Source organism: Hyperoodon ampullatus (genome assembly GCF_949752795.1).
Source record: "Hyperoodon ampullatus genome assembly, chromosome: 6".
Lineage (NCBI taxonomy): Eukaryota > Metazoa > Chordata > Mammalia > Artiodactyla > Ziphiidae > Hyperoodon > Hyperoodon ampullatus.
In genome coordinates this window covers 1,472,120-1,573,759 of record NC_136919.1, presented here as the reverse complement: position 1 = coordinate 1,573,759, position 101,640 = coordinate 1,472,120, and the positions used below count along the sequence as shown (strand labels likewise).

Genomic DNA, 101,640 nt, shown 5'->3' with positions numbered 1-101,640 from the left:
ACACGCTCCCCTGCACCACGGCCCTCCTTTGGCCCTGTCCCCCCAGAGCACCCCCAAGTGCTGCGGGGCTGGCGGGAGGCTGCCCCCTACCCACGGAGCTGTTTGCGCCACCTACCAGCACAACCTCCCTGGCACATGGGGGAGGGATCCCAGCCCCAGCCCCCGGCTGGCAAGTGCCTGGCCCCCGAGGTGCCAGGCTGTGCTGGCGGGACTTCCTCCTTCCCCACGGGACAGTGCCTGCTCACATCCACTCCCGTCCCCTCCTCTCCTTCCGGCAGCTGGTGATGCAACAGTCACCTAGCAGCTGCCGGGCCGGCCTGCTCCGGGTCAGGGTCGGTGACAGGGTGCCCTCCAGGAAGGGTGACTGTGGACGGCCCATGGTAGAGGGAGAGCCAGGGCCCGGGCGCACTGGGAGGGGTGGCTGTGTTGCCTGGAATGTGGCTCCATGCCTCCTCCAGCCTCTGGGACACCAGCCGTCCAGGCTCCTCCTGTCTGCCTCCCAGGCGAGGCCTGCTCTCGGCCGCACTCTTGGGGACTGTCAGGCCAGCTCTCCGACAGGGGACGACCCGCCGCTATTCCTTTCTACACTACCAGTGGGGGAACCCCTCTCTCCAGGGCCAGGCTGAGCCGGGAGCAGCCACGTGGTGGCCTCCTCCCAGCGGTGGGGACGGAGACCCTGACCCCGCCGCCGCAGGCCGAGCCTTTGACCTGTGTGGAAAACACCGGTTTCCAGCCCAAAGGGACTGGGCCGCCCTCCTAGAGATGCGGCTGGCAGCAGGCTCGTGCTGCCCTGTCAGCCCGCCCACCCAGCAACAGACAAAGCACTGAATGAAAACACCAGCAACTTGGGGTCTTTGGAGTGTTTGGCCCGGTCCCCACCTTCCTAGCCTGATGTCCACGTGTCCCACACCTGACAATGCCCTGCTGCTAATTCCAGTGAAATGACCAGCAGGTACCGGGTGGCTGTGAAGGGGACAGGGCAGCCGAGCGAGGCCACCTGATGCCCTCCTGGGGTATTTGCTCCAGACCCCGCTCCCGAGCTGGGCCACAGCGGCTTCCCAACCATCGGAAGCAAGGGCACCAGGCCGGCCTACCTTAGGGTCCTCCTGGGGCACCTGCGCAGCCACACACCCGTCAGCCTGGGCCCCCCCGATTCAGTGAGTGGTAGGACTGCCCGGCTGCCGGGACAGAGGGCGGGCGGGGCCGGAGGGAAGCCGTGCACTTCCTGACGCGTCTGCTTAACCCCACAGAGGCCTGGCTATCCTCCCGCAGGGGAGCATCCCCGCGCTGCCTTCTGATTCGCCCAAGCAGGGCGGCCCCGGGAGGCGGGGACAGGGAAGTGGAAGCTGCCCGCTCCCGAGGAAAGCAGCTCCTGCTTGGAGCCCCCCGCGCCCCCCCACCCCGCCTCCCCACCGGCCAGCCCAGCGCCAGGGCCCCGGGGCCTGCCCTGGAGGCCCAGCCCCGACACTGCGGAGTGGGCGCGCGAGCCGTGGCTCTCCCAGGGTTGGACGAGGCCAAGCCACCGTCCAGTCCACTCTGGTCCCATAGGGACTGCAGCGTGGTGTCCAAAGAGGGCATGGGGCTGGGGCGGGGGGGCGGCGCTGCAGCCCCTAAGCCTAACCCCACACGCTGCCAGCCCACGCTGCAGCCGGCTCAGCCTCTCCCTTCCTGGGAGCAGCCCCTCCCCACCAGGACACACGGGACAGCAGCAGGGCCCCAGGGGAATCCCCAGGCCACCGCCCCACCAGAGTGGCCTCACTGGTTGAACTGAGAGAGCTGCCACCCGCCAGGTTGAGCAACAGCTCCAGGAAGGGGCTGCGGCTGGGTGGGCAGGGGCCTGACCAGCGCTGCTGGCTCCCTTCCTGTAGGGTCCTGAGCCCCTCAGCCCCAGGGTGTTTCTCTGCCTCCTGGGCCCATGGTGGTCAGTAGGCTAAACCCCGGGAATCCTGGCACCGCCAGACACTGCTTGAGTGGCCAGGCCTCCCCGCAGGCCTCCAGGAGGCCTGAGGTCACCCTCCAGGCACGACCCTCCAGGCGTGGGCAGGCCCCCAGCCCCCTGGGGGAGCCGTGTTCTGGGGGATCCTGTCCTGGCCTGGAGGGTCTGGGGGGGGGAGTCCTGGTACAGGAGTGGCGGGAGCTGCGGCTCTGCGTGCCCGGCGGGCACAGGGCCGGTGCGGGGCCCTCCGTGACCCAGTGTTTCCTGTCTCATGACATGAGGCTAAGAAAGGAGTCTTCCTCATGGTGTGTTTATGAAATAAATAATAACAACGCTGTGTTCTCTGACCACATCAGAATCAAACTAGAAATCGGTAACAGGAGAACATCTGGAAAATCACTAAGTGTCTGGGAATTAAATAACAATCATAAATAACCCACAGGTCAGAGGAAATCCCAAAGAAAACTGGAATTGGTGAGTCCAGTACCAGGCACAAACTGAAACACACACACACACCCCCAAGTGGCGGGTCAGCCTGTGGCTGTGTGACGTGACGTGTGGTGTCTGGGTGCGGGCAAAGGGGAGACAGGTGACCCCAAGTGACTGCTGTCTGGGGGGGCAGGACACACACTGGGCACACCTGTCTCATTTCTCTGTGTTGGAAAATTTCCCTAATAAGGTGAAAGCAAAGGGGAGCAGCGTGCAAGAACAAAGCTCCAGGAAAAGCCAGTGTCTTGGAGGGTGTAACCAAACCCCCAAACCCGAGCTCCTTTAGACAAGAGGGACAGAGAGGCCGCGGGGATTCGGTCTCCTGCCAAAGAAACGCCTGCGCAGAATAAAATGAGCACTGGCCCGGGGCTGCCGTGGGGACTGTGGGGAGACAGGCAGCCACTGGTTCTGGGGACCCGCCGAGGTCGGCCTTTGTCATCCGGAGGGCAAAGGAAGTGGGCCCGCCCCATCCCTGTCATGGCACCAAGAGGGCCACCAGCACCTGGGTGGGCGCTGGGCTGCCTTCTGCTTGGAGCAGCCCCCCAGCCTGAAGTTCAGAGCCACAAGCGTCTCTCGTGAGATGGGTAACCCTCTGTTTCTCCCCCTCCACAGGCCCCCAGAGGCCAAGTGTGCAGGGGCTCCGTGGACCCCAGGGCCCAGCTGGCGCACTCCCCACACATCATCCAGGGGTGGCCCAACCCCTCTGCACACCGCCCAGTACCTCAGGACGAGACCACCAAAAGCGCGTGGCTTGCTTTTAATTAAGAAACAGGACATTTCTTCATTCCTCCCGATATTGTGGTTTGCGCTCGGGGACCAGCCGAGCCCGTCACGACGCGGCCACTGTTGGCAGAGCCCCTCTGCCGCGGGCTGGGTGCCAGCCTCCCAGGGTGGGCAGGCTCGCCTGGGTCCAGCACGAGCCCCACCTCCTGTCGGCAGCAGCAGTGGCTGTCCAGCCCTGGGAAGTCCTGGAACACAAGATCACCCTGATGGCAGGGGGCCCTGACCGCAGCCGGACCCCACGGATGGGAACGCAGAGGGACAGCACTCTGCCTCGTGGGGCAGGGAGGGGTGGAGTGAAGCCTTGCCGCCCACCTGCGGTCCACGGAGCGGGCCCCCGCCCACCCAGAGCTCTCGCTCCCGCCCTAGCCATCCAGCCAGGACCCAGAACCTCCCACAGTGCAGCCCGCACTGCGCGAGAGGACCCAGCTCCTGCCTCTGCGACACCCTCCCCGACCCGGGTCTCGGCGTGTGAAAACCGACCATGCTGGGCCTAGCTGGTGCCTGCTGTCTGGGCACCGGGGACCCTATGCTTGCCCTACGGGCTCACGTTTCAGGGGAGGCAACAGACAAATACACGGATGGACGTCAGGTGTCAGGGACGGGCAAGTGGCACGAGGACAGACGGGCACTGGGACAGCGATGCCACCGCAGGACGGTGGGGAGGGCGTGTCTGAGGAGCTGACCACCGAACGAGGCTCGGACAGAGAGGTGGACAAGCCTTGCAGACAGACGGGGAGAAGAGTGCCAAGCGAAGAGGACATCAGTGCCAAGGCCCCAGGGCAGTCGTGTGCCAGCAGGAGGGCAGCAGCAGAGGCTGGGGTGTGGCGCCCAGTGGGGGAGGGGAGAGTCTCCCAGACCCTGCCCGCAGTGGCCTGGATATACCACACCCCACCCTGCGTGATACCAACAAGCTGAGATGAGCTCCTGAGGCCCCGTGTGCCTCGTGCAAAGCTGAGGGAGGGCCCAGGTCCCTCACCCTGCTGCTCACTCCAGCCTCCTCCGCTTCCGGGCATGCCGGGCATGCCGTGTCTGGAGCACATCAAGGTCATCAGGACCGTCCGGGCAGGAGGGGGCGGAGGCCTGTCCCGGGTGTGGCGTTCCCTGAAACAAAGTCCAGGCAGAAGAGAACAAGAGTGACCCTCCAGCCAGGATGAGCAGGGGACGGGGTGGCGGCGAGGGACAGGTAGCTCCTTGGACTTGTCCCCGCGGAGATGGGACAGGAGGTGCTGCCTTCCTGGGGTCACACACGGGCTCTGGCTTTCCACTGACCCCTCTCTCACTCGGGGGCTCCAATCCCCTCTGAGCAGCCCCCCAATAGCCAGCCACCTATGCCACGGTTCCCCCAAACTGGGCTAGCCGGGCAGGGATGGAGGACCATGGGAGGCTGCACACACTACGGGGGACAGCGAGCCTTTTGCCCTCAATACCTAGGGCCCAGCAGTGTTTTGCCTTTGCTTCAGTCCAGAAGCCCGCCCCGGACTCCTAAGGCCGTGCTCCCGGGAAGGAGGTGGGCTGGGCCGGGCGGGGCCGTGGGCAGGTGGGACCGGCACAGCTCGAGCAACAACCCTGCCTCCCCGGCCCCGGCAATGCGTAAAGGCAGCCCCAGGCTCTACCAGGCCAGCAGCGAGGCCACCCCGCATGAAGGTGAGGGACTGCTTCTAGGGATTCTCTGGGGGGTCACCACCTGCTCGCCGGACACCACCTGCCAGGGACCTTGGGGCCCCTCCCTGTCCTGAGGCGACCTGGCTCTCTTGCTCAGCCCAGGCAACAGGGACTAGGGGCTCGCTGGGTGCACGGGTCAGGGGACACCTTCACATGTGTGTGCATCGGGTTTCTTGTCAGGAAAGTTACGGTGGTTTTGCTTCCACAGCTTAGAGAACTCTGGACGTGGACGTGCTGGAGCCGCCAACTGGACGGACCCCACAAAGTGCAGGCGCACAGACAGCCCCCCAGGGGTGTGTGTGTGTGTGCACGCGCGGGGGGGCACGGAGACGCCTGTGGACGAGGCCCGGGTGGCGGGACCCCCATGCCGGCAGTGAGGTTCCGGCCGCTGGAGTCCACGCACGTGGGGCGCACGGAACGGCCTCTGGCTCCGCAGAAACCAGCTGCACGACCTCCCCCTGCTCCTACCCCCGGCGCTCCGGGCGGGGGCCGACACCCGCAGTGGGTGAGGCGCCCCGGGGGATGCGGACGGGCGTGGGGAGGGGGTCGAGGGCTCCACACCTGCAACCGCCTACCTGAGCAGGCGTGGCGGCCGCCTGCGGACCGCTGGCCAAGCCCCCCGGCTGCCCGTCCACAAGCTCTGGCTCCCCCAGGTTGCTGTCATCACTGTCGCTCTCGGGGCTGGACCTCACGGCCACCGACAGGGTGGTGGGGACGCCGCGGGGGGAGAGGGTGGCCAGGAGCGCTGGGAGGGCGAAGGCCGCCAGGAAGCGCACCCTCAGCAGCAGGTAGGCCGGGCTGTGCCGGAGCTGCGCGCGCACCCGCCCCAGCGAGGCCTGCAGGGCCCCGGCCGCCCCGCCGGGCCCCAGGGAGGCGGCTCTGCGCTCCAGGGCCTTCTTGTGGAGCAGGAGGCCAGACAGTGCCCGCAGGCTGCACAGCGTGGGGGGCTGGTAGGACAGCCTGCTGCCCAGGGGGGGCACACGCACCCCTCGCTGCCCCCTCAGCCACTCCCGCACAGCTGCCTCACCCTCCTGGGAGAGGAGGCCCAAGTCCAGGGCACTCTTCTCAGGCCTGGGCCAGGGCGGGGGTGGCCCCTCCAGGCCCAAAGGCCTCCTGGGCTCCCCTGGCCCTGAGGTGGTCCCTGGGGGCTCCACTTCAGAGTCGTCAGCCAGGGGCGTAGCCTGGGAGGAGGTCCTGGGTACAGATGTCCCCCCAGCCACTTGGGCCTCTCCAGGGGTGAGTCCCCCAGGGCCATGGGCCACGTCCATCTCCGCAGAGCTCTGGGATGTGGGGTGCGTCGGAAGGGTCAAAAGCTCTGTCCTGGAGGCGGGGTCTGGTTCTGTGTCCGTGTTGGTTGGGGGCTGCCCGGTGTGGCCCTGCCCAGGGAGCCTGGGGCCCTGGTCTGCCTGAGTCGCAGTTGGGGAGGGCAGCAGAGTCACCGATAGCCCTTGGGGGTCAGGAGTCCCTGTTGGCCTCGGAAGGCCCACCATCGCCTGCACGGGCACAGAGAGTAGCCCCTGGGCTGTGAGCACCCAGGTAACAGGCAGATGGGTGCTGGCTGCCGTGTGTGTGCCCAGAGCTGGTGTCAGGCTGAGGGGCTGGACAGGCAGCTGAACAGGGCTGGGGGCTGCAGTGAGAAAGGGTGGTGCCTCGGGCACGCCCTGCTTCCGGGACGTGGCAGGGGCCTGAGACTGTCCGAGACTGCTTGGCCGGCAGCTCACAGGGACCTGGCCGGGGCCCAGACCTGGGGCCCTGGAGGCAGCAGGGGCAGCCGGGGCCTTCAAGGCTCCTGTGGAGGCCGGAGCGAGGGCAAAGGCTTGCAGCGTCAGGGGTCTCTCCTCCATGGCTGAGGCCCAAGAGCCTAACGCACTTGAACCGGCCGCTACAGGGCCCCCAGGCCCAGACAGCATGGCACTGGAGACTGGGGGGCCTTGGGGGGCCAGCGGCTGGAAGAACACAGGCGAGGAGATCAGCACCTGGGGCGGGAGGACCGCAGGGCCCTGGGCAGCCTTCCTGGCTCGGGCCTCCCGCAGCCGCTTCTCCCGAAGCAGCTCAGACACAGTTTTGGGCTTGGGCCGGGGTCCGCACGGAGCCTGCGGGGGTGCCCGTGGCGTGGACTCCGCGTGGCAGGCCTGCGGCCCTCCGCTCCCCGTGTGGCGGGTGCTCTCCTTCGCAGCTCCTTGGGCCGGCACGCTCTGGAGGAGGCAGCCTGCAGGGAGGACACAACACTGGCTGATGAGCTCCCGAGACAGGATGCGTCCCCGGGGAAGGGCCCTCACAGTGGGCAGCCGCTGGGCCTGGCATCTGGGCCGAGAGGGGCACGTCAGCCTGGCCGCACGACCCCAGACCTCCCCTCGCACGGCACCCCGAGCCCCCATGCTCCTGTCCCAACCAGGGCGGGCCCGGGAGGAAGGCCAGCCCACGACGGCCCTGCGCATCAGCCCGACATCTCCAACACCTTCCAGACAAGGACTGCTGGCTACACCGCCCTCCTCCTTGCACGTCACCTCTCACGACCCCAGACCCTCGCCTGATTCTGCCGGTGTGGGCAGACTGGTGGCCACAGGCAGGAGAGGCCCGTACCAGATGCTGCCCCACCAGCCACACCAGCCAGGCCTCCTCCTTGAGGTGGCATTCAAACGGACCCACCGCAGGACGTCCCTGGTGGCGCAGAGGTTAAGAATCTGCCTGCCAGTGCAGGGGACACAGGTTTGAGCCCTGGTACAGGAAGATCCCACATGCCGCAGAGCAGCCAAGCCCGTGCGGCACAACTACAGAGCCTGCGCTCTGGAGCCCACGTGCCACAACCCCTGAAGCCTGCACGCCTAGAGCCCGTGCTCCGCAACAAGAGAAGCTACTGCAATGAGAAGCCTGCGCACTGCAAGGAAGAGTAGCCCCCGCTCGCCGCAAGTAGAGAAAGCCCGCGCGCAGCAACGAAGACCCAACGCGGCCAAAAATAAATAATGAATTAACTGAAAAAACAACAACAACAAAAACAGTAACAAAAAAACAAAAACGGACCCACCGCGAGCCACCGACATCCAAAACCTGCAACAGGTCTGGCCCTTTCCCCACTAAACACAAACCACCCAGATAAAGGGAGAGGCAGATGGGAAGTACCTGGGGTGTTCTGGGCACTTGAGGGTACCTGGAAAAGAAACCAGAGCAGCGTCAGCGCTTCTGGGAAGTCCCCAAGGGCCCAGACTCACTTCTCCACCCCCCACCAAGACCACCACTAGCCTGTCGCCCCACCCCCAACATGATTCCACCCAAAGGCACCCTTGGGAGAGCTCATCTCGGCGGGGTCAGGGCTGTGTGGGCTTTGCAGGGAGAGGCAGGGGGCCTGGCTGTCTAGGCAGGAGGGCACGGGGCTCCGTGGCCTGGATGGGCCACCACAGGACCGTATTTGGTCCTCCGACCAGCAACACTGTTTTGTCATTTCCTCCCGAGGTGACCGGGCTCAGGGACACAGCCCCCAGCTGCAAGACTCAAGGATTTGGCCACCGGCAGCAGGCCGCCACCCCAGCGGGGCCAGTGCCCAGGGCAGCAGGCGCCCAATGGCCCCCATGCTCCACCCGGGGAGGTACAGCAAGGCGGGAGGAACACACGCTGTGGAGCCAGGCGGGCCCCACACCCCCTGGACTCGCCTCAAAGCCCCTCAGGGCCCCGGGCCCTCCCCGGGAGATGGGCAGACGCCTCCCAGGAGTGTCTTGGGCTGGCCCCGGCCTGCGGGGACCTGGAAATGCCTCTCTGCCCGGCCGGACAGGCGCCATCTGCCCCGTGCTGGCTGTGCCGCTGGGACAGGAGGGAAGGGTGGCGGGAACCAGGGAAGCCCGTGCCTGGCACTCACCCTCACTCCTCACCTGCAGGAGTGGCGAGCCCCGGGCACCAGCCTGGAGCAGGGTGGGCGGCTGGGCCTTCCTCTCCCGAACGACCTCCATGCAGCCAGCTGTGTCGATCTGGAACAGCTGAGGGACGTGGACACACGACACCACGTGACAGGAGGCCTTCCTTCCCATCCTGAGGCCCCCCGCCCCCTTGCAGGGCCAAGGCCATGAGGGTGTCCACGGAGGGGCTCAGGCCAGCGCTGATCACAGCTGCTCTCGTGGAGCGGACCCAATGCCCCAGAGGCCCGGGCTGGGCCCGCACAGCCCCTTGAGGCTGTGGCCACGTGGCTCAGGCCCTAGCCAGGACTCAGGTCCTCCAGGCGACCTCAGTGCCGCTGCCTGCCTGCCCTGACCCAGCCCCTCGGGACGGCCCGGCCCCTCTTCCCCTCAGCGCCCAGCCCCTCCCACACAGCGTTCAGCTGACGGCGGCAGGGACACCGCCCCATGGCTGCCCCTTCCACGCTGAGTCGAACGCTGAGAAGTGTAGGCCACGGAAGAGCCACTTTTAAGGATCCACAACTTTAAAAAGCTGGACTTAAGTGAATCTACCACGAACTTCCAAACTCCACGAAAAATGCAACGCACAAGAGAAAACAAGGTGTGCACCGGTGGCTTCTTACCTGAATGAAGAGGGTGAACACCGGGGTGCTGGCCAGGTGGGCGCCCTGCAGCCGCCTCCTGATGCCGTCAGCTGAAGGGCACAAGGGCACGTGTGCAGAGGGGCCCAGAGACTGAGCACGGGGCAGGGGCCCCAGAGAACCCACACCCAGCTGCCGCCGTGTTCAACCAGAAAGAAGGGCGAGGACCTGGCTGGCAGGCTGGCACACATTGCCGAGCCCCGAGAGTCCCGCCCGCCCAGACAGTGGGACCCACACCTAGGCACCGACACACTCAGAGTCCCGAGAAGATGCTCCCGCTTAGGCCTGAGTGTCTGGTCACTTCCTGAACCGGCCACCAGGTGCTAAGCAGAACAGGAGAGGCAAAACCAAACGCCCCCCAGGTCGACACTGGGCGGACGGTCCCCTCCCCCGTTCCCCCTCCCCGGCAGGGCAGCTGTGACCTCCATGTGCCTGCAGGTCCCCTCCAGTCCCCCTTCCCTGACCGACTCTAACCCTGGGCCCCACGGGGGGCCCCCGCAGGGAAGGGGCCCCCAGGCAGTACCTCGACTGTGCGCCACGGCGGGCCTCCGGGGAGGGCGCGGCAGGATGACCTCGCCCACCCACGGGCTCACGGCCGTCAGAAGCTGGTGCTGAAGGAGCCTCCTCTGCAGGGCGTGTCCCTGGCGCCGCTGCCTGGTCCTGTGCCACAGCGGCCGCATGCAGGGCCTGGCCCCACCACTGCCACCGCCACCACCAGGGGTGGGCCCCGGGGCGGTGCTGCGCAGGTGTGGCTGCCTCAGCTCCTTCTGTGGGGAGAGAAAGGCCCCTGGGGCTCCTGGCCAGGCTCAGCTGCAGGGCGGCCACGCGCCCACCCTCACCATCCTCCACTCCTGCTGGGTGCCGGAGCAGGGTGTGGATGGGAGATGAGACGGGTGGTGGGCATCTAGGTGGTCTTGGCGGCCTGGGGCGCCGCGTCTGGCACCAAGTGGCCACGTTGGTCTGAGCGCCTGCAGCGCTGTCTCCAGGGGCCCCAGTGGACGTCCCCAACCTGACAGACCACAGGAGGCTGCTGCTTTTCGGAGCACGCACAGCTCCCTGCCCAGACCCCATAGTGGCCCACACCTGCGACCTGGGCCGCTGGGAAACACTCTTTGGAGTGTGGTGACCTCAGTGGAGGGCAGGGGGTCCCTAAGGCCTGGCTCCAAGAAGCTGCCCAGCTCGGCCACACCCAGGACTAACAGATTCTCCGTTCTTCTGGGCAGCTCCCTGAGCTGATGACACGACGTGCCTGAGACAAACCCTGGGGCTTAAAGCCCTGCAGTCACAGACTCAATGAGAGACGATCCCACGTGGCACGGGGGCCGTGGCGTCCACTGTCCTTGGTGTCAGAGAGTGGACTTCCAACCGCGCCCAGCACAAAACAGCCACCCCAACGTGGATGCCACGCAAACGTGGCCAGAGCCGTGCCTGAGCCCAGGGCCTCGACACATCATTGGACATGCCCACGTGTGACCGGCTGAGTCAGACCAGAGCAGGCGGACAGTGGGACCCTCCACAGGGGCCTCCTTGGACGCAGGTGACCGAAGGAACAGCTCCTCCTCGCTGCGCCCACCTCCCGCCCCACAGCTCGGGGCAGCACCCACCCTGTCCCTGCAGCTCTCCCACAGAGCTTTGAAAGCAAGCAAGCTGGGGGATTCCCGGGCGGTCCAGTGGTTAGGACTCAGCGCTTTCACTGCCGGGGCCCGGGTTCAATCCTTGGTTGGGGAACTAAGATCCCACAGCTGTGCGGTGTGGCCAAAAAAAAAAAAAAAAAAAAAGCAAGCAACAAGGTAGGGGAAATGCAGGGGCCGGCCTCAGGAAGCAAGCTTCTGCCTGGGCAGTTCTCCGGAACGAGTGGACGGGTCCGGAGCGCACACTGCCACGTGCAGGGAGGAGGCGTCTGCCCACACCCAGGGCTCAGCTGCGCGAGCCTCAGCCACCCCCATCCCTGAGCACAGCCTCGCTGACCCCAAGCAGGAGAGCTCCCACCCGCCCATGGCCTACCTGGCGCGCCGGCCCCATGGAGCTCGAGGGGCGAGCATCCGTCGAGCACGGGCATCTGACGCCTCTCAGGCTGGTGCTCTGGGTCCCGGAGGGGGCCTGCGCCTGGCCTGCTGGCTCTGCTGGGGCTGAGGCCGTGGTGCAAGCTTCCCAGCGGCCACCCTGGGCCGTGTCAGAGCCCTCGGGAGGGCGGGGGCAGGCATCACAGGGTCCTGGCCAGCTCCCGGCCCCCCCTCCCCATAGCTCCCTGGCACTCTGCCGGGCGGGAACCCACAGGTCCACGTCAGGCACCACATACTGTGCTGGCAGCAGCGCCCGGCCACCTGTCAGGGCCCCCAGGGCTGCCTCTGGCTCCGAGTCCTCGCTGTCCCCACTGCCGGTGCTGCTGTCCCCGCTGGTGGTGCCGCTGTCCCCGCTGCTGGAGCTCCACTGCACCCTGCGAGGCGGCCGCCGCCCCCGCCTGCGCCGCTGCTGCTTCTGTAGGGGGAGGGCTACTTGGAGGTCCCAGCCCCCCAGGGCTCAGTGGCGGGGGACAGCGGGCAGGCAGGCCAGGCCTATGGGGAGAGGCCTCGAGTAGGTGCGCCTCCAGGGGGCCAAAGGGGCTGGGCGTGCTGGGTGGAAGCGCCCTCCCACCGCTCTGGGTGGGGAGGTCGAGCTCCCTCTGCCCTTGGCCACCTGGAAGAAGAGACGCCACGGCCGGAAACCAGACGCCCCAATTCTCGCCCGCCAGCCGCTCTCCCCTCGTCCTGCCTGCGGGGACGCTAGCCCCCGGGGGCTGGGACCTTCGGCTGACTTTTAGTAAAGCCTCACCCTGACCATGATTTTCCACTTGCTTAGGCACTGGGAACCTGTTCGATGGGGTAGTTCAGAGGCTATTTTTGCCCAGTGACCTACAAGAGCAAAACAACACGGAAGTTACTTCTTACAAACAGGTTTTGACAACACAAGTTTAGCAGCTTGGAGAAGAGGGTTCCTCTCCACTGTACGCTGGTGGCCCCGCTAGCAGACTCGCACTGTGTTCCGCTGGAACCCTCACGCTGCTCCCACACCCGAGCTGCTCCCACACCCGAGCTGCTCTGTGAGACGATGGGCATCTGACTCTCAACGGATAACCAGCCCGAGGGAAGTTCTAGCAAACGCACAACCATGAGAAAAAAGTCACCCACGTTTACGTGAAACGGCCCTTGAATATCTGCTATTCCAGGCTTCTAAACCAGACGTTTCAAATTATTTGGTGTTTTCTGCCAGACAGTGCTGGTGGGGCATTGCTTCTATGGGGCAGTCTGACTGCGTGGGACAGAACCCTCAAACCTGGCAATGCTACGTCTAAGGATTTCCTCTAAGGAAATGTTACAAATATAAGCAAAGATTGAGCCACTGAACCCTCAGCTCATTCCACCCCTGTAACAAAAAATGAGAAGCAACTTAAATGTCCATTAACAGAAAATTGATAGAATAACCTGTGTACTATTATCCAAGGAAATATATCGCTGTATTGAAAATAACACTAGGACGCAGAATGTGTAAAGACATAAAAAAATATTAGTAACAGATAATATAACGACACATCATAAAGTAAAAAATAGCTGCTCAATTAAAAGTGGAATGACTCAACTTCAATAAGCTGGCTCTTCCTAGGAAAGCCACCTGCACAGGGAAGTGCCCGGCAAGGGCATGCCAGCAGACAGCAGCCACCTCTGGAGACAGGAAATGAGTTACGTTCCTTTCCTTCTTTTCATACATCTCTGCTTCTAAATTTCCTATAATGAACATGAATTGGTTTGTAAAATGAAAAAACCACCACCACCTGCTGAGATGATGAAATATGGGGCAGAACGGGAATTCCCTGGTGGTCCAGCGGTTAGGACTCTGTGCTCTCACGCCGAGGTGCGGTCTTTGGTCGGGAAACTAATATCCCACAAGCCACATGGCGTGGCCAAAATATAAAAAAAACAGGGCAGAAGAGCTGATGACCAGGGAGGCAGCCTAGGATGAGAGCAAACCACAGGCCTCCAGTGGTATCTGCAGAACTCCACCATGAACTCAAAGCTGTGAGAAGCCCTTGGACAGCAAATGCATCAAGAACTCACCAGAGATGCCAAGACCACAGAGTAGGGAGACCCTGAGCTGACCTCCCATGGACACACCAGAAGTACAACTACTCACAGAGTTAGCACACATGAGAATGGCCTAAAGGCTAACAAGGTACTTTCCACAATTGAAAGCACAAAGAAAAAACCAAAATGAGACGGGCAGGGGGGGCAGAGACGCAGCGCAATCAGGGTGCACGCCTCCGGGTCAGCAGCCCACAAATGGGAGGAACATCACCGTCATAGAAGTCTTTCTCCAGGAGCGAAGGGTCTGAGCCCCACACTGGGCTCCCAATCCTGGGGGGTCCTGCACCAGGAAGACGAGCCCCTAGAACATTTGGGTTTGAAAGCCAGCAGGGTATACACTTGGGAGAGCCAGAGGGCTGTGGGACACAGAGACTCCGCTCTTAAAGGGTGCACTCAGAATCTTACGTGAGACAGCAGTTTGCAAGGAGCCTGGGTCAGATACACTTTGCCGATGGTGGAGAGCCTCCCAGAGAGGCAGGAGGTAAATGGAGCTCCCCCTGGGGATGGAGACGCCGGTGGCAGCCATTTTGGGGAGCCAGGTCCACTGCAGCAACACCAGTGCTGGTGGGCGCCATTCTGGAATCCTCCCTCTAGCTTATTAGCTCTGGGGACATGGCCCCGCCTGCCAGAAGCCCTGCTCCAAGCACTGCTCCCCCACCCCGGACGTGCAGCCAACCACACAGGAAGCCTACCCTGCCCTGCAGCAGGCCCACAGCCGTTGTACCAGGGCCGGCCCCGCCGACCAGCACCACAGTAGTTGACCCTGACACAACAGAAGGGCCCACAAAGCCCATATAGGGGCACCCCTAGAACACAGAGCTCTGGTGACCAGAGAAGACTACACTGCTGGGCCCATAGGATGTCTCCTACACAAGGCCAGTTCTCCAAGATCGGGAAACCTAACTGACCTAACTCACAGAAATACATAGAGAGAATTAAGCAAAATGAAATGGACAGTAACATAATAGTAGTAGAGGACTTTTTTTTTTTGCGGTACGCGGGCCTCTCACTGTTGTGGCCCCTCCCATTGCGGAGCACAGGCTCCGGACGTGCAGGCTCAGCGGCCATGGCTCACGGGCCCAGCCGCTCCGCGGCATGCGGGATCTTCCCGGACCGGGGCACGAACCCGTGTCGCCTGCATCGGCAGGCGGACTCTCAACCACTGCGCCACCAGGGAAGCCCTAGCAGGGGACTTTTAACATCCCACTCACATCAATGGACAGAAAAAAATATCAGTAAGGAAGCACTGGCCTTAAATGACACGTGAGACCAGATGGAATTAACAGATATATACAGAACATGTCACCCCCAAACAGGATACACATTCTTTTCAAGTGCACATGGAACACTCTCCAGGACAGACCACATGCTAGGCCACAAACAAGTCTCAATAAATTTAAGAGTAAAATCATATCGAGCATGTTTGCTGACCACAACAGTATGAGACTAGAAATCAACTACAAGAGGGACTTCCCTGGTGGTCCAGTGGCTAAGACTCCATGCTCCCAATGCAGGGGGCTGGGGTTCCATCCCTGGTCAGGGAACTAGATCCCACATGCACGTCGCGACTAAGAGTTCGCGTGCTGCAACTAAAGATTCCACATGCCGCAACTAAAAAAGATCCTGCGTGTCACAACTAAAAAGATCCTGAGTTCTGAAACTAAGACCCGGCACAGCCAAAGTAAATAGATAAATACTACAAAAAAAAAAAAAAAAAAAAAAAAAAGAAAGAGGGCTTCCCTGGTGGCGCAGTGGTTGAGAGTCCGCCTGCCAATGCAGGGGACACAGGTTCGTGCCCCAGTCTGGGAAGATGCCACATGCCGCGGAGCGGCTGGGCCCGTGAGCCATGGCCGCTGAGCCTGCGCGTCCAGAGCCTGTGCTCCGCAACGGGAGAGGCCACAACAGTGAGAGGCCCACATACCGCAAAAAAAAAAAAAAAAAAAAAAGAAGGAAATCAACTACAAGAAAAAAACTTCAAAAACACAAACATGTGGAAGCTAAACAATCTGCCACTAAACAACCAATGGGTCACTGAAGAAATCAAAGAGGAAATAAACACCTGGAGACAAATGAAAATAGAAGCACAAAGATCCATATCTATGGGATGCAGCAAAAGCAGTCCTACGAGGGAAGTTTATACCAATACAAGCCTATGTCAGGAAACAAGAAAAACCTCACGTAAAAAATCTGACTTTACACCTAGAGGAACCAGAAAATGAAGAACAAAGCTCAAAGTTATAGAAGAAAGAAAATAATAAAGATCAGAGTGGAAATAAATGAAACAGATTAAAAAAATAACAGAAAACAATCAATGAAAGTTAAGTGCTGGTTCTTTGAAAAGATAAACAAAACTGATAAACCTTTAGCCAGACTCATCAAGAAGAAGAGAGGGCCCAAACCCATAAAGTCAGAAATGGAAAGGAGAAGTTACAACCAACACCCCAGAAATACAAAGGATCATGTAAGATTATTACAAAAAGTTATACGCCGAAAAACTAGACAATCTAGAAAAAATGGATAAACGCCTAGAAAAGCACATTCACCCAAGACTGAATCAGGAAAAAATAGACAATATGAAGACTGATTACCAGTAATAAAATTGAATCAGTTAAAAAAAAAAAACAAAAACAAAAAACAAAAGATGAAACAAAACTCTCAACAAACAAAAGTCCAGGACCAGATGGCTCCACAGGTGAATTCTCCAAAACACGTGCAGAAGAGCTAACGCCCACATGCTCACAGCAGCACTATTTACAACAGCCAATATACAGAAGCAACCTAAGTGTCTAACGATAGATGAATGGACAGAGAACAATAACGAAAACGTAGTGTCTATACATACAATGGAACACTGCTCAGCCACGAAAGGGAAAAACAGAAATCTTGCTATTGGCAACAACACGGACGGACCTAGAGGGTGTTAGGTCGAGTGGAGTGAGTCAGAGGACGTGTGACTGCACTTGTGCACGGGGTCTAACACACAAAACAGACACAGACACCAGGCCCGCAGATGCAGAGAACAAATGGGTGGTTGCCAGGGGGAGGGGGAGGGGGGAGGCCAAGCAGGTGAAGGGGATTAGGAAGTACAAATCTCCAGCTACCAAGTACATAAGCCAGGGGACGCTCCGCACGGTAGAAGAAATACAGTCAACAACGGTACAATAACTTTGTACGGGGACAGATGATTACTAGACTTACTATGGTCACCCCCTAACACATGCAAATGTTCAAATCACCATGTAGTACGTGTGAAACTAGAAAAACCAAAACAAAAAAATAAGAACGTACCGACACCATATTTTTCTATTAATTCCATTAGCTTTTCCTCTTCTTTGGAATTCCATCGTCCCTTTTTCAAGCTAAAATGTAACCTTCTGAGATACCTGAAAGCAACATAAAAACAAAGGGACGTTTTAGAAGCCAAGATGGCCTCCTGCTGCTGCCCTGGCATCTGCAGTGGTTTCTAAGCTATGACACCCAGGGCACGGGCAACAGAAGAAAAATACAGGCAAACTGGACTTCAGCAAGATTAGAAACTTTCGTGCTTCAAAGGTCACCATCAAGAAAGTGAAAAGACAACCCACAGACTGGGACAGGATATTTGCAAATCACGTATCTGCTAAGAGACTTGTATCCGGAATATATAAAGAACCCTTATAGCTCAATTTTAAAAATGGGCAAAGGACAGAAATAGCTGTTTCTTCAGAGAAGACACACAAATGGCCAAACACAGGAAAGCTGCTCAGTATCATCAGTCTTCAGGAAATGCAAACCAAAATCACAGTGAGATACCACTTCACTCCCACTAGGATGGCTCTAATCACAGGTAGTAAGTGTTAGTGAGGATGTAGCAGACTGGGACCCTCCTACACTGCGGGTGGGAATGTAAAAGGGTACAGCCACTTTGGAGAACAGTCATTCCTCGAAAGTTAAGCAGAATCACCATGTGACCTAACAATTCCACTCGTAGGTATAGCTGAGAGAAATGAGTATGTATATCCACACAAACATTCACGTTTCCAAGGTTCACCCATGATGTAACACCTATCAGAATATCACTCATTTCTAAGGCTGAATAACATTCTAGTGTCCATACACTAGAATCACACTTTGTTTATCCACTCATCTGCTGATGGACACTTGGGTTGTTTCCACCTTTTCGTTGCTGTGAACGGTGCTGCTATGAACACGGGCGCACAAATTTCTGTTTGAGTCCCTGATTTCAATTCTTTTGGGTACTGGGTGGAACTGCTAGATAATGTGGTAATTCTCGGTCTACCTTTCTGAGGAATCTCCATACTGTTTCCCAAGGTGGCTGCACCATTTTATACGTTTTATGATCCCACCAACAGTGCACAAGGGTTCTAATTTCTCCACATCCTCTCCAACACTTGTTATTTCCCATTATTTATAAACATTAACCATCCTAAGGTGTGTGAGGTGGTATCCTGCTGTGGTTTTGGCTTGTATTTCTATAATGACTAATTGTGTTGGCATTTTTTCACGTGCTTAATGGCCATTTGCAAGTCTTCTTTTGAGAAACGTCTATTCAAGTCCTTTGCCCACTTTTAAAAAAAAAAATACATTTATTTATTTATTTATTTATTGGCTGCGTTGGGTCTTTGTTGCTGCACGCGGGCTTTCTCTAGGTGCGGCGAGCAGGGGCTACTCTTTGTTGCGGTGTGCGTGCTTCTCATTGCTATGGCTTCTATTTGTTGCAGAGCACGGACTCTAGGCGCGTGGGCTTCAGCAGTTGTGGCATGTGGGCTCTAGAGTGCAGGCTCAGTAGTTGTGGCACACGGGCTTAGTCGCTCCATGGCATGTGGGATCTTCCCGGACCAGGGCTCGAACCTGTGTCCCCTGCATTGGCAGGCAGATTCTTAACCACTGCAACACCAGGGAAGTCCCCTTTGCCCACTCTTGAACTGCTGTTTTTTGGTAGGGAACAGTGTTTCTTTGTGGGGTGATCAAAACGTTCTAGAATTGATTGTGATGATGGTTGCACAGCTCAATAAACACACTGAAACCCATAGAACTGTACACTTTAAATGAATGGATTATATGTGAATTACAGAATAAAGCTGTTAAAAAGAAAAAAAAAAAAAAGCAAGCCAAGAAAAGGACGAAGCTGAAGCTGCCTGCCAGAAGCCCTGCCACCAGAGACCTGGGAGAGGAATTTAGATCACGGGGCTCAGGGGAACTGCCAACCAGGGGATCTCAGAGGATGTCCAGCTGAGCCTGTACACAAGTCTGGTCTCAAAAAGAAGCTGCCCTGCTTCCTGAGCAGGTGAGCCCTGGTACACCTAGCCCCCAAGGCCATAGCCTCCTCCTCCGCCAGCAGATGACCCCGGGCCAGTCTCCCAGCCCGGCCCGCAGCCCACACGGAGGCAACCCCAGCAAGGCCTTCCCTTGCCCAGCGCTGTCCGACTCACCGGTCTCGGCACTGGGCGTCGCTCCTACCTGGCACCTCTTCCCGGATTTTAAACCAACCCTGCTCCCCGTACTTGGCGACTGCCCGAAGCAACTTCTGCAGAGAGAGCAGCGCACAAACAGTCCCTCTGCTGCCACGGTCGCGACCTCCCCGGCCCCAGTTCAGTTTTCAACTCCAGGCTCCGGCTCCCCTGGGTCCTGCAGGCGTACCGCGTCTTCCTCTGGGGCCCAGAGGCCCTTCTTCAGGCTGGGGTCTAGGCTCTTGGTCCAGCGGTAGATGAGCTGCATGGAGTCCCTGCCCTCCATGTAGTACACGACTGGGGACAGAGGGGCTTTGTGGGCGCCACGCTTCCCGGCCGCCCGGGACGACATAACCCCCACTCCGCCCCGCCAGCTCGCACAGCTGTGACTAGGGCACGGCCAGAGCCTCCGCCTTCCCGGGTACGGGACTCACTCTTCCGGTAGGGGATGTGGCTGCCAACGCGCATCTCCTGCACAAGCCGGGTGAGCACGCGGTCCTCCTCCTCCGTCCACTCCCTGCGCTTCAGGGCCGGGCTGTGCTGCTGGTACTTCTGCAGGCACTGGAAGGCGCTGCGGCAGGTCTGCTGGGGCCAAAGCACAGTGCGGGGCAGTGGGGGGAGTGGTGGTTGTGGGCACTCGCCACGCACGGGGGACGCCCGACTGCGAGCCAAGGCTGCGCTCCTGCCAGGCCCCTGGGGGACAGTGGAGAGTGCCCCCGACAGAAGGCTCGGGCCCACTAAAGAGGGTCCCCAACACTGGCTTATGAAAGCAAGTACGTCCACAAGCCGTCAGAGCTCCCCATTTATGTGACACCAAAACCATACTGTGAACTCAAATTCCCAACGGAGGCCTCAGCTCAGCCGAGTCTACGCGCGAAGGTATCCTGCCAGGCACGTGCCGGCACCGTGGCGCGGATCCTGGAGGCCTGAGTCGGTTCTCCGAAGCCCCCATCAGGGGCGGCCGAGCGTCGCCCGTGCAGGGGGCTGGGGGTTGGGGTGCTGGGCAGTCCCTGGTGTGGCGTCTGCGTCTGGGACACCCTCGCAAGGAGAGCTCCAAGGCAACGGCCCCCCGGCTTCCACCCGAGTTCCAGCTGAGCACACAGCCCCCCAGTCCCCACCGTGAACATTTCTGCCCAAATCCGCCCCCTCACTCGTCTCCTATGGGGAAGGGGTTTTCCAAGGGCCGATGAAGGTGGTGTGAACTGTCTTCTTTCCCAGAGCAAGCTCTCTGGCTACAGAGCACAGGGTGGGCAGCCTCCTGCAGTCCGTTTAGTTGAGGTGTGCAGGTGGTGAGGCCTTTGGAGACGCGACACGAAAAGCACGACCCACTGAAGAAAGAACTCGTAAGCTGGACGTCATTAAAGTTAAAAACTTCTGCTCGATGAAAGACGATGTCAAGAGAATTAGAAGACAAGCCACAGACTGGGAGAAAATGTTTGCAGAAGACACATCTGACAAGGACTGTTATCCAAAACACACAAAGCACTCTTAAAACTCAACAATCAGAAAATGAACTACCTGAATGAAAAATGGACCAACAGACACGTCACCAAAGACGACACACGGATGGCAAGTAAGCGCGTGAGGAGAAGCACCACGTCCTAAGTCGCCAGGGAAATGAAAATGAAGGTGAGGCCCCACGACGTCCCTATCAGAATGGGCAAGCTGTGGACCCCTGACAACGCCAGATGCTGGTGGGGGGGTGGAGCCGCCGGAACCCTCACCCGCGGCTGGTGGGGACGCAGGTGGTGCAGCCGCCTGGGAAGACAGCGTGGCGGCTGCTTACAAAGCTAAACGTAACGGTCCAGCAATTGTGGTCCTTGGTATTTACCCAAAGGAGTTGAAAGCTTCTGTCCACCCAAAAACCTGCACGTGGGTGTTTACAGCAGTTTTATTCATAACTGACAAGTCCTGGAAGCACCCAAGATGCCCTTCAGCAGGCGAATGAAAAATAAACTCTCCATCCAGACAATGGAATATCATTCAGCGTGAACAAGAAATGAGCTATCGAGCCATGAAAAGACACAGAGGAACCTTAAATGCACGTCCGTAAGTAAAAGAAGCCAATCTGAAAAGGCCACATGTTGCATGATTACAAACGCATGACATTCTGGAAAAGGCAAAACTATTGAAACAGTAAACTGAACGGTGGTTGCAAGGGGCTGGGGGAGGAAGGACTCACAGGTGGAGCACGGAGGACTCATAGGGCAGTGAAACCACTCCGTACTAGACGATAATGGTGGGTACGTGTCATTGTACTTCCGTCGAAACCCACAGAATGTGCAAACCCCAAGGTAAACCATGGGGGATTGCGACACGACAACGTAGATCCGTCCTTTTTTTACACCTGGTGAGTGACGTTCATGACAGGGGAGGCCGTGCACGTGCGGAGGCAAAGGTGCGCGAGAGACCCCTGTACCGCCCTCTCCATTTTGCTGTGAACCTTAAACAGCTCTAAAAACCGGTCTGGGGATTCCCTGGCGGTCCAGCAGTTAGGGCTCCACGCTTCCACTGCAGGGGGCATGGGTTCAATCCCCGGTCGGGGAACTAAGATCCTGTAAGCCGCACGGTGCGGCCAAAATACACACAAAAAAATCTTAAAAAAGAAAAACACTAAGGAACTAAAGACATAAAGGTAATTCTCTGGCAGTCCAGTGGTTAGGACTCAGCACATAGAATTTTTCTAAAGCCTCATTTACCAAGCAAATATAAGCTACTGTACCAAATTGCACACCAGCTAAATGTATACAGCAAAGCTGTGAGAGACACAAGAACAAAACGACTTTTTAACAGTTATGTCAGGCTTCATCCGAGTTCCATCAATACAATTCTTTCAGAAAGCAAAATTCAATAATATAATAAACTCCACTTAATAGGCTTATACGGAAACCCAGACTCTCAGGGCAGAGAGCACGCTTTTGTTTCTGAATGGCTTTGGTAAGTTTAGTTTGGTCTGCTGCAACCACGTGCTTCGCCACAAAAGTGAGAACTTATAAAAAATGGAGATTTTTACAGACTGCATTCTCAGGTCATAAAATTCAAACTAAAGAATAACAAAAGGGATTCCAACAAACCTCAGTATTTAAAAATGAAAAAACACATTCCTACATAAGCTAAGATCCAAAGAGGGAATGAAAACTGAAATCACAGACACTCCAAAACCGGTACAAAGGAGACACTTCATACCAAGCTGTTCTCGGAAAACCAGGCCTTAAATGCCTTCATCGCTAAAGACAGAGGTGAGAGTGAGAACTCAGTTCTCACCTCAGGAGATGAGAAAGACAACAAAACCCAAAAGAAACTAGGAAAAGGTTCTTCTGAAACCACCAAAATAAATTTCCCTCAAGCCTACTAGGGAGAGACAGGCGGGAACTCGGGGAGGGAAGGGATCTGGACGGAACTCAAAGGCTGGTCTGGGATGTGGGTGGAAGGCACGTGAGCGCTGAGAGGCAGCGGGGTCTGAGCAGCCTCCGAACTCCGCCTGGGGAGGCGTGGAGGGGGCACCCTTCCCCAGGGCCACACCCTCGGAAGCGTCAGGAGGGAAACCTCCGGCAGCTCCAAGGGACAGCCCTGGCCGCGGCGCAACGTGCGGCCTGAAGACCCCCGACCCCGCCGGGCCTCCAGCCTCACCCCCAGCTCCGCGGCGACCTTCTGCCAGTCCAGGTAGCCGTGTGCGGCCGCGATGGTCTTCAGCTGGGCGACCTCCTGCGCGCTCCACTCCTGCTTGTTGATGCTCGGGTGCTCGCAGTTCTGCCAGAACCTGCGGATCTCCTGTGCGCTGCGGTTGCCCTCGAACTGTAGACAGAGAGACCTGTCTGCAGGGCTGCGGCCCTGACAGGGGCTGCTGGGCTGGGGGGCTTGGGGGCTCCGTCTAGGGTGCCGAGACGTGCCAGCAGCGAGAGCCCCGGAAACCACCCCACGCTGTGGACACGCACTTGATCGGAGAGGGTCACGGCAGGTCTGGTGGCCACGCGGGTCTCGGCCTCGCTGCCCGGTGCTGACCCCCACCCCAGCTTCCGGGACGGAGCCGCCCCAACTCACATTGATGTTGGAGATCTTCTCCCAGTCGTGGTTGTCCAGCCTGTCCCCCAGCAGGGCCTCCTCGGGCAGCTGACTGGAGGACGGGGCCAGGGCATGGGGTCACGCTGGCTGCCCTCGGCCCGCCCCGCAGGACGCCCTCCCAGGCAGGACCCCACTCACTTGATGTCCTGCACCTCCTTCTCAGCCTCCCTGACCTGCTTCTCCAGGATTTGCCTCTCCGCCTCGCTTGCGCTGCTGCTATGTTTCTGCTGCAAATACTCGAGCCTGAGAGGCAGGAAGAGGCACCAAGGTTACCAACGGTGCTGCTGTGCCCCGTGGGGGCACGTGGGGGTCTCCGGGGCTGGCTCGGCCTTTCCACAGATCCGGGACACACCCCGCAGAGCCGGTCACCCCGTACCACACCACGCAGCACGGCGACGGGCAGCACAGACTCGGCGCGGGGTCCAAAGGTGAACCCTGCGACCGCAAACAAGCTGCTCACTCTCTGTAAGCTGCCCTGACCCTCGCGCCCACAAGGAAAGCAGCGGCCCTCCCTCTGGGTGTCACGACAGTCACACTGGCGGCCAGTGTGGCGATGCTGATGCGAGTGACAACGCTACCGGTGCCCCACGTCCCAGAGCTTGTGTCCCAGCTCCCAGCCCTGCGCTCCGCACACAGTGAGGCCTTCCAGACATCCTGACCCTCACGCCCAGCACCGAAGCCAGAGCTGCAGTTACCACTACAGGAAATAACCGTTTCCAGAACAGGCCAAGCAGAAAACCCAGCTCTCCTACAGCCCGAGGAGCGACCTGTCACCACAACAGATCCTGACCCACACGTCAAGCCATGAGGCAGTGGGCAGCCCCTGGGACCCCTGGCCTGACCCCAGGTGCTGTGACGTGGTCACAAGACACCATGTTACCAGCACACATAGGATGTATGTCTTGCAAATGGTCCTCACTTCCAGGGGTGGAAACTGAGGCCCAGGTCAGAGAGAGCACCCAGGTCACATGACTTACATGGCCACCAGGCCTGCCCCGCCCTCACGCGTCACCCTAGACGTCCGGCTGTCTTACATTCGAGAAGGTTCAGGAGCAGTGCCACTCCCGCTGCAGCGGAGCGAACCCAGCAGAGCAAGGGGCACGGCTAACGGGGCCTCTGGCCATCATGAGCCGCCAGCCTGGACCGGCCCCGCCCGGGGGCAGGCTGCTTCCCGTCCCCCGCGTTCAGACTTACTTGAGTAACTTGGGCTGGAGCAGACGCTGCAGGCGGTCGCTCACCACTGACTTTCTGAGCTGGACCTTTTCCCAGGTCTTCCCTGAGAAGAAAGGAAGAGGATGTGGTTGCGCCGTCCCCAGGACACGTGTGCCTCGGTCAGACCCCCTCAGTGACCCTTGTGCCCCGTGCAGGCCTGCGGCGAGTAAGCGAAGGTGCTGGCGGGCGCCCAGGACTCTCCCCAGCGTGCACCCCCCAACTCCACCCCTGGGCAGGGACCCCCAGGGCTGCACGCTCAGGAACGGGGCGGGAGCGACCAGAGAGCGAGCCCAGGGTGGGGGGCTGGGCCTGCCCCTCATGACAGTGTCAGCGCAAGGACCCCACCCGGCGCGGGAAGAGCAGGGCTTCCAGTGACCAGGCCCAGCGGTCAAGGCCCCGAGGAGCCTGGCGGCCAACGCCTGTAGGGAGGCCTGGGGACAGGCAGGGCAGGGTGAAGGCCCCTCGAGCCCGAGCCGGGCAGGTGCTGAGGTTTGGGCCTGGGCTCTCACACTTGGTCACCAGGAGCTCTTCAAAAGCCTTGATGCCCTGGGCGGCCCTCTCCCGTGTGTCTTCATTGGCAGGAGGCCCCTGTCGGAGAGCGTCGTGTTATGATGTGGTTGGAACCCAACTGTGCTCCCCGCCGGGACTCGGGACCCCGTCCCCCAGCTTCTCGAGCAGCCCGGCCGCGTGTGAGGCCGGGCCCCGGACGCCTGGTCCTAGAGCGCTGCCTTGAGAATGGCTCTGGACACCACCCGGCGGCACAACGGTGAGCTCAGTGAGTCCACGAGTGCTGACGAGGGGGGCGGGACTGCCATCAACCACGGGGACACCTCTGCTGCTAGGACTCCACACTCCTGCCCAGGCGCCACCTCTCCAGGAAACGCCCCAGGGGCTTCTCTGTGCAGCAAGGTCAGCTGCCACCTTCCAGGGGAGGAGACCTTGACTTTCACCCCTGAACCCGGCAGAGTTTTAATTTAGGGAGGTTGGGGAACGCTCTCCTGAAGAATCCAAGGGAAGTCACAATACCCACAGAACGCTGCGGGGACGAGAGTCCCTTCCCACAGAGCCTGCCCACCCTCTCCGAGGAGAGCAGAGCCTGCACCACTCACCACTCCGGTGACCTTGTCCTTGAAGTAGGGCTTCATGAAGTGCCCCATGTACAGACCCGAGGGCAGGTTCCTGCTGTCCTTCACCTTGGGGCCCTTGCACCCCACCAGTCCACACATGACTTCCTCCTGAGGCAGACACAAGGTGTCACCTGTGGGCCAGGAAGCAATGCCTCCCCTTGGAGAGGAGGGGACCCAGAGCTCTGGTCCCGGGAGGCCTGGCTGCAGGACTTCTTGGGGCCAGACCCTGTCCTACCTGCTGCTCCCGGTTCTGGGCCAGCAGCAGGCTGACCTCCGCCAGCTTCTCCCGGATGACCTCCTGGTAGACCATGTTCAGCTGCAGGCAGGTCTCTGGGTCTTCAGGGAGTGCCTTCTCCCTGGGGTCGTCCTCATCATTGCTGGCCTCCCCCCACCTTTCTCCTTCCTGGTGACAAGCGGAAAACTGCAGGTAAGGGAACACTCCCGCACCCTCCGGGCCCCAGTGGAGCTACATTCTGGCCACTGAGCTGGTGTGAGACCACCCTGACAGAGGACCACACAGCATACAGACACATTTCCCAGTTTTAAGACAGTTCAATTTAAGTGTAATTTCTGGGCTTCCCTGGCAGCGCAGTGGATAAGAACCTGCCTGCCAATGCAGGGGACAACGGTTCAATCCCTGCTCCGGGAAGATCCCACGTGCCACAGAGCAACGAAGCCTGTGCGCCACAACTACTGAGCCTGCGCTCTAGAGCCCGCAAGCCACAACTACTGAGCCCGTGTGCCACAACTACTGAAGCCCGCACGCCTAGAGCCTGTACTCTGCAACAAGAGAAGCCACCGCAACGAGAAGCCCGCGCACCGCAACGAAGAGTAGCCCCTGCTCACCACAACTAGAGAAAGCCCGCGCGCAGCAACGAAGACCCAACTCAGCAATCAATCAATCAATAAATAAAAATAAAAGTACTATCTAAGAATACAATTTCAGGTGGCGAAGTGTAACAAAATAAGCAGTTTTCACTTTCTACAATAAAAACTTCTGTAAAACTTGGACTTTGTAAGAGGCTTGCTGGCAGCCACGGTGAGCGGAAACAGGGACCGCTGCAGCGTTGGAAGACTAAAAACAGAGCCAACCCCAATGTCTATCTCGAGGCGACGAGTCTAAAAACCATGGAACTACAGTAAATCCATATCAGAAGAACCACCCAGCTACTAAAAATAAGAAGCAATTCTGTTTCTATTGACTTGATTAAAAAAACAAAAAGCCAACTGTAAAAATTTTCCAAACTAACATAAAATTACAACATAAGCAAAAAATAGTTAAAAAGCGGCACCACCTTTGTGCTTACTTGCCAGGCGCTGTTCTAGGCCTGGTACATGTGCACTGACTGGTGCTGTGAGTGCCCCCATGGCACAGACTGGGAAACTGAGGCAGAGAGGTGAATACGGGGCAGGACCCAGGCAGCCCACTCAGCCTCCCGTGTGTCATGTCATGTCCCCTGAGGTCAGTGGAGCCAACAGGAGCTCAGAGAAATCAAGAGGTGTGAACACCAAGCTGTTAAGAGCGGTATGTCTAGGGGCAACCTTACTTCTGATGATACTTCGGGGTGTTTCCTCTTTACTAACAAACACGCGTTACCTTAAAAATGCAGAAAAACCAAGATGAGTTCAGAACACCCCCCTCCCCGGACCCCCTGGCAGGGTGGTGCGCCTGCCTCAGCGGCATAGCCACCTTGGGCCAGAAGTTACCAAGAGCAGTGGACCAGCAGCGTCCGAGTCCTCGTCGGGCAGCAAATCTGCAAGAACGCAAGCACATGTGTCAGTAACTACGACGGAGACGGTGGCTGGCGATGGGATGCCACAGGCGCCGAGGAGACTGACAGCCAGTGCAGCACACGGAGCCTCTCCCAGGCAGACGAGAGGGGCGGAGGCCAGGGAGGTCCAGAGGGTGGGACATGTGCTGCGTGGACCTCCCCCTCCCCGCCCGTGCCCAGTGGCCGAGCACTGCCCATCGACTGGGTGGGGCAGGCACTAAGCCGAGGCCAAGGTCAGCCAGAAAGAGAAGACGCCAGCCCCACGCGGAGTGCGGCCAGGCGCGCAGGAACGGTGACCGCGGGGACGACCAGGGCAGGCTTCACGGGAGACAGCTCTGTCCTGGGAGAAGTGAAGCCACTCAGAGGAGGGGACAGGACAGGCACAGAGGCCCCGATGCCAAGTGAGAAAAGGCCCTGGTGTACTTGGGAACTGTGAGAGGCTCGGTCTCAGAGCTGCAGCTGGGCCTGAGCAGGCTAAGCAGGCCAGGGCCCTGGACGGCTCAGCCACTGCAGGCAGGCCTCCAGCCAGAGCTGCGGGGAGGGACACTCAGGGCCCAGGGAAGCACGTGGGTAGTGGACAGAACAAGAGCCCTGGCAGCAGGGTCCTCGGACAGAGGGCAGCTGCCTGAGCCCAGGGAAGAGATCCATGGGTCTCAGCAGTGGTGACTGCTCAAGCACGGGGGCGAGTTCAGCCCTGAAACCTTCTGACTGCTGAGGAGGGCAGCACGGCCCCTCCTCCCAGGACAGCCGGCTGCACCACGGGGCAGGGTGCTCGCACACAGCCAGCGGGGCCAGGGACTGACGAGGGAGGGGTGGTAACACACTGTCCAGCACCACAGCACACTGCGGCTGACTGGAGCCCGAGGGCAGACGCGGCCGCTCTGACCAAGGAGCGTGGACACTGACCTGCATCAGAATCCGAGTCGAGACTTGACTCTGAGATGTCCACGTTGATACTCGAAGAGCTGGGATCCAGAATCCTTTCCAACTCCCTGATCTCCTTCGATATTCTGACTCTTTCAGCATCTATATCCATGACGTCTGCCCGCCTGCAAAATACGTTATGTTATAAGCCAAGGGGGTGCAGGAATCCCACCAGCCCTCAGACGTGCAGCCCTGCAGGGGACTGACCAAAGCAGGCACCGGGCGAGAGGCCGGGCCCGGGGAGCCCTGGGACCGACCTGACACCCACCTGTGCCCCGTGAACTCCCGCTTTTCCTCTGTCAGCCGGCCTGAGGCTGCGACCAGCACAGGGGGGAAGAGTGATGGACACCAAAACAGTCCAACTGCCACCAAGCCATGAGTGAGCTGGCCACCCAGTGCGTTAAAAGGAGGACGTGATGGCATAGTCACTAGAGGACAAGAATGAGGCCCATGGACCCTAGGTGCAGCCGCCTGCCCGCGGCACAGACCTGGACACACAGGGTACTGGGCAAGTGAGCACTGAAATACACGCTGACCAGGTGGCAGGGCTCAAAGCCCTGGGAGGAAGCCCCCTGGGCCTGCTGTAGCCCCAGCATCTAGCACAGCACCTGGCCTTCGGGGCTGTCTGACACTGAACAAACCCTTGCCGAAGAAACAGGGACCTCTTTTCTTAGGAACAAGGATGTGGAAAGTCTAAAAAGGGGTCGAAGATGGGAGAATAAGTGGGCGGCAGAGGAAACGCCAGGGGAACAGAAGCACAGACCCAGGAGCCCAAACCACTCAGGAGAAGCCTCCTCCCGCCCGTGCAAGGCCTCTCCCCGCTGCAGGCGACGGGGGCCTCCACTGCGACAAACAGGGCCGCCGCCAACCAGAGCGTCCCCAGTTCGCGCAGCAGCACAAAGCTGAAATGCGAAGTGTTTATAACCCAACTCGGCTTGAAGCCAGGTCTGCAGAACCGACAGCCGCTCCGGGTGGGCGCGGGGCCACTACCTCCTCGGGCAGCGGGAAGGAGGCCTCCAGGACGGCCCCCGCGCGTCGGGGCGCCCCGCACGCTCTGCCCCCGACGGCGCCCGCGGGGCCCCGGTGATGATAAGGCCCGCGGCGGACCCCGCCGCCCCCCGCCGCTCCTCACCAGCCACCCCCCGGCCCTCGCCCCCCGGCCCTCGCCCGTCGCTCCTCACCTGCGCGCAGAGCCGGCGCCCGGCCTCCGTACCCCACGCTTCTAGCAGCGGCGCTCCGACTGAGCCGCAGACCGGAAGTCCCGCCTCCAAGGCCTTGGCGGAGGCGCGGGGCACGCCGGGAAAGGGGCTCTCGGGCGGGCCCGTGCTGCCTCCGCGCGGCCTCCCGCGGAACTCCCGGCGCCCGCCGGCGCCTCGCTGCGGCCCCAAGGGGCCTGGTCACCGGGTCCGGAGCATCTTCTCCCCCGCGGTGGGACCTCCCGCAGCCACCGAGCCTGTCTGTGCTGTTTCTCAGTTAGCTGTGTCCAGGGTTTTGGTTGAGGAACCGAGGAGAAAACCTGCCGAGCGCTCGCGACTGTCCCGGCCGGGCCGTGCGGGGCCAGTGCGCCGAGCCCGTCGGAGACGACCGGCCTCACCCCGGCGACGCGCCCCCGCGGGAAGGGGCCCTGACCTCCGGAGTGAGGGCGTCTTCCCGGGGGCGGTGGCCGAGTCCTGGAAGGCGAGTGACGATGCCGGGAGAGGTAGGATTAGGCGCCCCTCCCGTGAGCCAGGTGGGGTGGCGGCGGTGGGGAGGGGGAGGCGGGTTGGTGCTCAAAGCGGGACCTGCAGCGAGGGGCCCATAGAGTTGCCGGTCCTTCCCGTGCTCACTCAGCGCCCCCGTAATAGCCCGGGACCGGAGCCCACGGTGTCCAGATGCACAGGCAGAGAAGCGTGTTCAACAAAGTCATCGTGAATTGTTCTCTGAAGTTTTTTTTTTTTTTACTGTGGAACACTTCAAAGGCACAGAGAAGAGTGTACCAGAAGCCTGCGTGTCCACCCCGCTCCTTGCTGCACCCAGACCCCCTGTGCCCACCCCGGCCCTCCAGCCGGGTGATCTGGTCCCTGTAAACTAAATGCTGTGCCCTCTACCCAGGGCTGTGGCCCAGGCACGCTCCCTGGCAGCCCCAGCCCTGTTGCGAGCGCACCCAGAAGAGAGACTCACTCTAACACTCTCCTACTAGTCCACCCTGTCTGAAGTCTGCTCTGAAAACTGATCCCAGAACCCACTTTTCACCAACGGGCAGGAGCACAAGGTAGTGGGTGGGGGTAAGATGAAGGGCGGGGTCAGCGGGGACTCCTGGGAGGCTCTTACCTGTAGCTGAGATCACAGGGCCTAGCAGTTTGAACGTCTTGTAAGTCCAGCCATGGGACCTCAAATGCTCCCATGCTAGACTCCAACCTGTCCCACTCAAGACACACGAAGCTGTGCCGCGCGTGTCCGCAGCGCGCTGTCCCTGCAGCCGAGCCTAGCAGCAGGTGTGGGTCCACCCTAACCCCCTGGGCTTTTCCATTTATCAGCAAAAACCAGCCATTAGGCCACGGTCAGCAGCGTGATTCTCAAGCATAAAGAACAGGCTGAATTAGGAAAAAAAGGACACTGCATATGAATTTTAGAATTTATTAAATAAGAAAACTGTCAATTTGAACAGGATGCAAAAGGACATTTAAAAAAATAACATCCATAGGAAAACAGCCAAAAAGGCATCTAGTGCATGTTACACCTCCCCTCCAACAGGAAGGGATTGGAAAGGCACCCGGGGAGACGTCGCCCTGACCTGGGAAGGCTCTGCCTAGGCTCCAAGTCCCTGAATCCTACATGTCATTGTACAAGATGCTGCTTGGAATGCGTAGTAAAACCCTCCAGCCAAAACTAGTTTTCCAGTGCACTTAGATGGTGCCCCACCGTGGAATGCCTGTGCTGACCTTGGTCCCTGCGGGAAGATAGTGGCAACCACCTCGTGGGGCATCCATGCTCAGGTCACCAACCACAGGAGGCCCCCCCCCCCAGAAGCTGAAGGAGTGGTCTGTGAGCCAGAGGGGGCGCTGAGCACCGGCAATAAGGCACAGGTCCCTGTCTGAGGCGAGCGCTTACGTTATGGCTCATTTAGTGTTTTTCTCTACTTACGAAAGCAAAGACAATCAACTGAACGTATCTTACAGTTCATATTCTAGAATGACAATGAAAAACACTCATCACAGAACTGCTGTTTTCGTTTAGTAACTAAAAAAAGTCACCGGCTTTTATAGAAATGTCTTCCAGTGGGTGATCAGCGTCTATAGCTCACCAAGAAGGGCTACACGAAGCACAGGTGCAGCTCTCGTGTACAGGAGCTGCTCCTCCCTGTGCGCGGCTAATGATACTGGTCCAGGCTGTGAAATTAGTATCTCGTGATAGATGTTTTTACTGTGTGTGAAGACTGCACATTCAGAGACGTGGTGGCATGTTGGAATCCATCGGGTAATGGTTTCAGGATGTAAACAGAGCTGTGAGCTGGAAGCACCTCCGTGGTTCTCAAGACTCCTCCCCCTGACCTTTAATTTCAGAAATTCTGTCTATAGATTTAAGGATTTCAGCAACAAGATTCAACGTTTCAGCTCCAGAAACCAGCTGCCTGAAATAAAAGCACAGATGTTACAGATGGTTTCTACAACTGCTCCAGGGCAATAACAGAAGCTTTGGGACCTTCCTGGCAGTCCAGTGGTTTGGGCTCCCCTCCTCCACTGCAGGGGGCACAGGTTGGTTCCCTGGTTGGGGAACTAAGATCCCACAAGCCACACAACGCAGCCCCCCCACCCCCACCCCCCCAAAAAAAACCCAGAAGCGTTAAAGCACAGAAGTTCCAGAGTGAAAAGTGCAGAGTTTTTAAATCTTAGATTTAGTCTCAAGAGACTCTTTGTACTGGACTTAAACGAGACGGGCTCCTCTACCCACGGCTGTGTCTGGATACCCGATGGGCTTCCCTACCAGCGGCTGTGACTGGACACCGCTGCCGCTGAGCTCAGCCCCGCGGGAGAGAGATCACGACGACGGCAACCGACCCCTCCCAGGAGCCTCACTGTGCCCTGCATGTCTTGGGCCTTCTTCAAGTTTATGTGTTTTTATAAGAGGAAAAGTATTATTCTTTTTCACTCAAAACCTTGGTGTCTTGTAGGTGATTCAGATCTGGCTGACGTTAACCCTCACGCCTCCCAGGTGAAAACGGTCATCCCCCCGTGGACCGTGGAGGGCCTGCTCACCAAGGATGTGTCGTATGACCGCGGGGTGAACAGGATCACTGAGCCCCACCCCCCAAGGCTGCAGCTTGAAACATCAGCTAAGCACCCCCCTCCAGCCCCTGCACTCACTTGATGGAGGCACGCGCGTTGTCCATGACAGCGCGGAGGTTCTGCAGGGCCACGTCGGTGTTCTGCTTCACCACCGTCAGGCTGGCGCCCTGGCCTGACCGCAGGGCTTCGTTCTCGCGCTTGAAGTTAGAGACCTGCGCCTGGGCCCGGGGTGGGGGGTAGGGGGACGGGCGTGGCAGTGTTAGGACTTTTTCCTGGCTAAACAGGAGAGCAGCTAAAAGGCCATCTGACAAGGCACCCTAGGGTAGAGGTGACAAGGGGATGATGCCCTTTCCTAACCGCGGGGTAGCAGGCCTCCTAAACGACATGGGCCTAATGCCGTCCCTGGTACCTCGCCTGTCCTCTGGTGTGCACATGCCACCCCCCGCTGTACAGTGATGCCCTCGACACTCTTGTTGGGCATGACCAGGAGGCCCGGGAGGAAAGCTCACACTGTCCTGATTTGGGTGCCTCGTGTGCCAGGAGGAGCAGGATGGGGAGGGGAGGAAACCCCAGCAGACATTCTTTGGTGCCTTTTTTGGAATTCACGAATACGTGAACCATTTAAGCCCCTCTCTAGTTACCTGGAGCAAGCTGATTTCCTGTTTCAGTTTTAGGACGTGATTTTCTGCCTTTACTGCCCGTTTCTGTTATTCCCCCCACAAAAAAAGAAAAAAAAAAAGGCATCACTGATGGGGTAACATGGACACAGGATGCATCCCCTCCCTCCCCGTCCCTCTCCCTCACCTGGCGGCCCTGGCCAGGCGGGCCCACCCCATGGCTGGGCAGCCCATCGTGAGGGGCCCTGCTTACTGCTGGCCCACCCAGACCCACGTGCCCCCGGGGCAGGACTCGGTGCCCTGTAGGGAGTGACACAGCGGACACCTGACAGTGTCCAGCCAGGCTGGCCTGCCCAGCCCCCACCGCGAGCCAGGCGCCCGTCTGCTCACGGTCATGCGCTCCAGGTTCTCCTCCACCTGCTGCACTGCCGACTCCAGGTCCTGATAGTCCCTCTCCTCCTTGATCATTTTCGCTTCTAACTTCCGCTCAAGCGTCCTCACCCTTGTTGAGGAAAAAGCCCAGGTGATTAGTAACTCCCTTGACTAATTCTAAGAATGTCAGACTGTAAGCAGTTTTAATTGGATTGATCAAATAAAAACCACAAGAGCCCAAGGTTTCAGAATGCACCTTGGGAGGAACAGCTGTGAGGCAACAACCTCGGAGCTGGATGCCAGTTAGCTGGCGGTCAGGGGCACCCTGGGGCCGTCTGACAGCTCTGCTGCTCCATCGTCAAGTGGGGTTGATTTTGCTCTGTTTCAAATACACTTTTACTGAAGCCCGTGCGCCTAGAGACCGTGCTTGGCAACAAGAGAAGCCACCGCGATGAGAAGCCCGTGCACCGCAACGAAGAGTAGCCCCCACTCGCCGCAACTAGAGAAAGCCCGCACGCAGCAACAAAGACCCAACGCAGCCAAAAATAAATAAATTAAATAAACTGATTTTAAAAAACAAAACAAACAATAAAAACCCAGGCACAGTCCAACTCCGATACTTCATTATCGTTTTCGCATTGGTTTCTTTGAGGGTCAGAAGATGATTTGAATTGCAAGCCTAACTCAAAACTTACGTACATTTCTGTTTGAGTTTCAGAGAAGCTCTGAACCTCAGTCAGCTTTCTTCTTAGCTTAGAATTTTCATCTCTCAGCTGTAGAAAAAGAAAATCCTTATTAGAAACTCAGTGTCTCACTACAAAGGGATGTGTACTTCTGCTATTTGGCTCTGGAACTTCTTGATAAACAAAAATATTGCAAGAGTCACCCTACAGTCCACGTACAGAGAAAAACCAAGAACAAAGTTTTCTGCTTTTTAAAGGCCTACTACAGTCACAGACTCCAGTCTTACTCATATCTTGTAACTCTTTCTTAGGTGACTATAATTTTTCAAATGCCCTCAGGACACCGGGCAAGCTGTCCCCGAGCCACCAGCTGGGGTGGACCCTTTTCTGAGGGGCAGCGCGTTGAGGGTCTCCCCCTGCTCCAGTTCACGCCCCCTCACAGCCCTCCGCAGGACTTGGCGGTTACGCTCACGCTGGTCAGACAGACCACAGGCTGTCTTGTCCTTGGAGCCCACCCCCAAGGCCATCAGGGACACCGGGGGCTCCAGGCTTCCTCCAAGAATGCTGCTTAGACACGAGCCGTGACCAGGGTGCCGACACACAGGCCCTCTCACTTACTGCTTCGTAACTTATCTGCAGCGTCCGAAGGTGCCTGTCCCCCAGAGACTCTCCGTGGACTGTGAAGTCGGTGCTGGGGCTCCCGGCTGGGGAGACGCGGGAGTCGGAGTCGCTCAGCGTGCACGGAGGCAGAGACTCGGGCCCCACCAGCTCCGACGGGTTGGAGAAAAAGGAGACATAGGTGCTGCAGGGCGACGTGCTGGCGGCGACCCTGGAGGAGTGGGTCTGCTCCACGGCAGACGGCAGGTAGGCCCCGTCCCACCCTTCGTCCTCGTCCTCGTCCTCGTCCAGGAGGTCACCAGCCCCTGTCGGGTCTTCGAAAAACGGCTGCTGATACTCCAGGCCATACCCCACGGTCTGGGAGGTGGGGGAGTTGCGGTCGAGTCCCAGCGAGTGCCTTGTGGCTTCCTGAAGAAGACAGGGAGGCGACGCTCAGACTCCGGAGTCGTCGCAGGCCCTTCTTCCTAGACGGCTGGCGTTGGAACGAGAAGAAAGGCCCATCTCGAAAGGCCCATCTCGGCTACCGGGAAGGTGAGGGGCAGGAAGGACCCAAATGGCTCTGAGCGCCACACGGCTTCTCCACCGGGAGCAGCAGCTGCTCCGCTTTGCCCCACAGCCCTTGGCCAGTCTCCTGGGAAGGAACACTGCACGTCAGAAGAGAGACGGCCTCCGGAAGGGTTTTCTGTCTAAGGTCGCTGCAAACAACACCTGAGGTTTACCTTTGAATAAATTTTGCTGTCAGTGTTCTCCTTCGACAGGCCGAGGTTCTTGCTTTTCAGAAACTCTTTAAAGGAGAATGGATTTGCCTCTTCAAGATCTCCAAGTGTCTCACCTGAGATGATAACAGACGTCACAAACATGACAAGTCTCCTGAAGGTCCTTAAAGGGAGCGTCCCTACTCGCTGCTCTTTCCTGAACACGACCCCGCCGGAGATGGGGGACGCCGCTCTCGTCCTTCCACCAGACTGCAGCGACACCGGGAAATGAGAAAGCTGGCTGATAAAACAGACCAACTCGGGCATTCTAAATTCTCCTTCTCGTCCCAGCCCCTCGGTCTCCGCACCTTGCTGCCCACGGGGTCCACCTGGGGACATCTAAGGCTGCCACGCGCCCCCACTCCCAAAGGGCTTGGGCCGCAGCCTACGCCGGAGGCTGGCAGAGCGGACGTGCAGCCACATCAGGAACCACTGCTCCGCCTCCAGCCTTTCCCCACTCACTCTCCAGCTTCCCCTTCTCTTTCCCACTCTCTCGGTACCCAACCAGCCACCCTGCGCCCTTTAGGCCCACCAGTGATCCAAGCCCAGGTGCCAACCCTGTATGAAGCTGGCTCCTATAACCCTGACCCCACTGTCTCCTCAGACCCCTCAGGTGTGACTTCCCACCCCCTGCCATCCCTCATGCCCAGGTTCTCCTGCTCCTGTGCCCACTTTCCCTCCACCCGTGGGTCAAGATCGACTGTGGGGCTCCACCTCCACCTGCTCTTTCGAGCTCCAGGTGTACCAGTTATATGCTGTCAGACTGACAGCCCTGCTGCTGGGCACGTGCCTGGCACATGGAGACATGGACGGAGAGAAAAAGAAAGGATACTGAACTAATGCACCTCCAAAGCGTGTGTGCTGGGCTCCTGATGGGCCTTGCGTAGCGCCTTTCCCCTTTCCATAGCCAAAATCTGCAAAGAGACATCATCACCCCACCGTGATCGTGGGAGGCCTTTATGACCACAACTATTTTTGACATGAGGTCTCTACTGCAGTGGTTCTTACGGCCTGGGCAACTTTCAAAGCACAAGTCCCTGGGCTCCTGCCCCTGGAGATGGCCTGACGTCCATAGGCCCTGGCATCTGTGATTCTGAAAAAGCTCCTGATAGGTCTGATGCCCCGTGGGGCAGGCGCACGTCCTCCGTCTTATGGTGCCTCCTGAATGCCCTCGTGGGTTGTCATTGGCTCTCAGACCCTGACAGAACCACCTAAGCGCTCCCTCAACACCCTGGACCCCAGGCAGGCAGGGTAGCCGCTTGGGGAGAATTAGGATGAACTAAAGATGGCCTCTGCCCAGCTGCAGCGACCAGAGGATGGCTACGCCTGGTTTCCCAGCCTGGCCTACTGGATGAAGGTTCCCTCATCCTCCCACCTGAAAGAGCAAGGTGGTTTCCTGTGTTGCCACTGGGCCTACCTCTATGGCGGCATTTGCCACGGTGTACTGGAACTGTCTGGCTGCGGGGCAGGGGGTTCTGCAAGAGGAGACTGTGAGCTCCAGGGGGCGGGACTCCTATCCACTTACGTTTCCTACTCCCAGCGCCCGGCGCACGGTGGGGCTAGTGGTCACCGTTGGGCCGGAGCTGAGTTGCGCTATCGCGCGGGACCTACAGGTAGTGCCGGCACCGGGAGTCCCTGAGGCTCGTCTCTCACCTGTGTCTCCCACGGAAGCTAGCACCGGACTGGGCACATAGCACATAAACGTCGGCCGAATGCCGAAGAAGGGGGACTCCAGGTCCCTGGCTTGGGGGCGCTCACAGTCTAGCTGGGGGAGACAAGACGGGCGCTCATAGAACGCGGGAGCTGTAATAACAACAAGAACGACTTCACCGCGCGCCCGCCTCACCTGGGCCTCAGCGCGGACGCCGGGCCGCGGACCCCCGCCCGCCCCCCGCCCGCTCACCGTCCGGAATAACGAGGCTCCGGGCCCGGGACAGCGGGGTGACGCCGGGGCGGCGCGCGTAGCCCGCCATCGCCGCGGATCCCGCTGCGCCAGCCCTCCCTAGCCCGGCAGCGGCGGCTCCATGACTCCGACTCCGCCCCGGCCGCGGCCCAAGTCGGCCACCCCGTCGCCCGCCGCTCGGCCGCTGCTCCTGCTCCGCGTACCGGAAGCGCAAGCCCGAACGCCTCGGGGGGGCGGGGGGGGCGCCGGAGGCGGGACAGGAAGTGACGACAGAGCGGTGGGCGGTGACTCAAGATGGCGGCTATGGTGCTGGCGGCGACGCGGCTGCTGCGAGGCTCGGGCTCCTGGGGCAGCTCGCGGCTGAGGTGAGCCGAGGGCCGGCCGGGGATCGGCCGGGGGCTGGGGCGGCCCGCGCCCTTCTGGACGCTCCGCCACTGGCTCCCCCACGCCGAGGGGCGGCGCCCGGCAAGCGGGCTGGGAGTGCGGGACCCCCGCCCGGTCCCCGAGGCGACGGGGGCACTTCCCCCCATGGCGCCCCGGGCTCCGGCCCCGAGCCCCATCCACCTCTCCCCCGCCCTCTCCTCCCGGGCGGTCGGGGGTGCCTGTCCGAGGTCACGTGTCATCTCCGCCCCGGCCCCTTCCGGCCGCGTGCCCCCTTGTGAGGCCGAGCCGGCAAGCCTGGGTTCTGTGGTCGCCAGAGCCATGTCCTTGACTGCTGTGCTCTGTCCCCTCTCCTCTGGATGTCTGGTCTTTTCCCGCACTGGCGCTTTCATTCAGGCGACAGATGGGTGTTGATCCCTCGCTGTGAGGTCCTGGGTGCGATGGGGACAGAAACCAGGCACTGGGTCCAGGCAATCTCATGCCCGAAGTGTCGGCTTTAAAGGGAGTGAGCCGCCTTCGGCGGTAAGAAACAGGAGAGACTAAGTTCAGGTGGAATGCGGAGGAGCAGCTTACGAGGAGGAGGTGACATCTGAGCCGAGGAGTGGGGAGTGAGAGACGGGTCGGCCCTGTGAACAGTGCAGGGGAAGGCAGGTCAGGCTGGGAACCGTGAGAACGGCAGCGTGGGGATGATGAGCCCAGTGTGTCCGGGGAACGGACCAGCTGGCCAGTGGGACCTGGACCTGGGGCGGGGGGTGGCTACCAGATGAGTTTGGAGGGGGAGTTAGAGGCCTTCGGGACCAGGTGAAGAGATGTGGCTTCTGCTTAGGCTCCAGGGAGCTGTTGAAGGGCAGGGCTTGGCCAAGTGCTCGGTGTGTAGAAACAGACTTAACCCACTGAATCCTCCTTTCATGGAGGTGGCATTTGAGGCCTAGAGACCTGAACCAACTTGCCGCATGTCCCTGGGAACACCTCAGCGGTGTTCTTGATCACGCCTCTGTGTTGTCTCTGGGGACGTGTAGAAAGCAGTCGTCTAGATAAGGAGATGCTGATTTTTTAAATGCACACAAAACACAAATAACTGCACCTAGGTGGTCACCACAGGTCCCGTCATCTCAGTTGTATTGTACCTGGGCTGATTTCTGTGTTTCAGGTTTGGAGCCCCTGCCTACAGGCAGTTCAGTAGTGGCGGTGCCTACCCCAGCGTCCCCCTCTCTTCCCCCTTGCCCGGGGTACCCAAGCCTGTTTTTGCTACAGTTGATGGACAAGAAAAGTTTGAAACCAAAGTCACCACACTGGAGAATGGGCTTCGTGTGGCGTCCCAAAATAAGTTTGGACAATTTTGTACAGTAGGAAGTAAGTACTGTCGGTAGCATTGTGGGTGGCCCCGTTTGTTGTAATCCGCACACACTTCAGTTGACTGTTAGTTGTACTTAGGGCATCGTTCATGAATTGTATCCTGAGTGAAAAAGCATGGCGTAGAATCTGAGAATTTAGTAACCAGAGTATGAACGGTGGCTCTCCTGGTGGTGGGTTTTTTTTTCCTTCTTTCTACCTTTCTGTTACCCTGAAAGTTTTCTACCACAGATATAAAGTACGTAATTTTATAAATACTGATGTACGTATATAGCTGTGAAAACCTTCGGAATCGAGGTAATGTACGTATTTGTCATTCTCATGTGTTTAAATCTGGTTGTTTGGTCATATTCACAATTTTAAAAGGTTTGTCTTGATTAAATCTTCCCTTTTGAATATCTGACTTAACCTGTCAATTTTCTTTTTATTGCCAGTTCTTATTAACTCTGGATCAAGATACGAAGCAAAATATCTCAGTGGAATTGCTCACTTTTTGGAAAAATTGGCATTTTCGGTCAGTGTCCAACTTGTGATTTTTGAGACTATACTTGGGAAGAATCTGTCAAGGTTTGCTTTTCTAAAATGGATATTTTAATAAATGCTTAAGTTGCCAAGTCGATACTAATTAAGGTTTTTAAGTTAGAAGATGATTTGATTTAATGTGTTCTGAAAGCAAAAGTAAATTCTTTTCTTAAAAACTGTATCTTGGAGGTTGTCCTGCGTGGCTTACGTAGGTTCTCTTATTCATTTTTCCTAGTCTACTGATCGATTTGACAGCAAAGATGAAATTCTGCTTACCTTGGAGAAGCACGGGGGTATTTGTGACTGCCAGACGTCAAGGTACGCCAGCTTTCACGTACAGACTCATCTTTTACCATGTGGACTGTCCTCATCCTTGGTCAGAGTCCCCCTGAGCCCCTCCCATTGGCGAGGCCATGGAGGTGAATGGTGAGAAGTGAGCCCTGGTCCAGGCAGAGAGTCGGGTGGAGGGTTGGGTGGGTGGCAACACTTTCACAGAGGCATGCGCTCCGAGGGCCAAACCTCCCCTGTCATTCGAGCCAGGCTGCTGGCTGGGCACTGGGGACGCAGAGCAGGCCTGTCCGCAGGATGCTCACAGATCGGGCGAAGGGCTGCACCACAGGTGGTAGACGCAGGAGCCAGGGGCCAAGGGTGGTGGGAGCGTGGGGAAGGTCAGGAAGGGAACGGTAGGCAACTCAACGTCGGGGCTGCTGCTTAAAGGCACCTGCCAGGTGGAATAACGGGCGGCCGTGGCTCAGACCCAGGGGACAGCAGGTGCAGAGGCTCAGCCTGGAAGAGGCAGTGGTCAGTTTGGGGTGGGGAAGGTTCAATAGGTAGGTGGGGCACAGATGGGGTAGGGGTGCTGTGGACAAAGGCGGGTGGTGTTTGTCTGCCCAGTGTGGGGCGTGTTTTGGAAAGCTCTGTTCAGGGCAATATGAGATGAGCAGGCAGAGATCACACCTTTTTGTGTGTGTGTGTGGTCCACGCCAGGTGGCATGCGGGATCTTAGTTCCCCGACCAGGGATCGAACCCGGGCCCCTGCAGTGGAAGCACAGAGTCCTAATCACTGGACCTCCAGGGAAGTCCCAGATCACACTTTTTTTTAAGCGGTTGGTTCTTTCGATTTGAATGCTAAAAAAATTAGAGAGAGGGCTTCCCTGGTGGCGCAGTGGTTGAGAGTCCGCCTGCCGATGCAGGGGACACGGGTTCGTGCCCCGGTCTGGGAAGATCCCACGTGCCGCGGAGCGGCTGGGCCCGTGAGCCATGGCCGCTGGGCCTGTGCGTCCGGAGCCTGTGCTCCGCAACGGGAGAGGCCACAACAGTGAGAGGCCCACATAACGCAAAAAAAAAAAAAAAAAAAAAAATTAGAGAGAAAACATAGGTTAAATGCCAAGAATTAGAGTTGGCATGGAGGCAGTACGTTCACACGTTCAAAAAAAGGTCTGTTCAGAAACTTGTGGCTCCCGGCTGCCCGTGAATGAAAGCCAGACTGGTTGGCTGTGTTCTTGCGAAAACTCTCATCCTCCGTCTCCCCAGGGAGCCCCTTCCTGTGGTCAGGCAGGCCTGTGTTCTGCCCCAGTGCAGCCAGCTAATTCCCAGCTCAGGCTCTTGTTCCTGCCGCTCTCCCACGTGGTCCTACAGCACTTCCCCACTGAGAATGGCCCCTTCCCTGCAGAGGTCCTGGTGGCCATGTCTCCCCCCCAGGGCTCGCTCCTCTCCACGTGGCAGCCGGGCCCGCTCTGCGCGGTCTCCGGCCTGACCGTGCCGCCCTCGTGGCTCTGTGGTTGCCACGTTTGCGCCTCCCCTGCCTCAGTGCGCCTGTCTGAACACAGTGCCTCGTGCTGTGAGCTACTGTCACGATCAGTCTCTGTCCCCCAGCCGTCTAAGGCCAGGCATGCGCCCGTGTGGACAGTTCGCCTAGCGGACACTTAGCGCAGGATGACACGAGTAGCCTCAGAGGGGGCTTGTGCTGGTGAAAACCGCTCAGAGCTGCCTCTCCAGTTGGGCTGGACAGTGTCTTCCAGTCCAGCGATTAGCCTGCGCACAGCTGTGGTTCCTGCCTGCTAAGAGTTTATGCTGTAGGGTGGGAAAGGGGAAAAAGCCCCAGCTGTGTGCTGACCCTCGACGCAGGAAGATGTAGCCGCTTCCCCTGCCGCCCCAGCCTACACCTGTCGTGACCTTAGTGCCCCCGACGTTGGTCTTGTTGGTTTTTCCAGAGACACCACCATGTATGCTGTGTCTGCTGATTCTAAAGGCCTGGACACAGTGGTTGGCTTGCTGGCAGACGTGGTCCTGCACCCCAGGCTAACAGGTGTGCATTCGGGCTGCTTGAGGGGTCCTGGGGTGGGGGGCAATGCTGGGAGGTGTGTTGACGCACTGCCCCGGGGAGGGGCGCTGTGTTATGGAGCCTTGGGCCCACCCGCCAGTGACAGTCAGCAGGGGGTCCCTGGAAACAACGCTCACGATTAGGAACGTCCTTGATACTGACTTCAACACTTCTGTCTGTGCCCTCTGACGTTTGTAGCCAAATGGTTCTTTCGTTTCAGAAAAGCATCTCAGATGGTGTTTAAACACCCTGATGGACGTGCTACCAGAAATTTCTGTGTCTCTGTCCCCATTCCCTTCCTCAGCCTTGCAAATGGCAGGACTTCAAGCTCCCTCCTAGGAGTGGACACAGGCCAGTCTAGCTGTGCTGTGTTTCACAGCAGCCTGGCCTTGGGGTTCCCAGGCTGCGGTTCCTCATTACGATCTTTCTGGTGCTGGTTCCAGTTAACCTGATGAAACACACCCCCGCCATTGGTCTGTGCCTCTGTGTCTGGACCTGAGCGCCTCGTACGGGGAGGAAGCCGCGGCTCGGAGCGGGGCCAGGTGGCTGCTTCCGGGCAGAGGGGAGGAGGCCCAGTTCGTCCAGGTCCCAGCCTGCAGGGCACTCTCCCCGTCGCTCGTACGAGTGTCCCCAGGTCTGCCGCAGAGGAAGGCAGAGGAGGCGCTGCCCGTGTCTGCCGATGAACGACACTGGGCCCAGCTTGGCGACCTGGGCTCAGGGCGGCCTCCGTCTGAGCCTTGTCTCTGGTTCTCTGCAGATGAAGAAATCGAGCTGACGCGTATGGCTGTCCGGTTTGAGCTGGAGGACCTCAGCATGCGGCCCGACCCAGAGCCCCTCCTCACCGAGATGATTCACGAGGTGCGATGGACACGTGGGCCACCTCCACGGCCTCGACCCCTGACCCCGGGCTCTGCGGGGGTCGTTCCCCTGCCTGATGCCGCCTTGCAGAACAGTTTTAATTTCTGAATTTGTTAGCTATGCACGTTTTAAACTTTCTAATCCTTACGGTGACGAGGTCTGTAGAGTGAGCCTTTTATTTTACGTTTCTTACGCATTTTCGTTCTGGGAGGCAGATTTCACTACTTCTGTAAACGCACAGAGCTACTCCTGCCAAACGGGAGCTGAAACGGGCAGCTGGGGGGCTCTTCCCATCTGGCCGGGGATCGCGGCAGTCCCGGCTTGCCTGGGGAGGCCTGGCTGTGTTCCCTTTGTCACTTGTGTTTCTCTTGCTTCCTTTATCAAGGCTGCTTACAGGGAAAATACAGTTGGCCTCCACCGTTTCTGCCCCACGGAGAACATCGCAAAGATTGACCGATCGGTGCTTCATTCCTACCTGAGAAACTACTACACCCCCGACCGCATGGTGCTGGCCGGGGTTGGGGTGGAGCACGAGCAGCTGGTGGAATGCGCCAGGAAGTACCTCTTGGGCACCAGCCCTGCCTGGGGCAGCGGGGCGGCCGTGCACGTGGACGGATCGGTGGCACAGTACACCGGGGGCATCGTCAAGGTAAAGCCGTAATCTCGGGGTGCGTGCGCTTTCTTTGACTTCTTGCAGCATGACCGATCTTGTGTTTATCCTGAAGGTGTTAGGTTCACCTTAACCCGCGTTCCTCTTAGAGCTGAGTTCCACCTGGGCTGGAGGCTCGGCTGGTCGCGCCTCTTGAGGGGTTTCCTGACACTGGTGTACGGTTTCTGTAGACCCGTTTATATACCACCCGACTGAGAAGCGTGCCAGGCCTGGTGGTCTTTCACTGAGTGCACGTGTCCGTTCTTGGTTCCAGCTGGAAAGGGACATGTCCGGTGTCAGCCTGGGCCCCACCCCGTTCCCCGAGCTCACGCACATCATGATTGGCCTGGAGAGCTGTTCCTTCTTGGTGAGTCCCGGGCGGCCCGGGCAGGGCGTCCTGGAGCGGGCGCCACGCGTGCGCGGGCTCGGCCCAGGCTGAGCTCTGCCGTCCGTCTGCCGCAGGAGGGGGACTTCCTCGCTTTCGCGGTGCTGAACATGATGATGGGCGGCGGCGGCTCCTTCTCGGCCGGTGGGCCTGGCAAGGGCATGTTCACCCGGCTCTACCTCAATGTGCTCAACAGGTGGGTTGGGTGCCCTCGCCTGCTGTGTGGGGCCGCTGGCCCAGGCGAGCATGCTCTGGGGCCATGACACCTCCCTGGTGTCCCTCTCCCCATGTCCCTCACAGGCACCACTGGATGTACAACGCGACCTCCTACCACCACAGCTACGAGGACACGGGCCTCCTGTGCATTCACGCCAGCGCCGACCCCAGACAGGTGAGGGCCGGGCCTCCTTCACTGCGGGAACCGGGGCACGAAGGCTGCCGGGCTGACATCACACTCTCCCACTCCACGCTCTCTTACAGGTTCGAGAAATGGTGGAAATCATCACGAGAGAGTTTGTTTTAATGGCTGGAACTGTCGATGTGGTAAGTAGGGTGTGGATGTGGTAAGTAGGGCTCGGAGCCATTTCCAACATCCTCGCGGTGTTCGATGGGTAGAGAACACGGTGTAGGGGTGGCTGGCAGAGGGCTCGTGCTCTGTGCCCACACCGCCAGCATCCCAGCCAGGACAGCGCAGCCCTGGGGTGACCCAGACCTGCCCCCGTGGGAGCCCGTCCTCCCTGGTCTTGATGCTGAGAACCCCCCCAGTGCCAGGTCTGCTTGCTCTGACCGAGCCCGTGCCTCCGGTGCCTGCCCTGTGTCCTTCTGTAAAAGGGTAAATTGGAGCAGTGTTGAACGGAATGAGCGGGCCACGCGGGGCATTTTTCTAGTTCTTTCCTGGCTCTGGTTTATGTTTTGACCTGAGATTTTGTTCCCTCATTTTTTTCATTTACTTTTTATCATACCATACGGTTTAGAAGTGTTGTTTTTTCTTCTGGATCAGAACTGGCACCAATAAGCAGATTCTATATACACACTACACATGGAAGTGTGCTCAAACAGCTGTGTACACACGCACGCACACAGGCACATACACACATGCACACAGCAGCAGAGAAGCCCAGCGTGTGAGCCTGCTAGGGGTCAGTGGGTGTGCTTCACCTTCAGAGCTTCTCTTCTGCACGTTCCATGTTTTCTGCAGTAACCACATACTCCCTTTTTAATCAGAAAAAGAAGCATTATTTTAAAAATAAAAACGTGTTTAAAAATTTACACTTGGTGGTTCCGTTAGCGTCCTGCTAGAAAAAGTGTTTTTCTCTAACGTGAAGGCAACTTGAGATAAAAATTATTTGCCTGAACTTGCAAAAGTGATCAAGACCTGTCTTAAATCAGGAGTTATTTTACTTAAACGATGCAGACTCTAGACGGCCGAGATGTTCTCCAGGCCTGCGAGCTCCCCGGTGGGCGGCCTGCACCTCTCACCAGCCCCCCGTCTCTGCCCTTGCGCTCCAGGCTGGGCTTCAGGAACGGAACTCCCTGGAGCTTAGTCTTAAACTTGGCCCCAGATACAGAGCTGTTAGCTTGAGCTGGCTCCTGCGGATTTCCCAGGGAGCGCGGTGAACGTAGCTGACAGGACCCTGCCGGGATTTGCGGGGAGCCCCAGAGCCTGCGTTGAGTTTGTTTTCCTTGTGATTTCAACATGTGGCCAGCTTTGGGGTCTTGGAGTTTGGGTGTTTGGTGTTCTTCCTTGCTCATGCTGCATGGCAAAGTTTAAACCCAAGAACTCCAGGGAAGCACATACTTCTCCCTTATTTCGAATGTGGTAAAAGCCCTATTAGTGTAGTTCCAGCCGTGACCCAGAAAGCACAGAGGCGGAAACATGGCGGGATCTGCTGGTGACTTGGGCCGCGAGCCCAGGCACGGGGGGCCGTGTTCCCTTATTCAGCCCTGGGTAAGCGGAAGACCCTTCGCCAGGACACTCGGTCAGCCCCTCTGTTGGCTGGGCCGTTCGCGATTGGCTGGGAGACGGGCGTGAGCCCAGGGACTGAGCCACGTGACCCCGCAGGTGGAGCTGGAACGGGCCAAGACGCAGCTCACGTCCATGCTCATGATGAACCTGGAGGCCAGGCCCGTCATCTTCGAGGACGTGGGGAGGCAGGTGCTGGCCACCCGCTCCAGGAAGCTGCCCCACGAGCTGTGCGCACTCATCCGTGAGTCCCGGGCCCAGGGCGGGGGTGGCCCCCGCAGGACTTGTCCTCTCCCAGGTCTGCTTCCCGGCCCTGCCAGCGCTGGCTGAGCGCCTTACCCGTGTGACTCCAGCTTTTTGCCCCCTTACGAAAGGGCCTCTCAGGACCCCTCCAGGTTTCAGCGCAGGTTCAATGGGAAGGTGGGTGGAAAGCGCACGGCCCGGTGCCGTGCTGTGCGTGGAGAGACACCAGCTCCGGCAGCACTGCCCCGGGCGCTCGTGGTAGGTGTCCGTGGCCTCCTGTGAGTGGCCTTCAGGAGGCCCTGAGCCTCCAGTTCAGGATGCCAAGCTGTATTTGCTTGTGACTCTTTGGGGGACAGGTTAGTCTTAGCTTTGTCAGATTCCCAAAGGGTCCGCAACCCCAGAAGGGCTCTGCCTACTGCTCTGCAGGGCCGAGTCGCCCAGGGTGAAGCTGACGTGGTCCCCGGGTGTCTGCTGGGTTTGGAGTCCTGCTGAGGACATCACTTGCCCCGCTTACGCGCAGACCCTTGTCCTCCCTGGGAGCAGCCCCTCAGACCCTCAAGTACCACAGTACCCGATCTCCCTGAGGCCTCGTCTTCTGTAGAAAACAAGTTCCCAGGGGTGTGGTTCCCCCCTCCAAGGCTGGGCCACGTGTGCAGCCCCTCGGCCCCCCTCGTTCTGACCTCATCCTTGGTCCACGCAGTGCTAAGGCTTTGGTTTTCCCCTCCCTGCAGACTCGCCATGTAGGTAACTCATAGCTGAGAGGTTTTTTCCTTTTTTAATTAATTACATTAACTCCTGTTGGGATGGGCATGTCCTAATGCAGTTGAAATTAACACTCGCCCATTTACTAAGAAACTCACTGTGCAGTCCACACATGGCTGCGCTTGGACCCTCGGGGGTCCTCAGCATCTCTCCTCCGCAGGTGGCGAGGCGGTGGCAGGTTGGGGACCCCTCTGTTCGGGACCGCAGCCACGGCATGGGAGGAGTGGGATCCATGCGGGGTCGGGTGTTCCCCTGACACCTCTCTTCCCCGTGCCAGGCGATGTGAAGCCAGAGGACATCAAGAGAGTTGCTTCTGCGATGCTCCGCAGGAAGCCCGCAGTGGCCGCCCTGGGGGACCTGAGCAATCTGCCGGCGTACGAGCACGTCCAGGCGGCGCTGGCGAATAAGGACGGGCGCCTGCCTAGGACTTACCGGCTCTTCCGGTAGAGGCGGTAGAGGCGCCGTGGCAGCACCGTCCACATGCGTTTCTTTGGGGTGACTTTTGGGCAGACATTCACAGACGGTGCAGACTGGGGGACTTTTCCCAAACGTGAATTCCTTCAGAACTGGACGTGCCAATCAGTGGAATAAAGATTGCTCTCCACCACTGCGGCTGGAAACCAGGGGAAACGCAGGGAGGTTGGAGCAGCCGGCTGGGGTCAAGCCGGGCTAGTCTTCCTCCTCCCCCAGGAGTTTCGGCAGGTGGGGGGACCGCGTGGTTCCCCGAGGCCGGTGGTCATTGAGCGGGCGAGGCCTGACCTCTCCTCTGAGGCCCCCGGGCCCATCAGCCGGCCTGCATCCGGGAGGCCGGGGCCACCCATGCCAGCACCTTGAGGGTCCCGGGGCGATGCACCATCCAGCTTGACCGGTGAGGGGTAGCCTCTTGCCCTCAGTAGTAAGGCCCTGATTTCAGAGGTGGGGAGCTCGGGGCAGGGGAGGCGGGCTTGAAAGGCGGGAGGACTGAGGCCGCGTGCGGGGCCCTGCGGGGTCAAGGGGCTTCGGTGACGGCCCTGCAGGGCCTGGGCACTTGCACTGGCTGCCGTGGGTCCTTCTGACGCTGCCGTGGTTCACAGGGCGGCTTCCTGGCCACCAGCGGGTTGCACAGAACCGGGCCACAAAGCTTTGTGGAGAAGAGTCGTTTCCAGGCTGTATTTTTTGAAACGCTAAGTGCAGCCCCTGCTGTCCAGCTGGGAGAGGGAGGGGTGACCTCAGGCCGTCAAATAAACATTTCGGTGTCACCTCTGTCACGTCGTTCATCTTGTTGGGGCCTGTCGTCCCTTTATTTCCATCCCTTTACTGCAGGCCTACCCTGGCCCAGGTGGGAGGGGTCTGGGCTCCTGCTGTCCTTCGCCAGCTCCGCTCCAGTCTGCTGGGTGGGAGCCCCAGGCTCATGGCAAGTGGGCCAACAGCGTGGATTCCAGTTCTTAGGAACGCCCTGTGGTTACTGGGCTGGTTGGGAGGGAGCGCGAGGCGTGCTGGGAGCTGCTCCCAGCCGGGCCCAGGTGCCTCTTGGGGAGCTGGCGCTCACCTGGGCTTTCTATCCCCTGGACACCTACCCCTCCCTCTCTCCTCCCCCTTTGCCCCCACTGCCCCGTTCACTTGGAGGCCTTCCCTCCACCCTTTCAGCCCCCGCCCACTCTACGCGCCGTCCATGCTGTTCCCGGAGCCCCCTGTGCGCCTTCGTTGGCGCCCACGCCGAGTCTGGCCCTTGGGGACTGGCTGGCTTGTGGCCTGTGGCAGGACTCAGTGTGTTGGAGAGAACGAGAGACAGATTTTAAAAACCACCCTCACACTCGGTCGTATTTCGCAATTCTTTATGAAGCTTATTTTCCAGACCTTGGTCGATTTCATTTGTGTTAATTTGAATTTCAACCTAACCGTCCAAGTGAAAGCCCATTCATCTAAAGTCTATAATGGCTCATACTAAGTAAACTGCTTCACTTTGGACCCATGAGATGTACGCAATGACCCCCCCTCAAGGACACGAAGCCCAATGTCAAGCCAAACTAATACACGTGAGCGTCGCGTTAACTCTCTCTTCTCCATGATTCGGGTCAGAGAAAATGCCTAGAAAGAGTCCATAAAACCCTACTCATTTCGAGCCCCATTACCACAAAAACCTTTGTAACAAAAGAGATTTTCTGTTAATTGAGTCAAAGCTCAATGGCACATTCTTTGAGCAAAATTTTATACATACAACCTGAAGAGTTTCTTGAAATCAGATGGGATTAGCTGTGCCTTCTCATTAATGGACTTTCTCCCATTTGTATCAAAAGATTGCGTGTATATTGCTTTAGAGTTTAGACTCCATATTCTGGAAGCAGAGGTGAATAAAAGTTTGATAACGGTATTCGTGGGAGTTGGCTTTACATCACTGACCACGATTCACTCAAGTCTGAAGTGTTCACTATTCCCTAAAAGCCCTTTCTCAGCGGACACTTACCTGGGGGCAGTGAGGAGCAAACAGCACAGGGGCCAGGAGAGACCGAGCTGCTTGCTTTGGAGTGTGACGGCCTCTTCTTACAAGAGCACTGCAACAGACTGGTTCTCTCTAGGACTCATCTTTGGCCAGGAAGAGTTTAAGATTCAATAGATGCATTTATTTAAAAGTATAAATATGGAAAAATAAATAAAAGACTAGATGGAATGCCCCGAGATTTCCCCACATTTAAAGCCTAAATTTTTTTTTTTTTACGAGACGGATTAAGACACAAAGCAATAACGGACTCTAAACCCTTTAAGAAAACAAGACATCCAGGCTGGTGGGGGCCGGCCTAGGCTGGCAAGGTGTGACATTCCAAGCCTCCAGCAGCTTCTCAGACCAGGAAACGTACCACTTAACGTGTAGCTAAGGTTACCTAAGCAAATGGACCCAAATGGACCGGGAGAGGAGAGGGAGGCGGTCTCGTGGGCCTGAGCCGCCGGCCGGCCGACCTCATCCCAGCCTCAGCTCGGTCCTAGCGCGTGCCGTGGGAACAGAGGCCCAGGGTCACCGGGCCCCCGGCGGCGTGCCTGGCGCTCAGACAAGGAAGGGCAGCTCTGGGTCTGGGTTTGAGGGGCTGCTGGGAGGCCGCAGACCCGGACGTGCAGACATAACAAAGGAGGTCAGGGTGCCTGGCCCGCACGCGGGCTCTGCCGCTGGCTTCAGGGCCCGCGAGCTGCTCACGGCCAGCCCGGCGTCTCCCACCGACAGCGGCCGCAGTGGGGGGAGGCCGCCCTGAGAGAGGGAAGCGCCGTGGGGGCGTGCGGTTCTGTCCCAGCGGCGGGCGCCGGACCTGGGGCCTCCCGTCGGGCTCTCGCGGAGGAGGGGGCAGCCCCCAGCAGCGGTTCCTCAGCGTCCCGGACGGCATTCTCCTCCGTCTTCCCAGATTCCTGGGTCAGACACCCTCCCGGGTTGCAGGTGACCAGTCCTCCTTCGGCAAATTTCCTCAAGAGACGGTACAGATGGCGCTGGAGTGCTGGCTCTTCAGCGCCTGCTGTCTCTGGATCTCTCTGGAAATCCGTCTCTTAATTCCCATCAGGTACAGTTCTCGGTCAAACTTCCCGGCGGCTAGCGGGATGCTGGGGAGGAAAGAGCCATCAGGGGGCACCGTCCTCCTGGCCTCTGTACTCGGGCGTTTGCTGCGGGCGGCACGTGGAGGGTGGGGATGGCCGAGGCCTGGGTCCCCGCGGCTGCCCCGACTGGCAGCACGGCCGCAGCACAGCGCCATGAGCCAGCGGGACGCTCCCTCCCGCCTGGGCCAGGCCTGCCTCGCGGCAGCTCTAGGACAACCCCAGCTGCCACTGGCTGTTCCAGGGGTCCGGGCGAGGTCCCCACCCTCTGGCGTGTCGCTCCCCTGACACCTGCTTCAGACAACCTACGCCAGCCACCTCCACACGGGGCAGCTGGAACCCTGCTCCCCCCGGGTCATCAGGACACAGGAGACCAGGCCGTGCTCCCAGGCGGCCCCCCCACGCCCCCCCCACCAGGGCCCGGGAGTGAGGGGGCACTGACTTGTCTCTCCCCGGCCTCACTCTGACCCGGAATAGGCCGTACACGGGGCGGTGGTCGGACGTCCTGATCCCGGGGCAGGAGGAGTACTTGACGGGACAGATGTCGTCCCTGTGGCGGCTCCTGTACATGACGCGGTCCTGCGGGAAGGGTCCCAGGGGCCGTCTGGCTGCCGGGCTGGACCGGCTTGCCTCGCGTCGGCTGCCCTTGAACGAGTGCCCGAGTCGAGGCCCCCCAGGAGGCCCGGCCCCCGCGCTCCCCCAGCCCTGCGGGCGGCTCACCGTGTACGAAGGGGTCCTCTGCTTGGAGGTGGTATCGTACGAGTCCTTCCCGACGTCAAACTTGTACGACGGCAGGAAGTGGATGTCCGGCTCCTGGAAGCCCTTGAAGATGGACCCTGGGACGGGCAGAGCCCCCACCTCAGAGCCGCGGCTTGGAGCCCAGGGTCACCCCCGCCCCCCCCCCCCGGGTCCCTCCTGGCCGGGCGGCTGCTCTCCCCGCCTCACCTCGCTTCATCTCCCGCGTGAGCTGGTCGTGCTGCAGCAGGGCCTGCACGCTGGCGCCCGGGTCCTGCTTCAGGATGGCTTCCACGGCCGCCCGCCCGCCACTCAGGCGGAAGTTGAAGTCTCCGAACCAGAAGACCCCGTCGAAGCGGGTGGTGACGTCCGCTGGGGCGTGAGCGGGTGGAAAAGCACATGAGCCCAGCGCCTCCCACGCTCCTCAGCCCCACCGCAGGGCCGGGGCTCCCTGGGAAGTGGGTGGCAGCCCACGACGCTGCTGGGGCTCAGGGCTGGGGGTGGGGCGCGTCCACAGCTCTCTGGGCTCACGCGGTCACGGGTCACGACTCAGGGAGCAGGCGCCAGGCCTCGCTTCGGTCAGCAAGCGACTTTCCAGACTTTTCTGACCTCGATTCTCAAAAGCTCCGAACAGCCCGTCTCCACTAACCCTCCAGAGAACGAGGCAGGCAGAAGCCGCCTCGTCTTCGGGGGAAGGTAAAGCTGCTCACCAGCGTTGGAGCGGTAGGGGCTGGTGTCCGGCACGTTCTTGGGCAGCGCCAGGCCCTGGACGGTCTTGCTGTAGTCCAGCAGCCGCTCGCCCACCTTCCCGTCTCCAGCTGCAAGGACAGCGCGGGGGGCCCTCTCCAGAGGCAGGTTTCTGAGTCCAGGGCTGGGCGCCCGGGGGTCCGTTGAAGGCCGACCCCCCCAACCCCAGCAAGCTCTAATCACATGGCGTCTGCACCGTGACCCTCGCCACCAGGGGGTCTGGGGGTCCAGGGGCGAGGGACTTACAGGTGAAGTGGGACGTGATGAAGAGGAGGGAGGTGCCGAAAAAGGTGAAGCTGACGCCCAGGGCCCCCTTGGTCTTGATCTGCGACACGATGCGCGTGGTCACCGTGGAGCTCTCCACCTCTGCACGGAGGGGGCAGGGCTGACCGGGCCGGACGCAGCCCCGAAGGCCCCACGCGCCGCACCGCCTGCCCCCCACGCGCACGTCCGGCCCCCGGGGCCGCCTACCTGAGCAGAACCAGATGAGGTCCCTGCGGATGAGCACAGACATGTAGAGCGCCCCGTGGGCTGCCGAGTACAGCATGACGTAGTGGGGGCCCAGCGTCTCCTGCAGCCTCGTCTCCCACTCCCGCCTGCGGGGAGGGGACGGTGGGCGCGTAGCACGAGGGGGAGCCCGGGGCCTCCCTGGGAGGCCCGCTTCCTCCTGCACCCCCGGTGACAGGCTGGGTCCCCGACCCCTGACAAGAGCGGGGGGGCAGGAGGGAGGCCACCTTCCCCACAGGGCCTGGTGCAGTCGGGGCCCCTCCGCTCCGGCCAGGCCTCTGCGCTGCTGCCCGTGTGCTGCTGGGGCCCAGCCCCCAACCCCCAGCAGGTAAACTGGTGACACAGCCCGGGCCGCAGGCAGACCCAGGAGAGGCGAGCGACGCCTTGCGCGGGCTGGGCTGGAGCCCGCGGGACCGCACTGCGCTGTGCCCTGGCCCCCACCTGCCCCCACCGTCTCCTGGAGCAGCCCTTCATTTACAAGATGAACCGCATTCCTTCTAAATTCTGCGAGTCCCCGTTGGAGAAGCAAACGATCCCGGTTCAGCCCAGGCTCGGCCACGGCCCACGTCTCGCCCCACACGGGGGTCTCGGGCCACAGCAGCTTCAGCCCCAGAGGCCCGCCTGGTGCTGCTCTTCACAGGAACCCGGGTGCGCCGGCACGGCGGAGACGTGGGGCGGGGCGGCGGCAGTGGCGGGAGAGGGGCGTGCAGCCCTACCTGTCCGAGCAGCCCTCCTGGACCCCGACGACGTACAGGTCCTGAGCGAAGTCAGCCTCGGCCGGCAGCAGGAGCTCGTCCAGGTTCGGGGGCAGCTCCTGTGGAAAAGCGGCGCCTGGCAGGGGCTGAAGGGGCCCAGCACGAGGGGCTCCTGCTGCCTGGGGACACAAGGCCGCTCCCGAGGCCACACATGGGGAGCCCCTGGCCCAGGCAGGCCGCCCACTCCTCCCCCGAGCCTGGCCTCGCCAAGCCTGCACCACCCCCTTGGCTGCGCTCTTCCCTCGCTGGGCACCCAACAGGCCTGGCCACCCCCCAAGTGCACCCCTGATGTGCATGGGGCAGGGGAGGGAGACGCCGCCTCCCCTGCACCTCTGCCCTCACTGCAGCCCGAGGGAGGGAAGCGGGCGCCCGGTCGGTGGTCTTCACCCCCCGACCTGCTGCCGGCCTTGGCCCTCTGGGCCCTGGTGTCGGCCACGCCGTGGATACGCTGGTGGCTCCCCGAGGGTGGCAGAGGCACCAGCCCGGGCCTCTGCCTTCACTTCCGCTCAGGTCGCTGTTTCGTGGGGGCCCGTCCGACCCAGCCCTGCCCTGTTCTCTCCCCACACCCATCACCCCAATGTCAGCCCAGGACATGGCCACTTCGATTCTCTGGACAGTAAGCACACTGGCACACGCGGACGACAGGAGGCGCTCAGGAAATGGCCCAAGACCCCAGTGGTGGCAACAGTGTTAGGTCACCTGCAGTCTAGAAGCCCATGGCTGGCCCCAGAATTGGAGCACCCCACGCGCAGGGATGGAGCCCCCTAACTGTGGGAAGGGACCCCCAGGAGACACGGGGTGGCTGGAGAGAAAGCCGGCGGGACGGCGTCCAGCAGGCTTCCCCAGAAATCAGCGTGCGGACCCCCAGCCTGCCCGGCTTCAGTCGCCCTGGCGGTCAGATTCTCGTTCCATTGGCACAGAAGTCCTGAGCTCCAAGCGCCCCGCCTTGAAGGCGGGATGGAGGAGCCCCTGACCGCATGGGACACACAGCGGGAAACAGACTCGGGTTCTGGTGTGGACGCCAGTCCAAGGTGCGCAGCGGCGGACTCACGTCCCCACATGTTTGCTGGGACCCACAGGGTGCACCCAGGAGTGGCCTGGGGCAACCCTAACGGCCTGGCCCTGTGCTGGGCATCTCCACGGGGAGGCCGCGCGTGGGGGAGGGGGGGCTCTCAGGGAATCTCCGCCCCTTCCTCCCAAATGTGCTGGGAGCCTAGAACCGCTCTCAAAAAATACTTACGGCGTGTCTGCAAAAAGAAGCATTCATGCCCCACTAGGCGGTGGAGAGGTGGGCGAGAGGGTATGACGGACAGGAGGCCCCTCCGCGGGACGGGGAGGCTGGGGGTCCCAGGAAGAGCCTGGTGGGAACCCAGCGCCGTCCTGCGTGGGGGTGGGCAGCCCGCTTACCTTCTGTCCCTGCATGTTCCACGTGGCCACGAAGAGGGCCACGTGCCGGTCTGGGAAGTAGCGGGCCAGCTCGTCTGCCCCCATCAGGGCCCCGCTCGCCAGGAGACTCCCCTCCAGGTAGCTCCTGCGGACACGGGACAGACTGAACCGGGGCCGGGGGGTCGCAGCCCATGGGCCCAGGGAGGGGCCGGGAGCTCCTCTCCCAGAGCTGGGACTCCCTCAGGACCCCGTGGTCGGCACAGAGCACAGTGCCGAGGTGCCCTGCTCTCTAGGAAAACCCGCTGTGTTCGCAGCGCTACAAACACCGCAGGCTTTCGGCTTCCCTCCGTCGCCTCCCGAGAGGAAGGGACGTAAAGGTGACATTTGGGGCTTTTTCGTGGAACCGCTAAGGGCAAAGCCCCGGAAGGGCCACAGAGGTCGAGGTGGGCTTCTGCACGGCAAGCAGACTTGGGGGGACGTGCGCCCTTTTCCGGGGCTCCGGCCTTTGCCTCGCCGCCCAGCACTGGGAGCTCGTAAAGGCTGCCCGTGACACACCTGTCCTCACAGGACCCAAAAGTTCAATCCACTGTGAGATTCTCATAGAATAGCGCAGGCAAATGGTGCCAAGTCTCGAACAGCGTCGCAGAGGCCCTAAGACAGCACAGCTAAGCCCCAGCTCTGGTCCTGCCCTCGCGCAGGGGGCCGCGTCTGACACCCGCTCCTTCCGTGAGCGCCGTGCAGGACTTAGGCTTCGAGGCCATCGGTCTGTCACCGCTTAACCCCTGAAAGCAGCCTCGGCCGGTGCCCATGTGCCAATGAGACTGCACTTAAGGACACCAAAACCTGAGTTTCATGTAATTTCCACATGTCATGGAAGAATGTTAGTACGGCCTTGGGTTTTTTTTTTTCAACCACGTGAAAACCGTTCCCGGAGAACCAGTGATAGGACCGTGTCTGGTCCGGTTCGCAAGGAGGGAGGGGAACCCGTGGGCTCAATCCAAGTTCAACTGTCTCACTCGCTGTTTTCATTCCAACTTGCTAAGGAATCCCTACACCTTAGCTTGCAAACCGGCACCAAACCCTTTGAAGGAGATGAAATCAGGACCCAGTCCTTACACACTAGCATGAGAAACTCTTAAACCCTGACCAAGCTTCGTAGGACATGAATTCAAGTACGTCAGGAGGGAGGAACCTCCCTGAGGTCACCCCACCGTGCTGAGGATCCTAACCGGCTGACTGCTGCCCGCGGGGCTGCCTTCTCCAAAGCAGCCCCGTCCGCAGCGTAACCAGAAAGCAGCCCTTCCAAGGGCACAGTCTGCATCCCTTCCCTCAGTCCTCAGCCCTGACCCGGGCCAGATCCAGACGGCCTGCGTGCAGCCCGCAAGCTAAGAATCGCTCCTACGCTTTTATTTTATTTGTAAATACTTATTTATTTATTTAGGCTGCACCGGGTCTTAGTTGCAGCACACGGGGTCTTCGCTGCGGCACGTAGGATCTTTTAGGTGTGGCATTCGGACTTCTTAGTGGCGGCACGCGGGACTTAGCTCCCCGACCAGGGATCAAACCCGGGCCCCCTGCATTGGGAGCGTGGCGTCTTACTCACTGGACCACCAGGGAGGTCCCCTGTGCTTTTAAATGGTTGGGAAAAACCAGTAGTCCGTGGCATGGGAAAGTGCCCTGAGATCCACCCTTCAGCCTCCCTGAAGGAGGCGTTCCTGCCCCACAGCCGCGCCGCTGGTGCCAGGCCTGGGCTGCTCTCCCACCCACCACGGCAGAGGTGAGCGCTGCCACAGAGACCACACGGCTCCCACAGCTGAAACAGTCCCTACCCAGCCCGCCGACCCGTGTCCTAGGACACACAGAGCGTCTGGAGGCGGGGAGCCCAACAACCCACTGTCGGCTGCTTGTGCGACAGCAAAGCTGGGGATCTGAGTTTGAGATGAGCTTCTCGTTTTTGTGTAACTGGCGAGTCTACATAAATTGCATAAGATTTAAACAGAGAAATCATACTTTTTTTTTGGCTGCTCGGCCTGCGGGATCTCAGTTCTCGGGGCCGTGGAAGTGAGAGCGCCGAGTCCTAACCACTGGACACCCCGGGAATTCCCTGTGAAATACTTTAAACGCACGAAGAGAAACATGCTGAATTACTTTAACAAAGGAACCCGATCTGCCCTACAACAGTGCCCGGCGCTGATGGAGGGTGCAGGAGGGAGGCTGGCAGCCCGAGGAACCACCTGCCTGGCTTTCACTGCTGGGCTCACCAAGGGCGGGGGTGGGTGAGGATTACCTTCCATCTGCCCCCTGACCCCAGAATCTGCGAATGTGACCTTATTTAGAAAAAGGATCTTTGCAGACAGATGTAATTAGTTAAGGATCTTGAGATGAGGTCCTCCTGGACGAGGGTGGCCCTAAATCCAGTGACCGCTGTCCTTACAGAAGAGGAGAGACAGACACAGAGGAGAAGCCGCGTGAGGACGGAGCAGAGACCGGGGTGACGCGGCCACAAGCCGGGGACGCCTGGGCCCCCAGCAGCTGGAAGAGGCAGGAAGGACCCTCCCTGGAGGCTCGGGAGGGAGCGCGGCCCTGCCGCACCTGGATTTCTGAATTCTGGCCTCAGAACTGGGACGGAGTAACTCCTGCTTTAAGGCTCTCAGTCTGCGGCGCTTCGTCGCGGCCGCCCCAGGGCACCAGCGCAGGGACTGCCTCACTCTTCTCCTCCCCGGGCCCACGTCCAGAGGGGCTGGCGCAGGCCTGGTCTGGATGGGAGGGTGCGGCGGGGGGCGGTGGTGACAGAGCTCCCCCCGCCCCCCGGGGCCTCGGGCGCCCCGGCAGGAAGTGGGTGGCGTGGGGCCCCCAAGTCAGGGCCGAGGCCCGATGTGCACTTCAAACAACCTGCCCAGCCCCGGCCGGTGCAGCAGGGGCCGTGAGAGCCAGCGGTCAGCGGCCAGGCCCAGCACGGACAGGGCCGGGGGTCGGGGAGAGTGCGGGATGGCCTTCCGAGTCAGTGTGGGCCCCGCAGTGTGGCCCGACACCAGGCTCCCAGAGACGGTGGGTCAGGAGCGAGCTGGTGGGCGTGGCTGGGTCGGGCTCAGAAGTGCCTGGGACCCCGGTCCTGGTGAGCCCTCATGGCGCTGGCTCGGAAGAGGTGGGCAGAGGTGCGAGATGGGAGCCGAGCGGAAGGGTGGCACCCGCTTCCCCTTCAAACTATAAACAAGTCAAGACGGACTAGTTACTCAAGCCCCCTGAGGCCCGGAGGCCCGGCGTCCTCTGAGATGCGAGACCCCTCTCTTTGCCCATGGGGTCGGGGCCGGGGTGGAGATTGCTGGGCAGCCCTCGGCAGACCGAACCCGAATGTTGAGAAATCCTGGGGCGCTCCTGAGAGCACAGCGCACGAGTCGGGCTCTGCCTGCGCCCCTCCCCGCCAGAGGTGGGCCCCGGGGACTCTCCCCTCGGGGCAGCCCAGCCGCAGTCCCTGGGGCCCCCACCCGTGTCCAGCTCTCCATCCTGGAAAAGTGCCGGCACGTGCACAGGGCACAGCTGGCTAAACGCTGGTCCTGATCAAAGCAGCTACGTGGACGCGGGTTCTCCGACCCACCCCGGAGTCCTGGGCCGACCTGCACACGTGGATGAGGGCTGTCCCCGACGGAGCAAGAAATGGGAAGGAAAACAGGGCCGCCCAGTGTGCAGAGGGATCTGCGTACCCCACCATCTGCTTCATAGAGCCTGTGGGGCTGAGACGCAAAGGAAAAGCTAGGGAGGGCCTGGGAGATGGGGGTCAGTGGAGGGAGACCCGCTGCAGCACCTCACACGCTTTCAGGGGAGCTTCCCGTGGTTCTCACGGGGCTTCTGAAGGCTAACGAAGGCCACGGACGCGGGCCACGATGCCGCCCGCCCCCGAGGCCCTACCTGCTGCGGACGTCCTTGGTGCGGATGGGCGCCAGGAGGCTGAAGGTGGACCTGGCCGAGTGCAAGGAGCAGTCGTCACGGGCCAGGGGGCTCGGGGGCCGGCCGGGGCCCAGGCCGCTGTGGGCCCGGAATGGTCTGGCCTGCCACCGCAGCTGGTAGTCCGCGTGATCCCAGTCCACCTTGTTTGCTGTCCGCAGGGCGTCGGAGGTGACGTTCCAGTCCATGGCGGGCAGTGGGCGCGGGGGAAGCAGGCTGGCCAGCCGGGGGCTGCTCCCGGCCGAGGCCCCATCCCGGTGCAGGAGGTCCAGGGAAGTGCTGAGCATTCCGGAAAGACAGTTACCCCGCGAGGAGGGCCCTCCACTGCCCGGGGCCCTGCGGGTTGTGGGGATCTCCTGCAGGGAGCTGCTCAGGCAGGGCGGGGAGCCACTGCGGGCGGCGGGCCCGGGGGCCTCGTCCTGCAGGAAGCCCCCGGAGGGGCTGGCCCCATTCCTCGCGGCCAGGTCCTCACGGCTGGTTCGAAAACGCCTCTTCCTCCAGCCCTTCTCATCCAGGGACAATGCTCGCTCCAGCCTGGGCCTCGGCGGCGGCGGCTTCGGACTGAAGGGTCCCCCCCTGGCCTGTGGGTCCTCGCTGCCGACTTGCACCGGGGTGTCCAGGGGGAGCACTGGGCTCTTCTCGGGTCCCCGACGGTCGTCAGCGGCCGGGGACCCCGGGCGGGCGGCGAGGTCTTCGTCAGTGTTTGCAAGCCGCCCCTTGAGCATTCTGACTTCAGGCTGCAGATGCCCCTGGGCGGTGGGCTGCTGGGCGGCCTCCGAGTGCCCCAGGCTCGCCAACTTGGACGGCACAGTCCAGGGGCCGGCCCTCACACCGGCGGCAGCCTGGCCGAGCCGGGAGACAGCTCCTCCTGGGGCTGCTGGCGACGTCCAGCGTCAGGGATGCGTGGTCAGCCGTCGCTGGGCGAGCTGCGGAGGAGAGAAAGGGCAGCAGCTCCCCCTGGGGCCGGGGCGGTCCAGCTGGAGCAGAGCCAGCTGCTGCATGGCTGGGAGCCCGACGGTCTGGAATCCTCGGCAAGTACCTAAGGGAAAACCACGTGATGAGCCTTCCACGACCGGGGCCCCGGTGCCATTTAATGATCCTGGAGGACAGCTGTGGTGCAGGGTGACAGAGCGGACAGGCCAGCAGCAGTCCAGCAAGAACAAGCACGTCGGCATCCGGGCCGCCGCCTCCTCCTAGGAGGAGGGTGAGGGCCCAGCATCTTAGGAAGGAGAGAAGCCACCCTCCTGACAGGGTTGCTCCTCACGTGGGGAGCCAGGGGCGCGACCCACTGAGAATTCCCGCCCCCAAGGTGTAGGCACGGCCTTGGCAGGGGTCCCGGCCCGCGCCCCTTCCCCCGGGAGCCCGGCGGCCCGGCCTCGCTCACCTGAGAGCCCACCACCATCGCTCGGCCCGCAGACGCCGCCTCGAGAGCGGGCGACCCTGAGCGGCCCGGGCAGCAAAGGCCCCTGACTCAGGACTGCGAGTCGGGCCGGCCGGCTGCGCGCTCCCCAGGGCAACGACCGCCGCGGAGCCGCGGGGCTGGGGGTGGGGAAGGGGGACGAGACTCGCGCCCGGGATCCCCGCGCCCCGCCCCACGCCGAGAATCCCGCAACCCGATGCCGCGCCAGGGATCCCCGCGCCCCGACTCCAACCCAGGGTCGCCCCGCCCAGTCCTCGAGCCCCGCCCAAGGCCTCCGCACCCCCGCCCAGCGGTCACTCCGTGCCGAGGACCCCTGGGCCCCGAGCCCCCGCCCCGCACCTCCTCCAGGACTGCCGCCCCGCACCCCGCACCCCGCACTCCTCCCGGAGGTCTCTTCCCTCCCACACCCCCGCCCGGGGTCACCGAGCCACGCGCCCCCACCTCGGGGCGCCGCCTGCTCCCCAGCCCCGCGGGCTTCGGCGGCCGCTCCCCGGCAACCGGCGGGCAGGGCGGCCCCGGCCCCGGCCCCGGCGCCCGCAGCGGCCACTGGCGGCCGGAGGACCCAGCGGCGCCAAGCGAGGCGGGAGGGCGCCCTCTGGTGGGCGCCAGGAGCACCGCGGCTCCCTTCCCCGCGTCCGCCCCGCTCCCGGGTCCCCTGCCCTGTCTTCCCCGCGTCCGGAAGCCCCTGCTCTCCTCTCCGTCTAGTGGGGACCTTCCCTGCAGAGGGGATACTAGGAGGCAGAGCGTTGCCCTAGGCCCTCATTGTCACTGCCATCAGGATGGGTCTTCCCATCAGACCCGCCCGCCGCCCCTTCTTCCTGGGAGCCCCTAATGGGCGAGTCTGGCAGAAGACGGGAAGCAGTGGCCCGGGGCGCCTCTGTAAGCCAATCAACAAAGGGCGGTGAGGCCAGGGGCTCCCCACGGGCTTCCAATCAACAAAAGGAGACATGGTGAAAGGGCCTGAGAGCGCAAAATATTTTATTGAACAATGTGCATTTAGGAAAAATAGCAGCTCCCGCCTCGGAGGAAGCTTCTTGAATCAAAAGTCGCTGGCAGTCAAACACAGAGGACGACGGGCAGGGCTGAGGAGGAAGCCGAGGGCGCCAGGTGGGTCTCGGCCCAGGAACTGCACCGAGCGCTGGCCCTGGGGCGCGAGACTGCCCGTCGGCAAGGTCGGCCTCTCCCAAAGGGACGAATCAGTGAAACATTCTGGAAACCGTTCTGTGAGTCCTTCCCAGACGGCAGGTGGCCCAGAGCGGCCCGCGCGGACCCCACCCTCACACAAGCCCTACCCTTAGACTAAAGCCCCAACAAACCACGTTCCCCCAGCGTTCTACAGAAATTACTTCCTAATGATTTTTTTAAATATTTAAATCTTTTCCTTAGACTGAAGAAGAAAGTGAACAGTTTTAAGAACAGTCGATGAAGCCTTAAAGCTGAGTCCACCAGGAGGAGGTCTTCCTGTGCAGGTTCACAGGCTGAGTCAGCGTATTAGCCACGGAAGGTCTCGGTGCAGAAAGATCAGATTCCAGAGCTTCTGACAAGAAATTATTTTAAGCCACTTTCTTCAAGATGTTACCAACTCCTTAAATGACGCAATGGTGAGAGGAAGCCAGACCACTGGACTGCAGCATGAAGGCGGGCCAGAACACATGGCCTCAGCTGGTCCGCAGGGAAAAATCCAAACCAAACTCACCAGTCACAGTTGTGACACTGGTTTATTATCTCGGATCAGTCACATCAGAGCACGAGGCCCCTGTGGTTCTGTCCCAGCGACGGAGCCGCCCCTCGTTGACAGCAGAGCCAGTCCCTCCGGCTGCGTGGAAGCGTCATGGTCCTAGTGAGGCCACAGGAAATTACGCAGGGCTGGACACATCTTCGCTACAGGAGATAAACACACGTCAGCAGCGAGGGCCGCTCTCGAAACCTAACGGAACTGTTGCTAAATGAAGCCCGTGTTTCCTTTGAGACGAAGCATCCTTCCAGGTTCAACAGCGCGAGGTGGGGGCTGACCACGGTGGGGGCTGACCACCTCAGGACGTGCACCCCTGGCCGCGTTCCTCTCTGAGTCAAAGGTGCACTGTTTCCTTCCAGCGTCTTGAAGGACCCCTGGGATTTATCTGGCAATAATTCACCGTTAGGTTTTGAGAGATGCCTTAGTTACTGAAAAGCAAAGTCCTCCCGCAGCCAAGATGTTTCCAGCTTCACTCAGTGTAACATCCTCAAATGACTGTGAATGTTGGATCCTTAAATCATTCCTTCAGGTGTAAGATTCTAGTAAGTCACAGATTCTCTCTTTTCATCCAGCTTCCTGAAGGTGTGGAATTAATGCTGGCGACACTTCATAAATCATTTCTGAATCACTGCATCTGTCTCCATTTGGGAACAGACGGGAGTCGCAGGCAATCAGTCTGAGCTCTTGGTGGAATAATCACTTCAGGGTTCCAAATGCCAGTCCAGGACAGGGACCATTCTAGCTCAATATGCTGGGTACTTCCTCTGGCCAATCCTTCCCATCCTTGAACTTCCCGAGGCAGCAGAGGCCTGAAACGACAAGGGACAGCACTGAGCTCCGCACGCCCGTCCCCGACGGCGGGGGGGCCCCCTTGGGGAAGGATCAGCAGGTCTGTGGAACAAGCCAGAACAGACCGTTCTCTCAGCAAACAGGCATGTTCTGTTCGTTTTATCCTGTTTGCAAGCCCACGGTCAAGGACCAAGTCAGTAGCACATCTTGGCATTCCCTTTAGAGGTGCCTGCAGCTTGGTTAGGGTGGTGGAGTGAGGCTGACTCCAACAGCTGGGTGTCTAAAGAGCCCAGGGAGAGCGTGGTCTGGTCTGCCACCGAGGGGTGCAAGGGACGCCCAGGGGAGGCCGTGGACAGAACACAGGCGCCTCCTCTTGCTCCCGTGGAAATGCCAACTGAAATGACAGTCAAGGGGTTTTTGTAAAGGCGTAAACTACAAGATGCAGGTTACAGGAGAGAAGAACCCAACTACCGAATCGTGGAATGGAGAAGCAGATGGCAACCAGGGATGAGGGAAAGGTACAGGGGGCGGGAAGGCCCGCCCCCGAGGAAGCCCGAGGCCAGGGACACGAGGCGGTGAGGGCAGGTCTGCCTTGGGACAGGCCGGGGTCAGGCTTTGCATCCCGAAAGCCAAGACCTCCCCGCAGACCTCTGCCCACCCTGCGCTCCCCAGACTGGCGCGGCCAGTCCATCCTCCACAAGCCAGAGCCTGGGAGGGAGAGAAATAAAAGGAAGCATTCATGACCTTCCCGGCCTGGAGGTCATGAGCTACCAGGTGAAGGGAGGCCAAGGCCAGCATGGGGGAGGGAGTCAGGCCCGCCCCACAGCAGTGTCAGCAGGAACCGGCAGGGGCACCCCCACCCAGGGCCGCGGCAGAGGTGGGAGGGGGCGAGTGGGCGAGTCAGGGTCTCGCCGGGGGAGCCCCCCACCCCGGTTCCCACCCACCCCTGGGAGACAGCAGGGGCACTTACTTGTGCAAACTGAGCAGGGTTGTAGAAGGGTACCGCTGCGGCGGGAGGGCCCCCTGCAGGGGTGTGAGCACCGGGAGCCTGAGAAGCACAGAGAGCTCACCTCAACAACTAACACTGCACGGTGGCTTGCTTCATTTGCAAATACAGGTACTATTTCTGAGAAAGGGTTTATAATATCAATACTTTCAAATGTGCCACGGAAGCTGGTCAAAGATACTTCTTGCAACGCTGTATTTAATTATTTAATGCTTCATAGAAAAATGGTAAAAACCAAAGCAACATGCAGAGTACGATGCTTCAGAACCAGAGCGCACACGTGAGGGGGCACGGAGCTCCAAGCGGGCACTCAGTGCCAGGGTGAGCCCTTAGCAGGTGCTTCTGACTGCTTTAGACCTCAGGTGTCCAGCTACAAAATCCAGCGTTTTAATTCACAAATAAAACAAGTCACATGAAGCCTTTGTGCCAGGCCGAGGGAAAAGCTTAGTGCCCCAATACGCAGAGAAGATGAAGTATTCCTTTATTTCCCACAGCGTGACCCCGGACAGCTGTCACTGCCCCACTCTGCCTGCCTACAATAAACCTGCTCGTGCTTGATCAGAAAACAGAATTCTCTCTTTCAAATGAGAGCATCCTGACCCAGGTGGGCTTCTGACACACACACACACACACACTCTCACACACACACTCACACACACACACTCACACACACACACTCTGAGGCTATGCCTATGGCCAGTCATTTGAAAAAACCAATTCAGAAAGAGCACAACCACAGAACTTGTTCGTTCACTACAAGCTTCTTGGGGTCGGTCCAACTGTTGATGTGTGTGGCTATTCAACGCCACCCTTTAAAAACTTCTGAAGAAAGGAACACTGCATCCTCAGGCATGTGATGGCTGGGAGGTGACAAGTAATGTCAGTGGCCAGGGGCACGATGACCGACCAGCACAGCGATCTCAAAGGAAAGACAGACAACCCCGTTCAAATCCATGTCCAGTGCACACGGCCAGCCACAGGTACCTGGTTAAAATGCTGGCTCACTTCACGTGATAACGAGCTCAGTGAACTACAGCGCGAAAGCTACAAAACAGCAAGAACACACAGATACAGACAAATACAAAAATCAACATGCGTGTCACTGCTCCAAGCTGGCAGTTTAATTCCAAAGAGCTTTATGATGCTGTTAGAATCAGTACAGCTCGATGGGAAAAAAGCCAGAGTTAGCCTGAAACTCCTATTTTCATGTACAGTTTTTACTGGAAACGACCCCCGGTTGCGGGGAGGGAGGTCTGCCCAGACCTGGGCCCAAGGCGGCCAGACCTCGTGCCCTCTGAGGGACCGAGGACAAGAGAGCCCGGCAGAGGGGCGAGCCCGGCTGCCGGACACACACGCAGCCCCTCACCCTAGCCAGAGTTCCCAAACAACTCTGCGGAAACAAGCGTGACTTTTTTAAGGAGTACAACACTTTCTGAGTTCTAGAAAGTTTCTAAGGTGCCCTCTTCCTACCCATTAAGTTCGTTTTAAAGGGAGAAGCCATCTGGACAGTAAAACGAGGCTCCTCAGCCCAGACCTTCAGCAGACGCGCTCATCGGGCGCCGTTTACCTCTCCTCCCTGGGAACCGTCCGCTCCGGAGGGTGGCCGTTCAGGTCTAGGGAGCGACGCCACAGAACTGAGCACCTGCCGGGACAGCAGGGAGGCCGGCTACTGCAAAGCCCGTGCATCGGAGGCACCCACCGAGGCAGGACCACCCAGGACGGCCCGCTCTACCCCACAGGGCGCTCCTGCTGAGGGGTCAGGAAAGGGTGTCGCGTGGACCTGCTATTCCAACACCTGCAGCGCATCTTTACTGAGCGCCTGCCGTGAGCCCCACAACAGCCCTGTGATCCGCGCTCTCGTCGGCCCGTCCACAGGGCAGGACGCTGAGGCTCAGAGGCGCTGAGCGATCTCCCACCTTTAAAAAGCTAATTACTGGGGCTTCCCTGGTGGCGCAGCGGTTGAGAGTCCGCCTGCCGATGCAGGGGACACGGGTTCGTGCCCCGGTCCGGGAAGATCCCACATGCCGCGGAGCGGCTGGGCCCGTGAGCCATGGCCGCTGGGCCTGCGCGTCCGGAGCCTGTGCTCCGCAACGGGAGGGGCCCCAACAGTGAGAGGCCCGCGAACCGCAAAAAAAAAAAAAAAAAAAAAAAAAAGCTAATTACTGGAGAAGCAGGGCTGAAATCCAGGTCCATCCAACCTCAGAGACCAAACTCTGAACGACTGCGTTGCACATACACATTATAATCATTCAAAAAAAACCCTCTTCACTGTAAAAAGTTCAGCAAGACAAAATTACTAGGTAACGCGCGTGTGACCCACACCGTAAGCCCTGCGTACACAAGACTCTGCAGAAGGTCAGGGCCGCGTCTCGGGTCGGGGCAGGAGGCAAATTCCCACTGTCTGACCCCCGGCCTGGGCCCATGGCACCGCTCACCTTGGGCTCCGAGGTGGGCTCTGGATTGGCTGGCCCCCCCGCCGGTGCCTGCCCTTCCCTGCCAGCCCCCTCGGCGGGCGGTGCTTCCTCTGCATCTGTGAAGGAGACAGCGCGGGAGGTGGTCACTCGTCCCCCGCGTCACCGTCACCGGGGCCCAGAGGGAACAGCCCCAGGGGAGAGCGGCACCCAGGTCCTCAGGCAGGCCAAGGGAAACAAGTCCGCAGACAAGTACAGGGGAACCTCGGGCGCTCTGCATGTGGGTGAGTAGTTAGCTCTTCTTAAAAGAGGATTAAGGCCAGAGGCTCTCAGAAAGAGGCCAAAGGTCAGAAGCTGCACACAGCTGCTCCCGTGCTGCCTACCTGGGTCTGGTCCGAACAGCTGTGTGGGAATTGGGAGCGGGGCCAGTGGCGCAAAGAAGTCCGCGGGAGCAAGGGCCGGCTCGCTCCGCTGGGGGCCCCCTGGGTTCAGAACGTCCACGTAGCGCGCTCGGGCTCGGGCTGCCACGGGGAGAGGGAGCGAGGTCACCCCGCCGTCCTCCTGATGTCCAGAGAGCACCGGGCCAGGCTTCCGCTCCCGGGGGCGGCCGGGCCCGGAAGGGGGCCCCTCCTGGGGCACACCTGCTTGGCTTCTGCCCGGGCGAGGGGTCCCACTTCACACCACGGCGCGGCCGACCGCATCCGCTCCACCCTTAGCTCCCCAGTGATACCACGGTCCGCCCAGGAACGCTGAACTCTCTAGAGAGCTGGCCCCCCACCCCCGGGGACTCATCCTCAGAACACCAGTCCTCGTCCTGGTGGGAAACTAACTACCACCTCACGGGCACGATATCATCGCTGAACTCTGGCCCATCTGTAGGACAATTAAATTACCCAAGTGAACTCTGATTTCTGGTTGGCCGTCGTTACCTGCTTTTCTAGAATACATGTTCACAGCGGTTCTGGGGGGCCCTCCAGGGCCAGGGTGGGCAGCTTGCAGAGCCTTGGGAAGGGATGTGGGAGGTGGGGGCGGAGCCTTCTTCTGCGGAGGGAAAGACCGCTGCGGGGTCTGCGCACCGACCCAGAGCCCACGGGGACCCCTGCAGACGGAGGCCCCTGCCCAGGGCGGGGCTCCGCGCCCAGCCACAGCGAGCGCCCGGATCCCGGCTCACCTCCTCCTCCGGCTCGTTCGTGTCCACCCAGCGGTTCTTCTTTTCATCCCAGACAATCTGCCACGATTGTGAAAGGTAAAAAGAAAACTCAGTAGCAAAAGCTGGACAGAATCAGAAATCAGAACCTGACTGCTTCCGAGGCGCTGGCTCAGGTCTGCTCCGGAGCCGGGTCGCTCCACGCAGACAGGCGGGCGGACGCGCTGCTGCAGGACCCACCGGCACCCCCCGGCCCACCCGGCAGGACGCACCGATTTGTTCTTGTCGTCTGGCAAGTGAGCTTCTGTCCTCTTCTTCACAGGCAGCCAACGAGAGAACCAGGACTCGCTGCTCTGAACATAGAAACCACCAGAACAACCCTGAGGACGTGGCGCCGAGGGCAAAGAGCCCAACACACAGGGGCCACGACCGAGCCTGTGGGGCCCACGCGCGAGGGCGGCAAAGCCACAGAGACAGGAAGCAGCTGTCGGGCGGGCTGGGCGGCAGCGAGCCTGGGGGGCAGGGCTTCAGTCTGGGAAGACGAGAAAGTCCCGGGATAGGTGCAGGACAGCGTGCTTGACGCCCCAGAGCCAGGCACTTAAAACAGTTAAAGTGGTAAGTTTTCTGTATACTTTACCACACTTAAAAGAAACATTAGAACAATAGCTTGCCTCTTGGAGCTTTTCACGTCTGAACGCCAACAAATGAGCAGCCTGAGACATCCCCCCGCAGGAGTGGCGACGGCGGGGGAGTCCGCGTGGGCTCTAAGAAGAGGCCCTCGCGCTCCGAGGCTGGCAGAGATTAGGCCTCGGGGACACTGACTTTGCTCTTCATACGCTGCACGTGACGTCTGCCACGAAAGGCAGAAGCAACTCACACCCCCCACCCGCTTCTCTGAACCTGCGGCAGAGCAGGCGGCCCCAAGCCGGAGGGGGGGGGAGGTCCCTGGCACATCACACCCCGTCTGAAGGTCCTGCGCTACCTCACGGCCCGCGCATGGTTTGAATCACACTTGTGTTTACGTAAGACAGTAGCCGTTAAAAGCCACCCACAGGCTGGAGAAGGTGTGCACATCCGGCAGGACCTGCGTCCACAACACGCAACAATGCCTGCCGACCTCTGAGGACCCCACGAAGGACAGGAGGAGACCTGAGCCGGCCCCACACAGATGCGGATGGGGAGGGGAAAGGAGCACACGAACCACAACACAGTGTCTCTAAGCCCAGCAGAATGGCCGACAACGCAGCCCCCGGGGCGAGGACGGGGCCACTGAGGAGGACGGGCTGGCAGGACGTTCTACAGCCAGACACACAGCTGTCCTGTGACCTCGGGATACACGCAAGAGAAACAAGGGCATCTGCCACCAAAAGACACAGACGAGAACGCTCACGTGGCTTTATTCCTAATAATCCCAAACTAAAAAAACCCACGAATGTCCTGCATTGGGAGAAAGGATACACGAACGCACGGCGTACACACACGAGTGACATCACTATACAACGATGACAAGAAGGCACCTCCTTCACGTGAAGCTCGGGAATAGCCGAACCCAAGCAGTGGTGACAGAGGTCAGCGCAGAGACCACCCTCTGGGGAGGGCGTGGACGGGCCCTGGACCCACGGGCGTCCGGGAGGCAGGCACGGCTCCAGCTCTGAGCGGCGGGCTTACACGTGGACACGGACACAGAAACACTCGCGCTTCACCACACGCTTAGTGCCCCTCAAGAACACGCTTGGCTTGATTTAAACAGAAACACATTCCTTTTCCTCGCCTCAGCGTGAGGACGGGGAGCCGAGCCCCTGCCCAGCCCCCGGCCCCGCCCAGCTCAGGGCTGTGAGTCACCTTCTTAGGCTCCTTGTTCTCTTTCTTGGCTGCCTGGACAGGTCTCTTCACGTCGGGCGTGGGCGTCAGAGGCAGAGGCGGAGGCGGCTGCAGGGCCCCTGAGCCAGCGCTCCCCCAGCCCGGAGACGACTCGGAGCCCTGGGACGTCCTTGAGGAGCCCTGTCCCAAGGTAACACGGAGCAGGCTCACCGGGGGCACCTCCCCAGGAGCTCTTAAGGCTTCACCGAGAGGCTACGTCACTACGGTGAGCAGAGCCAGGCAAGGAGGGGCTGGTGAGAGCGGCCCCGCTTCCCCGGGGCCGACGGGGCTTAAGGGCAACGTTTTCTAGGAGCGTCACGGCACTCACGATGCGGATTCGGGAATTCTATGGGGTTGCTGGGCTGGAGGAGATGGGATACGTATGTGCACCGAGGAGAAGACTGGTTAGAGGGGGTGGCAGTGGGCATTTTAAAAGACAGAAGCATTTAAAAAAATATTTATCCCAGGGTTGAGACTCTGTTTTCAATACAGTTAAACTCTCATTTTTACTTTCACAGGGACAGAATATTTTAACGGTGGAACACGTAAGGAGAGTTTAAACTACAGCAATCGCCTGCTGATGGGATGCCCCAAGAGAGCAGGGTATCTGTAAAGAAGCTTCCAGAATGCAGTTTATATAAAAGCGTTTATCCTCCCACCCCCCATCACTGGGATCACAGCACACCGAGGTGGTATTTATATCAAGCATGTCTGATAAAATGAATCTTGATTTTAAGAACACCACTGAAAATTTTACGAATCCTATTGTAGAAAGAGATGCAGAAATCAGGGAAGTTTTCCATTTTAGAAAAGTTAAAATTGACAAGGTAGTTTCATTGTAGATGAGCATTTCTTCTCCTTGACATACCTATTTTTACACTATTAAATTATCTTTTCCCCTATTAACGATTTCATCAGCTCTTCACATTTTAAGGATTCGTTTTCTCTTTAAGAAACGATTCAAAAGATAATCTGATAATTTTAAGTATCATCTTTCTACTTACAACTTAAGAACAAAGAGTTTGAGTACTTATTCAGTGGAGTTAATGAAAATTAGCTTAAAAAACAAAACAGAAGTGGGAAAGTACCACGTTGGCAAATTTTCCGCCGAAATCCTCCTCTCCCAGCTCCGACGGCGCGTCTCTGCCGGGCGCCTCTCGCGGCATCATTCCTGTCAAGGGAAACGAGAGCCCCCGTGACCGCGGCGTCACGAAGCCCACAGCAGAGGGAGCAGGCGCGGCCGAGAGACGCTGCCGGAGACAGCGCAGCCCCTCCTGCCACGCCTCCCAATGGGGGCTTCACAAACCAAGAATGGAATGTTCCTCAATACGTGAAAATAGTTTCTCTTTTCAAGCCAGGCCGTCCAAGTAGACAGGTGGTCAGGGACAAGACCGCCCTCCAGAAGGAGGGTCACGGCCTCCCCAGTGCGTTCACAAAGGCTGCAGGTGGGCGCCCCCCGGCCACGCCCTGGACACCCACTCCCACCTCACATCCCAACAAAAGGTCAAGTCACCCATCTTCTATCAGCTTCTAGAACTTTCGGCACACACTAAGGAACGTGCTTTGCTCCAAGTGTGAACGACTTAAGCCTCTCCTACCAGTTAGCCCCTTCAACGCCAAAGCCAAGTTCACTCTGCTCTCCAGACGGCACCTCGCAGACCCACCTGCGTCCTGGCTCCTGGCCTCCGGGAGCCGATGTTCAGTCTCTTGGAGAGATGGTGTGCCAGCTGGCAGGCCAGGCCCTGGGTACGGAGCCACAGGATCAGGCACAGAGGGCTCTGGAAAGCCAAGTGCAGCCCCTGGGGGTCCAGAGCCAGGCCCCAGCTCGACAGAGCCCACGGGTGGTGGCACTGGGAACATCAGCACCCTGGCGGGGAAGGCCGGCTGACCATCAGGGAGCGTCAGTGGAGCTGCGGGGAGACGGCGGAGAAGAGAAAGCCTGAGGTTACGTGCTCACTCCAGTGACTTCCGCAGGGCGCGTTTCCTTCATCGAGGGCCAAGGAACCAACCGTCCAAGCACAAAGGCTGAAGCTGCCGGGCTGTCACTGGTTTAGGGAAGCGGGACACACATTTTTCAGGGCCGAGGGGAGGACCTCGCTCAGCACAGCATGGGGCGTGGGCTCTAAGCCGCAGCACGACCCCAACACAGCCCAGCAAGCAGCTGCCTGGCCCAGGGCCGGCTCTGCCTTCACTGAGTGCCCCCGCCCCACCTCCTGCACCACCCGCCCACTCAGCCAGACCTTTAAGGCTGCGAGACCCAGTGGGCTCACCAAGGGAGGGGGGACAAAGAGAAAGCAGAGGGCCGAGGTGGCAGGACAGACGGCCCGACTCTCTGGGCAGCAAGACAGGGACGCTCCACGTTCAGAAGCAGGTGCCCAGGGTGGCGCGGGCTCACCTGAGGGCAGGAGCCGCACGTCCTGGCCCAAGTGGTCAGCGCCGGGCACAGGCGGCGCCAGCAGCACGTTGTCGGTGCCTAGGCCCGCCGGCTGGGCGGGTGCTGGGCCATCACAGGGCCCCACCTCGGAGCGCGGCGAGCTGGGACAGCGCGGGGGGAAGGCTCTGTCCAGACTCCACGCCACGGTGCCCTCCTGAAGGAGAAGGACCTCAGGCGTCTCCACGCCGGCCGCCGACCCCACGGACCCGCTAGGCTCCAGGAGCACCTTCCCCTCCCGGACACCGGGTGCCGCTAGAGCTGCGCTGCTCACACCGTCCCCTTCAGCGTGAACACAGCTCCCCGTCGGGCCCCTCGACTAGACCCCAGCGCACCTTGGCCTGTTTCTCCATGAGCTGCAACTGGACCAGCCAGGCAGGCTCCGTGGCAGCCTCCTCCTCCGGCTTCTCCTTCAGCTGAGGGTCAAAGAGGCGCAGCTGGGAGGCGACCTGGAAACACACGCACATGAAGACCCTGTTCCCACAGGCGACAGCGGCCAAACCGTGCCTTCAAACCCACTGGGATGTGGAGCAAGCGCGCCTGCAACGTCAGAGACGCAGCCCTCATCCGCTGCAGGAACCTTCCTGAGGCGGGCTCACGCGGCCCGTCCCGGACCGCCTGGAGCGTGAGCGCCCACTGCGCTGGCCCGCCAAGCCCGCGGCATCCGGACCCGCAGGAGCTGAGCCCGCCTCTGCTCAGCTCCACTCACCGAGATGCCAACCGCCCTGGCAACGCTCACGCTCTGGGGGGTAGCAGGCGGGCACGGGCCAAACACGCCTGACCTCGCGTTAACTGCTGAAGCTGCCAGATGGAAACAGGGTTCTTGAATCACCCTGTTTCTGCAGGTGTCCCGAAGTTCCCGTGATAAAAACAGTTTGGTATCACGTGAACACATCCCACAAACGAAGCTCCAGGAGGAGAAGAGCGCCCTGACGCGGCCCCCCAAGTGCCGGGCGCCAGGGGGAGGGGGGTCACGCGGTCTCCGTCTTCTGGAGCGAGAGCCTGGGGCCGCGGGGCCGCAGCCGGGACCCACCTCACACTGCGGCCCCTGGAACCTCACAGCGCTAAGCGCGAGGCGAGGACGCCTCGAGACACGAGCCTCCTGCAGGCAGGGTCCTCCTCACGCCCAGGCTCACCTCCAAGTCTCTGCACGAGGCGCCCCAAGGGCTCCTGTGCTGCACTGCAAAACACCAACTACCTGCCCGAGAACACGCAGGATCTTAGCTCGGCCGAGCAGGCAGTCCCGAGCGCCCTCTGGTCACGAGCACTGCGTGACCACGTGGCCCCATGTGGCCCCCCGTGCCGCGCGGGGGCAGCGACATCGAGGAAGACGTTACCTGAACCAGCTGGCTGAGTAGCACCGGGGAGTGTCTGTGGGGCTGCGCCAGGACGCTCTTGGCAATCACCTCGCAGTAGTGGAAGGCCTGCGTGGCAAGCCCCATCTCAGCCAGGCGGCAGCAGTAGATGAACTTAAACACCTGGGACAGACAGACGGTGAGCTGAGCGGTGCTCCGTGCCCTCCTGCAGGCCGACGCCACCCCGGACGTCTGCATCCCACCCTGTGCGTCCCCAGCACCTGCCCACAGCAGAGCTGGGCCCGCTCCCTGAGCTATTTCACATCAGAGTAAACGACTAAGCTTCTGAGAAACTCACTTTCTCTCTTCAACACCCTTAACAGAGCCGTCGGGGCTCTCGACCACCGAGTGACCACGGAGTGACCACGAGGCGCCACCACGCGCACGCGCCCCGCGATGACCGCCTCTCGGGAGCCGCCAGCGCTGTCACCCTGCTCTGCTGGCACCGACGCTCTGCCCCGTTTCAGACACACACTCACAGTCCCGGTCAGATACCACCCTCCCAAAACGTGGTCCACAGCTGATAGAAAAGTACTTGAAACCAAACACTAAAAGTTTTTAGTACTTAAAACATTAAGAACCAAAATGCTAACAAAATTCTCAATTCAGCAAGCTTTAATTCTCGAACGTTACAGATCAAACATCTCCACGAGATTTCCGAAAACACTTCATTGTTCTTTACGTTTTTTGAATAAAACCCCTGAACGACTGCGGTCTTGTCAGCACCCACTCCCCCCAGCCCCCCGTCAGAGCTGGAGCCGTGGGGCCCCACCCACCTGGAAGCTGGGTAAGGAGCAGGTCTGCGGCCCCAGGGACTGAGCGTACTCATAAGCTTCTGTCCTCTGAATAGCTTCGTTGGTCGCGAACTTTAAAAATGGCAAACTGTGGAGGACACGGGCGGCTGTCACATTTGAGCGGGTCACCGAAGCACCAGCACTCCACGCGCCCGTCTGGGTTAGCCATGGGAGGGGCTTTTCCTTTCTAAGGGAAACAGATGCCCCTATACCTCTGCAATTCCTCACCTGTGGTTTGATCCAATTAAGACAAGTTTTGTGGTTTTCCTGGTATAAACCCCAAATCCAACCTGGGCCACGAGGTAGCAGAAGTGCGCAGCGTCAAGGAGTCCCCTCGAGGCTGAAGGTACGTAAAGCGGGCAGGCCTCGGTCACAGGGTCTCCCAGAGATCAGAGCGCTCACAGAGACCCCAGAGAGACCCCAGACGGAGGGACAGTCCCTGGTTCCCGAGCATCTGACGGCAGCCCCAGGCCTGCCTTCTATGTCGGCGTCTGACCTACCCAGAGTGTCCCCCATCGTGGCCATCGCCCGGGCTTCCACGTCCACGTTGTTGTTCAGGTTGGACAAAACCATGGCCAGGTGCGGCCGCCAGTCTCCCCACTTCTCATCTCCACAACACTGAAACCAGAGACAAGCAGAAAACCCTCATCCTTGGAACACACTGCCATCTTAACTCTGCAGTGCTCAAGCTCCAGGAGCAGGATGGAAACGCTGGCCTCGTGGCCTGGGAGGCGAGCCCTCCTGGGAGCGGCCTCTGAACAGACGGCTGAGCTGCGGAGGCTGCCATGAGGACCCCCGTACTGACCGTGGACGCGGCTGGCATCCGCCCGGACATCAGCTGGTAGACCGTCTGCAGAGGGTCGTTGATCGGAAGGCTGTTGGCGAACCTGGGCAGACGCGAACAGAGAAGCCCTGACTCAGCCTGGTTCAGTAAACAGGACATGAAAAACTAGTCTGGTCTCATCTCAGACGCTTTGGTGACTGGCTTGACACTTGACCTGGGCCAAGTGTACACACTGCAATGTCTTTAAAAGGCTGTAAAGGATGCAGACGACGGAATTCACTGAGATTTTTTTTTTGGGGGTCACACTGTGCGGCATGCGGGGTCTTAGTTCCCGGACCAGGGATTGAACCGGGGCCCCTGGCAGTGGAAGCGCACAGTCCTGACCACTGGACTGCCGGGGAATTCCCTGCTGAGATTTTATAGAATTAAAAAGCCTGAAATTAACAAAAAACCCTTAAATCCTTTAGCAGCACAACCCGAGGAAGAGGGCCCAACAAGCCCACAGCCACGGGAGGCAGATGGGACTCCCCAGCTTCCTCTGACAAGAGTATGGGGACCGGGGGCTTCCCAAAGCTGACGAGGCCCAGACCCCCGCCTGCAGGCACGCCCGGAGACGGTCCCCACGGCCGGACTCCTCACCTGGTCATGACTCTGGCGTGCGTCCGGCTGTCCATCTTGCTGGCAAGTAACAGGGCGTGACCCCACAAGCCGTTCTTCATTGCGGACTCCAGAGCATCCTGCAAAGCATCGAAAGGTTCTCTGAACCCCGAGAACAGCGGGAGCGACGGAACGTGTGTCGTCACGCGCGCGGCCACGAAGGAGGAGGGGGCTCGACTGCAGATGAAACCGCGAACGGATCAAAGGCTCCGACACACACGTCCCAGTTCAAACACCAAGAGCGGGCGAGCTTCACCGTGTTCGCTGGCGGCGGAGTCCCTGCGGGAGGAGGTCTCCGTGTAGGTACCCCGCTTTCATCACCAGCACAGAGGACAAGCACACCGTCAGAACCAGGGACAACGGAGAAGTAGCACCGCCTTCTCCCACCTGTCGTCTCCGCCACGAGAAAGGCCAGGGGGACGTGAACTCCCCAGGCCCCGAATGAGCCCTGGGCCCCGAGGGCCTGTGCTCAGCACCAACAGGGCCTTAATTACTTCAGCCTCCCTGTATCCAAAATGATCTGGGCCACAACTTAGAAAACTTCTGACCAGGAAGCAGAAATGTTGCAACAGAGAAATGGTAATTAAATGTAACAGATCAGAAGATTTCAACTAGCTGTAAAATGACCACATTAAGATCATTTACTCACCAAATAAGAATTTTCTGAGTCTATCATGACATAAAAGTGCCAAGAACTCTGGGCCCGCCAGACCCCCGCCGCCAGAGCCCAGCAGGCGCTCCAACTGTGCACCCCCCGCACCCGGCTGCATCACCAGGTGCCCCACGGAGCAAACCCCGGGCGTGTCCCCAAGGAGCTCCCTGCCTGGGCCCGGGCTGTGCCCGGCACCCACTCACGGGGGCACGGTGAGCTCACCCTAACTGCGTGAGAACGCGCTGCCTCTGTGTCGCGCACGTGTTTACCCCGAGACACACTGCACACGTCAGGGGTGCAGCCTGAGCTCAATCCACGTGTTTGTCAGATGACGAAAAACGGAACCTGCACGTCTCTGACACCAGCAGCGCTGGAGAAGCCACTATTCTCACCTTCAGAGACACGACACACGAGGTGCCAGACAGTCTTTGCAGAACAAGACCCCGGCAGTGCGTCCCGCTCTAGACGCCGGCACCCCGCGAGCAGGCCCTGCCCCCGCCCCGCGCCCGAGCCACTCACCTTCTTCCGGCCGTAGAGCAGCAGCTCTCGGAACCGCTCCGTGTCCTTCTCGAGGGTGGTGGTGGCCTGACTGTCGGTGAGAAATGAGAGCTGGGCCTCCCCCGACTCCTCCTCCACTTGCTCCGCAGGCTCATGAGTGAAATCGATCAGGTTGGCCTCACTGGGTGACTTCCCAGGAAGCCACACGGTTCGGTGGTCTCGTAACAAGAGTTCCGCGATGTCTGTGCCCACCACGGTCTGCAAGGGGCAGCAGGGGCAGGAAGGCAGTCAGGCTTAACCACAAACAGCACCCTCCTGCAGGAGTGACAGGACAGCCCCGGTCCTGGTCGGGGGAGGCCCAGAAAGGGCCTCCGCAGGCGAGCGACTTTGACCGCATCGGCACAGAGCCGCCCCCGACTCGGCCGGGAGCGAGGCGGGCAGACCGCACGCACCGGACGGGCCGACGACGGGGAGCCCAAACCACCCTTCACCCCAAACCATGCACCCTGCTTGGCTCCCGCGTCCCCAAATCACCACCGAGACACTGGTCCTGGGGGAGCCCCTGGACGGTACAGCCTGGCACAGAAATCCTGCCTAATCCTCCTCGGGGGTGCTGAGGACTCCCGGGACTAGAGGCCTACGAGAAGAGCAGTTCTACAAGGAAGGAGACACATACCCCATTCTGTCTGCATAACAGAACAATAAAGCTCCAAAGAAGACTTGCGGACTCTTTGTCAATTAAATTTTCATTCTGTAAACATTTTGTAGCTTTGCTCTGTGCAAAATTAATAACATCCACTTTATGGGTGTCATCTCTGCAAAAAGAACACACACTCGGTGAACAGCGGCCACTGCATCTGCGAGGCCGTGCTCGGCACCGCCGGCCGAAGGGCACCGCGGACGCTCTCGTGGGGCACGTACTTGCCAAGAGGCCCCGGGAACGCCCGCATCTCCTCCTGCTCTGGCGTGTGTTGCAGCAAGGTCTGAGGTGGGGACAGGAGAGGGGAGAGAGAGAGAGCTGTTGACGGGGGCAGGCAGGTCAACGCCTGGCCTGGCTACATCGGCAGACAGAGCAACGGACACCATCCTCAGGACGGCCTGTCCCTCCAAGTGGGGAGGCAAAGCCTCCATCACAGAGTATGGGCATCTTGTTCCGCAACAGTGACTTTCAAACTTTGTTTAAGCAGTGAGACCCGCCCCCCAGACTCTGAGGCAGGGCCTGGATACACACGATGGAAGAGGCCTGCCAGGGCACGGAGCAGGGCACCCCGCACCAGCCCCCCGAGATCATGAGGCACCTCTGCCCACTCTCCAGAATCACCAGTAAAATGAGCACGGACAGCGTCCTCACTCCAAAATCAAAAATTCAAATAAAGATAGAAAATGAACATACAATAAAACCAAGTCTAACACAACACCCAGAGCAGATTCTTAAAATGCTGACTTCCGGGAGGAAAAAGATGATCAAGCAGAATTGAAACAATCTACAAATTGAAGATTCACGTAAATAAACATTTCCTAAGCTTGTTTTTTCAGACAACAGCACACAAGTTGAAGATGACAAATTGCAAAGCACGTGCAACCTGAAGGGCGACGCGCGACTTCTCCCTGTGGAATTACCTCCATACTGTGAATTTCAACCAACGCAGGCTGTCCTTCTGAAGGCAGATTTGGAATCACTTTGATGAGCTGACCCCCAGGACCAAACCTGGCACAGACATGAGGCACTGAGAATTTCTCAGGAGAAGTTGGTCTCGATGGAGCTACGTTTAAATAAAATGAGAAAGAAACAACCAGTGTGTCACTTTTTAATGCTTCTGAACTAAATCAACAGCTGAGATTTTCAAGATGCCCATGCAGCTGGAATCACAGATTATCAAGATGAACTGACTTTCAACTGTAGCTAGTAATTGTTAAATTGTTAAATATCCTATTAAAAAACAGAACTTAAACATACGTCAGAAAAACATTCTAATCGTTCAAAGTGAGAATACTCTCCTCTAAAAGGAAAACGCTCCTTTAAAAGCCGCCAGGATGCACTGTTCACAGAAAGCAGCGCTCGTGTTTCCTGCTGCTCAGGTGGCCCCTCAGCCCCTGCGCCCTGAGCGCCCCTCAGACCACGAGCATCAGAGGGAGCGGCAGGGAAAACGACCAAGAGTGAAAGGCCTCAAGCCAGACAGGAGGTGACATGTTTAATCAAATAACGCTGTAAGAAAGTCCATCATTTTATATTTTATACTGTCATGTTCTAAAACTTGACATACTTGTGCAGTTTTCCAAGAAACAGCATTTGATCAAATATCTCAAAGGCGAATTGAGAATGTGGCCTGTGTGATAAGTGTATGAACTGGAGTTTTTCAAGTTTCCCTCCAAGATCCATGGACCCGTGTGGTCGGCACTGGGGCTACACTGAGGCCCTGCCCAAGAACGTGGCAGGGGAGCCTGAAGTCAGAGCCACACTGAAGTGGACACGATGGACAGGCCGGGCAGCTCCCAGGCCTGTGAGCCAAACTGCAGCCCAAGGGGCACCAGCAGCCCAGCGTGGCGAGCGCTGCCCCTCAGGACAGGCACGTGGTGGCATAGTGCCCTTGCTCGGCAGGGATGCCCAGGCCAGGCCATCGCCAATTCCCATCCCAGTGACAACTCAGTCCCTCTTGCCCATCCCAGGCTCGGGACACCGCCCCAAGGTGTGCCTCGGCCTCCCTCTGCCCCTGTGGGCACGCAGGGCCTCGCCACACACACCTTGCTCCGCGGAGGGCCAGCTGGCCTCAGCAGGGTAGCTGTACTCCGGGAAGCCCAGGGTGCCGTGGAAATCGCCGCCGTAGGGGCCGTAGGCATAATCGCCGTGGAAGGAGCCCGGTGGAGGGGGCGCCTCGTAGGGCCCAGCAGTCACGCTGTGACCTCTGTACACCTGGCTCTTAGAAAGCAGAGAGCAAACAGGTGAAGTCTTTTTGCCACGCCTGCGGCGGGACCCCAGGCAGCCACCAGAACCCTGGGCCCGGCCCGCCCCCCCGCCCGCCCACCTGGTGGGAGTGAGAGCTGAAGCTGCTGTGTAGGCTCCGCGCTGAGCGCTCGCTGTGCTCGCTCCGCCGGTCCACCTCCTCCCCGTAGGGGTCCCTGTGGGGCTCAGGCTCGTCGTCAAAACTCCCGGTGAAGCGGGGGTCGTACCTCCAGCGGTCGTCGTATTTCTCAGGCCTGGGGAAGCAGTGGGGCAGAGGCCGGGCTCGGGGAGAGCGCCTCCGGGGCCACACGGCAACGAGCCCCTCCAGGTCCCCTCGCCCCGAGTCCTGATCCTAAGGACAGCGCTCACCAGAGCCCGCCCTCGAGTGCAGGCGCTGCATCCCAAGGCCAAGTTCAGACCCTGTCTTAGAGTTAGAGAGGCAGGCTGGGGGTCCGTCTGAGGTGGTCACCCCTCTCACGGACCCGAGAAGAGGAGGATGAACTGACTCGCGGTGCCGGTTCCGAGGCTGGTTCTCCTCCAAGAGCCCAAAGAAAGAGCCACTGGGAGGGTCAGTCCATCCTGTTCCTCCCAACAGTGACCGCTCCCCGGGAAGCCAGACACAACTGTAGCTCTTGAGTGAATTACAAAGACCCGAGGGCACAGACGCAGAAGCGCAGCTGACTCACGACCCACCCTCCTTATCAAAATCTAGTCTACCAACCTGTCCTCGTAAGCATAGCTTTCCTTCCTATAGGGATCGTACTCAGCATCATACCAACACCTCCGGTCGTAGGTGCGGGGGTCCCTGGACCGAGAACCATAGTGGTACCGATCCCAGTGACCTGGATCTGCAGGCGAGAGATTAATGGGTCAGTACAATGTGCCAAAGACACCCCTCTGGGCGTCAAAAAACCAGGCCACCCCAGGACTGAAGAATGCTTTCAGCCTCAGAGAGCCACCAAACTTTCCTCCCGAAAATCAGCACGACCCCAGGGAACGTTAACTGTGAGACACCAGAGGACCCAGCCGTGTCTCACCTGTACTGTGATACCTAACGGCCACTGACAGTTTTTCTCTCAACACACGTGATTAAAAAGAGTAAAAAAATTTTTTTTTATTCATATCTCTTTTCTCTAATGTGATCCAAAGAGCTTTAGGAAATACTCTCAACGGATAAACAACAAGGTCCTACTGTAGAGCACAGGGAACCACATCCAATCTCCTGGGATAAACCATAATGGAAAAGAATACGAAAACAGAATGTATATGTGTGTGCATAACTGAGTCACTTTGCTGTACAGCAGAGATTAGCACAACCTTGTAAAACAGTTGTACTTGAATAAAAAATAAACAAAATTTAAAAAATACTCTCAAAACTAGATTACTTTAAAAAAGCACATTAAGGGACTTCCCTGGTGGCGCAGTGGTTAAGAACCCGCCTGCCAATGCAGGGGACACGGGTTTGAGCCCTGGTCCGGGAGGATCCCACATGCCGCGGAGCAACTAAGCCCGTGCACCACAACTACTGAGGCTGCGCTCTAGAGCCTGCGAGCCACAACTACTGAAGCCCGCACGCCACAACTACTGAGCCCACACGCTGCAACTAATGAAACCCATGTGCCACAACTACTGAAGCCCACACGCCTAGAGCCCATGCTCCGCAACAAGAGAAGCCACCGCGATGAGAAGCCCGCGCACTGCAAGGAAGAGTAGCCCTCGCTCACCCCAACTAGAGAAGGCCCGCGGGCAACAACAAAGACCCAATGCAGCCAAAAATAAATAATAAATAAAGCAAATGCAGAAAAAAAAAAGCATATTAACATTATAAGCAAACTAGATACACCACTTTGAGCAAGCATGTGCAGAATTATGCACAAAGCAGTGCAAATACAAAAGTGGAGGAAGAGCCCTGGGAGACGCAGAAGCGGGTAGCCATGTTGGGACAGTGAGGGCCACAGCCTGGCAGGGGGACCAGCAGGGCGGCTCAGGGGACACATGCCAAGATGCACACACTGCCAGACAGCGGTGGCACCCGGAACATCCTGCGTCTGCCCTGTGTGATGCAGGGGCTCTGGCCACATGTGGAGCACGTCACACGTGGCCATTGCAGTGAGCAGCCGGTCCCTCATTTTACTGATTTTAATCAATTTAAACAGCCACATATGGACAAGTCACATACTCTAGAACTACTGATAATTATGCTTTGCTGGGAAATCAAAGAAAACTACTAATACGTTACAGACACAACGTTACAATTAAGATATAATTTCTTAATGAAAAATAGCAATGTAATTATTTCTAGACGCAGACTACTTTCAATTACTTTGGCTCTTAGCTAAGATCGTTAAGACTACTAAAAGGGAAGGTTTCCTGAGAAATCCCACAGCGCGCCACTCTGCACCCGGCTGGACGAACGGTCTGAACACGCATCTGCTGGCCGTCGACCGATGAAAACGCCTGAACATACCTCCATAATCATACTGGCTGGAATAATAATTTGCATAGTAGTCACTCTGACTGCTCCATCCACTTTTGGAATTATAGTAACCTTCAGGATACCCTTGCCTGAAAAAAACACACAGTGCTGTTAAAAAACAAATTACCTGTTTCTTAAAGTTGGACACAAATTACACCCAGAGCAACAGGCATTCATCAGAGCACCTGGTTGTGAAAAAATTCTAATCAGGAGATCCGAACCAGTAACAACGATAAGATTACAGGATTCCCTACCATACAGCAAAGTAACATTTATCTGTTGAAATAACTATTTAAGTGCTGCTCAGCATAAAAGAACTAACCCTTCTCGCGTGCTCAGTGCTGCATGCTATAAAGCCAATGCTTAAAAGCAGGGTCTCACGTTTCTGATATCACGCTTAGCAGAAGCAAAAAGCACTGAGCTTTCAAAACCAAGCTAGCGCCGACTGTAACACCCTCTACACAGACCGCGACCCGTGTGTCCTGAGTGGGGAAAAGGGCCCTTGCGCCCTTCCAGCTGACTGCCCGGGACTCACAACACGGGCCAGACCAAGGCTGGCTTCACAGGCCCAGTTGTGCTGACGACCCTAAGCAGGACAGGCAGGTATCAGGCCTTCCAGGGCAGCAAGATTCTTGGAAGGACTTGAATGGCACTTTCAATTTCTGAACTGTGACTCCGTGTACCCCTGGGGAATGGCTCACTCCTGGGGCTGCAGCTGCCCCTGAGGAGTGTCCGGCCCCCCCCACCTGCCACAGGGACAGCACCCGCTGGGCGGGGGCCCTGGGGGGAGCACTCCAGTGCACCCACCACCAGGGGGGCTCCAGAAAAGTGCCCTGACCAAGGGCAGAGCCAGAGCATGCCCACCCCGCTGCCCTCTCCAGCCCCGGTCACCCGCCAGGAAAGACTCCACCGCAGAGACCCGAGGCTCGGTCTCCCCTCCTGTGCGATGTGACCGCACCAGGCACAAGCACAACACGCTGATGCTCAGCACCAACACGCAGGCCTGCACACGCGTGTGCGCACACGCACAGGGCAGGAGAGGGGAGAGGCTGCCCTCCCTCCACGAGTGAGCGGTGAGGACACGGCGACAAGCCCTGCCAGGTAACCCGACCGGCCTGCAGGCGACAAGCAGCAGAGCAAGGCGCGCCCCGGCCCCTGCCTCCCTCTCCCCCGCCTCTCAGGGCTTCTAGAAAACACCTGCCCGCCGCTCTCCCCAAATCAGGACGCCCACTGGGACTCCAGTCTCACCTCCCAGAGCGCCGGGCCCAGCGGCTCAGCGCGTCCCTCCCAGCGACGGAGGGGGGCCGGCTCACAGAGGCAGGGCCTCGTCTCCAAGTGACCTACTGAAGACGCGGGAAGCACCAAAAGCAGCCCCGACTTTGAAAGGCGGTGCGTGGATGCAGTCTTCACCCGCGCCCAGACTCTATCACGAGCCGAAGGAGCCTTGCACCCTCATGGCGAACCCGGCCCGGTGAGACGGGGCCCGGGGCACGGGCTCTGCAGCCCTGCGCTTCCTGCCGAGCCCCCGAGCCCCTGGGGGGAGGACTGTGGCCAGCCTAAGCTTTTAGACTCTTTTGAAATGCCTCACCTGTGATCACAGAACTGAGAGGAGCTCTGTCAGGGGAGAGGGAAGCGGGAGGGAGCGGCTGGGGGCCTCGCGGCCCGGGGGGCAGTGCCGGGGAGGGAGCCCGGGCTTGCGGCGGCCGCTGCCAACGGGCCACTCCGTGTTCCGGCCCACACCTGCCTGGCCCGGGAGTCAGGGCACCCCGTCACCAGAGGCGGCGAAGGACCTGCACGGGGGAAAAGCTGCCTCGGCACCCGCGTGTGCATCCCTCGGCGACGGGACCACTGCCCAGGCCGGGAGGAGCCCCGCACGAGGGCAGGGGCGGCTTCCTGGTGGCCCTGCACAGGGTCGGGTCTGACCAGAGGCCATCTGATGACACACCCGTGACCGCGCAGCAGCGCGCTTAGTTCGATTTAAAGATGCCTCCTATAATCCGTCCACACCCATGGAACGTAAACACACGTTAAACAGGTCCGTGTAATTCTTTACAAACACGGTCTTTTTCACATCACTAAGTTACTACCACAGCCGGCAACACACACGTCAATCACCTGGCAGCTGGCCGGTCCGAGCAGTGACTCGCCCGGGAGCTGGGCCGCTCGAGCTCAGGGTAGCGGTAGCTCTCTGCGAAGGCAGCGGCTGCACCATCGTAGGGCCTGTATCTGGGCTCATAGAGGCCGTACATGTCCTGTTGAAAGAAGGATGCCTCCATTAGATGCCAAGAGCCAACTCATCAAGCAACCGGCACGAATTCTCACGGTACAGGCAGCGCTCTCCAGGTGAGCCCCAGACACGGGGCTTCCTTCATGCGAAACAATAAAAAGAAAATGAAATCCACGGCCACACTCCTAAGACAGACTGCCCTGGCCCGGCTCAGGAGATGGCCCACCATCAGCGGGCCACGCCTGGGTCCTGCAGTGACTCGTGAGGACTCTGTCATCTGCTTCCCGAGGTCTCACTTGCGTAGGTGCCACAACCCCACAATCTCGGGTCCCGTTTCAGACACCATCTCAGGGAAGCAAAAGAACGAGGGTCCACTGGAACGGGTCCTGAAGCTACAGGCAGCCTCGAAAGGAGTATCACATTCTATCCTTACGAGGCTTTCAGCCCCATTACAGACCGATGAACCCCCATGGCTCTAAGGCCACGTCGGGACTTGAAGTAGAGACGAGGTGACCCAGGCACGAGCCAGAATCAGTCCTTCCTGACTCAGCCCGACGCTCCACCATCATCCAGCAGAGGACGAGAAATCACATAAAATGGACTTGTTCTTAACCTCTACTGGAATCTGTAGCGACACAGAGACAAGGCAGGAGGAAGTGGGCTCCCACAGAAGTGCTGCTGGGCGCCGGCTGGACAAGGGCCCGGAGCAGGTATGCGGCCCCTCCGTGCACTGCCAGGCCTTCCTGGGCTCTGGGCACAGCGTAATTTCCTTCTATGGGGTTCCTTCTGGATCTAGGATTCCCAGGCCTCAGGGGTTAGGCGTGTACCTGTTCCCACATGTGCAAAGATGCCCAAGCCTGCGAGGCAGCCCCACCACCGGGGCAGCCCGGCTCCCTCAGCCTCTTCTGACTGCAGGGCCTCCAGCGCGGCGCCCGCCCCCATGTCAGACAGTGGACTTCAAACTTCTGGTCCACAATCCTTCTGCCTCCGCTGCCCGTGGGTGACGCTGGCCAGGACGAGAGATGGTGAGAAGCGGACAGTAATCAAACGTGTGTCCACCTGGATCACTTTTTCACACTAAGGCAGGATTAAACAGAACTTAAACGACATTCTTGGGCCTGCATCAGTGTGAAAAGAGGCAAGAATCTTCTGGGTAGCACAGTGGGGCCCCCTGCTCTGCTGCTGCTATCACTACGTACCTGCAAGAAGCTTATGGAATTACACCACTCTTAGCTGTTTCATTTGGATTACATTCCAAACCTAACTTTTTTCCGTAAATAATTTCATTCTGAAGGAGGCATTTGAAAGACTAGAGTTTTCCTGTTGCTTCTTAGGTAGGTTTTAAGGTCAAAACCACAAAGAGGCTATTCCAGTTTCCCAAACCGTGCAACCAAGAACCCTGGGTCTGCGGAAAGCCAAGAGACAGGACAGGAAACAAAGGTCCCTTCTGTCGCGTGAGTCAGGATGTGCTGTGTTAAACAGAACTTAAGCAGGTATTCTACCCAACTCGGTGTGCTAATGCACGGTGTGGACTTCCAAGGGAAAGGCCGCGCTCAGCAGAACAAGCTGTCACCAGTCAGCACTCCTCTCACGAAGCAGCGCGTGACAGCTGACCACGGGTCACCTCAGAACTGACCAACAGAACCCCACCAAGGCACATGACGTGAGGAAGAAACCACTGGTCAGGGGGCTCAACAGTCCACAAGCTCGACCCTACCTGGTAATAGTGGGGGGCGGTGCCAGGATCCGGTGGGTACGGTGAGGGGTACGGGGGCTGGTAGCCATCATACAGGGACCTGTAATAGTAGTAGGACGCCAAGTCTGGAGGCGGCGGCTGCAGCCACTGCTGGTCAGACCGCGCGGCCGCCTGGCTTGAGCTGGTAGATGCGACGGACACGCTGGAGGACCGAGGTGGTCGAGGCAGCAGCTGCTGGCCCATGTCAGCTGGAGCTGGACTTGCAGACGGATGGGTTGGGCTTGGGGGCTGTCCTTGCACTGGTGGACCTCCTGGGTTTGAAGGCTCTGGAAGTGCTGCTTTGGGCCCCTGGGGAGGGTGAGGGGCCGGCTCCTGCTGGGCTCTCTCTGGGCCATGCTGGTCCTGAGCATCTTTTGTCACCTGTTGGTAGAAACGGTCTGGGGTATGCGCCCCAGGCCCATGCAGTGGTCTGTGACTGGAGATGGTTTGCTGGCAAGAAGCTGGGCTATCAGCTTGGGCCGGGCTATACATTCCTACAGGATTTTCCAAAGTCCGACCGAATGTAAAGTCTAGGGCTCCCGAAGCTTCATCCCGACTGCTGGAGTGATGTGCCTTATTACCATCAGGTACTGAGGTATTGTTCGCAGGAGGAACTAACATCACGCCTGTGCTTCCAGCAGGACTGGTAACTAACTCGGGAAGAATGTTCTCTGCGTTATGCATCTTTTGACTTTCCGGATGCAAGTTCTTCGGAACTGGATGAGATGGCTGTTGAACCAGCAAATTAGCAGGTTGACTGGAAACCATTTCCGAGGTACCACAAACTTGTGGGAAATTACTCTGGGCAAGATGGTTAGGCAGAGGCGAGCAGATGAGGGCGCCAGCCGGAGCCCCAGACAAAGGAGCGTTTTCCCCAGAATCACCCCCAGCGGCCTGGCTGCTGACCGTGGGCTTCTCTCCCACCAGCCCAGAGTCTCTCCAGGACGGCTGAGCCGAACTGTAGCTCTGATCAGGCTGCGCGATCAAGACCGGCCGATTCTGCAAAGACTCGGTGGGTGGGGAGGACAGCAGACTGGCATAACCGGGACCTGCCTGGGACGGGAGGGCCTCCTCTTCGCCCATCTGGGGAGGATTCTCGAGATTCTCGGAAGCACCAATGCCGTCCCTGCTCTGCACGGTGGGGCCGGGGCCCGGCTGCCGGGACTGCTGGCCGCACACCCCCTCGTCTGGAGGCTGGATCACTTCAGATGGCTGAGGTTTCGCGGGCACGTGAAGTGCGGGGGCAGCTGGGGCTAGGAGGACATTGCCTCCAAAATCTGGCAGCTCGTTCTGCGCCCACAAAGTCGTGGCTGGGCTCTCACACTTCACAGCCCCCTGCGCCCTGGTCAAGGGCCTCTTCTCAGGCGCGGGGAGCACAGCTTCCAAGGGCGGCCCCGCGGCGTGCAGAAGCCCGGGACTGGCCTCCGTGGGTGTGGTAAGAGGTGGAGCGCAGACCCGGGGCAGGAAGAGGGTCTCCATGTTGTCGGGGGGCTGCTCCAGGTTGCCAGGGGAGGCGTCGGGCGTGGCAGCGGCTGCTCTGCGCTGCTTCTGGTGGGCGCTGGGCCCCCTCACCTCGCCCACCACGTTGGCGCGGTCTGCCTCGACTGGCTTTACTCCAGTGAAGTGCGATTTCACTGGCTCAAAAGAACTATTTGCACTCGTCTGAAATATCCCCGTGGGTTTTGGGGGGCTCGGGGCCACGGGCTGGGGCGCGACGCTGCCGCGGTCATTCCGGCTCTCGGCGCTCTTGTCTGTCTCGCCTCCCACAGGAGAAGAATCGATCTGCTTAAAAAACCTCCCTGGAGCTTCATGTTCAGGTTTTCCAACTTCCTGCTGAATGAACGTGCCCCCCGAGTCGTGGGGCCTGGCTGCACTGGGAAGACCCCGGTGGCTCTGGCTGCTGTAACTGGAAGACGTGCTCTCAGACCGCGCAGGGTGCACCGTCGCATCTGGGGCCTCCAGATTAGGGCCCCCGCCTCCAGTGGGGCCCATGGCACTGAGCCTGGGGACAGCCGGCCCGGGAAGGGGCCCGTATCTGAGCTGAGCGCTTGGGGAGGAAGGGTCTGCGCTTAGGGGCTCACTTGGCAGAACTTCCTGGTTCTGAATGAACTCTAAGTTCTCGACGTTCTCGTACTGCGGGCCGCCAGCACCGTGAGCCCCCGCACGTGCTGTGTCACCCCACATGTCAACAGTGGCAGCGTTAGTGGTTGCTTTGTCGTGTCGGATGCCTGCAGACTGAGAAAAATAAGGCTGTGGGTCTCCTGCCTGCTGCGTGAGCTCGCTGCTGGAACCTTTGAGGAAGGCCTGATAAACGCCTCCTGGCCCCATGTGTGCAGGAGGCTGGCCGAGGCCCGGGCCGGGGGAGAAACCATCAAAGTCAGACTGACCAGCAGAGACTGCTTTTTCAGATGTGAGGTTCTCTTCGTTCTCTGTCTCTCCTCCTTTGAAAAACATGGAGAGCGCTCCCGAGCCCGCTTCCGGCAGGGTCCAGCTGCTCCCGGCACCCAGCGGGGTGTGCGAGTGGCCTTCTGGGCCGTTTCCCTGAGCGAGGGGGTTAACGAGAGCCAGGTCTGACAACTGCCCTCGATTCACTCCTGGCCTCAACCTGAACTCCTGGCCCGCCCGAGCGTTCCCAACTCTGGAATTCTGCCTGAATGCATTTTCTGGATCAAAGCTATTTGCTAAGTGGTTTCCACTTTGCAGGTAGACCGCCTCATTTCTCCCGTCACTGGCCGAGGGTCCCGGTAAAGACACCAGGGGGCCGTGTTGCTCGTGGCCAGGACCCTGACGCAGGTTGGACGGAGCGGGAAAGTGGGCAGCACTGGAGGCGTGGCACACCGTGTTCTGCACAGGTCCCTCTGGGCAGGGCCGGTAATGCTGCCCCGAAGGCTGCGGGCCTCCCTGCACCGGCCCCCACTGCCCGGGCGTTTGCTGACGAGGCTGAGGGAGGAAAGGGGGCGCTGCTGGTGTCGCGGTGCCGTCGTGCGGGCTCGGCCTGCTCAGGGGTCTGTCGGGCCGTGGCGTGTTCGCCTGTGGATGGCCCACACGACAGCTGTCAGGACCCACTCCTGGAATGTACTGAGGAGGATACGGCGGGGTCTGAACTTCAGGCTCCGGGCCGGGAGCGACCTCGACTCTCCTGTTCGCCTCGGGCCCAGGCGGTGCCGAGGGGCTCAGCACGCCGGGAAATGGGCTGGCATCTGACCTGAGCTGCAACGGAGGGCCCGGCAGAGGCTCGCAGGGTCCTTGGGAGCTATCCCCGGCATTTGCGTGTGGCCCAGGCAGACCGGCACGCTGAAGAGACAATGGTGGGGCGGGGCCTTGCACAACAGGTGGGCTGCTTTTAGACGAACTGCCCAATGATGCATTTTGGAGCGCCTGTCTACTAAAAGCAAACGGGTCCGTCACCGGCTGCAGTGGGCAGGTTATCGGGGCCACCGGTGCATTACTATTGGCCTGTCTCCTGTACGGGCTGTTGGACCAGAACATGCTCTGAGGACTCCCGGACGGAGGCGGCCGGACCACGCCAGACGGGACAGCCTGGGGGGGAGGTTGCATGATCGAGCTCCTGCACCATGAGATGCTGCTTTACAGAGAGAAGCAGGAGAGAGGTGCTCCTCACTCTGAACTGAAAAAGAAAAAGAAAAAGAATTAATACATAAAATCCATATATTCAAAGTCCCGGCTGCAATCAGGAAAACTAAGAAAGAAGAAAAAGGCTGACAACGATTTTGCATCCTGCAGTCCTGAGGGCTACACCTCTCCTGCCTCCACTCCCGTGAGAACTGCTGTCCCGGGCAGCTCGGGAGGGAGGACCCGGGGTGACAGCACGGCCGAGTGCCTTGAGATGACTCGCTACGCTTCGCTGAGATTCAGTTACGTACCCCAGCTACGCACCCACGGGCAACGCCTACCGCCTCCACGATGCCCTCAGCAAGCGGGCAGGGACCAGGCAGAAGCTAATCCAGTCACACCAGGTACGCAGTCCCTCCACGTTTTCCTGTAACTTATCGCAGACCAAGAACAAGCCAACTCCTCTATTAAGACTGCATATCATACTTTTCATACAGATTAATTCTAAATCTTGAAAGGAAAACAAAAGTTAAAAATTTGCTCCTCCGTTTTCTTTAATTAAAGAGCATTACGTAGTAATATAAGCTGCAAAATAAACATCTAAAATGTATTCACCTAAAACGCCTTTTATCCCACCCTGTAAAATGTCTCATTTTCTGCACCGTGACTGGTGGCACACCACTAGCAAGACAAGCTGCCTCCGATAACCGGAGTTGTAACAACTATGCCTGGAATGAAAACCCCAAGTAATCTTAAAGCTGCTTTAAAACTGACCAACTGACTTGATTCAACATTTGTCAATAACAGGCAGAGGGCCGATAAACCCTTTATAGAAAACAAGGGGGTAGAAATCCTCTTTACAGCGTTTTTTGTTGTTGTTCGTTTTTTACTAAAACACACTAAGTATAATCTTGAATAGTTAACCTGCACTTTACAGAGTCCTCCTCTGTACGTCAGTCCTTCTCCCCAGAACAGCCTTCACGAACAGATTACGTGGAGCCCATCACAGAAAAATGTCAACAACAAAGGAAGAAATGATAGAAGGACTCCTGAGTTTAACCCACACATTTCCGCAGGTGTACAATGTTTCTGTCCTTGGGAATCTTTCTGATACTCAGACAAAAGAAAAAGTGCATAAATGTATATTGAGTAAAGTTACTTACAAATGAAAGTTCCTATTCCTATCTGAAAACGAGCCCTATGAATCTATGAATCCGTTACTATTACTGCCCGCACACACTCTTGTCCCAGGCCAACAGGGAACCCTTTCTGACAGACAAGCACTTTGAAACTCACTCAAATTTAATGGAATTAAATATATGAGGAACAGCATCAGAGACTTCATTTGGTTCTAAGCTGTCATTTTAAAACAAAGAACGTTCACAGCTCAGCTTTATATGGAGCAAGGGGAGGACAAGCAGAGCGTCTTCCTCTTATCTGTGAAACAGAGGCATCTTATAGGACATGACATCCTCCTTGTAAGGCTTCAGCAGGAGACCCTCAACCACACTAAGCAGCATATATTTTTTTTAAAAAGTACACACACACACACATACACAGAGAACAGGTCCAGAGGATTTATTCCCCAGGTGTCACTGTGAGAGCCAGACTGGGCGCCAGCTGAGTGGCTCAGCCACAACCACTGCTCATTCTGTGACCCAATTTCTTCACCTATAAAGTGAGAACTGAAATGATGGTTTCAAAGTCCCTTTTGCGTTTAATCTTACGAAATTCTATTCACAGTGGATTTTGGGAGGCCCAAATCCCTATGGCTGTTTAATAGGGAAATCTTATCAGAATCTAAATTTCACATAACATTTATACTTAAGATGTTTTCCTTGCAGAAACTTCCTTAAAATTATTTTCTCAACTCCTGGACTAAGAACCGTTTTATAAGCAAACACTATCACTTCCCTACAAAGTAGCTTCCACTTCTCTCCCTGACAACTGAGAGCTTTTTAGCAATATACCAATTTCATCTGGAACAATCTTCTGACTTGAACATTATTCTTTTCATCTTTTTTTATATTCACCGGCAAAAAACAATGCAAGGGCATATCATTTATCTTTTGACTATACAGAATTTTATTCTGTCCAGTAAGTCATTCTGTAGCCTCAAGTCACCTAACTTTAAAAAAGGCAGACTGCTTCAAAGAAACCAGCTGATCTTCCTAAAGATGCATTATTCATAACCCTAGCTCGTCAATTAAGCTGCCTTGGATCTATGTGAAATAAATCCAACCTGTTTCAAAATAAATTCCTGGCTACTGAACTGAGATACTGAAAGCACACTTATCTCCTGCCAGGGCCGTCGCCTCAAGCCTAAGTGTGTAAACCAACCGGAGTGTCAGGAAGCACCTGGGAGTCTATGCTCTGCCCACAATCTCCCTCACGGCAACTGCTAAGCAACGTACCTATTAGACTAGGGGACACGGGACACAAAGACAGCACAGACTCCAACTTTTCTAAGTACAGAATCATACACATTTAGATGTTAAAGAAGGGAGTGTCTAAACACTGCAAAAAATGACAAGGAGCAAAAAGGACACGCGGAAAAGATGTTTACAGAAGCAAGAAGGAACCACATTAAAATGTGCACACCTATCCTGGAGAAAACTTTCCGTACAATTTTGAGACTTACTGCAGTAACTGCTATTAAGGGTGTATGAGTCACAAAGAACAAGAAAGAATTGATTTTCTTTGGCTCTTGCTGTATCTTTCTAAGATAACACCTGGAATCCTAAAAAAGGTCACGGGGGAAAAAAACTACAGGGAGGCAGGCTGTGCTGAAACTTGCAAAAGTATCAACCTAGGAACAACTGTCTGTGACTCAGTTTGCTTCTTGCCATATCCGGGGATGGGAAAAACCTCTCTGGTTAACATCTGCATCATATGTATTTAAAACAAAATCTTAATAAGCAACTCCCAACCTCCAAAGCATTTAAAACTTTTCAGGTAAAGCAGCAACAACTGATTTTAAATGGCTGTGTCATGTCCAGACGCTCTACTGTAATACTTTCTTCACAAAAAGGGCAGGCTGGTTTACACATTCCTCTGCCCCTTGATATAAAACACAGCGCTCGACCTCGGTTGCAACATCTTGGTCACCTCGCCCCATTACCAACAGACGCAACAAGGCTGTTCCTTGGTTCAAATGTCAATCTACCTCATCGCCCGCACAGCTCAGTAGAAACCTTTCAACCAATGAACACAGAACTTCAGAACCTTCGAAGCAAAGGGCAAACTAAACTGTTAAAAAAATTTTCCTAAATGCTTCTACTCCTTAAAAAGTTGCAGGTCTGGCTTTTCGTCCAGCCAGCCTTTCCAACACAACCCCACACTGAGGTCACCACGGCTTGTGTCCACTCAGCTGACCCGACAGCCCGTGCAGGTGGAGGCCACGTCGGCCTGAGCGGGCAGGTAACCAAGGGGTCTGCCCGACCCCCCCAGCCCGCAGGCCCCCGCCCGACCCCCGGCGGCTCCCAGGAGACGCGCCGTCCGCTCGGGGCTGGGCCCGGCCCGGCCGCCTCCCTCCGCCCAGACCCCGGCCCTCACCGGCGCGCCGCAGGGTGGCCCAGGCCCACTCCGGCTACCGCCCGGCCCCTCCGCGACCCCCGGCTCCCGCCCCTCAAGAGCCGCGAGCGGAGCACGGCGCGGCGGTTACGACAAGCGCAGACACAGAAGCCGCAGCAGCCATCTTGGCACATCCGGCTCCGGTCCCCGCCACCACCGCGCCGCCGACGTGTCCGGCAGCGACGTCAGCGCGCGCCACGCCCCTCGCAGGGGCCCTCGTGACACTCCGCCCCGCCCCTGGCCCCGCCCCCGCCCGCATCCCGTCTTTCACCGCCCATCCATTGGCCCCGCCCCTCGCCCACCTGCCCGCCCACCTGCCCGGTCGGGCGCGCGAGGACCGCCCTGGGACGTCGTCCGGGCTCTGCCGGCTCTTTCTCCCCGTCTCTTCTGGCTTAGGATGTGAGAAGAGTCGGGATTCTTCAAGAAGACCCAAGGGAAGAATCAGTCTTGAACGACCGATGCCAACAGGTGCACCGACCGAGAACGACTACCCGGCTGAGCGGAGAACCCGAGCAGCACCCTGGCGCAGGCGCGTTCCTCTCATTCTGCCGTTGGACTCTCGAAGCCTGGGAAACGGGCGGAAGACGACCGCGCATGCGCCGGTCGCCCCTGCGGACTGCGCGTGCACGCCTCTCGGCGGCCCGCGAGTTGCCTAGTTACGGCCACTGACGGCTCCGGGTTCCAGTTCTGCCCGGGAAGTTCGTCTCCGTCCACGCCTAGCACTCGGAAAGCAGTGCCCATGTGCTCCGCACAGAACCCTGGAAGGGACAGACGCCGCCGGCCCCCAGTTCACAGGCCCCCGTCGAAGCCCCACTTGCCGCCCAGGCTCCCGCTTCGGGGGTCGTCCTGTCCGCCTGCAGCGCCCAGCCGCACCGTCCCGCCTCGCCTCGCCCAGGCCCGGCCTCCTCCCCGGCTCGGCCGTCGCCTTCTCCGGGCACACACTTCGTCCGGCCCTTTCCCTCCCCACCCCCCTTCGCCACCGGCGCTGGCCGCGCAGTCCCCGGCCCCTCTTTTGTCTGCCCTAAGCCCCCTCGAGGCCCCTGACTCTTCTTCCCGTGCGCAGCGGTTCCCTCTGTGCCCAGTGATGCCCCGTGGACGGAAGCCCGTATCTCTATGTGGTTTTCCCTAACCGTTGTTGAGTGGATATTTGTGTTGAATGAGGGCGACCCCCGAGGTGCCGAGTGACAGCCTAGGCTGCTGGGCCTCAGCCTCCTGTTCCTCCCTGAGGCTGCTCCCCCGTCCTGGCGCCCACCGGGAGCCAGCATCTGAGCCCACCACCCACAGAGGATCTTAGGGAAGAAGGGTGCTGCCCTTTGTACCCTCATTCTCCCAGTGAGAAAAAGGTGAAAAAGCAGCCAGCCTGGCCCGGCCCACTCACCTGCCACCCGCCTGGCAAGGGTAGGGAAGAGCAGCAGCCTGCCCCGCTTGCCCCGGCGCCTTCCGGAGGGCGGGAAGGGTGGCGCGTGTGTCTGCGCAATTACACATCGCCCAGCCGCTGAGCTCCCAGCAGCGGCTGTTGCTATGCTTTGGCCTGGCGGGGGTAGGAAGGTGGTCACTGATGGGACCCAGAAGCTTGGGAAGAAGGAAGGAGTGTGGTTCTTCTATTTGTTTGCCGTGATGCTGGCAAGGGAGCAGCCACGCTGTCAGAGCCCCGGGCGGGTGCAGGGAGAGTTTCAGCCCATCTGACGTGGCCACTCTGCTAAGCTAACATTTGCCTTGCAGAAATCGAGTTCCCAGCCTGTGTCAACACAGAGTTAGGGAACATGCAGTAGAATGCACCCTGGGCCCCACCACTCGGTCCCCTTCTTCCTGGTGGTCACTGTGTTCTGCAGTCACTTGGTCCCAGCAGATCATCCTGCAGAGAGATGTGTCGCTGGTACCCACCCCCACCCCCCAGCCCGGGAGGGAGAGCACTGACACTCCCAGGCTCAGGGCTGTCAAGTTAGCTTCAAAGAGCTCAAGAGCTCGAGCGCAGACTTTCCTCTCTGGTGGCCTGAGGAGCCCTGTGGTCAGCCCCAGTGGGCTCTAACCTGAAGACACCGGAAGCAGCAGAAAGCAACTTGCCCAGGGCAAATTGGAGACCTCTGGGCCCTGGGGTGGGGGGGGCTGTTAAAGAGGCAGCACGGTGTTGACTCCTACAGGGTGACTTTAAGGAAAGCCGTGATTAGCAAAGGTGACCTGCAAGGGCCTTGGGGCTTTTTTTCCCCTCCCCTCCTCTCAGGTTCTGTCTGTAGGCTGGTGTGCAGGAGAGGGCTCCTGGGCCCACAGCTGAGCCATCAAGCCTCCGGGCCATGGAGACGGCTCTGAGTCAAAGACCATCTGCTCTAAGACCCAGCCTGCCACCTAGATGCTGTTTGCCCTTTGTCCCCTTCCTTAACCTCGTCAACCTGGGGTTTAAGCAGGGTGAGCACCTGGACAGTTTGGGGACTGAAAGAGGGTGCTGCTGACACATGTGCTGGATCAACAGGTGTGAACTGGGGCTGTCGGCAAACTGGGACGCGGGGGCTGTGCCGAGGAGGTGCACCGCCACGACAGCCGTCACTAGTCTTGATTAGGCGCCCTTCCTTTTGCCTGCAATGTCCACTCCTCTCTCCTTCCTCCCAGCCTCTCCCCTGGCTCATACTTGGAGGCTGGATACAAATGTCACCACCTCCCTGAAGCCCCCACTGGGTGGGCTAGAATCGGCTGCTCTTGCCTGGGGGAAATGTCGTAGCTCCTCATGCCAAGCTCTGTAGTCATGTGAGCTGTAGTTACGTTACCCAGAACACACGGGACACAGAACTGCTGTGGGCAGAGGGACAATGGGCAGAGGTGGTGCCAGAGAGCCAGGCTGTCCCATCATCATTACGGCACTTTGTCACATTGTGTTCAGTATTGTGACAGTCGGCCTCTCCCACTAGTCTGTACCTTCCAGGGTGCTGGTCCAAACCAAGATGCACTCTGAGCGCAGAGTCCACACCACGGTGCCAAGGCTGTGAAGTAGCTCGGTGAGAGCCTTACCTGTTGAAATGATATTTTGGATCTATTGGGTTAAATAAAATATACTATAAAAATTTATTTCATCTGTTTCCTTTTTTCAATGCAGCTGCCAGGAAGTATAAAATTCCGTACATGGCTGGCATTACGTTCCCATTGGACGGCGCTGGTCTGATGTGAGCGCCTTGTTGGGGAGAGGTCAGGCGTCCCCACTCAGCATCCCTGATGACCGACCTGCCAGGCAGTCCTCCCAGGGGCCCTTGGGGCGGGCAGCAGTCTCAGTGTAGGTGAAGGCCCGGTGGCCCGTGGCCGTGAGCCTGTGCCCCTCACTCCCCCACAGGGCGTAAAGTGGGGTCTGTGGGTGTGTCTGTAGGGCAGGCCTGTTCCAGGCCAGGTGCTGTGCTCAGCCCCTGACGCACACCCTCAGTCCCGGGTGCTGAGGCTGGGGGCGTGGGAATGGGCCTGCCCAGCTCATCCTGGAGAGCAGGGGCAGCCTCCGTGAGACGGGGCTGGCTGAGTGGTCCAGGCAAAAAGCATGTCAGGGCCTCAGAGGTGGGAACAGCCGGCAGGGAGGGCTTCCGGAGGACGGAATGGCTGGAGAGGAAGGGGTGGGGGTCAGTTCCTTCAGGAGAAAGCAGGTCCCAAGGCGCACATAGCTGTGCCTTAGAGTTTCTTCTGTGGCACCTGGGCATCGGGCCCCTGTGTGTGGGGGCACCTGTCGGGGTGCATCGAGGTGGGTTGCTGGTGTGTGGCCAGGCTGAAGGTGAGGAGAGGGAGGCACCTCAATGAGGGTACAGACCAGGGGCATAAGGCCAACACTGTTAGAGCCATCCTGGACCCCCAGAGGGCCTTGCAGGAGGACGTCCATATCCAGGCCAAGCCCTGCGCCAGCCAGGCTTGGTAAATGTCATCACCTTCAGTGTCACTGTAGCCTGAGCATGGCACTGTCATCTCCAGCATCTGGAAACATGCCTGGCACCTAGGAGGTCTCAGAGAACTTTCTGTTTTAAATCATTGAGCCAAGTACTGAGCATATAAGGTGAGTAGCAATAGGGGTGAAGTAGAAAACACAGGAAGATGCCGATTCCATACGAGCCACGGGAAAAGGTGCGCTGTGTCCTCCTTAGCTGCAGCGAGGCCCCGGAAAACCTGGGAGCCGTCCTTCCTAGAGCAGCACACAGCTGTTTGCTGGGCCCCCATCATGCACCAGGCTCCGGGACGAGCCGAGGCTGCGGCCATGGAACAGACAGGCGCGGCTTCTACCCCGGGAGGAGCTGGACACTGGGCAGCAGCGAATGTGCCCAGTGTGGGCGGGGACACCTGGCCAGGCCTGGGTCCCACCTGCTGGGGGGTGGGGAGAGGCAGGGATGGGAAAGGAGGAGCATTTGTGGCTGAAGCGAAGACAAACTTCTGGAGTGACAAGGTGTAGACACCAGAAAGCAGGCAGTGGCCTGGGAGCCGGTGGGTGTGCATCCATCGTGTGGGGCTCCGTGGGCCCCGAGAGGGGACTTACACTTGACTTCTGGAAGCAAGGGAAGCTCTCAGGGGCTTTTCAGCAGCCAGGAGTGACATCATCGGTTTAGCCTCCCCCGGGCTGTCCGTCAGGGCACTAGCCAGAGTCAGGAGCCCAGGAGGTGGCCCTGGGTCCCCCAGGGGAGTGGCAAGGCTGCTGGGGCCAGACTGGTGGGGAGAGCCAAACCCCGGATGGCCCCTGAGGGCAGGACGTGGCTCTCTGGCTGCCAGCTGCATCCACAGCCCCTGGCATGGCACACACTCCACACACATCAGCCAAGGGAACAAATAAGGCAAGAGTCCTGAGCATCGGTGGTGACTTAAGTTACAGGTGTGGACTTGGAGGCCTGGTGGGACCGTGGATCGGGAATTGGAAAGGGCCTAGGGTGGAGCTTGGTAGAACTCCTACACCTGCAGATTGCCAAGTGGCAGGCTGGCTGCAGCATTAACTCCTGGCAAGGTGACTTTGGCACGTCCCTCCCTGAGCGTGGGTTTCCCTGTCTGAATGGTGAGGGGCTGAGCAAGGTAGGGTCTCCAGGCCCTCCGAGTCCTCCCAGGGGAGGTGACCCCTGAGGTGGCTGTGAGGACACTGACTGGGGAGTCACACGGCTCTGGCTCAAGTGGGTGAACTCAGGGAAGTCATCTACCTCTTTGAGCCTCAGCTTCCTCATCTGTAAAAAGGGACAACAGCACTGTCACAGGCGATGGCCCCGAGCGTTAGGTGAGGTGCAGACGTAAACTATAAACAGCGGAGCCTCAGCTGGCCTCACCTGGCCTCACCTGGCCCGCTGGAAGTCCCCACGGACCACCTGCTTGCCAAAGGGGACACTGGTGGGGCGCTGCCAGCAGGGGGAGGCAGAGAGCCGCCTCCGTGTAGGCAGGCTGGTCCCAGCAAGCCTCTGCCCTGCTGGCGGCTCCTGCCAGGACCGCTGGGTCTCTGGGCATCAGGGCAGCCAGAGGAAAACGTTTGGCTCCCTGCAGCACCCCCAGACTGCAGCCCTCTCTGGGGGGGTTGTTCATTTCTGGACCCCAGAGGGTGGTGGGTTCTGCGGAGCACAATAGGTGCTCCGTAAATCCTCCCGGAGTTGAGCTTAATGGAACAACAGAAGATGTGGATTTCTCGAGCGCTGTGCTCAGTGATTTAATCCTCACAGCTATGGGGGCTGGATCTAGCCTCGGCATCATCCCTCACCCACTAGGTCGCTGGTCGCTGGGGAGGCCCTGAGCCAGGGGTGGCCAGGGTGCAGGGGTGGGGGAATGTCGCTTCAGGGCAGTGTCCTTCTCTTTCTTTCATTTTACAGGTAAGGAAATGGCTGGTGAGGAATAAGTAACCTACTTACGGTCACACATTTTTCTTTTTCTTTTTTGTAAAATTTATTTATTTATTTTTGGCTGCGTTGGGTCTTCGTTGCTGCATGTGGACTTTCTCTAGTTGTAGCGGGGGCTACTCTTCGTTGCAGTGCGTAGGCTTCTCATTGCAGTGGCTTCTCTTGTAGCGGAGCACGGGCTCTAGGTGCATGGGCTTCAGTAGCTGTGGCACGTGGGCTCAGTAGTTGTGGCTCGCGGGCTCTAGAGCGCAGGCTCAGTAGTTGTGGCACACGGGCTTAGTTGCTCCGTGGCATGTGGGATCTCCCCGGACCAGGGCTTGAACCCGTGTCCCCTGCATTGGCAGGCGGATTCTCAACCACTGCACCACCAGGGAAGTCCCAACATGACACACTTTTCTAAGGCTCGTTTTGATTTTGTTTGTCTTGTTTTGGGCACGGCTTGCAGGATCTTAGTTCCCCAACCAGGTGTGGGATCTTAGTTCACCGACCAAGGACTGAACCCACGCCCTTGGCAGTGAAAGCATGGAGTCCTAACCACTGGACCACCAGGGAAGTCCCAAGACTTGCTTTTTAAATTGAAGAGATGCCAAAACAGGGTGACAAAAGCTCTGGTACAGGCACACCTCACTTTATTGTGCTTCACAGATACTGCGTGTTTTTTACAAATTGAAGGTTTGTGGCAACCCTGTGTCAAGCACGTCTATGGGCACCGTTTTTCCAATGGCGTTTGCTCGCTTGCTGTCTCTGTGTCACATTTTGGTAATTCTCGCAATATTTCAAACTTTTTCTTTATTATTATATTTGTTACAGTGTCTGTGGTCAGTAATCTTTGATGTTATTACTATGACTCACTGGAAGCTCCGAGGATGCTCAGCAGTTTTTAGCAATAAAGTATGTTTTAATTAAGGTTTGTACATTGTTTTTTAGACCTAATGCTATTGCACACCTAATAGACTACAGTCTAGTGTAAACATAAATTTTACATGCACTGGGAAACCAAAATATTCATGTGACTTCCTTTAGTGTGATATTCAGTTTATTGCAGGAGTCTGGAACTGAACCCACAATATCTCTGAGGTGTGCCTGTACAGAGATTTGCAGTGAACATCGTGAATCTATACACAACTACAGATTCATAATAAGTATTGATAACGCATCACCGTGTGATTCAGGAAGGGCCATACACTCGAGGGTGTGTGAAAAAGTGAACAATGTAACTCTGAGGCCCTTCGTACGCAGCATCTGTTGTGTTACACAGAAATAACGTTTCTGGAGCTCAGACTGTCACCTCGTCGAGCCTGGGTTTTTCCGTCCTGAATGGGGGTGGTCACATGTCCCGAAAGAGGCTGCTGCCTGGCTTGAGCGAGCACACGCTTCCCCGGGGCAGCGCAGGGAATGCAGCTGTAGAACTCCGTGCCATTTCTGAGTCCTTACCTCATGCCAGGAGCTTTACGTTGGCAACCTGACAGGTCCTGGCCCCACCACAAGTCCAGGAGGTTGGCTCAGAGCAGTTCCCACGTTACCCCTGAGACACAGTCTCGGAGACAACAAGTCACCTGCCTGCGGTGCAACAGCTGTGACCGTGAAGGTGGAGACACAAGGGACGCAGATCGGGAAGCACGGCGGCAACCAGTGTGGCTTCTTGAATCATCCGGAAGATGGAGTCACTAGGAGTAGCATGTCCTGACCCATGTCCAGCCGAGGTCGCCCCTTCATCTGTGATAGGTGAGTCCGTTTGGGAATCAGTGCGCATGTGCTCCCTCCTGGAGATGCACGGTCCACACCATCATTTCAAAGCCTGAGAGGTCCTGCAGGAAAGGATGCTCTGACCCAAAACCCGTCAAACACCCTTCGGGACACAGTGCTTCTGGGTCTCCCTTTGCCCTGGGGTCAATCTGGACCACATTGTTCAGGTTTCTGAATGAAATACTTTAACAGAACAATCCTTTGCTGCTATGCCCGGGGCCCCATCACAAGAAGTGAGTGTAGGAAGCTCTCCATCTCTGTCCACTGACAGCTCCGCCCCACTCCAGCAGGGCTCCTGGGTGTGGTTTCTGGATCGGGCTGACCCACAAAGGATTTGTCATCAGCCCGAGATGGGATCGGAAGCCGCGGCAGAGTGGACGTCAGCTTCGCAGCTAAGCGCGGTCTTACCGCGGACATTCTCTGGAAGCGAGTCTTTCTCAGCGAAGAGAGCCAGTGCGGCCCACGGCCCGCAAGCAGCACGGAGGCTGGAGACGCTCCGCTCACTTCTTGGTGTGGAGTAGCCCTGCCAGTTTGTTTATCTGTGGGCCCTAATACTGTTCCTCCTCGCCCACGGGTCCCGTCTCTGCTCTGGCCAGAGGGGTGCAGAGCCTTCTTTGGGGCTCACACGGGGACAAGGTGGAGCAGACCCCACGCCAGTGATGGGCCTGGGGCTTTCCTGCAGGGCTGAGAGGTGCCGAGGGGCCACCGTGACGGTCTGAATCCATGCCGTCCGACGTGGTGTCTGTGCGCACGTGTGCTGGTCAAGCACCTGGGGCTGTGACCAGTCCAAACTGAGGTGTGCTGTAAGCCTGGGACGCACATGGGCTTTCAAAGACACAGTCTCCCTCCTACCCCCCCAAAAAGCATGTAAAATATCCCATTAACTGTTTATGTCGATTACAGGCTGAGGTGATAATATTTTGGATCTATTGGATTAACTAAATTGTAGTATTAAAATAAACTTCACTGGTTTCTTTTTATGTTTAATGTGGCTGCTCAAGTCTTTGAAATGCACATGTGCCTTTCATCACCTTTCTGTTGGACGGTGCTGCTCTGAGCCACCCTGGATGCTTTGAGGAAGGTCCCGCCCCCCCCAACGGCCCCTGACCACAAGCAGCCAGGAGGGAAGGAAGCATCAGGAGGGTGGCTTGGGGTTGGCAGCTCTGTGTCAACCTCATGTGTTTTGCATGTTGAAAAGTGCAAGCCTCCAGGTCCCTGAGGAGTGACATGCTGAGGAGGGGGAGGGAACAAAGGCCTCACCAGGGCCCGCTGGCTGGGGCTGCTGGGGATGTGCACATGCATGTGGCACTTGAGAGGTATGCTCTGTTAGTCGGCTAGGGCTGCCAGAACAAGTACCACAGGGAATTCCCTGGCGGTCCAGGGCTTAGGACTCAGCCCTTTCACTGCCGGGACCAAGGTTCGATCCCTGGTCGGGGAACTACTATCCCACAAGCGTACAACGTGTTCCAAAAAAAAAAAAGGTATCACAGGCCAGTGGCTTAACAGAAATTCATTTCTCACAGTTCTGGGGGCTGCAGGCCGAGATCAAGGTGTTGGCGAGGTTGACTTCCTGAGGCCTCTTTCCTGGGCTGGGAGGTGGTCGCCCTCTCCCTGGGTCTTCACTCCTCCATCTGTGAATGTCTGTGTCTCGACCGCCTCTTCGTACGAGGACACCAGT

General features: G+C 58.8%; 5 protein-coding genes across 8 annotated transcripts; 1 reads left to right on the top strand and 4 right to left on the bottom strand.

Moving 5' to 3' along the window:
• Window positions 1–3,167: 3,167 nt before the first annotated feature.
• On the bottom strand, window positions 3,168–28,172 carry SNAPC4 (small nuclear RNA activating complex polypeptide 4; the record flags this gene model as incomplete). The annotated part of the gene is made up of 23 exons (XM_079705868.1): window positions 3,168–3,393; window positions 4,185–4,309; window positions 5,446–7,079; window positions 7,991–8,018; window positions 8,734–8,838; window positions 9,378–9,448; window positions 9,919–10,162; window positions 11,400–11,873; window positions 12,207–12,286; window positions 16,802–16,896; window positions 18,946–19,040; window positions 19,154–19,260; window positions 19,398–19,545; window positions 22,594–22,786; window positions 22,822–22,898; window positions 23,005–23,077; window positions 23,164–23,268; window positions 24,220–24,301; window positions 24,747–24,825; window positions 25,347–25,472; window positions 25,600–25,767; window positions 27,072–27,118; window positions 28,043–28,172. 22 exons carry the CDS (start codon window positions 28,170–28,172, stop codon window positions 4,193–4,195), a joined length of 4,278 nt encoding a protein of 1,425 aa, XP_079561994.1. The 3' UTR covers window positions 3,168–3,393; window positions 4,185–4,192.
• A 2,502-nt stretch (window positions 28,173–30,674) lies between these two features.
• ENTR1 (endosome associated trafficking regulator 1) lies at window positions 30,675–37,343 on the bottom strand (the record flags this gene model as incomplete). Of its 4 annotated transcripts, XM_079705635.1 has the most annotated exons (10): window positions 30,675–31,670; window positions 32,404–32,543; window positions 32,967–33,029; window positions 33,333–33,444; window positions 34,014–34,087; window positions 34,616–35,023; window positions 35,335–35,447; window positions 36,216–36,284; window positions 37,024–37,173; window positions 37,274–37,343. In XM_079705635.1, 10 exons carry the CDS (start codon window positions 37,341–37,343, stop codon window positions 31,571–31,573), a joined length of 1,299 nt encoding a protein of 432 aa, XP_079561761.1. In that variant the 3' UTR covers window positions 30,675–31,570. The 4 variants fall into 4 exon arrangements, with proteins under 4 accessions (XP_079561761.1, XP_079561762.1, XP_079561763.1 ...); XM_079705636.1 differs by lacking the exon at window positions 36,216–36,284; XM_079705637.1 differs by lacking the exon at window positions 37,024–37,173.
• Window positions 37,344–37,567: 224 nt separating this feature from the next.
• Window positions 37,568–47,956, top strand: PMPCA (peptidase, mitochondrial processing subunit alpha; the record flags this gene model as incomplete). Its single annotated transcript, XM_079705824.1, is given in 14 exon segments — window positions 37,568–37,638; window positions 38,805–39,007; window positions 39,442–39,521; window positions 39,765–39,847; window positions 41,743–41,837; window positions 42,610–42,710; window positions 43,096–43,359; window positions 43,634–43,726; window positions 43,822–43,940; window positions 44,045–44,135; window positions 44,225–44,287; window positions 45,807–45,951; window positions 46,818–46,971; window positions 46,973–47,956. Coding segments are annotated over 14 exon segments (1,749 nt in total). The 3' UTR covers window positions 47,160–47,956.
• A 1,274-nt stretch (window positions 47,957–49,230) lies between these two features.
• On the bottom strand, window positions 49,231–59,061 carry INPP5E (inositol polyphosphate-5-phosphatase E; the record flags this gene model as incomplete). Its single annotated transcript, XM_079706506.1, has 9 exons — window positions 49,231–50,273; window positions 50,707–51,100; window positions 51,210–51,371; window positions 51,710–51,817; window positions 51,993–52,112; window positions 52,218–52,342; window positions 52,970–53,067; window positions 54,416–54,539; window positions 58,301–59,061. 9 exons carry the CDS (start codon window positions 59,059–59,061, stop codon window positions 50,141–50,143), a joined length of 2,025 nt encoding a protein of 674 aa, XP_079562632.1. The 3' UTR covers window positions 49,231–50,140.
• Window positions 59,062–62,234: 3,173 nt separating this feature from the next.
• Window positions 62,235–88,812, bottom strand: SEC16A (SEC16 homolog A, endoplasmic reticulum export factor; the record flags this gene model as incomplete). The annotated part of the gene is made up of 30 exons (XM_079706882.1): window positions 62,235–62,300; window positions 63,251–63,328; window positions 64,271–64,330; window positions 64,854–64,928; window positions 65,722–65,816; window positions 66,081–66,218; window positions 66,627–66,738; window positions 66,869–66,925; window positions 67,117–67,197; window positions 68,687–68,845; window positions 69,793–69,875; window positions 70,369–70,614; window positions 71,100–71,292; window positions 71,471–71,584; window positions 72,473–72,613; window positions 73,267–73,372; window positions 73,513–73,624; window positions 73,785–73,902; window positions 74,090–74,171; window positions 74,708–74,805; window positions 75,897–76,133; window positions 76,552–76,690; window positions 76,797–76,858; window positions 77,496–77,638; window positions 78,618–78,792; window positions 78,899–79,070; window positions 79,538–79,664; window positions 81,284–81,381; window positions 83,408–83,544; window positions 85,237–88,812. The coding sequence occupies 30 exons, from the start codon at window positions 88,810–88,812 to the stop codon at window positions 62,235–62,237; spliced, it is 7,080 nt and encodes a 2,359-aa protein (XP_079563008.1).
• Between the last annotated feature and the right edge of the window lie 12,828 nt (window positions 88,813–101,640).